Source organism: Serinus canaria, chromosome 14 (genome assembly GCF_022539315.1).
Source record: "Serinus canaria isolate serCan28SL12 chromosome 14, serCan2020, whole genome shotgun sequence".
Taxonomy (NCBI): domain Eukaryota; kingdom Metazoa; phylum Chordata; class Aves; order Passeriformes; family Fringillidae; genus Serinus; species Serinus canaria.
Genome location: NC_066328.1, coordinates 1,342,524 through 1,464,006, shown reverse-complemented (window position 1 = coordinate 1,464,006; position 121,483 = coordinate 1,342,524). Strand labels below are relative to the sequence as shown.

Here is a 121,483-nt window from a genome sequence, read left to right as displayed (position 1 = left end):
TCTGTGTGTCTGCCCGTGTTTCTCTGTGTGTGTTTGTGGGAGTCCCCCCCATCCCGGTGTGCGGTGGTTTGTGCTCCTGGCTCCTTTAGAGGGTGAGGCCGTTCCCCGGCAGGAACTGAGCCTGCTGCGGGCTCTGCCACTGCTGTCTGGCTGTGCCATCCCTCCGGGGTGATCAGCCAGCTGAGCTGTGAGGAACCCACAGCCCGTGCCCCACAGAGCCTTGGGACCCCTGGGGCTGGGAGGTCACCCCACAAACAGCAGCACTTGCTGTGCCCGTGGCCTCATCCAGCCAAGCACCTTGGAGCCCTGGCCAGTGGGGATGGATTTGAAACACTTCCTGAGCCCAGGGTTGTGCTGAAGGTGGATCAGCTAGGGGTGGGGGTGGCAGGGTCCTGCTGACATTGAGTCCCAGGGCTGTCACTCGGGCCCTGCTGGGAGTGCTGGTGTGAGGCTGGAGCAGCCCCCGACAGCCAGAGCCGGGGCTGGGCCTCACCCTGGCCTAGCTGGGGCCGTCTCTGGGCTCTCCCTGCTGCCAGCCATGGCATCAGCTCCATCTGAACCATCACTGAGGGTATGAATTGCTCTCCATGGTGCCCAGCTTCCATTCTTACTCCCAATAGATTGTGAGAATCCCCTGGGCAGGAACCGTTCATGTGATCCCCAGAACCCGTTATCCCCTGGGATCCCTGGCAATGCCTGGAGCCTGGCACCCTCCTTGCCATGGCCTCAGTGCCAGGCTTCTGCCCATGCTGAGGAGCATGCTGGTGTTCCCCTGGTTTTGGGAGGAGGGTTTTGCAGGTGCTGAGGTTCTTTTGCATCGCTGTGCAACCTGCCCAGGCAGCAGCTGCATCCCCCTCCTCCCTGCAGCCCCACGGAGGGGAGCTGGGAGGGCGAAACCCAGCCCAGCTGCTTTTGTTTCACTGCATGAAATCCTGCATGTCTCTACTCGGCACTGGAAACACTTTCTGCTTTTTGTGCTTTGGGATCCCCCCATCTCTAGCAGCAACATGTTCTGGATGCTCAAAGGACCAGTTGCTCCTCTTAAAGCTTCCAGAACCATCCCAGAGCCCCCCTTCTTGACCCTGTGAAAGGTGAGCAGAGGTTTAGGGATGAACTGCCTCTGCCGACCAGAGGGGTTTGCTTTCCATCTCCTCCTGTGCTAGTTCTGCAGCCTTAATCCTCCTAATCTCCCCACATCTCTGGCGTGGCTCATTTTTGAGTGCAAATGCCCTTGAGAGCAGCAAAATTGCAGCTGCTGGGTGAAAAACCAGGCGGAGAGAAACTCCGGTGTAGTGGAAAATTCTGTCTTATATAAACTGCCCAGGTATCCTGCCTTTACCTTGGCTTGGGATCAGAGGCACTGCACAACCCTCTGTGCACAGGGTGCTTTTGGGGACCTGGGGGCCTGTGGTTTGGGGGTGCTGGCAGCTCTTCTTCAGGCCCTGGTGCCTGCCCAGAGCACCGCACAGCCCGTGCTGGGGTTCCCTCCTCGGCTGGGCTCGGCCAGGGTTGGTTTTGCAGCGTTTATTTTGCAAATGAGCCTGTTGGTGGCTTTACCGCTGCAACTGCTCCCTGCTGTGCTCTGTGCCCTCCCGTCTGCTGCTGCTGCTGCTGCCGGGCGGGGCGGACCCCGTGCCGGTATCCAGGTGTCCATGTGTGTCCAGGTATCCAAGTATCCAGCCCGGTGCCACCGGCTCCTTGGAGCCTGCTGAGCCTGAGGAAGTGGGGCTGTCCTGCCAGCCTGGAGCCCTCTGTGCCCTGTGAGCTGCCCCACATGTGGCCCCACTGGGGGCTGGTGGGAGGATGCCGAGCCCCAGGGTGCTGCGCCCACCCAGATGTGTTCCCTTGGCTCCATTCCAGCCCTAAAAACACCCACGGAGCTCCTTCCACGGGGCCGAGCACCTCGACAGAGGCAGCAATGTGGCAATATTGACTTAACCTGGGTAAGAATCTCTTGAGCTGCTGCTGCTGCGGGAGGGGAGCGGGAGAGGAGCACGTTTTATGCAACGAGGTGACATTTTCCTGGCAAGCCCTTCTCTGGCATCCCACACCCTGCTCCACCCTGTGCCAGCCCCAGCACCCGAGGCCGACCCTGCTGCCCAGAACACGGGATGGGCACCAGCTCGGGGGTCTCACTCCCTGCTGACACCTGAGCTGTGGCCTTGGCCACCCCCCTGTGCCCCACCATCCCACCCCACTCAGCCCATTGTAGTTCGGGATGGCACCAGGGCTGGCCGGGTCACACTGGCAGTGGGGTGGTGGCATCCCCTTCCCCACGGGCCCCCAAAGGCACTTGTGGCACTGCCGAGGGTTCTGGGGACCCATCGGAGCAGAGGAGCCAGGCATGGAGATGATCAGCCCTGGCAGCTGTTCAGCAATGTTCCTCAATCAGGAATTTTCAGATTTCACTTCTGATGGAGGGGGGTTGAGGCAAAACAACTTGGAAACCTCTTCCAAAAGCTCGATGGAACACAAACAGCAGTAGATGAGCCAAAATCTCATTTATTTTCTGGGTGGGGAGTTTGTGACAGCCCCTGGAGGGCCCAGCTGAGCTGCCGGCCCCCACGGCAGGGCTTTGGGCTGGGAAGGGAGTTCCTACTCGCACGGCAGGAAAGCAGGGCGCTGAAACACCTCCGTGCTTCCTCCTGGCGGCTCCCACGTGCGCAGGAATGCGGCCGTGCTCGTTCTAACTGGTCCTGAGCCGGCCGAAACCTCCCCCAGCTCCGTTTGGGGGCTCTGAAATCAGCAGCCAGCGCGGCTGCTCCCGCCCCATCCCGCAGCCCCTGCCAGCCTCGATGGCTTTAGATGGCTCTGGTGGGACGTGGTGGCTCAAACGACCGGGCTTTGAGCTTCAGGGCTTCAGGGCTCCTCAAAATGTAAGGAAGAAATAGAATAAAACAAGTGCATAGCTGCCGATGCTGAAGGATGGGAGAGCTCCTGTCCCAGCAGGGAAGTGCTGCACTTTTTCTGCTGCACTTGCTGGTTTGAGCCCAAGTGCCATCAAGGGACTTAATACTGAACAAACACCAAGCGAAAGCGGGTGCAGGCAGCCAAGCAAAACAAAGGCTGAGAGAGGCCGGTGCTCTGACTCATTTGGCATGAAAATGCAGCACGGAATAAATTAAGTTTGGCTCTTCCTCATCCTCCCGGCACAGAGGTACAGAGCAGGAGGGCTGCATTGTCACCATGCTGGGGTGGCTTTGGGTGCTGGTGCACACACAGCAGGCACTGGGGAGGCACGGGGGACATCTGCACCAGGGACACAGCCACCCTGGCAGGTCCCTGTCGTGTGTCCCCAGCCATGAGTTTTGGAATAGCACTGAGCAACGCACAGTTGGGCTGGATGGTAAGGTCAGAATGTGCATCTGAGACAGCTGCAGCTTCTCTTGGTCCTTATTCTCCTGTGTCATGAAGGGATGGGGTCCCAGACCCCCAGTGGGGACACACAGGTGTCATCATCATCATCATCATCATCATCATCATCATCATCATCACCATCGAATCACTGTAGAGTGATTTGGGTTGGAAGGGACTTAAAGTTCATCTAGTCCCTCCCTGCCAAGGCAGGGACAGCTTCCACTAGACCAGGTTGCTCCAAGCCCCATCCAACCCAGCCCTGAACATTTCCAGCCCTGAACATTTCCAGGGCCATCCACAGCTCCTCTGTGTCCCCTGTGCCCCTCAGTGGCTCGGTGCTGCAGCCCTGAGCACCCGTGCAGATGCACTGATCCTGGCTGGGACCTCTCTGTCACAGTCTCCCAGAACACATCGAGAAGAAGAAAAGGGTCAGGGCTTCACTGCAGGCTTTGGCCTGTGATGTAACGACTGGGAATTTCCGGGGTGTACTGTTTGCATCTCTATAAATATGCAGCTGGAGCGCACCCAGGGGCAGCTGCCTGCGATGGGCGAGGGAGATAATGCCCGGCTTCCGCCGGCGCGGAAACGCGCGGGGAAAAGGGAAGGGCAGCGCCTGGCCCCGCAGCACGGCGCGGTGATTCACCCCAGAGCCCGCCCCGGGGGATGCTGTGCCTCCCAGGGCCGTGGGCGAGAGGGGGACACATCCCCGGGGTGTCCCGGCAGCCGCGGGGAGGGCGGTGGAGAGGATGCCCCAGCGCCCCGGGCGTCCCGGCACAGCGGGACCGGTGGCACCTGGGGTGGCCCCACGGTTCTGTCCAGCTGGGTTCTGTCCTGCCCCAGAGCGGGGTGACGCTGCCTCAGACAATCCCGACTGGTGAGACTGGGAGAGGCCGGCCCTGCCCCGAGCCCCGGCACCCCGCGCCCGCCCGCTCCCCGCGGTTTCGGCAAACCCAGGGCACGTCCTCTCCCGGCGGCACAAACCAGTCCCGGGACTCACGCCCTGCACCGCCCGGCCCGCGTTGCGACAGCCCCGGCAGCGGGCGGCTCTCCCCACACCAGCACCCCCCGGCACCACTGGGCTGGGGAGGGCGGGCACCCCAAATGCCCCCAAAACGCAGCATGGGATGCCCCGATGGATGGATGGGGGTCCTGGGCTGGGCCCTCGTGAGGCTGAGCCCTAAAGCAGAGCTGCACGTAAGAGCGGGGTCGTGACAAGCTGGTGGCGGCTGTCCTGGGCGGAGGACTGCGCCTCCTCAGGGGACCTGTCACGGGGCTGGGAGGGGACAGGTGAAAAGGGTTTTGGCAGCGGCACATCCTGCACAGTCACTCGCAAAGGATGCCGAGAGGGATCGGCCTTAATTCCCCTCCTTGTCCCGGCAGCGGGGCCTTGGGGCAGCACCCCGGGCACGGCCCGGCCTCCGGGGCGGCTGCCGGAGCCGCGGGGCCCTCCCTGCTCTTCGTCACAGCCTGGGTGACAGGGGCTGGGGCGGCTGCGCTCCCCCCAGGGATCCGGGTGTCCCCACTGGTGTCACATGGGCGCCCTGAGCTCCCAGCCGCGGCAGGCCCGGCAGCTGCGGGACGGGGACCGGTGGCTGCACTGACAGGGCACTGCTGCCTCTGCTGCTCAGAGCTCTCCTCTGCTGGTCCTCACGTGTCCCACCCTGAAGCAATGACATAAAGCTGTGCCAGGGCAGGTTTAGGTTGGAGATCAGGAGAGGTTCTTCTCCCAGAGGGTGCTGGGCACTGCCCAGGCTCCCCAGGGAATGGGCACAGCCCTGAGGCTGCCAGAGCTCCAGGAGCGTTTGGACAGCACTGCCAGGGATGCCCAGAGTGGGATTGTTGGGGTGTCTGTGCAGGGCCAGGAGCTGGGCTGGATGACCACAATGGACCCTTCCCACTGAGGATATTCCATGATTTCCTGTCCCAGCATTACCTGGAGCTGGGGGGAGTGATGACCACAGGACCTGGCCCTGGGGGGGCTGGTGGCTTTCTCAGGCCACCCCAGACACAGACAGATGCATGTCATAATCCCTAGGTCTCACCTAATCCCCAGGTCCCGGCCAGCCTCAGCTGCTGCCCTGGAATAGTAACTGATGGGGAGAGGGAGAAATTAAATACACAAAATGCAGTGCCTTGATGCTCATTTGGGACTTTTCTATCGCCCTGAATCAGGGCCTGTCTATCCATCCTGCAGTTTGTCCATCCTGCTGTCCATCCATCCCACCTACAGCTGGATGTGGACAAGCAGGACTGGGCTGGCTGTGGCTTCATTGCTCTGGGATAATTCACATTCCAGGATAATACCCCACTTCAAACAGTTTCCATCTGCCCACCAGTGCTCGCTCCCAGGGCTTTCCTTATAGTCTAAAGGATAATTTAGTTGCTGGGGTAGAATCAGAAAACTTTAAACAAGAGGGAAAAATACCCAAATGCAAGACTTGTGCCCCATATTATATAATATACTTTTTTTTTTTTTTATTTATATAAAATATTATCATGCCGTGGCCAGGGAAGGGGGTAGGCCTGAGTGCTGCCACAGCCCAGGCTTAGTGCAGGTCAGAGATGCCTACAATTGTCTTTAAACAGTTTGTGGTGGCAGGTTAACCATGGATTACAACCATCATTAATGATTATAACCATCATTAATGATTACAACCATCACTAGCAGCCACTGCAAGTGCAGGGTGAAGGAGAGGCTCGCTGGTGGGGGCTGAAGGGGTCCCTGTGCCAAAATAAATAATATTAGCAGCATAATCCCTGCTTCGGATTATGGAAGCAGAGCCACCGTGGACAGGGAGAGGGGGACGGTGGCACATGGACGATGGGACCATTTGCTGGCTGCCCTGGGGGTCCCGTGGTCGCCGTGGCTCCCAGCCCAGGTGTGGCCCAGCCCCGCAGGTTGGACCCAGCCGCTCCGCGGGTCCCGGCCCGGCCGCTCTGTCTCGTTCTGTCCCGTTCTGTCCCGCTCGGCCCCGCGGCCCCGCAGGGTTTAGCTGGGGGGCCGGCAGAGGGGCGATCACATGCTCGCCCGCCCGGCCGGGATTAGATGCAGCCGCTGCGGCGGGGAGCCGTGCCAGGGAGCCGTGGCGGCAGCCCCGCAGCCGCGGGCACTCGGCGCCCATGGCCCCGGGCAGCGGGAGCCGGACGCGGCTGCCCCGATGATGTCCCACCTGCAGCCCCCTGGCCGGGCCCTGGAGCGCTTCGATGGGCTCTCCCTCATTTACTGGTGAGCGGGGCGGGATACCGCCGCACCGGCACCGTGAACGGCCCCGGGAACGGGAGCGGGCATCCCCCGGAGCCTTGGGTCCCCTCTGCAGGGATGGCGTTGGGCAGGATGCTGGGCTCGGTGACCCCGCGGCTTTTGGCAGGGTTTGTTTGATTGGGTTCATTTTCGGTTCACGGTGGGGCAGGGTCTGATGGGGATCCCGCGGCACTCGCAGGGGCAGCGCTCAGGTGAGGCCGGGATCAGCCAGGGTCGCCAAAGGGGATTTATTTTCCAGGCAGCTACTGGGGAAGCACCAACAGCCCCTGCGAGCAGTTGAGCTACTGCTGCAGTTCTGGCCCTTGGACAGGAGCTCCCCAGAAGGGCCCTGTGCCCCCCTGGCGGTGCCGGGGAGCGCGGTGGGAGCGGAGCGGGGCCCGGCGGGGCGCGAGGAGGGCGGCGGAGGGGACGGGAGGTGCCGGCGGCTGCAGATGTCTATGTAGGGCACAGAGAGCCGGCGGGAGCGCGGCTCTGCCCCGGGCCAGGGTTCAGAGCGTGCGGCTTTAGCCGATTAACTGGGGGTCAGTGGGCCGGAGCCAGAGCCGGCCTGGGCCCGCCGGGGTCTCGGACCACCGTGAGCTTCGGCGGAGCCTTTCTCGGGCTGGCCAGACCTGGGCTTCTCCCCAGCCGAGACCGAGAGGCCGGGGCATGCTGAAGGCGGCGGGGCCGATCCTGCCCCTGCCCGGACATGATGCACCTGCGGCTGAAGTAGGTCATTGGAGCGGGGGCTGGGGGCTGCGGGGCGCCGCCCCGGGGGTGGCCGCAGGATGGTGAGGGCGGCAGCCCGGGGTCACTGAGACCGAGCCGGTGCCTTGAGAGGCTGCGCTGATGCCGCCCTGCTGCTTTTGGGTGCAGAAAGGGCAGAATCAGCTGCCGGTCGGAAGGAGGTGGTGCAGGACGGGCCTGACGGCGTGGCTGTGTTGGGGCAGCGCTGCCGGGTGGGTGCTGATGCTGTGGGGCCGTGGGGTGGGTTTGGGAGCAGCCCCATCACCTCACTGGGGGCCCCTGGCCATCCCTGGCTCTACGGGGCTGCTAAGCCTTGGTGCCCTGCTCCTGCGAGGCAGAACTGCTCAAACCCCATTTTCCACCTCTCCAATCTGCTCATATGCTGGAATTTTGGGTCGAACCCTCCCTCAGCTTTGTCCACTGGGCCGTGTTTGGTTTGGGAGGAGAGGGGTGATCAGGGGGAGCGTCCCCCACATGTGGCGGCTGCCAGCTGTGCTGGCTGGTGTCGTCTGTCTGCCGGCTCCGCCGGGACGCGGCGGAGGATGGCGAGCAGATGGCAGGGAGATAACACCTCCCCGGCTCTCCGATAAGGATGACCCCGCTCCACCGCTGATTAAAAGATTAATTTTGGAGCTTGAAATAGGAATTTGATAAATAAACGCGAGCCGTCGGCAGAACCTCACCCGGCAGCATCAGGGCGGGGGGTGGTGGCAGCCGCGGCCGGAGCAGCGGCTCATCCCTCATCCCTCATCCCTCATGCCTCACCCCGGCTTCTCCCGGTGGTGATGCCGGTGGCTCTCCTGCGGAGTGGCTGCTGGAAGCTTTAAGGAAGTTTTGCAGTGGTGGCCTCTCTGCAGGAGCTCGTCCGGAGCCAGCAGGAAATCAAACAGCCCCGAAGGCGCTGCCGGGGCCAGGCAGGGCTCGTGGCCGGACCAGGCTCTGTGTGCTCGGGGTGGGGTTTGGATCCACTGCCGGCTCCTCACCAGGCATGGCCGCGTGCAAGATTGGCCTGCACTTCCACCAGTCCTCTTGGAATTATTATTGCTGCCTGTCTGTGGCTTGTGCCAGGGCCTAGATTGGAGCAGCTCAGGGATGGCTCAAAGCTCTTCCCAAGAGCTGCATGTCCAGTTCAGCAACATTTTCTGAAATTTCTCAAAAATATGTGATTTTTCCCATCTTTCCATACCCAGCCATTTCCCACACCTCTCTCTTTCCATCTCTATTTTCATGGATTGACGTGGGTGAATTTCCTGCTGAGACTCTCAGGATTTCTCCCGTGGGTGTGAGGTGGACCGAGGGTGGCCAGGCCAGCAGAGCAGGTCCTGCAGCCCCCACCAGCCTCTGTTAATAAGTTTATAACAGTGCAATCCCACAGCCCAGGGGATTTAGGCAGGCAGGATGATTTATAATCCTGTTAACCCTTCAGAGCAGTTGACACCCAAACAAGGGCCATGGGACCAGTCCCCAGGCGAGCAGCAGGTCACTCACCTGATGGGAAGGGGAGGAAGAGAAGAAGAAAGGCTTCCTCGTGGGAGAGATGTTAATGTTAGCACACCTTGGAGCTGCTGCAGTGGAAATGAAGGCCCTGCTTGAGCTTTCCCATGTGACTGTGTTTGTGTTAATCCCCATCTCAGGGGTGCATCCAGGGGCTGGGCTGGAGCAGATGTTGGGGGATGTTCAGCTCAGCTGGGCTCTGGCATGAATGCTATTGATTGCACTTGAGCTAGAGGTGACTACTGGGGATATTTCTCCTCAGAGACACCTTTGGCTCGCAGGCAGTTGCTATTAGGCACTCGGAATAGGCCCATGCAAAGCAGAACTCAGTTTACCTCTAGTGGGAAAAGTCCAGGCGATGGTGAAGAGAAAGAGAGCGGGTTCTGCCGGAGGGTTAAATCCAGAGTTTATTCCAAGGTATTACAGTTCCGAATCTCAGTAAACCTCCAACACACCCCGACCGCATGGCTTCAATCCCTTTTAATCTCACAGGAAGGTGGGAGGGAGGATAGGTGAGCCACCAACCAGATGGGAGGGGGAGGGTCTCAGGGGACAATGACACCTGGACAGGCCAATGACCCCAGGTCTGAAGAGCATCTTTTGAACTTCTGCCAATCACACGATACCCTTGCTGGAATGTGGAACTTGACAGACACAGTAACCAGGAATAGGGCAGGGGACAGGCAAGGAGGAAGTAGTCACAGCTGAGGGACAGGATTTAGCTTTACACCACAACAAATGCCTTTCTTAAAAACTTCTGGGCAGTGCAAGCCTGACCTCCCTTGTGCCTTAAACAATCTCTCCTGATTACTGCAAGACAGGCTAATTGAAGAGGTTCTTTTTGCCTTTTGCCAACCAAAACCTTTTGGGACAGCACAAGAAGAGCTGTGTGTTGATGTCCATTGGAAGAGAACTGTAAGCCTTGCTGTGGTTTAACCAAGCCCCAGCAGTCTCCAGGAGCAGCTCTGCCAGGCAGGTGCCCGTGCACTGACCATCTTCTCCCTGGGCAAGAAGAACCTCCAGAAAATTCTCCACCACTCTTGGCTCGATGCATAATTGTCAGGTGGCATCAGCTGCCTTCTGCAAGCACCTCTCTCCCCGGGGGTGAAGGGGATGGGCAGCAGAGATCTGACTTTGAGACAGCAGAGGTTCGTTGGGATGAACCCCTCATGCTGCAGAAATCCCCTGGCTGAGAAAGGTGTTGGAAACAGGGATGGAGTTTAGGGGAGGGAGATAAAAGGGCTGAAGAACAGGAAAGCCTGGCCAGCAGTGAGAGGTGGCATCTCTGTCTGCCTGAGGTCTTGGTGGCTGGTGCAGATGTCCTGGGAGAAGGGGCTTTCCTCCCTAAGGAGTGACAATGTGCCTCAGCCTCAGGTGGAGACCTGAAGAAGGAGGGAACAGCAGAAGGAGAGAACAAGCACTGAAAAACAGCCTGGCCATCAAATACTCCTCACCTCTCCATCGTGAGGCTTGGCTCGGGTGGGAGTGAGGGTGACACCACCAGGAGTGGGCAAGATGAAACACTCCCCAGGAGCCACCCTGTGACCTCTGGAGTGGTCAGAGGAAGGGACTGTAGGAGCACTGGGGCCCATATGGTCCTTGGGAGGAGCAAAGTGTCCAGGGGTGTGGGGACAGGGTTGGCAGCCCCGCCCATGGGGATGAGGACCACAGGCTTGGAGGAGCACCATCACCCCTCCAGGGCTGGTTGCAGCTGCTGCTACCCCCTGCCCACCTGCAGGTGGGTGCCCAGGGAGATGCTGAGCCCAGGGCTGGGATGGGAGCACAGGATTGCCCACCCCTGAGTGCTCCCTGTAGGACCTGCCTGCTTCCATCACCAGCACTGTGGTTCCCTTGGGTGCAAGTTACTGTTGGGATAGTTCCAGCTGGACATGAGAGGAAAACTTTTCACAATGGGAACAATCAGCCTTTGGAATCATTTCCCCAGGGACGTGGTGCATCCCCCAGTGCTGGATACTTTCAAGGTTCAGCTGGGCAGGGTGCTGGGCTGTCTTGCCTAGACTGTACTTTTGGCAAGAGAGGTTGCATCAAGTGCTCCTCCAGTTCCCTTCCAACCTGGTGTTCCATGATTGTTTGTTCCCTCTTCTGTTCAGACTTGTCTGTGAGCATCTCTGATCTCCTGAGCTCATCTGAAGTGACTCCATGGGTGTTATTATGAGAACACCGTGGGCTACACCGTGGGCAGCTCCTTCCCAGCTCCTTCCCAGCTGATTGGTTTTTTGATTTGCCCCCAATGCTTTGTAGCTGATCCTGCAAGCAGCACAGTTGCAATTTTCCAATTTCTAATCAGATGGAAAAGCCTCTGCAGCCTACACTAATTTTGTTGTGTCATGAAGTGAACTCACTCAACAAAGATCCAAAGTTCCTGCTGCTGCCTGGGCAGCCCGTGCTGCTCCCAGCGTGGTGGGAGGATGGCAGAGACCGTGACCCAGTGCCCTGCTGGAGTGAGCCCTCCCACCTCCCACCTCCTTAATGCTGCTTTCCGGAGCCAAAAGGCCTCAGACAGATCTCACTTCCACTGCAGGATGTCTTTCCACCTCTTAATCCCCACCTACACAAACCTGCTTGGACTCTGCTCCTCTGCTCAGCCAGGCACAGAGGCTCCCTGCGGGCTCGGGGGGCTGCTGTCAGCACAGCCTCCCCTTTTCCCCTTCCCCTTCTCCCCTTCCCCATCCTTGTGCCTCTGCCTGGCCAAGCTCAGGATCCTCCCTGGGGCTGTCCCCTTTTGGGATGATGTGGTCCTGCCTGGATGTCTGGGATCACCCAGGGATGCTGCTGTGGGATCTGGCCAGCTTGGGCATCCCCATGGGGTCTGGCCATGCCTGGGCTCAGCTGCTCCCCTCTCCTGGTTCCTGGGTTTAGCCTCAATGTTGGGGCTGCAATAACTGAGACTATTCAGATTAATTCAGATTAATAATGGAGATGATGGTTCCATTTCTTGTACTGCCTCAACATGGCCTGGAGGTGACCCCATGTCTTGGTTCAAGACTACAATTTTTGGGCACAGCTAGATATGGAATCCAATGACATTCTGGGCTGCCTGAGTAGCCAGGCTGTGAAGGGCTGTGTGGCTGGGGGAGAACTCCCTGAGCCAGTTGAAAATGGAAGTGTGTTTCATGAGAGAGGAACCTTGGGTGATGCCTTCCCATGGGGTTTGCATTTGCTGCTGGGCATGTTGACCGTGTGATGCCAGCACTGTCCAACAGTGACATTAAACCAACACTGTCCAACAGTGACATTAAACCCAACACTGCCCAACAGTGACATTAAACCAGCACTGTCCAACAGTGACATTAAACCAACACTGCCCAACAGTGACATTAAACCAACAATGTCCAACAGTGACATTAAACCAACACTGTCCAACAGTGACATTAAACCAACACTGTCCAACAGTGACATTACACCAACACTGCCCAACAGTGACATTAAACCAACACTGTCCAACAGTGACATTAAACCCAGCAATGTCCAACAGTGACATTACACCCAGTACTGTCCAACAGTGACATTAAACCAACACTGTCCAACAGTGACATTACACCCAGCACTCCCCTCATGCTCCAGCCGTTCCCAGCTCTGTTTGCTCCTTGGCTGGGTAGGAAGGACAAGGGCAGACCTGAGTCCTTTTTTATCATAACTTTGCCATTGGTTGTGCTAATTTCATCTATTCTCTTCCCCTCTTTTCTTTCTGAAACCCAAACCCATCACCACCACCTTCTCCACTGCTTCCTCTTGGCACTGGTTTCTGTGCCTCTCCCAGAGATCCCAGTTTCACTCTCCCACACTTTCCTCTTCGTGCTCTCCTAGGAAAATATACTGGAAATGCACCTGACTTGTGCTGACCCAGCATTTTTACCTCTGTGCTCCTGCTCCAAGACTCATTTTGATTCTATTTACAGTTTCACCCATCCCTGCTTATAAATGGTAGTGTTAAGTAAAGCTGACTTATACAGTTTCACTCAACTTATATTAAAAATATATTTTTCAAGAAAAAATATTTTTTCCATTGGGAAAAAAATATTTTTCCATGAGTTTTAAACCTGTTTTTCTAGCAGTCAATGAAAAAGTGGACAAACAAGTGAAATGTGTTTATCTGCTGTCCAGCCCCATTGGGTAACTTTGTTCTTAATTCATTAATTCTCATTTCAATTGTTCTTATTTCTTCTATTCTCTCATTTAAAAAGCTAAAATCTGATGAAAAATCTGTAGTCTCACCCTGGGAGAAGAATCCTGGATTACCTTGGAGTGGCTCAGCTGGGTCCCAGATCCATAAGGACCTCGAGCACACAGCACAGGCCCTTTGCCAGGGGGATGTTTGCCTTCAACACTGTTCTACAAATTAGGCCTGGGACCCTTGGGTAGATCATAGGGGGTCTTATAAATCCTTCCTGAATGTGATTCCAAGTTTTAAACCACTGAAAATCCTCTGAATTGTTTCTGTTGAAACTTCCTCTGATTAGAGATGTGTTAATGAAGGGGAGCAGCAGCAGTGTCTGATGCTTTTGCCAGGGGTGGTGTGTGGTTTGGAGGATGGAATTGAGGATCTGAGTGTTTGGAGAGAAAGTCGGAAGCTGAGTGTTGCTCCTCTTCCCTGAGGGCCTCTTGGATTTGGTTTTCATTTCTTTTACCAGCTTGTGGACAAGTCTGTGGTTTATTGCAACATCCCACCCAGTGGGAAGGACCAGGAGTCCCAGCCTGGGGCAGCTGAAGGACTTCATGTCAGAAATGTGGAGCCCCAAACACATCTGTCTAACCCTGAGGGTAGAAACTGTTCCCTGAGATGCAGAAATCAGGGTGGGTGAATTATGAAGTGACAGGCAGGAAAACTTCCCCATTTTCCTGCAAGTTTTGGCTTGGCCTGACTCCAGTGAGCTTTCCTGCAGCCCCTCTGAAACTGGTCAGAGAAGAGACCTTATCATAGAGCCACAGAAGGGCTTCAGTGGGAAGAGACCTTAAAGATCATCTCATTCCACTCCCTGTTATGGGAACGGACCCCTTCCACCCTGCCTTTGGAGGTTTCCAGGGATGGGGCAGCCACAGCTTCTCTGGGCACCCTGTGCCAGTGCTTCAACTTTATCCCACTGCCATTGCCTCCAGTGCCTGTGCAATCCCTTCAGCATCCCTGATTTATCCCAGCCAAGACTCTGGCCCATGGATCAGGCAGTAATTGTGGGGCAGTGCATCAGCAGAGCCCCAGAGGTTCTGGGATGGTTGTACACGGTGTTGTGGTGGTGTTGTGGTGGCAGGATGGAAATGCCTCTTCCTCTGTCCAGGAAGGTTATTGATGCATCACAGGACTCAGAGTGTGGTCCTGAGTGTGAGTGGCAGGAGGCTGCTGGTGAGGGGTGCCCAAAAAAGTCACCCCAAGCTGGGCATGGTGCCAGGACCCTCCTGCCCCTCGGGGAGCTGTGCCCTGGTGTGGAACAGCTCCCACTGTAGAGCAGGCACAGAGGGAAGGTTCCACAGCCCAGCACTGAATTTCTGTGCATGTTCTGCCACAAAATCTCCTGGCCAGCCTTGAACGAGTCACCAAAACCCAAAGCTGGTGCTCATCATGTGTTGGAATCTCCTGCCTTAATTTTTGGCTCTCCACACCCCGGTCCTTTTCCGTGGGATGGCAGGAGAAAGAGCATCTCCCTGCTGTTGGGCTGCTGAGGGGATGGGCAGGTTTGTGAGGCTCCTGAAGGCTGCAGCACCCAGCAGATTTGGAGATGGGCCCAGGTGCCACCCCTTGTGCTCAGTCTGCTTCAGCCAAAGCCTTGGCAAGGGTGTGAACACGTCTTGCTGGGCTGGGGTGTGCACAATGTATCTATCACCAGATGTATCTGTGTTTGTATAGTTGGCATTACTTATCCAAATTTTTTTTTTTTTAGCTAGATAATTTAATTTTTAGGAAAGTTTTGGCCTCCTGAAGGTCAAATCTATTCAGGTTTTATATGTCATCTGAATGTCCTCTAGTGAAAACAATTTAAAAAAAGAAGACGAAATGCAGGAGAACTTTTCCAATTTGTCATTGTTTTGGAGCACTTTGCACTTGCCCAGTGAGGCTTCACATGAGGCCATCAGGGAAGCTCCAGCTGATAAAATCAGTTGTTCAAACATGGGAACAGCAACATCCAGCAGCTTGGACTCAAGGGATGGTTTGGCAGGGGCTGGCAGTGCCAGGCAGGCACGGCTGCAGTCAGAGCTCTGCTAACGAGGGCAAGGGCCACTAATGGGGCCTGGCCAGGAGCCTGCTGAGACACTGTGAGAGCAGCACAAGGAGGGCACTGATGGGGGAGTCAGGGCCAGGAGCTCCCCTGTGACCTCAGATGTCCCCCAGAGCTGGTTGGGATGCAGGACCCGTGTCCTCCTGCCGGTCTAGGGGAGTACATTTCCCTTCTCAGGAAAGGTCACCAGACCTTTCCTCCCTCCTGCTCCTGCCAAGCCCCAAGGTGGGCATTTCTGGTCCATTCCCATTCACTGGCAAACCTTGGATAGTTGTATTTCATCCCTCCATTCCCTCCATCCCACAAGACAGGGGTGCTGCTGCTTCTTCAGATGGATGGTGGCACCAAGACAGGGATGGAGGACACAGTCTCAAGCTGCACCAAGGGATAAGTTGGATATTAGAAAATAATTTTTTACTGAAAGAGTGATAAAGTTCTGGAATGTTCTGCCCCGGAGTCACCATCATCCCTGGATGTGTTTAACAAAGCCTGGATGTGGCACTGGGTACCAGGGTTTATCTGAGGTTTTGGGGCTGGGTTGGACTTGATGATCTTTGAGGTCTCTTCCAGCCCAGTAATTCTGGGAATTCTCTGGAAGGCCATTCTGTGAATTGTCTCTTCAGAGGCAAGTCAGGCTTCTGACCTCCCAGCAGACGGGGACAGCTGAACTTGTCCTGCATTAAGAAGGAAATCCTGTGAGCTGGAAAAGATGCTAAAAGAAAAAAAATCAACATCAACCCTAAACCCCATAAGTGCCACAGTCTGTTCCTGCTTCCAGAGCTTTGCCATAGATTTTAACCCTTTAGGGGTGGTGCCTGCACCGTCCCACACCGAACGCCGCCCTCCATCCCTGGAGGGGCCGTTCCCAAGAGTGCATCCCAAGAAATCCCCCTTGTGCTGAGGATGAGGGGCCAGCCCTTGCGAAGGCGCTGGAGGGGCCGCGCTGGCTCCGGCTTGCGTAAGCTTTAATCTAAAGTTGGAGATGTTTTGAGCTAATCTGTGTTAATGTTGGGAGGAATTAACATGCATACGGGGAGACCACGTGATGCCCTCCGACCTCCCCTTTTTTTTTTTCCCATTTTTTCCTCCCCATCACTTTTACGGATTCCTGCCAAATCAGAGCGGCGGGTGCCGGGCAGGGCCGGGCTGGCACCGCCGGCAAGATGCCCGCGGTCTCTGTGCTTTACAAGGGAGCCATCATCATCAGCAGGTAACGGCGACGGGGCCCGGGGCTTCACTTCCAGCCCAGGTTGTGCCCTGTGGCTTCCCCAGGAGCGGGGTTGGGAGGCAGGATGGCAGGAGGAGCCCAGGACACCGGCGCTGGTCGGGTTTTGAGCTTTGGTGGCGTTCGAGGGCTCGGGGATGCTGGGCGGCCGTGCCTCGGAGCGGGAGGATGAGAAGAGGTGCTGGCAGGGGATGATGATAAGAGCTGATGGTATCAAGGAGGCATCTGCTCCGCCGGAGCTGCAGCCGTGCGGTGCTTCCCTGCCCGCCCGCCCTGAGCCGGCTCGCCCGGGGAATTTCCTCGGTGATTTACTCGAAATACCTTGAAAATCCTGAACCAGCCTGGGCCCAGGGCTGCTCTGCCTCCCTGGATGCCTTCGAGCTACATTTTTCAGTAGCCAGATGTGGCCAGTTGTTTGTTCAGTCTTCAGTATGGTCCGAGTATAGTAGGGAGGGGCATTTTTTAACATGGAGAAAATGCTTCCAGTCCGAATCTTAGAGGTGGAAGTTACTGGCTTTGCTGAACAGCTCGATATTTTGAGTTTTATTTTGGACTCCTGGTAAGTCCCTGCAGGTTATTCCTATCCTGCATCCTGCTGGATTTGGAGCAGCCTCTTGTTTCCCACACTGCTGTTCCTCCTCATCCGTGTTCAGATCTGGGACCTGAAATCGATTGGGAAACACCTTCTCTCTTGGCACTCAAATTCTGGGGAGTGCCTTGGTGCCTCCTCACCCCTGGATTCCCACCTGGGCTGGGGTTTCTCAGATCAGGGCTCCTCCATCCTGAGAAGCCCAAGGAGAAGTGCTGGTGGTTCCAGGTTTGGAGTCTGGCATCTCTGACTGGGGCAGGGTGGTTTTGGGGTCATTCATCTGGGACCTTGCCTAAGGTGTTTAGGGGGAGGCTGTGGGATGTTTTGGGGAGTGACTTGGCTTGGGGGAATCTCAGGTGTGTGATGCTCTTCCAGCCACTCTGGCTTGTGATGAGAAGCTCCCACCAGACCAGGCAGGACTTGAAGCAGCTCTTGCATCTCCTTTTCCAGACCCTCTGCCTGCACTAAAAACCTTGAGAGTGGATTGTGTTCATTACAGGCTGTGTTTGTGAAAGTGCTTTATTCCAGAGCACAGCTCCGAGCTCTGATCTCATTTCCCAGGAGCTGCACAGCTGTCCAGCCCTGATAATCTGGGGTAATGAAGCACAGACAGGTCCAGCAGATTTGCTGGGTGGGGAGGATGATGCTCAGCCCTGCACATATTCTCTTATTTATCTGTGTAAAGCTCGGGGGGGCTGGCTGGGGGCTGAGTTTTGCCCGTGTGGGTGCAGTGGTGGGGCTATCCCTCAGCCTGGCTGTCTGCAGTGCCTGCTGGGCTGGGAGGGACAATGTGCCTCAGGGTGTGCTGGCTGGGCACCTGTGCCCCTGTCCTTTTTGGCCCATGACAGCAAGCTGCTCCCCTTGTCTCCCCCAGGACACTCATGGGACCGTACGGGATGGACCGAACCGTGCACTGCTTCGACTTCTACGAGTGTGCAAACGGGCTGGGTGAGTGCCAGGGCAGGGCTGGGTGAGTGCTAGGGCAGGGCTGGGTGAGTGTCAGGGCCTGGGCTGGGTGAGGACCAGGGCCTGGGCTGGGTGAGGACCAGGGGCTGGGCTGGGTGAGTACCAGGGCTGGGCTGTGCCTCAAACAGCCGCCCAGCCCCAGAGCCTGGGTCAGGATGTGCCTCCCTGTGTGCAGGCTGGTGTCCCTCTGGATCTTGTGTCTCATACCTGCCTGTGTTGAGCATCTTCTGCACCGTTTGCAGCTGTGACATTAAAGGAATGTCAAGATCCCAACTAATTCCATGGTAGTGGTGAGCAGCCAGTGCTGGGAGCTGTGCAGGAGCCCAGGCCCATAACCCCTTCCCTCAGCAGGATGAGGAGGAGGGGCCTTTCAGAATTTCTTGGATTAAATCAATTGAAGTGCTAAATAAATACAAAAACAGAATCCCCAGCACTGTCCTGCCCCTCTGCAGACTTTTGTCCTGGCAAGCCATCCCAATGGGGGATGGAAGGTGCTTCCTGCAGTGCTCCTGGGATGGACTGGGATGCATGAGCTGGCTTTGGAAAGTTTGGCCTATGGGGAAGGGAGTGAGCACTGAGTGAGTCAGGTGTCCTTCCACAGCACTCTGAACTTCAAAGCATGGGAGAGAAGGGAAAAGAGAAGGTCACATCCATCAGAACGTGACAAAGTCCCAGGTTCATGTCACTCAGCCCAGAGGGATCCAGCAGAGCATTTCTCTGACATCTCTGTATCCAGTGGTGCTCTGCTATGGACTCTATAAAAATCTGTGATCCTGCATCAGGATTTCACAGTCTCTTCCCTAATCCTTAATTGTGAGTGCAGCCCACCCTCCCACAGAGCAGCTGGGAACCTCTTGGTGAGACCCCAGAATGACCATTTGGGACAACTCCTGAGGAGTCACCAGAGAAACAAGTTCATGTTTCCTGAGACCTGAGATTAGTTATGGATTCATTATTGGCTGTTTCCAGCTCGGGGGGGGGGGGACGGGGACGGGGGGGGGACAGCTTTGCTGACTCTTCCCACATCCATGAGTTTCATGGGAGCCCAGAGAAATGACTTTACTTGGTGAATATGATATTTTAATCTCCATAGGTGGATTTGGTTGAGTTGATGGGATTTCAGCTGCTGGGCTAGATTAGCTCATTAAAGGAGGAGGCCCAGAAAAGCCTGATGGGGCCATCACTGACCTCTGGAAGAAGTGACAGATGTGGCAGCCCTTTGTGAGCCACTTCCCTGGGTTCCAGCTCCTCTCCTTTCCCCCAGTCTGGGCCAGAGGGTCTTTGCAGGGTCTAGCAGAACCTACAAAGCAAATTCTGATGTGCTGGAGGAAGCTACAATAATGTGGATTTCCTAATGCTCTCAGCTGCTGGCTGCATCCTCTCCTGTGAGGCTTGAACCACTCAGGACAAGCAATCATCCTCCAGAAATCATGGAATGGTTTGGGTTGGAAGGGACCTCAAAGATCATCTCACTGCACCCCCTGCCATGGGCAGGGACACTTCCCACTGTCCCAGGCTGCTCCAAGCCCTGCCCAGCCTGGCCTTGGACACTGCCAGGGTTCCAGGGGCAGCCACAGCTGCTCTGGGCACTCTGTGCCAGGGCCTGCCCACCCTCACAGGGAACAATTCCTGCCCAATATCCCATCCAGCCCTGCCCTCTGGCAGCTTAATCATCCCTCTCTGATGAGTGGTGCTTACAGAATCCCTGTGTCTGCTCAGAGTGGGTTTATTTGGGAAAAGAAAGGGCCTTCATGAATTTCTCAAGCTGAATGCAGAGTTATCCCAGCAGTTCCCCAGGTGGGATGCAGGATTATCCCAGCAGTTCCCCAGGTGGGATGCAGGGTTATCCCAGCAGTTCCCCAGGTAGGGTGATGTGTTATCCCAGCAGTTTCCCAGGTGGGATGCAGGGTTATCCCAGCAGTTCCCCAGGTAGGGTGAGGTGTTATCCCAGCAATTCCTTTGGAGCAGCATCACTGCTGGGTGCCAGGTCGGCGTTTGGCCGCGGGTCTGTTGCTCTGTGGCTTTAGGTGGAAACCCACATGTGAACCTCAGCAGAAGTTCAAAGGGGTTACCTGGCAGCTCCTCTAGCTGAACCTCAAATTAAAGAATAGCCATCAAAGGGAAGTGCTGATTAAGGAGCATTTCTCAGAAACACTGAGATCCCATTATCTTGACCTTCATCTGCTTAGGACAGGGCAGTGAGTGATTCACCTCCAATCTGTCCCTTCCTCCAGACAGAAAAAGCTGGCGGGGGCTGCAAGATCAACAGAGGGATTAAGGGAAATGTAATTGAACATTGCCAGCTTAGGCAGGGAGCAGGCTGCCCCTCTGTGCCCAGCCTGGCAGGCAGTGGGGTCAGGATGATCCCAGTTGGACTAAACAACCAGATTAGCCAGGACACCCCCTGACCTGTGTGGATCCAGGAGCAGGTGAGATTATAGCCTGAGAACTGTGACTCTGGCATTAGTGGAAGTGGGATTAGAGGCACCAGAGAAGCTTGAGGGTCTTGGAGAAATGTATAGGATCGTTAAGAGCCTAAAGAAAACACAGACTTGGTCAGTCTTACCTCAGGTCCATCTGGAGCTTTTCTGGCAAACTTTGTTCTGCAAAAGAGAAAAAAACAGGGACATGGGCATCAGCTCCAGGACCATTGCCAGAGAGGAAAGATTAAATAGAGGGATCCAAAATAGGCTAGATTATCTGGCCCTAAGTATGACTTAATAAGCATTATACTGGGACTTTGATGCTGTGATAATTAAAGAGCCGTTATTTACCTACACTGGGTCCCAAATAGAAATCTGATTGAAGTAAATGTTTGTAAAATATGTAAAAAATTATCGTCCCAGGAATGCTGCCACCACAGTCCTGGATCCATCAGCTGCTGTCCTCTGGAGTGGTCTGAGCCCTGGAAGGGGTGAGCCCTCCCTCATCCTCCTCCTCCTCCTCCCCCCTGCCCCAGTGGGGGCTCTCCAGTGGATTTTGGGGGCAGGACTGGCACCCAGAGCACCTTCTTGGTGAGGTGATGGGTGTGAGTAGTGGGCAGAGCTCGGCAGCATCCAGCTGCTTTCCCAACAAGGGAGTTAAAACTCAGGGATTTTTCCTCCCCCTCCAAGTTTGAGTGTGTCTGGAGCAATACTGTGAGTAATCAGTGATTTAATAACAAGATCGGATTTTCTCCTGACATCGTTGGGGATAAAGGAGGATTTGGGATACCTCAGCTATATTAAGGCATTATTACAATTGATTTGCAGACACAAAAGGGAAATGAGTCATTATTGACTTGATATCTCAGCACACACTGGCCTGCTGGGGGATGCTGTGGCTGGGCCTCTGCAAGGTGCAGATTTTTATATTATTTGTCTGATGTGCTTCTTCATTCCAAATTCCTTTGTGTTAGGGGTGAAGAAAGATGTAGGATGAGTTCCTCAGTCATGTCCAGGCTCTGTTCCATCCAGGGAACTGATGGGGCTTGGCCTCTGCAGGACCCCTCATGGTTTCTCAAATCCATCCCTGGGGTGCCCCACTTCCCTGGGGTGTCTCTGCAGAGCCCAGCAGACAGATCCTCTGGCTCCACAGGAAGGAATGCCCTGCTGAGCATCCCTGCCATGGGCAGGTTTTACCTTTCATGGCTGCAGCATCTCCTCTCCCACTTGGTGCCCAGATGCCTGACCTGACCCACACCTTGGTGAGGGTCATGCTGCTTATAGATCCTTTCTTTTGGGGCAATATTTCCAATTTGAGTGAATTTCTTTTAGAATTCACTATAAAATATTATAAATATAAATTATTATAATATAGTATTTATTATATTATAAATTAGAAAATATCAGTGCCCATTCCTGAGGTGTTCTGCTGTGAGTTCCCTGTTCCAGCAGTAACACAGCTGCTCACAAGGGCCTCACAAGGGTTAATGCATAAAGCCCAATGAATAAACTCCAGCAATCAGACAGGGCTGGGATATGGAGCTTGGGAAAAGCAGCAATTGCTGCATATAGAAACAGAAATGTCTTTATGGGAAATTGTAACAATTTAGTTTTAATCTAATTTAATCTAAAGGTGACTTGAGACACCAAGTCTTTCCCTGCAGGCAGATGAAAGCTGCGAGGGGCCTGAGAGCAGACCTCGGGTTACCAAAGGAAGGGAAGCAGGGATGGAAATGGTGCTGTGTGCTGAGTAATCCCCACCCGGGATCCTCCTCCCTCCTGCCTGTTTCACAGAGGGTTCCCAGGATTTAGGGCAGCAGCTGGGCCTTGTTCCTACAGCCCAGGACCTGCCAGGGCTCAGAGGCAGCTGGGCCAGGGCTGGCCTGGCACTGCCTTGGTGGCACTCCTGTCCCCAGCCTGCCCTCCTGCCTCAGCAGCAAAATGCCCGACCAGCAGCTCTGGGCAGAGATTTGTTAATTAAAGCCAGGCTTCTTAATCCTTCTGTCCATAGCCTGGATCTTCCAAGTAGGCCTTAACGAGCCCTGGATAAATAAGTCTCTTGGACCTTTTCCTGCCAGCCAGCTTAGGGTGGCCCCAGGGCCAGGCCCCGTGGTGGCTCTGAGGAGCAGGAGCCCTGTGCCAAGGAGCTGCAGGGCACCAGGGCTGGGCTGTGCCGGGGGGTCACAGATGGAACTGGGGTCACCTCCCTGCTCCTGCCTCAGCTGCTCCCCCAGACCCAGCTCTGCACCTGTGGGCACCCCGGGGGTGGCTCTGCCATCGGTGTCAGAGCCTGAGGGGCTGCGGGGCCTGGCAGGGGAGCAGAGATGTCCCCAACCCCTGGGGCTTGTCCAGGTGTGCCCAGGGAAGGAATCTCCAGTGGGAAACACTTGTCACCAGGAATAATTTGATCTGCAGCAGGAGCAGATCCTTTCCCATCAGTGATGAACTTGGAGCTGCTGGAGAGAGCCCAGGGGAGCCCATGGAGATGCCTCAAGGGCTGGAGCCCTTCTGCTCTGGAGCCAGGCTGGCAGAGCTGGGGGTGCTCACCTGGAGAGGAGGAGGCTCCAGGGACACCTCAGAGCCCCTGCCAGGGCCTAAAGGGGCTCCAGCAGAGCTGGAGAGGGACTGGGGACAGGGGATGGAGGGACAGGACAGAGGGAATGGCTTCCCACTGCCAGAGGGCAGGGCTGGATGGGATATTGGGAAGGAATTGTTCCCTGGCAGGGTGGGCAGGCCCTGGCACAGGGTGCCCAGAGCAGCTGTGGCTGCCCCTGGATCCCTGGCAGTGCCCAAGGCCAGGCTGGATGGGGCTTGGAGCCACCTGGGATGGTGGAATGTCCCTGCCCATGGCAGGGGATGGCACTGGGTGGGCTTTTAGATCCGTCCCTTCAACCCAAACCACTCCATGATTCCATGAATTTAGGGTTGGGGCTGCACCCCTCAGGCATGGCCTGTGCCAGCTCTGATTCTCCTGCCTTTGTGCCTGTGTTCTTCCTTCAGGCATCAAGGTCATTGGTGGCATCAAGGAGCTCACTGGAGAAGAATATGGAGTTTATGTCAAGAGGATCCTTCCAGGGGGTGTTGCTTATGCAGATGGTGAGTGGAGCACAGGGCACAGTGCCGTGAGTTCTGAGAGCAGCCCAGACTGAGGGCATTTATTTCTCACATTTGTTTCATCCCTTATCAGATATTTTGGGTGCTTGCTTGGAAATTTTCCAGTGGTTGGGGGTATTTTTTAGTGTGGCAGTTGTTCTAACACCAGTCGGCAGCCTTGGACTGGCTCCTCAGCATGTTCTATTGCTTTGTGTGTGTAGAGCACAACCCATCTCTGCCACACAAGAACTTTCCTGTCCTTTCCCACCTCCCTGTGGCCCCAAAATGACCAGAGATCCTTTTGCAAATTCAGCTCTGCTCTGGGTCACTGATTTAATTCTGAATATGTTCAGCTAAGTAGGTATCAGGGGTCTGCAGAGCTCACCTTTTACAACTTCAGCTAATAAGATCTATTTTTCCCCCAGCTGTTACATCATTTTTCCATCCAATAAAGGAAAATAAATCCAGAACAGGTGGAAGTGCCTCTCATGGTTTTCTCCCTGACCTTGAACTGAACCACTTGACCTCAAAGTGAATTAAGCAAAAGCTTTATTGCAGTTTTCAGCATTTACTTTTGCAACTTCCTAGAGCAGAGGAAGTGCTGGGACATTGGCACAGGCTGTTCTGGGAGGTTGCAGAAATTCATTTATGGACACCTGGAAAAACAGGTCGGACAAGCATCTCCAGAACAGCCCATGCATTTTTCATCCTGTCTCTGGGCACTGGGGGAACTGCCCAGCCTCTCCCAGTCCCTTCAAGCTGTATTTTCCACAGTTTCTATCCATTAGTTTTCTTTTCTAGGGCGCCTGCAGCCAGGAGACCAGATCCTGGAGGTCAATGGAGATTCCCTAATTGGGGTTACAAGCGAGAGGTACCATGTCCACATGGAAATTTCCCATTCCTGTTGCTTTTGTGGGATTCTGTGGAGTGGCTTAGGCTGTGGGTTGTGTGGAGGACACCAGGGCATCATTCTGGGTGCTGTTTCCAAGAGCCAACTTGAAAATTATCAGACAGAAATCTTCAATATAAAAATAGACCAGAGAGACCAAATTGTATCTGAGATGCTCAGACATTTCCCCAAAGAGCCGGGTTTTAAACAGCTCCTGGCACCTCCACTCCATCTGCTGCAGCTTCCCAGCACGTCCTGCAGCTCCCAGCACAGGAGATCAGCTGGTGCCTGAGCCTGACAGTGCTGCTCCAGTTCCTTCTGGAGCCACGATCCAGCCCCTCAGCTCCCCACCAAGAGAATCATTCACAGCTCCACAGGAGCACCAACACTTTGGGGCTCTCCTTTCCCATGGAACACTGTGCTATCCTACTGCCTGCCTTGCATTCCTGCCCAGCTGCCGAGGCTGGATGGGGCGCAGGATGAGGAGCTGGTCCTGCTGCCAGAGCCCCAGAGCAGCTGGGCTTGGTGCTGTCCATGAGAACATCTCTGTGGCTGTGGGAGGCTGTGCCTGGCTCCCAGCAGCTGCCCTGGCTGCCAGGGGCACTTGAATTTTGACTCAGAAAATGGCTGTCCCTGGGATGGAAGCTTCCCCAGGCTGGGAATTACAGAATCCTGGAATGGTATGGGTTGGAAGGGACGTTAAAGAGCACCTCATTCCAGCCCCCTGCCATGGGCTGTGCAGGAGCATTTGCTCTGCTGTCTTCTGGGTTTTGCTATCAGGGACTTCTCACTTACTGCAGAAGTGGGAAAACCAGGATATGGCTGTGCTGCCTTCGGCCTCGCTGCCAGGGCAGGGAACGGGGCATGCAGCCAAAGCTCGGCTGCTGGCAGGGTTTGCCCAGGCCAGGGGTCTGTGCTAGCTGTGAGGCCAGGGGAGCACTGCTGGGAGCTGGGATTGACCTGTCACTGTCCTTGTGTTCCAGGGCTGTGGACATCCTGAGGACAGCATCGGCCACCAGCCACATGCGCCTCCTGATCGCCCGCGATGACGACGCCAGGTCAGGGGGACACTGGGAAGGGACCTTGTGGCACTCCTGGGCACCACAGCTGGAGAGCCTTGGGGCAAATCAGGCTCAAAGCCCACGGGGAAGGCAGAGGTGGCCAGGGGTTTCTGGTCACTGCTGGGAATTCAGTGGAGCTGTAATGGAAGGAAGCAAAGCTTCCCTTGGTGGCTCCCAGCTCCAGCCCTGCCTGGGTGAGGTCCCCATGTCTGTGGGACATTCCAGCACTGAGCAGATTTCCACAGGTGCTTCCCCAGGGAGAACCAGGGCTGCTCCAGTCTTGGCTGTAGGGTGGCACATCTCCCTCAGCTCTTCTGTGTGGTGTTTCAGCACATCCTGCACAGAGCACTGGATGAAGATGTGCAGAGACAGCAGGATCTTCCCTTTCCTTTCTGGAAACATGGGGAAGGATTTTTCTGCTCTCCACTTTTTTTTCCCACTTAGTTTTGTCTTTTATTGATGCCCTGCTATCTTTTAAGTCTGTCTTTGATCATGGGTGAGCATCTGGCATGTAACAGACACATTGAGTTAAGGTCTTCCTTTCCCAGAGGTTTCCTCCTTCTCAGGGAGATGGGAAGTTTCTCCCTGAAACCTGTCCCTTTGTTCCCCCTGGAAAACCTCACTCTCTCTAGAGAGACTCAGAGGGTTTGGAAGGAGAAGGGAAGAATTCAGTCTTGTCTTGACTGGGTTTAAGCTGTGTAGGACAATGATGGTGCCATGAGAGAGAGCAGAGCTGTGGGAACCCAGGAATGGATTAGTGGGGTCTTTGCTGATATCCCACAGGAGATCTGGCACAAAGTGCTGGCACATCCTCTCCCTTGACAGGAACAGGGGCTGGGGGAGCTGAGGTGCTGCAGGAAGCAGAGGAATGAGGGTGGGATTTGGCAGAGTGTGGCTGTGGGCAGGCAGGCTGTGCTCTGCCCGCGGGTGCCTCGGGTCAGAGTCCCTGCTGAGCACACCCAGATCCCGTTAGTGTGGAGATGATGGATGATTAATGATGGATGCATTCCTTATCCATCAGCTGCTGTGCAGCCTTCCTGCCTTGGCAGGGCAGTGAGAGTGCTCTAATGACAGGCGTGGGACTAATTCTGACACAGCAATACACTGCTGGAAGAATTATTTGCTATTAATGACGGGCTGCTTTTAGCACCCTCTTCCAGGGGAAATGGCATCTCCTGTTATTACATTAAGTGCAAGTCCTTCAGCAGCTCTGAGGAAGTGCTGGGTGAAGCAAGTAGGTCAGCAGGGATCCTCTGCTGCAGGTGGGGTTGCTCAGGATGCAGCTGTGGATCACAGCAGTCCCCTTGGTGGGGCAGAGTGCCAGTGGGCATCTCACACTCTCCCAGCAGGAGGGACGGGGTCCCACAGCTCGCCTGGCATCCCTGTGTCCAGCACCAGCACGACTTGCTCTGAAACACTCGACTTCTCAGCCACAGCCCCCAGTCCAGGTTTTCTGCCTCCACCGTGCTCCGTTCCAAGCTGTTCCTGCAGCTCCCAACATCCCAAATTGCAGCAGATGTTTCCTGAAGCACTGGCGGGCGTGGCACCGGCTCCCCCTGCTCCTGCAGTCCCCGGCCGCCCTGCGGGGAGCTGGGGCAGGCAGGCAGGGCAATGAAACTTTAGGCGATTTATTCGGCCTCCGTTCACTGTTGGTTATCTGCTAAATCTGCAAAAGGTTAGCCAGAGGGAGAGAGGGGAAGTAATCAGTTTATTTATTCCTTTTTCCAAAAGATTTGCAGAGATTTCACTTACATAATCATCTCGCAAACTGTTTAATACACGAATACATATCTCCAGGATTAAGGGCTGTGGGAACGTGGGGAAGGACTTTTCTGCTCTCCAGGTTTTTTTTCCACTTAGTTTTGTCTTTTATTGATGTCCTGCTATCTTTTAAGTCTGTCCTGGAGCGTGGGTGAGCAGCCAGCGGGGTGGAAAGGGCCCATCAGCTCTGGGGGTGATGCCTGGGGAGTGCCATGCCATGAGCTGTGGGCAGCTTCCCTCCTTCCCCCTGCCCAGCAAAGCACCCTATGAGACCTGAAGGCTGAGGAGGACACAGGGCAGAGAAAATTCAGTTTATTTTCAGATCCTTCCACACTCAGAGCACTCAAAGCACTCCGGAGGAGGGAACATCATGGCTCTGGGTTTGGATCCAACCCTCCTGCCAATTTTCCCAATGACTCAGCTGAGTAGCATTTTGTTGTGGTTGCCCTCTGGTGAATTTGAGTCATAAATGCTATTATTTGTCTCTGGAGTTAATTATAGGCCCAAATTACCTGTGCTTTTCATGGAACTCAGTCTCTGGCATGTATCAGATGCATGTTTTGGGCCTGTCGCATCAGCTGGGCTGCAGAGAGCAGCAGTAATGCCAGGGCTTGAAGCAGAGGATTCAGATTTGGAGCTGGACTCACCAGGTTTAGGCGATGCTTAAATCTGATTTTCATCTGTGCTCACCTTCAGCTAATGAGGATAGTTTTATTGCATAGTCATAATTATTGTTTATTCATTCTCAGCCTGAAAGTTACAATAGTTCCTTGTTTCTCTGCGTGGCACAGATATGGGCCTGGTCTGTCAGGTTTATCACTGGGAGGAGCCAGTTTGTGCTGCACCTCTGACTCCTGGCAGGATAAAATGCTAAATTCATTGTGTCTCCACATGAGATGCATCCCAGGAACAGGGGCTGTTGGATTAGCAGGGCTCACACAAGCAGCAGGAAGGAAAGGCTGCTGCTCTGCAAGTGCCCTGCAGTTTGGAGCAGGATCAGACTCACAGGATCTCTGAGGCTGTAAAAGATCTTCAAGTCCAACCTCTAACTGATCTCCCAGGTCGGAGCATGGGTGCCATGTCCAGTTGGTCCTTGGACACCTCCAGGGGTGGGGACACCCCCACTGCTCTGGGCAGCCATTTCCAAGGCCTGACCACTTTTTCCATGGAGAAATTCCTCCTGGTGTCAAACCTGACCCCCCCCTGGCACAGCTTGGGGCCATTTCCTCTTCTCCTGTCCCTGTTCCCTGGGAGCACAGCCCAACCCCCCTGGCTGTCCCCTCCTGTCAGGAGTTGAGCAGAGCCACAAGGTCCCCCCTGAGCCTCCTTTTCTCCAGGCTGAGCCCCTGCCCAGCTCCCTCAGCCCCTCCTGGTGCTCCAGACCCTTCCCCAGCTCTGTTCCTTTCCCTGGACCCCCTCCAGCCCCTCAGTGTCTGCCTTGTGAGGGGCCCAGAACTGACCTCAGGCCCTGGTAAAGGGGCAGAATCAGTTCCCAGGTCGTTGTGCCCACCCTGTGTCTACCAGCAGAGGGGCTGTGGCAGGACCTGGTGCCTGGCCTGGTGTGGATGCAGGACAGTCCCTCCTGCCCTGCCAGCCCTGCATGTGACCGTGACAGCTCAGCCCATGGATCTTTTGTTCTGAGCACTCGGTGCTAAGCTGGCAGGGAGGGCTGGGGCTCACTCCAGCAAGGCTGGGTGTGCCAGGGACAAAGGCTGTGCTTTGGGAAAAGCAGCCAGCCTTTCCCAGAGCAGTGAGCTGCACCTGTGCCTGGCACTGCTTCCATCCCACCCACAGAGAGGGAAGGCATTGAATGGTTTGGGTTGGAGGGGGCCTCAAATCTCATCCCATCCCACCCCCTGCCATGGGCAGGGACACCTTCCTCTGTCCCAGGCTGCTCCAAGTCCTGCCCAGCCTGGCCTTGGGCACTGCCAGGGATCCAGGGGCAGCCACAGCTGCTCTGGGCACCCTGTGCCAGGGCCTGCCCACCCTGCAGGGAACAATTCCTTCCCAATATCCCATCCAGCCCTGCCCTCTGGCAGTGGGAGCCATTCCCTGTGTCCTGTCCCTCCATCCCTTGTCCCCAGTCCCTCTCCAGCTCTGCTGGAGCCCCTTTAGGCCCTGGCAGGGGCTCTGAGGTGTCCTTGGAGCCTTCTCCTCTCCAGGTGAGCACTCCCACCTCTCCCAGCCTGGCTCCAGAGGGGCTCCAGCCCTTGGGGCATTTCCATGGGCTGCCCTGGGCTCTCTCCAGCAGCTCCAGGTCCTGCTGCTGTTGGCCCCAGGGCTGGGGCAGCTCTGCAGGTGGGGTCTCAGCTGAGGGGGCAGAATCCCCCCCTGCTGCTGCCCACACTGGGGCTCAGCCCAGCCCAGGGGGGTTTCTGGGAGCTCACAGCCAGGGCAAGTCCAGCTGTCAAAATCCTCCAACAGCCAAAATCCTTCTCCCAGGGCTGCTTTTGATTCGTTTTCTGCCCAGCCTGGATTGGGGCTTGGAATTGCCCTGACCCTGGCACTTGGCCTTGTTGTGCTTTATGAGTTTTGCACGGCTTGTGCTTTATGAGTTTTGCTTTATGAGTTTTGAGGGTTCCCCCTCTTCAGGCTGTCCAGGTCCCTCTGGATGCCCCATCCCTGTCCTCCAGGGTGTGACCTCCCCACACAGCTGGGTGTCAGCTCCAGGCTGGCTGGGGATGCCCTAATTCCACTGGAGCTGTGTGAGAAAATCTGCCTTTGTGATGCTTTTGGAGTGCTCTGGGTTCATGGCTCCCACTCACCTGCAGGTTTGTTTTTTTTTGAAACAAACCAGTAATTTCTGATGTCACAGGCTCCACTTTCTCTCCCAGCTGTGGTGCAGAGCTGCGGTTTCCAGACGCTGTGTAACCTTTGATGTAGGATTCACCCTTTGTTCTTCCAGGAACAAAAGGGCAGGATAAAGAGGCATTATGAGATAAAAAAACAATTTTCTGCAGGGAGATTGACCCCCTGCTGCTTAATCTGTAGCAAAGTCATCCTGGATCTGGCTGCTGCTGGCAGACCCCCCATCCCACCCTGGGGCTGGCTGAAGGCTGTCCAGGGCCAAGCTCTATTGCAAGCATCCTCCAGACCTCAAATGTTTGCATCCTAATGAAAAAAACTGGAGAAGGGCTTGTTAAAATGAACTTTCCACCTCATACAATGCCACGGTTGTTGTTTTTTAATCAAGCTGGGCATTTTAGTCCTGCAGGCACCTGACAATTCCCAATGTTTTAGCAAGGGTCAAATTTTAAATATTAAAGACATCTTCTGAAGCCTCTTGGTGTCTGAAAGCACAAAGCAAGGCCTGCTGGCATTCCTTCAGTGCTCGTTCATTAATCAGAAATGTTTGGGCATTGTCTGCCCGCGTCCAGCTCCTCCGAACACAGCACTGAGCACAAAATTAATTCCCACGAGACTGGCACCAGAAAGTGCTTTACTTTCTGCTGGGATGTGTGCCTCAAGTTAGTCATGTGTTTGTGTCCCTGGTGGAACTGGGGCTGGCAGGACTGACCAACAAAGCGGGAGCTGGGACGGTGGCATTTGGTCACATTGTCCCTAGGCTGGACCCAGTCTCACAGCTCATCCAGGCTCCTCAGAAAATAATGATAAACCTCCTTTGTGGATGAATTTCAGGACACAAAATAAACAACAACAAGGAGTGCTGAGCCCATGCATGTCCTCACTTATGACAGAGTTTGCCAGCACAGGTTGGTGACGGGGTTTGCAGGGTCACAGAGCTGCTGCACCAGTTGCATTTGCATTGACTAAGAGCATTTCAGCCATTGTTTGGCGTTTATAACTGCCTGTGTGCTCTGCTGGATTATTATCTGAGGAAAATAGAACAATAGATGACCACAGAAATACCCAGCCCAAAACAAAACCTAAGTGCTGATGGCTTGGTAAGCACTGGAAATAATGGAATGTGAGATTCCAGCATGTTGGACCTGCCCCTGAAGGGGTCAGGGAGGGGTAAGGCCATGGCTGTGTGAGCTGCCAGTGAAACTGGTGTGAATCAGCTGCAGAAACACAGAGGCTGTGCTGGGAAACTGGAATAATTCTGCTGAGATCCACCCAAGGCTCAGCTCAGGGATCCAGCCAACCAGAGGCTGACTTGTCCTTCTGCTTTCCCAGAGCTTGAGGAACCATTTGGGTTGGAAAACCCTCTGAGACCCTTGAGTCCACCATTAAACGATGTCCTCAAGTGTCCCATCCACATGGTTTTGGAATACTTCTAGTGATTCCACCACTTCCCTGAGCAGCCTGTTCCAGTGCCTGACATCCTTTCAGTGGAGAAATATTCCTAATAATTTACATATTTTGGTGCCTTACATTATGAAATTGCCTTCTCATGCACAGTAAGTGCAGGTCACAAAGGGCTGGCCCCACACAGTTGTCCCTTGGTGGGCCACCAGAAATGCCTGCCACTGTCTTTATTTAGATCCAAAGAATTCCAGTGCTTGGAGAATGGCTTTGATCATCCTCTTGCCCCCCCTACTGTTTTATCACCACCATGACTGGGAGGACACAGCATCTTCTGGGTGTCCTTAGTAGCATCTTGGCTGTTCCTGGGAAGTTTGTGCCCAAGAGGTGAAAGCCAAAAGAGCTCTGTGGGACGTGGGGTTTCTGAACAAAGTCGTGGATTTTTTTAAGGTCATGGGTTTGGTTGATAAAGACAATAGTATGGATGCAAATATTGGGATTCACCAAGGCACGTCACTGAGCATTGTGTGACACTTGGGTTTTAAATTAGCATTAAATGGAATGAATAAGGCATAAATTTGATGGCAATATTAGATAAGACATGCTCTAGTCTTTGAAGTTTGTTAATGAGCTGGTTGCAACCGGGAAGATGTAAATTACTGAGAGCATTTCCAGCAGGAACCTGAGGAGCTAATGATTCATTCATCATTTAATATTGTTGACTCTAATCTAGCCAATAACACCCAACATCTGTCCTGGTGAGGAACGCAGATGACGCAGCGTCTGCGAGTGTGTCACAGCAGTCTCCTCGCTCAGGGAACTTTGCTGTGGCTGGGTTCCTACAGGTTCACCTCTTGAGCTTGTCTGACTGTCAAGCCTGAGAGGGAGCCACTCATAAACCAGGCTTTTCCTGGGGCTATGGCATCAGGAAGGCTCCTTCCCATGGGGATTCCCTCCTGCCTTCAAAGACGACATCTAATGGTGTTACTGTGGCCACTGAAACAACATTTTCAGGGTCTGTCCCACTGCCTGGATGTTTATTAACTGGCATGTGTAAGAAATTAGTCATCCTTAAGGATCTCTCTGCCAAAAGGTCAGATCCTCCAGGTGGGATTGGGTTATGAAGGGAGAGAACACCCCCCACTGCAGAGGGACAACATGAGAGCAGCATGGCAGGGCGGGATCAGAAGGCTGCTGAACATGAGCATGACGAAGATGTGATTCCTTTCCATGCCTCCTCATCTGAAAGGATGCGAGGGGCTCACAGCAACTCAAAGAAAGGTTACAGAGATGAGGCAGGAGCTGGTAAATGTGTACAATGGTAGTTCTTAATGGTGTTCAAAAACACAAAAAATGGTCATGAAGAAAATCACCTGTGGTGTACAGGGAGTTCCAGCTCATCCAAGGGCTCAACATGGTGGTCAGACTCAACCTGGAATAAAGCATCTGGTGCCTGGGCATGGAGATTGGTTTCCAGAGGATTTTGGGGGTGAGATTGCATGCAGGTCTGTGTTGAGGTGTCATGCTCCAAGGGTATAGCTTGTGATGTTCATGGAGACCATCATCATGGATGGGTTGGGAGAGGGGGCTGATGCTTCTGCAGGTGCCCCAAAAGCCATCTCCATCTTTACTCCAGCAAGAGCTACAGGATCTGCTTTCTGTCCAGGAAAAGAGGAGGAAAAACAGAGAACAACCTGTATTTAACTGTACTAGAAAGAGTCACAAATAGGACAAGAATTTTTGGGTTGTGTTCGCAGTTACAGCTCCTTCTGCCAGGGTTTAATCTGTCTGGTACGTTTGCAAAACTTTTGACCCTTATAGTTGGGGGTAAAAACATTCCCAGGAGGGTCCATGAGGAGGGCTGCAAGGCAGGATGCAAGGCAGGGCTCCAGTGTCCATCCCGCCCTCTCTCAGGAATGACAGTTCTCAGCACAGAGCTTGTCCATAGAATCATAGGATCATAAAGATTGGAAAAGATCTTTAAGGATATGTCCCTTCCCAGCTCCTCTTGCCCTGAACAGTCTCCAGGGCAGGGAAGGAGCACTCTGGAGCTCCAGTCCATCACAGGAAAGTTGCACTGCCATGAGATTGATTATAGACCTGAAGCCTTGCACAAGCTCTTGAAAGCAGGGTGTTCCCCTTGTGCACAAGGAAGCTTTGTCTGCTCCCACAGCTGGAGAGCACAGGCCCTGCAGCCTTGGTACCCAGTCCCTGCCATCAGGGGCTCTCTTGCCATATGATCATGTAGGGGGAGTTCTGAGCAGCAGCTGACTGCACCATGGTTTTATTTGCAGGAGAGAGTTCTCTGAGCTGCTGGAGAAGTTTGGCTCCCAGAGCAACACGGGCTCAGCACGGAGCTCGCCGGTCCTGCAGGGTGGCAGTGAGTAGCTCAACAGGGAACTGAAAGCCTCTCTCTCTGCAGAGAGAATTTCCTTTATCCCAGTGTCATTCTGAAGGAGCTGTGGTTGGATTTGAATAGGTGTTGGGGTGGAGGTTTGAGGAAAGCTTGTCCTTATTGCAGACCCTTGGTGCATGCCAAGAGCATGGCCAGTGCTGCCACAGGGTGATCAAAGGAGACTTGAATTGGGTCATAACCACTCCCCTGATCCCCACATTCCACCTAACTGATGTGCTGGGCAGGTGACTCCATCAGGAAATGCAGCTGTACATTTTTGCTTCGGATTTCAAGGCGTTTTAGCAATAATTCATTTAAAGATCATTATTTTTCATTTGCAAATGGGAAATGTTTAATGAGATGCAACAAGGTTGACCTAAGCAAGATAATAGCACAAAAAGCCATGTGTGCCTGGGGAAGAAAGCTTTCCCTACAGCTTGGCATCCCACCAGACATCCCACCCTTCCCCTGTGGCAGAGGTGTGTAGGGTTGGCAGAGGGGTGGTAATCCCACACTGGAATTGTGCCAAGGAGGCTGAATGTTTCCTCTCCTTCAGCCCTATCCTGATGTCTTTAACCCCCATGTGGCTTTCCCCAAAATTCCAGGAGTGCAGCATCATCTCTCAGCAAGGGGTAGGGTGATGCTGGAGTGTTTGTGTGCCCTGGACTGACTGTGCCTTTGCTGTTCAGGTCGGTACCTGGAGAGCACCTCCTCGGGCTCATCCTCGCGCTCGCAGAGCCCGCTGCTGCTGAGCCCTGCCAACTCACACGGCCCCTTCCTGGGGAGCCTGGCGCACACTCCTCACGCACAGTACGTACACATCCCACCAGCCCGGCCCACTGGGGCACCACCAAATGTCAGAGGCTACACCCACTTAAGAATTCCAGTGCTTGTTGAATAGTTTTGTTCATCTTTATGACCTCTCTACTCTTCTATCACAATGGTTCAGAGGCATCTCCTGGATATGGTGGTGACATCTTGGCTGTTCCTCGGAAGTTTGTTCCAATGGGGGTGAGAAAGTTCCCAGTTGAGACAATCCATATGTCTGCACCATGGAGCAGCTCCTCTTCTGCAGGGGTACCAGTCATCAGTTTTTCTGACTCTGGACTGAAGGCCCTTGAGACAGTAGCTCATGTTCAGACTCAGGTGTTTACTATTTCTTATCAGTAAAACAGTCTCACTACTGTGAGTTCAGCAGCTTTTCATTAGAAGGCACAAAACGCCCAACAATCTCTTGTTACAAGGTCTTTTAAGACTAAACTATCCAATGAAGAACAGACATCTGGATTATTTTCCCTTTTAACCCAATAACTGATCCCAAAGAGCCCCAACGTGGACTTTTCTGCCCAATTACAAAAAGCCACCCAAACCCATGGAGAAGGAGGAAGAAGCAGCATGAAGAAGAAACCCAGGACAACACCTGTGTCCTCCATCTTGCTTCCATCCACAACATACTAAAAATCCCAAAGCCTAAATTTCTCACCAAGTGGTACACCTGCACTGCTCTCTATAATCTATTTCACACTTTTGTGGATTCCAGTCTACCTTGGAGTCTGGGAAACTTTCTCCATGAATGAGGGTCAAAGTCAGTGCTCCCCTTGGGGTCAGGGCACCCCAGAGCAGACAGAGAAATATTCCTGGTTCCCTGGGTTTCCACACTCTTCCTCCCCTCTGAATCCCAGGGAGAGGCCATGGTTTCCAGACAGCTGAGAGGGCCCTGCACATCACCTGGTAAACCATGAGCAGAGCATTCCTGCAAGGCTGGTGCTGCTTTCAGGAGCTGTTTTTGGAGCTTGTCTCCTATTGCCCTGCTCCTGGCACCTTGACCCATGCTCCAAGAGCACAAGCACCTCTCCATGCAAACATCCCTGATGCCCTTTACTTTGGGGTCATCAGCCTGCAGTCACCTCATCCTTTGGTGGCCAGAGCATCTCCCAGAGTGTTTTCATGTGGCCATCTGCTCTGGCACATTCCGCAGGGTCAGAGGTTTGGACAGGCCGAGCTGGTTTTTCTGCAGTGTTGTCTCCAGGGCCCTTCTCCAGAGGGACAGCTCGGAGGGTGTTCAGTCATGGAATGGGGACCATTTGTCCCCAGGGCTCGCAGCTCCCCTCCTTTGCCAGCACAAACAAGCCAAGGCACTGGTAAAGAGAATCAGCCCTCACTGCAGAACCAGTAAATCCTCTTGCTAAATACCAGCTTATTAGGGATTTGCAGAGGACAAATATTTGGCACCAGAGGTTTAAGCTGCTTGCATGGAGTGAGAGACCCACACAGAGGAGACACCAGATCATCTACTTGGCAGCTGCTTTGGACAAGCCATCCTTACTGTGCTGTTAATTCCCCTCCAGGCTGAGGTGTAGAATCCAGAATGGGTTGGGTGGGATGGAACTTCAGAGATCATCTCATTCCAACCCCCCCACCGTGGGCAGGAAAATGGACATTTACGCTAGAGGGGCCTGTCTTGTTGGCCTGCTTGCCATGCTGTGCCATGTTCTGCTTGTCTCCATGCTGCTGCCAGGCCCCAGAGGTCTTCCTCTGGAACCACAGACCACTGGTTTGACCTGAGCATTGGTGGTCAGCTGTGAGATGTAATTTGGGCCATGGGTCTTTTCATGCATGTGGCTGCCATCCCTTCTGCTCACCACAGATTGTCCCCAGGCTGTGACTTCTCATTGTGGCATCACCTGAGGTCCTGCCCCTCCAGTCAGTAATGGGAGCTGGATGCTATACAATGTCACCAGTCAGTGTCTGAGATTCTGGGTTGAACAGAGCATTTCAATGCTGTATTTCATGACTTCATTTCCCTGCTTGTTCACCTGAAAGCAATGTTTTATCATAAGACTATGGCCCATCCACCCCTTCCACTGGGGTGTGTGACCACCAGGGATGGCATTGCTTGGGAACATGTGCTGGTGTCACTGTGGGGCATGGGATGCACAGCTGCTGTTTTGTCTGAAGTTGTAACATGAGGAGCCAGTGCAGACACTTCGGGCAGTGGCTGCTGTGGAAATAAACTGAAAAGCAAAAAGCCAGCTGCACCCACCAGCTGCACCCATCCCATTTGGAGGAAGAGGCTTGCTTATCCTTATGACCACCAAATCCTTCCCCAACTCCCCCTGTTGCAGTGCTGCCCGTGGGAGCTCAGTGAAATCTCTGCTCCCACAACTCTGCTGCTGCCAGACCTCCCTGCTGGCACAGAGCCACTGCTGTGGCCGGGCCTTGGTGGCCTGTTGAGTCCTGTCCATCAGCTCTTGGAGGGAAGGCTCCAGCCTCCTGCTGCTTCTTTCCATCCTCAGCTGGGCAAGCCACCTGCCACAGCAGCAGCTCACAGTGTGGTGGGTGTTGCTGTAAGGATGCTCATTTCTTAAGGCATCTTGCATGATTTTGGGTCCAAATCCTGGTTAAGACACACCCAGCTGTGTATCCTGAGCTTCACTTTGATGTTTCCTAAGAACTGCTTGATAGCTGATCCATTTGTAAATTGCTGTCTGGTGATTTAGTTGGATTCCAGCAACAACTGTGTTAATCATTTGTGTGCTTTTGCGTATAAAACCAGGAATGCCAAATATATTCTGGTTAAATCTTTAGTTTCTTCTCTAAACAAGTATTCCCCTATTGGGGATTAGGGGAAGCAGTCACTTTAGTAACACTGAACAATGTCTGCCAAAGAACAGGAGGCCTCACTTCCCTTTTCCAATGGTGGGTGGAAGAAAGGATGCAAATAAAAGGCTGGGAGAAGGTAGAAGGATCACACATGGAAATAAATCCAGGCAGTTTGTTCAGTGATATGAGAAGATAACCCAGATCACCTTGAGTCACCTGCTGACTTCTCTCCCTTGCAGCTACTCCATTGACTCAGGAATCCAGAGCATTTCTGTAGCAAACTCCTCTGGCTTGGGGCTGACAATCAGTGGTGGATCCAACAGGCCTGACGGGCCCATGATTTATGTGCAAGAGCTTTTGCCAGATGGGGACTGTTACAAAGTAAGTTGGTGTGGAGACCCTCAGGAGGGCATGGGGACCTTTCCTAGAGGCTGTGGCTGTTCTGAAGCAGCTTTTCTAAGAGTAACTGCATGGACTAATGAGGATTTGTGTTGCAAGAAAAGGCTTTGGGTAGAGATGTCCCTTCTCAATGCTGTGTCTTTCTCCCTGTTTGTTTAGGATGGTCGGCTCCGACCTGGAGACCAACTTATCGCTATCAACAGAGATTCTCTGGTGGGCAGCACACATGAGGAGGCCAGAAAAATAATTGAAAAAGCCAAATTCAGGTAGGCACAGAAAGTATTTCCTGTGATCATCAGGTGCTGCTGAGTCTTAGGCAGAGTGCTTCATACCAAGGTTTGGCTTCAAGGGCACTATTAGCCTTAAATGATTCTTTAAGGTGGTCACATCAGGAAATCTTGAAGGCATGGATCATCCTGGAGTGTAATCCAGACTTTCCCAATGTTCTGGGCCTCATGAGTATCTCCTATCACTGCCCAGTAGAGCTTTGAAACAGAACTTAAGTTAAAAAAAGGGGAAAAAAGGAGAGAGACCTTATGGATCTGTACAAGAGGGTGGAGCCAGGTGGGGATTGCTCTTTTTTCCCAATTAACAAGTGACAGGACAAGAGGAAACAGCCTCAAGTAGTGCTAGGGAATATTTAGATTGGATATTAGGAACAACTTCTTCATGGAAAGGGTTGTAAAGTGCTTGGCACAGTGGTGGAATCACCTAGAAGTGTTCAAAAGCCATGGAGATGTGGCACTTGGGAACATGGCTTAGTGGTGGCCTTAACAGTACCCAGGAAATGGTGGAACTCAATAATCTGAAGGGTCTTTCCCAACCTTAACCATTCCATGATTCAATGGAATGCAGCTGGTGGAGATCCAGCTGCACTGGTGCAGGCTGCTCAGGCTTAGGTGAGGTTATCCTGGAGAGAGAACCACAAGCACAGGAGTTCTGCAAATTTGTGCCTTTTGTTTTGTTAATAAGATGTTGTGTGTTTGCTGTTTGTTGAAGACACGAGGGAAGCACAGAAGTGGCCTTTATCCCTGGGAGGGGATGGTTACATCCTGGACTGTCAGTGCACAGCAACAGCCCATCCCCACCTCCAAAGGCTGTGGGAAATGGCCTGAGCTCCTGCAGGCTGAAGGTCCACGTGAGGTCCCCAGAGGTAGGTGGAAATTCATCTCTAAAGAGATATGATACCAATCCTGGAGACAGATACCAATCCTGAGATCTTTCCTTGATCAGAGAACTCTTCTTTAGGGAGTCCCTAGTAATACTTCTGGAAATGCAGTGGGAAGTCTGTACTGTTGATGTATTTACCTGCAGGCAGATGTTTTAAATCTGAAATAATTTCTTCTCTCTTGAGTTTGAGACAGAGATGGATCTGTGGAGGTAATGACAGGAGTTTCATCTCCAAGGCCTTCATTCAGACCTGTTTCAAGAGTCTCAGGTTTAAAAAAAAACAAAGCCTTTCTGTGGATAGCAACCTGCATCTCATTCATCACCAGTCATAGGGCTGGAAGGGATCTCTGGAGTCAGTTTGATCTAGGCTCCTAGCCAAAGGCAGGCACAGCTCTTTATTCTTCATGCCCTCTGATGAGGATGAATCCCCAGCATTCCTGCACAGCCCATTCCTGCTCATGACTGCTCTAATGATAAGCCAGGCTCATTCCTCCTGCAAAGCCAAGCTCCACTTTGTGTTTGCAGAGAAGTGCTCAAGCTGTGAATGGCTGGACAGGGTTTAACCACACAACCCTCGGGGTCTGCAGCTCCATTCTGTGCATTTGTCACTCCCCTCCTGGACTGGTGCCATGCTGGGTGTCCTTTCTGCCCTCTTCCACACAAATTTCCTTCAGAAGGGGCTGGCTGGATGTTCCTTTCATGCAAGACCATTCACAAAACACCTTGCTGTCCAGACCTGTGGGGACACAGACTTACATGAATGTCACATATGTGCTGTCTTTGGGTGCACCAGGCTGGAGATGTGCCCTGGAAATTCACCAGAGCCCCTGGAGCTGTGGCTGGGTGCTGTGGTTGGACCCCTCACCCCCAGCTTGTGTGATGCTGTGCATTTGTTTGAAATCCCACCATTGGCTGGACTGAAATGGCTCCTTTCCTCACTTTGCTGCTGAAAGATGGAACTTCTAATGAGGTCTGGACTTCCACACCAGGGAAAGAGTGCCCAGGCAGGTGTGCTGCCTGTCTGTATGTCCTCACACAAGCCCTGTGCCCTCTTGGCACCCAAGTCCCTAGTTGTGTCACAGCTCTCTTGGTGGTGCTCACCCTCAGATTATTTTTCCCTCTTGCTTGTGCTTTCAGCCATGACATAGCACACAAGAAAGGGTATGAACTGATCTCAGCTTCCTGCCCTGCTCACTGGGATAATTATGGGTTTGGGCTAAATATTTAACCTGGCTGTGGTCAGACTTGGGACCTCCCTGCTGGATTGGATGCAGAGCTTCAGGGAGAACCTCTTCTGGAGAAACCAGGCAAGGTCAAAACCAGCCCCAGCACTCAAGCACACTTACACTACGGGCAGAGCTATTTGGTTGTGACCAGAGGTTTTGGTGTGGCTCAGGCTGTGCCAGGTGCTCCCAGAGAAGCCCCTGGGATCTCTTTAGGCCCACCTGCACAAGGAATGTATGTGGTGCCCTCATGGTTCTGCCTTGAACTCGATCTCCTGCTCATTATTTACACCAACAAATTCTTAGCAACTGTCTGTGCCATTTTGTTTTATTTTTCTAGAATAGACGTGAAAATCCTTTTCCTGTGCCTTCTTTGTCTCCGGACATTTGTCCACCAGAGCTCAAAGTCTCAGGTGAGTCCTGCTCAACCATTCCCTTTGTGTGAGTGACAAACAGCTGTCGCTCCTCAGAGCTGAGAAAATTACAGAATCACAGAATAGATTGCCTTGGAAGGGACTTTAAAGCCCAGCCTTTCCCACCCCCTGCCACGGTCAGGAACACCTCCCACTGTCCCAGGTGGCTCCAAGCCCTGCCCAGCCTGGCCTTGGACACTGCCAGGGATCCAGGGGCAGCCACAGCTGCTCTGGGCACCCTGTGCTGGGGCCTGCCCACCCTGCCAGGGAACAATTCCTTCCCAATATCCCATCCAGCCCTGCCCTCTGGCAGGGTAAAGCCATTCCTCTTGTCCTATCACCACATTTTTATCAGTGTTTATACTGCTGGAGTGGAATTTAATGGGGTGATGGTGACACTCAGCCTGCTCAGAGAGAGGGCAGGCAGCAGCTTGGTTTACCCAGTGAGTAGTAATTATGTCCATGTTTGCCCATAGCAGCAAAACTCTTTACTAAGGCATTCGAGGACTGAGGTATTCAAGAAGAAAAATTCCTCCACTCTCAGCCTGTGGTTCACTTGCAGCAGTGGCTTTTCCCACCTCAGACATGCAGCAGGCTCTCCACAGGCCACATTCCCTTCTGGGGGGAATGGGGGGGTGTCTTGGACACACAGCATAAAAGCAGTCAGGTAGAGAGTCGGGATGTACCCAGCAACCCTGGGCTCTGAACAGGCTTTGAGGATGTCCTCAATTGGCCAAACTGGGAAATGGCTTAGAGATGTTAAATAAATCAGATTTCTCTCTACATCCAAGCTTCAGTTTTTGCTTATTTTTCTATTCTGTGTTTCATCTCTATGCTCTGGGTCTCCTGAGCTCTCACCTTTTGTGGAGAGAACCACTCTGTTCATCCAACAGTGTGGCAGCAATGGGGGGTGAACCTGAATCACCCTGCAGCTTCCCAAATCCCTTAATACTATTGAGGACACCTCAATAATCCCCAGAGCCCAGGGAGACAACCTCCACCAAGGTACCCCATACCCCTGTGATAGGAGGTTACTCCTGCCCTGAGGGAAAGATGGACTTTCCCAACAAATCCTGAACAAGTGCTGCCCACCATTTTTGCAGCCTCAAATCCAACAGCCCTTCCTTCCCTGGGACATTGGCTCTGCTTACAAATCCCTGTGCCTTGCTGCAATTCCCCTCTGGAAGGCTAAGAGCAAACCCTGCAGCTAAACTGTGTTTAGTCTATACCTGGGACCAGCAGGAGATGGAGCAGCTACTCCCAGGAATGCCTGGCTCACCTGGCTCAGCAGCTTCAGCTCTGCCTTCCATGCTCCCCTGGAGAGGCCCTGGGATGAGGATGAGCTCTGTCCTCCCTGTCCTGAGTGCCCTGCAGGTGCCAGGGACACTCTCAGGTGGTCACCACGGACAGCCAGTCCTGGTGATGGGGACAGAGCAACTCTCTACCAGCAGTTCCCACCCATGGCCTGACTTATCAGGGGATTTGATCACTGCAGGATTTGAATGTGGAATGCCAAGGAGGCTTTGTGTCAGTGTTGTCATCCATGGAGACAGACAACTGGCTCTGAAAGGACAGCCAGGCTGGGAGCCTGGGCCAGGCAGTGCCTCTCTCTGGGTGCCTGATGGATGCCCTGGATATGGCTGTGTCCAGACCTGACAGCAAAGGCACATGGAGCTAATCCTGATTAGCCATGGGTCCAAGGGTAATGGCTCTGCCCTTGAACTTGGAGAGGGAAGTAGTGGTGGCTGATCCAGCAAACCCATTTGCTGCCTCTTGCTGCTTCCCAGCTGCTGGCCTTAGCAGAGCAGATGGATGCCTGGATTAGGAGGATTATGCAGCTCCTCTGCTACTCACTGCCTTCTCCTGGCACCTGGGTCTTGCTCCAATCGCCAGGAGGGTGAGGTGAGGGAGAAATGCTGCAGGAATTCCAGAGAAGCTGTGGGACTTGGCAAAAGAGGGCACCCTGGGATGTTATCCAGACCCAGCAACAGGAATTGCTCCCTGGGCAAATCTCATGACTGGAATGAGAAGGAATCTTGTAATCTGGACTGATGGTTTGAGGGTGGGCAGGGCAGGCACAGACCTGCCCCTTCTGGAGTCTGGTTGGGTTCTTCAGGAGCAGGTAACACCTCCTGCAGCCCTCTTCCCAGGGGGTATCGTGGTTCCTTACAGGCAAGGGTGAATCATAATGGAAAAGGTGAGGCTCCCTCCAGGAAATGGAGGGGCAGGACTGGACTTTTGTGCTCTGGACCTTTCCAGCTGTGCAGCAGTGCTGGCAATGCTGAGCCAGCTGTTGGCAGCTGGATCCTCCAGCTCATGACAGCTTTTCACCGGTTCAGCAGCTGCTGCCTCTGCCTCTCTCTGCCTCTGTGTCTTCCTCACAACACATGTGGCTCCTTCTACCCAAAATCCCTGCCTGCCCAGCTGAGGGGAAAAGGGTTCAAGGCTTTTTGCAGTCTTGGGGAGGGAAAAAAATCTCAGACACTTTCCACATCACTTTTAATCTGTTCATTCCCATGGGTGTCAGGAATTCTTTCTGGTTTGTTTAATCAGAGTAGACAAGAACCAGGCAGATTTTAATTCATTTTTCTCACAGTTCACCAAAACTCCAAGACTCCACAAAACTCTGTGATTGGAGATTTCCAAAGTGCTGGAAAAATTTTGCAGTCCTTTGTTCCTGGATGAAACATCTCACTTTAAACTACTTTCAGAAGGATTTGCCCCAGTATCCAATCTTTCCAAGAGAGGCCTAGTTCAGCCTTCCAGAGCTGGTTTCAGTAAATCCTGGACTTGGATTTTTGCCCTGCTGCACACACTTTATATTTCATGCAACAAAAGATCTGAGTTTTGCTTTGCAGACACCTCTACCCAAATGCTTCCTCATTAATATTTGGTTTTGATTTTTCAGCACCTGCTTCAGCTTCTAACTACAAAGCAGCTTCAGGCACCAAACCTAAAGTAGCACTGGATCCCCATATCCGGCTCAAGGATGGAAAATTGGAACTGGTAAGTGGCAGGGTCCCTCTCTCCAAAGCAAGGTCTCCTCCTTGTGCTCTGTGCAGGAAATAGTTCATCTTCAGGTGAGCTTGCTGGAGGTTGAGTCCAGCCTCCAGCAAGCTCAAGAGGGTGAAACATCCTGACTGTGTCCAAACGGGCATTTAAACATCCCTTGGCTCATCTTACCTATTTCTTGGTGCTCCATGAAGTTCCAGAAGTCTTTTCCTGGCAGCTGCACCTCCCTTGGACATCAAGCCATTGGCTAAGGTTGTGCCCTCCAAACTTTTGGTGCTGCTGTCACTGCTAGGGTGACCTCGGGCAGCCTGGTGTGCAGGAGGGAAGGCTGAGGTAGGAGTTATCAAGGAGCCATCCAGAACCACTGATTCTTCCATCATTTTGTGGAGAACACATTCCATGGACATGGAAGAGAGCTGCCCATCTGCTCACCGAGACCCTGGGGAGGGGCAGGGTGCCTTGGGGGGCCTTGTCTCAGTCTGGCACCTTGGGTTCTTCCGGCGTTTGTGGGGAGATGTGGGGACAGAGCCCTTTGTGCGGGGCCGGGGACACCACGGAGGCCCCGATGTGACGAACATCTGCTGCCACCCGACGGCAGCTCAGCGGAGCCGTTCTCTGAGCCCTCCTGATTCTCCTAAAGCGGATATAGGGTGGCACTCGCACAGAGACCTCTGCTCCTCGCGGGGACAAAGCAGCTCCTCTAGGCTGGCAGGAGCACAGCCCTTGGCTTCACTTTTCAAAGCTCTGTTAGCTTGGGGGTGACACCGACTGGCACAATCCGAGGTGGCTTTGGGGTGGCCAACATCCCAAAGTCTGGGAGCCTGCAGCAGTGCCTTGCTCAGGGGGGGTGGGCAGAGGAGCGGGTGGTGGGACTCGAACGGGAGGACAACAGAGGGATCCCAGGGACTTGGTGCTGGTGCTGGGAAGGTGAGCGAGGATCCCTCCCCAGCCCCTTCCCAGGGAATTTCTGGGAACTGCTGGGAGCAGGAGCTGTGAGTGCAGCCTGGCACAGGTGAGCGTTTCACTCGGACTCTTTCCCAGAGTCTGCTGAGCTTGACTTTGTCTTTTAAAAGCTTTCAGTTGCTGCTGCCAGCAGGGAAGTGGGACTTGCACAGGCTTATCTGCTTCTGTGTGCTGCCCTGAGGTTGAACTGATAAATATCACTAGAAGTTAGGGCATCAGGAGTAATGAAAGAGCAAAACATGCAGTGGAGGAGCAAAATGTTTGAATGTCTCCTCTCTCCATAAGAAACACTCTGTTAATAGCTTTTATCTTCCTGGTCCCAAACACAATTTCTGGGCAGTAAGAGAAAGGAGAGGCTGAGCTCTTGCCAGCTGAGTCTTGCTGAGATTCCACTGGCTTTTGATAAAAGTCCTGAAAATTCATTGGAGCTGCAAATCTGATTGCAGATAAAATGCTCTTGGAGGGATGTGAACCTGTGTTCAGGAACAGACATTTCTGTACATGTGCAGCAAAGGAGAGACTGCAAATCCAATCCAAGCCTGTTCCTTTGGGAGTTGCTGCCTGGAGAAAGCCAGCACCAAGTGTCTTCCCAGTGCTTACCCCAAAGAATTGCTTTTCCAGTATTTTTCATTTTAACGGCTCCTTGTTTCTGCTCAAGGTTCTGCAGTACCTTGGTCTGGATGTGACCGAGGAGAAGAAGAGGCAGCTCCGGCAAAGCCTGACCACGGACTCACAGGGGACTGTGGCCTATGGAGGTGAGCAGGACCTCTGCCCAGGGGGATCTGACATTTCTGTGCAGCTTCACTGGCAGCTAAAAAGGGAAAAAGGGACAGAAGTGGCTGGTGAGACACCTGCCTGGTAGGGATGAAGCCTATAAAGGGGGGAAAGCACAAACACAAAAGAAGGCATTCTTTAGAATCATGGAATCATGGTTGGAAGGGACCTCAAAATTCATCTCATTCCACCAGACACCTTCCACAATCCCAGGCTGCTCCATGCCCTGTACAAGAGGACACTTCCAGGGAAGGATCAGCCACAGCTTCACTGGGAAACCTTTGCCAGGGACTCACTGCCCTCACAGGGAAGAATTTATTCCTAACATCTAATATAAACCTACTCTCTGTCAGTTTAAAGCCATTCCCATTGTCCTATCATGGGTAAACTCAGACTAAAAGAAAGTTGGTGCAAGAGTTTACTTTCCTTAAAATCCCAGCTTTCCTAGCAGGAGCTAGCCAGAGGAGACACAGAAAATGAAAGCCAGTTCTGCTTTCTGTGGCCTTCCAGAGCATGGCTGGCCCACAAGGTCTGCTCCCCAGAAGGCTTTCAGCAAAAATCCAAAACCATCAGCAATGTCCCCAGCAGAGAGAACAGTCACAAGGCATCTGGATCAATGTTTTGTGCAGGGGGAGGGATGGGACACAGAACCACGGCTCTCTCCTAGGAGTGACTGGAGTTGTTGTTTGTGGAAACAGAAAAAAAGGATGACTGGGGGTATTTAGCAAATGTGCTGCTTTTGCAGAGAGACTCTGGCTCCTGCTGCAGCCCAGGGACCATCCAGGACAGGCTGCAGGGTGGGACCATGTGAACCTCATGAAGTTCAACAAGGCCAAGTGCATGTTCTGCACCTGGGTCAGGGCAGTCACACGCACAAATCCAAGCTGGGTAGAGAAGGGATGGAAAGCAGCCCTGGGGGAGGATTTGGGGTGTTGGAGGGTGAGAGCTGGACATGCCCTGGCTGTGAGCACCCAGGGCTGGGCTGAGCCTTGGTATGGGCAGCAGGAGGGGGGCGGATTCTGCCCCCTCAGGTGAGACCCCACCTGCAGAGCTGCCTCCAGCTCTGAGGTCTCTGGGGGAGACCTCAGAGCCCCTTCCAGGGCCTAAAGGGGCTCCAAGAGAGCTGGAGTGGGACTGGGGACAAGGGGTGGAGGGACAGGACACAGGGAATGGCTTCCACTGCCAGAGGGTAGGGCTGGATGGGATATTGGGAAGGAATTGTTCCCTGGCAGGGTGGGCAGGCCCCAGCACAGGGTGCTCAGAGCAGCTGTGGCTGCCCCTGGATCCCTGGCAGTGCCCAAGGCCAGGCTGGACAGGGTATGGAGCCACATGGGATAGTGGGAGGTGTCCCTGCAGGGGATGGAATAAGATCATCTTTATGGTCCCTTTGTGCCCAAACCATTCAATGTTTCTGTGATTCTGTGACTGGAAGCTCTGGGACCCTGGCGCCACCTCCCTGATGGTCCCCACCTGTCCCACGCAGCCCCTTCTGCTGTGCCTTCCTTCATGTCTGAAAGCAAAATCAATGTGGATTTTCAGACTTGTAAGTTTAACACCTTTTCTAAGTACTGAACTCACTGAGTTGTGTTTTTGTTTAAATCAGCAACACAAGAAATGTCCAGCAGGTACCTTTTGTTAGGAAAATGTGGGTTTAGCTTAAAATTTTAAAACTTTCAGAATCACAGTCATGAAAACTCCCCTGTGAAAATATCTGGGGTTTTATGGGTTTTAAAAAAGTCAATTTTTTCAGTTGGATAAGGAACAGGAGTCTGATAAAGGCTGTAAACAACTCATTGAAGCTTGATGGGATTGCTGACAAATCCAGAATTATTAGAGAAACCTGTCTGGCATCTCTAAACCCTGCTTGGCACCAGTGGATGGCCCCAAAATCAGTGCATCTTCTCTTAACCCACAACAATTTTCTCTTTTAGCCTGGTAAAAACTGCTTGTTTCTCACAGATGTTCTCCAAGCACTCAGGGATCTGATGCAGGAGGAGCTGGACGAGGCTGGTCTGGATTCCAGCTCTGTGCTGTTCACTCAGCATGAAGTGGCCAATTTGCTGGACACATCAGCTTTTCACTCCCTGGTCAGTCACCCCAGAGCTCTGCTACATTGAATCCATGGATCTTCTACATGAAATCCATGGAATTCTGAGATGGGAAAAGCTAATTTACCATCTTCTGGTTGTTCTAGGGTTAGAAAGACAAAGCAGAACTATTAATTAATCATTTTTAATAGAAAATTCTATAAAAGACCTCAAACTTCTCATTTTTAATAAGGAAATAAGAGTATCTATGGGATAATATGAGGAAGCAGCCTGGCAGTTATGCAGAAGGAGAAATAGCCATAATTAATCAATTCTAAGTAATTTCATTTCGTTCACAATGTGAATATTCACTCTAGCTCTGACTCCTTTTTTAGGTGATTTTGATTCAATGTGTGATGAGTCTGTCCCTCTCCTTGCAGACCTTTGACTCTCTCAACTGCAATGGCAGCGAGGACCTGGAGCAGCTGCAGCTGGAGATGAGGGATCTGCGGCACGAAGTCCGCAGGCTGAAGGTGGAGCCTCCCCTCAGAGCAGATTTCTTGGCTGGGGTGTTCTGCTGTAGCTCTCTGTGGGGGTAATGGGGTAGCCTGTCCCTCTGGAGAAGTCACCAGTTTGCATTCTGTGCATTCCTCGTCACACAGGAGCCTCTCACCCTCCACTCTCCTTAATTGCCTCTTTCTTGCTCTCAACCTCAAAGGAAAACTTATTTGTACTCAAAGCATGCAGTCCCTTCTCAGCAGGGAGCTAATATATTTAAAAAGCAGCTCTCATTAAGAATTCCAGTGTGTGATTAACAGAAGCAGCACCTGTGCTCTCACCCTCACCTGGCTGTGAGCACCTCAGCTGTGTCCAGGTGGAATTCTGCAGGTCACAGCTCTAAAAGCTCTCTGTGGGGGGGCAAAGTGCACAGAACTTCTGTAAAATGTTGTGGTGGGTAGGGGTACTCTAGAAAATGTCCTGCTTCTAATCTGGTGAAAATATTTCCCACAGTCTCTCCTGAGAGAAGTGGAGAGCAGCAAGAAGTCGATGGAGGATGAGCTTCAGAGGCTGAACCAAGTTAGTGGAGGGATTTCTGGGGTGCTGGGGTGGGTTTGGGGCTTGGCAGCTGAGGGGGACTGGTGTGTTCATCAGAAGTTCCTGGTGCTTGCAGAAGGCGCTGGGGTTCCTGTCGGAGAACCGGAGCCTGCACAGCAAACTGCAGATGGCTGAGGTGGTGCAGAGACAGGCCCACAGCGCCGAGCAGGACTACGAGGAAGTGATCCACCTGTTGGAGGCTGAAATTGCAGAACTGAAGATGCAGCTGGCAGGGAAAAAAGCAAAGCACGTCTCTGAAATAGAGGTAATGCAACCCCCTGGAAAAACCCACAACCCTTCAGACTCTTCTTCTGTGGGTTCATAGGGTCATGGAATCATTTGGGCCAGAAGAGATCATAAAGCTCATCTCATTCCAACCCCCGGCCGTGGGCAGGGACACCTTCCACTATCCCAGGTTGTTCCAAGTCCTGCCCAGCCTGGCCTTGGACACTTCCAGGGATGGGGCAGCCACAGTTAAGGTTACCCTCCTTCTATTTACACAGGAGAAAATGAAATATTTGCCGTGTGGGACCACAAGGCCAACACAGTCTCTGGATCTGTGTTATACTTTGCATAACTTCCACTGTCCCTTCCCAAACAACACTGCTTTTGCTCATAGCGAATGACACAAACTGTTGTTTCCAAAAGCCAAGGCTGGAGCATCACCACCACCTTTTTCCTCCTCCTGTGTCCCCGCCTCAGGAGGACATCCTGGAGCTGAAGAGGCAGCTGTCCCTGGCTGATGGCCAGCTACGAAAATCTGAAGTCTCTCGGAAGCGCCTGGAGATCTGCAATAAGAAACTGCTCCTGTTTGTGCAGGTGAGGTGTGGACCTACCCCACTGCTGCAGCATCACCACGGCCTCTTTCCTTCAGGGTGCTTTTGCAAGTCCAATCAACTTCCTGCTCCATAAGCAAGAGGGTTTTTTTCCTTCTCTCACCCAAAAAAGTCACTGTCTGTTGGTTAGGAAGAAGCAGGGAATGAGCTCAGATCTCCTCATACCCCTGGGAGCAATGCAAACTCCGTGGTGCAGGTTTTGCTGGTGGCTCTGCTCTTCCTGGCTCCCTGTGCTGAGGCTGTCAAAATCATCCCTGCTCACCTTCCCTTGCTATAGCTCTATAAATAGGAACCTGGAGAGTGGCTTTGCTCTTCCAGTTCTTTTCCCCCTGGATTTCCTGCAAAATCTCACAGTTTAGTCTTTCAATTGGTGGGTTTTCCACTTCATTTCCTATATGGGGAGCACCAGTATGTGTAATTAATAAACTGGCCAGGATGGGAAGAATTAGTAGTCAGTGTATCTGCTATGGCTACTGGTGGCCTGTCCCAAGAACTCTTGAAATCAAGCAGAAACAGTGTAGCAAAAGGAAATGTAGATGCTGTGTCCTCTGCTCCAGAGAAGGAAGAATTAAATGCCCCCAGAGCTTCAGCACTATGTGCTAGAGCCTGTGCAGTTTGGGGTCAGACTTTGGAAATATATCTCACTTGATGTCAGGGTCAGACATCACAGGATTTTGAGCACTGGAGCAAAATGTCTTCCTTTTTTCTCCACCCCTCAGCAGTGTTGGAGAAGTGCATGGCAATGAGAGCTTACACGTGCAGGTCCAACCCAGGAGCCCGGGGTTGCTGGCAGTCATGATCACTGAAATGCAGCCTGCAAAATTATTCCTTGGAAGAGGATTTTTGTGTTGCATTTCATACATTTTAGCAGTGGTATTAAAATGCAGAACTCAGATGTGTCTGTAAATTCATGAATGCTGCTTGAGCTGCAAAAGGCCTTGAGATATTTGCTTAAAGGGCAATGAATAAGCAGAAGCTGATTACTGTCATATTAAATCTGATCATCAGGAAAAACCCATGGGGTTTGTTCTCAGAAATTATTCATTCCTACAAGTTTGAAACCTTTTTTTTTTTTTTTTTTTTTTTTCTGTTGCATGACAGAACATTTACAAGGTCCTGAGCACACACAGTCATTTACCAGATGAGAAAAGGTAGGAGATGGCTTCTGGGAATGGTGAACAGCAACATGAAATGTCCTTTTCTGACCTTTCTCTGGGGAAGGTGCTTCACACGTAACTTACCCAGAGTTTCTAAACATACTTTCACTTTGGAAGTGAAACCATGGGAGAAAGATGATCTGGAGGCTGCTGGTGGGTTGGTGCTGGGGGACTTGGGCCTCTGTTTAGGCTTTCCTTTGGGAGGGAGGAGCTGAAACGCAGCTTGGACAAAATTGCTCTTGTCAGCAGAGACCCCAAGCAGGTTGTTTCAGAGCAGCAGAGTTTTGACCCACCTGCTTTTCCAATCATAAACCAGGTTTTGGCTTCAGGACCACATCCTTTTTTATCAGCAGTTGAGTGTAAGCAAGGAGCTCTCCAGACTCTCAGCTGCAGGAATGGCTGCAGAAACAGAGCTCAGGTCTCTGGACTCCCCTGCAGCCTGAGCCTATCTCCTATCACTTGGGCATAAATGTATCACAACTCTATGTGTGTTTTTAACTGATTAAGTCATTGAAAAGTCACTGTCCCATTGATAATGACCAGTCCCTATAAAAGCCAGTTTTTAACAGGGATGGAAATCAGTTTTTAAATTTCCAAGTTGGTTATTTCTAATATAATGCGGGGGAAATGCTTTTGACAAATTCTAAAGAATACTTTGCTATTTTTCTGTAACAAAGCAATGCAAGTGTGCCTAACAGACACTTGAATGTGGAGGGATGGAGATGCAACCCCCCAAACACACAGAATTTAGCAGATCCTTCCTGAGAGGCTGGCCAGGATTGTCAATGCCCATTCTCTGATAGAAGTATTGATGGCACTTTCCGTATTTATAAGCGTCAACCATGAAACAGAAGAGGATAAAACAGATGCAGTCTCAGACACATCTCTTCCACCTTCAGATCTTGTTGACCTTTTGCTATCAGAAGCTAAAGAACTGTTAGCACCCATCCTCTCCAACAAGGACGGTAAGCACTAAATTAACTGCAGACAGCTGAATCCCAGAAAGTCTCAGGGATCTCTGCCAGTGTTATTGGCAGTTTCCAGCACCTTCCATATTTTTCCATACCAGTTGAGCCTCCCTGATTCTCTCATGCTCACTGAGATGTAATTACCCTATATCCACGTGACTCATCTGTGAATCTGTAATGCAGACTCACAGGGTACGGAGTCAAAGATTTGTGCCCAGGGCCAGTGGAAAGGTGTTTATCCAGGGGAAAAACCCTAACAGGCAGGAGGACGGTTTCACAGAATCACTGAAATGCTGGTTGAAAGGGACTGCTGGAGATCAGATCTTCTGATCCAGCTAGGGCCATCCCAGTAGAGGGGATCTCTAGTTTAGCAGGGGTTTAGCCAGCCAGGATGGAGATCCACAGCCTTCCTTGATGGTGTTCCCTCACTGCTCTGTGACAAAGATCTTCCCCAGGACCCAGCCTGAGCTCCCCCAGGGGCAGCCTGTGGCCACTGGCAGCACTGCCAAAAACAGCTCAGCTCAGTTCCACAGCCTTTAATTGCCCTGACATAGCAGTGGGGGCTGTGAAGTTGCCTCTTGGCCTCCTCTTTGCCAGGCTAAACAAGCCTAGCTCCCTCAGCCCTCCCCAGCCTCTCCCTGCAGGCCTGGGGCTTCCCTTGCTGGATCCTGTCCTGTTTCCCAACAGCTTTAAACCCAGAATCCAAACTTTCCTTCTGACATCCAGGTACCATTACAGCAATGCTGAGCAGAAGGGAACAGTCACCTCCCTGTTTCCTTGGTGTGAAAACCAGCCCTGGTCCCTTTTCCTCACATCTGTGAGCAAACCAGGGAACAGGCATCCAGCTCCATGGGAGTCTGGATTCACTTTCCCAGTCTGGGACTCTGAGCTGGTCCATAAGCCATAGACATTTCTTGGTGGCAATTATTTGACCCTGATTGTCTCTTCCCCCACAAACTGAGTGTGTGACCTCCTCAGTGTCACATCCAGGTGAATGCACAGCCCCAAACAGGTGCCCAGTCCTTGCTCCTTGATGCTATTCACCAGCTCAGTGTGGCCACAGCCCAGCACTGGCTTTGTCTCAAAGCACAAGACACAAAGGAAATAATTGCAGCCTTTCAGGAGCACCTCTGGTTTATGAGTGCTGTCAGCATTTTCTGAGCTCCTGCCCCATTTAAATGTGCATTATCATAATGCAGCAGCATTGGGCATGATCTCTGCACTAACACTTGGCTCTGTGCTTCCATCTGCAGCTCTGCCATGGGACAGGGACCAGTGCCTGCCTGCTGAAGGAATCCCAAATTACAAGGAGTAGGTGTCAAAACTGCCGTGGTTTGTAATTTGGACAACACAAATACTAAAAATTCCTGTTTGTTTTGTTGGGGTTTTTTAACCAAAACTGTTGCTTGACGACTTTTGATCAGACAGTCTTGGAGAGGCCTCCAGATGGCCATGACAGAGAAGTACTGTGAAATTCCTGGACAGAAAGAGACTTCCCGCCCTGCATGGTGTGAATTCCCGGATTTCTCTTTTGCTTTATAAAATGCTGGTTTTCCTTCAGGACAGATGGGAATTTGTGGTTCTGTGGCTTGTCTAGCCAGCATTTTTATAGTGCCCTCTGTGTAAGGGAAAAAGCATCATTGAATATGTTAATTTTTTATGCTGTGATATCAAGATGCTGTGAAGCTCCAGACAAGGAAAGCAGGATGACATGGCTTTGTTTTGACCTTAAACTGTTAAATTTCCCTGAAACTTCTTAAACTGCTTATATTTAACAGAGCCATTTCCTAAAGTTATCTGAAAGGGCACTTTGAGACCTAAATATCTCCTACTGCTTTCTTAGCCTAACTCAACCTGAAGATCTGCCAGCACAGTTTTTTGTTTAGGTACAAAGTACCTATTTGCAAATGATAATTTCAAGGTTATGAAAAGCATTTTCAGACAAAACAGGCAGCCTGCAGTCTAACCAGGCAAGATCTGTGGCTTCCTCTTCTTTCCTAAATAACGAGTGCTGTCTTCACATTACCCTCTGTGTCCTTCTCCCAAACTACCTAAGGCATATTTCTCCTTTTCAGCCACCTTCATCAGAAGACCACGTGGCCCCCTCCTGCAGGCCAGACCAAGAGTGACCAGCCACAGCCACCAAGCCCAACAGAACTGCCTAAGAAGTCAACATAAATATCCCACGGCTTGGTGGTACTCCAAACCACAGCCATCCATCCCATGGGAGATGGGAAAGACACCCTCCAGGCACCTCAGCTTCCAGGCCAAGCAGACTGAGAACAAGCTTTCTGACACAAGAGTCATTCTTCCTAACTATCCAAGACTTTTTCAGCAACCTCCCCTGCGCATCTACCTCCGAGTTATCATACAAGGCTTTTTGCTCACGGTTTTGCAGCTTTATAGGAAAAATATTCTCATGAGGCTACAGAGGCCTGGATTTCTGTGGCAGCCTTTTAGAGCTTGTATTCTGGGTAGCATGAATGTACCTGAGGGACTCAGGGGTCTTCAACAGATCTCTTTTGGTATTTCAGATGAAAAACCAAAGTCTATTTAGTGACTGTAATCAAAGCAGCTTAATCCCTAGCGTCCTAGTTGTCTTGGGATAGGTACTTCTCTTTTTATTCTTTTTGTATAGTTTATCCCAGCTGCAGAGCTTGGAGTGGGAAGCAGCAGCTCAGGCAGCTGTTGGCCAGAGTGCAGGACAGGCAGTGGGGTGCTCCGGTCACAGCGTGGACAGCGAGCCCTCCCTGGAACGCAGGGCAGGACATAGTGGGCATAGTGAACATAGCTCAGTAAAGGTCCCTGGTGTCACTGGGAAATGAGATCCACGTGATGCAAGACTGGGACAGCAGTGGATGGAGATCAGATCTGAGATGGGCAGAGGTCTGGAAAATAAAATGGAAACACTCCTCACAAGGACTTTGCTCTCTGGGTTCTGATTACAGCTGCTGTGTTCAGCGTCTCACAGACAAAGACACAGCCTGAGACCATTTTTCCTCCCTCTTATTTTGGCAGCTCCTGGGGAAATGCATTGAGAAGTGCAGGAAAATGGGGTACAATCTGGCTTTTACAAGTAATTTGTTAAGATTACTTCAAATCTTCTTTGTGGGGGTTCAAAGCATGTGGATCCTTTATTGTCTAAATTAAAGGCTTAGGCAAAATCATGACCCTCACCAGTATCTCCTGCACTTGAGGTATTACTGCACTGCTAAACCAGCAACTGTGTGGTGGAATATATCACATAAATAACCAGTCTGAAATTTTGGGAAAGCCTAATTTCATAGCTTGGGGTAAATTAAATCTTGGGAGTGCATACCTCAGAATATAAATTAAAGGACTTCTTTTAAAAGGAGACATAATCCTTTGGACTGCTTACAAGGAATATTCCCAGGAAGGAGAAAATATTCATCTTGGGGTATCTTGTTTAATAGCTCATTCCCCAGTGCTCTGTGCTGTGATGGAATGATAGCAAATCCTGGTGTTACCTGTGGGTTTGGCCCTAGAGCTTTGTTCTCATCTCCTGTGTTACACAGACAGGCAAGAGGCTCACACAGCAAAATCCAGTCTCACCAGTCTGGTGTACCCTGGCTCTGGAAAAACACCTCCAGTTCCCCTGGGGTTAACCAGCAGATCCCAATCTGCTCCTGGCAGGGTCTCTCCAAAAGCATTTGGCTGGAGGTGACATCCTATGGAGGTGTCTCCAGCCACTGCTTGTCACACTTGTCAGGGAACAGCACAAACAGGATTTTGGGAAGGAGCAGGTCTTGGGTTGTGCTGTGTTATTTCATATACCCAATGTCATTTGAGACACCTGGGAGAAAAGGGCAAAGTTATGGGGAAAACACACCTGTTTAGGCTGCACTTAATCAGGTAGAAAATCAACAATCTGTTGTGGAAATACACAGAAGTTTCAATAGCATCTCTGACAGTCATGGAATACTTTTCTCAAAATATGAGTTCTGAACTCCACCTCCTTGAGTGCTGGAAAGGCACAGACCCAGCAGGGACCAGCTACATGGCCTGAAAAAGAAACTCTTGATGCTGCTTCCACAGTGAGTGTTATTCCACAGATGTGTATTTAAGGTCCCAAGAAGGAAGATTTTGTATTAAAGCATCACAGGGGGTGAGGGTTTGGCTGAAATATGCATTGTGTGGTTGGTGCTGGCACCTGGCAAGGGGTGGAAAGAAGGAGATGCTGCTCCAAGGCCACTGTATTTGGGATCTCCTGAGCTGTTTCCGAAAGAGCTGTGAAGTTCTCAACCTTTCAAATAGCTCCAGCAGCTCTGTGCTCTCAGCTTACTGGCTCTGGAAAGGAAATCCTCCATGTTCCCATCAGCCACTGGAGAGTCTCAAGTTAAAAAAGGACCAAGCATTGCATACTTCCCAAAGCTTTCATGTTTCTCAGCTGGTTTCCAGTATTTCCTTTGAATTTGCCATATTCCTGTGCCTTTGCTCCAAGCCCAGCAGACTTCTCTCTCTGTTAACCCTGCTGTTCCAACACCACCTCTGCAGAACAGTGCTCAGAGCTAAGCTCTGACAAGAGCTGTGATCCTGGAGGTGACACTGATTTTGGTGACCCAGAATAACAAACCTGTGTCGGGCTTTACTCCCAGGCAAGGGGAATCAGGCAGAACGCAGCAAGGCACAGGGTGACATCTCCTCACAGAACTACCAAGAGGCAAAAGGGGAAATGCATAAAGGAACAAACAGCACAGAAAGAGAAGTTATTTAAATAGGGGGTTCTTTATTCATACAGGGCCTGTCTAGCACTCTGCAAGAGAGCTGAATTCTGGGTTAATTTGCAATACTTTTGGCTTGCTTGTACGATTGTGGAGATGTGCTGCTGTCACAATGTGCTGTGTTTGTCTCAGAGAATGTGCCTTGGAGGGTCCCAGAGTGACTGCACAGAAATGAGAAGGAGTATTTGTGATAAAAATGAGACCTGAATGGTATTACATCTTCCTGAGTGGCCTTCCAGATCCTGAAGGGATCCTACACCAAAGATGGAGGGGGAGTTTTTACAATATGTAGTAACAGGACAAAGGAGAATTCTTCACACTGACAGAGAGCTTCAAGCAGGTTTAGATTAGATATCAGGAAAAACTTCCCTGTGAGGGTGGTGGAGCCCTGGCACAGAGAAGTTGTGGCTGCCCCAGCCCTGGAAGTGTCCAAGGCCAGGTTGGACACTGGGGCTTGGAGCAGCCTGGGATGATGGAAGGTGTCCCTGCCCGTGGCAGGGCATGGAACTGGATGAGCTTTAAGGTCCCTTCCAGCCCAAACCATTCTGTGTTTCCATGATTCTGTGATAGGCTGGAATATGGCAAATATTTTATGAGCTAAAATGCAGAGAGACCCCCCCATAAACAGGCATGTCAACACACTGCAGGTGATAAACTCAAAAAGATGCATTTAAAGAGCATCAGTGGGATCAGCTGTTGAGCTGGAAGCTTTGGGGGTTAAATATTAGTGATGTGAAGGGTTTATTTTGTATTTCTCTTATGCAAAGTAGAAATTCAGTTGTTAGCTGCCGGTGCGTCAGAGGGTGGGAGACCCCTCTGCCTCACAAAACAAACCAAACCAAGATTGGAGCATCCATTTCAAAAGCTGCAGAAGCGGGGAAGGCGGGGCAGGGAGCCCCGGCATTGTCTTGGAAGGTGAACGTAGCAGAGCCATTAGCACACTGTTCATCTGCAGTCCCACGGGGAAAGGAACCTAATCTCAGCCCGCTGCTCTCCGGTTTCACCTCGCTGGGTGACCTTGGGCAGCACATTTCATCTCAGGTTTGCACCAATAAACAAACGGGACTGAGAGTGGCACGGGCAAGGTAAAGCCCAAAGGGATCCACGGGATGTGGGGCAACCTCCCGGCACGAGAGGGTCTGTGAGTGCTGTGGGGTTGGGTACTGCTGCTCTGCTTTCCCTCAATGGTTCAGCTTCTCCTGGCTCTCGGAACAGCAGATCCAGCTTTTGCCCAGCTCTAGTGAAACAGAGCGAGATGAAGTGCTCAAAAGGTGTCTTTACCGAGGTGTGGAGGTGGCAGAGGTGAGCTCCAGCCCAGAACAGCGCAGGGGAGGAGGCTGGTGTGTCTATCCCAGCGCTGGAGGCTGTGGGGGGAGCCTCTTCCTCTCAGCTCCACTGTGACACCTGGACTGCAGCCCACGTTTAGAGAGTGGAATTCACCTCCACGCTGCTTAAATGGACTCTAAAAGGCAGGTGAACTTTCCTGCTGAATTTTTAAAGCAAGCCTTTAATGTTTAACCAGTGCTGATTTTCTAAGGGTTGTTGGACAGCAGCTCCTCAGAGTGACGCTGCAGGAAGGGCTGGGCTGGAGGTGTGAAGCTGCCTTTGCCTTTTCCTTTCCCTCAGGGATCCTCCCCCTGCTCAGAGCCGAGTTACCCCAGCACCTCCATCACAAACCACTGAATTTCCTGGCCTTGCTGACTGCAGCTTTGCCACAAACCTCATTTGCAACTTCTTTCAGCTGCTTTCCTCATAAGGTAAATAGGAATAACAACACCATGAACAATCCCTAAAAGCTTTTTCCTGCACGTGACGTGCCAATGCATTTGAATTGCTGTTGAGGTTTTTAAATTTATGCCACCAGATGAGGAAGAGAAGTTGAGACAAAAGCAGAATTTGAAGTGAAATGCCCTTGTAATGGGGGAAGTGGAGGCTGAATGATATCTCCAGACCAGATGTTCTTCCTGGAAGACCTTCTCCTTTCTAACTGCAGGAGTCCCTGAGCTGGGCTGCTGAGGGGTGAGAACTTCTTTCTGAGGAGCTCCCATGAGAAAAAACTGAGGGTCAGTGCCAGTCCTTGAGGCAAACACCCAGTCCTGGTGGGTGGGAGGACAGTCAAGGCCCTTGGGAATGCCCTGGAGAGTTGGCCCTGTGTCAGGGGAAAAGGCAGCCCACTGCCACTGGAAAACGCCAAGGTGACCTTCTGGCAGCAGGAGAAAACAAGTGTTGGAAAATAGGAATTATAGTCAGAGCTGCACAGCAGAGAAAAAGATTGGGACTCACCAAAATCTCATCCAGCTTTGATGACCTGAACAAAAGGGAAGCAACCACAATTAGGGCACAGAGTAGTTACAGGCTGGTGTAAATTCTGTAGCAAGAAGATGGAAATAGTGCTTCATTTTTTCTTCTGTTTTCTCTGAGGAAATTTAGCAGTAAATGAGGAACAGAAGAGACATACAACTTCTTTAAAAGAGAAAGTTGCACTGTGATGGGAAATTCAGAATATTTATTTATAAACAAATACATTTTGGTTTATTATTCTGAATATATCTTTATAAAGTAGATGTTGCAGGCCTTGAGTAGCTTTGTGGCTTTTAATGCCAAGTTGTGCTGCAAAGGTCTTTAGGAAAAGTGCTCTGGCTCCACAGGCTGCAGCCCTGGCAGCTCTGACATTTGACGGTCAATGGCTGTTTTTGAGCAGTGTCAGGCTGGTCTCCTCAGTCTGAGATAGCAGAACATTTCAGGAAATATTGCTGATCAGAAATAGCACTGCAGCTTCCTGAAATGCCTGCCCAGATAAGGGGACACTCCACAGCTGGAAGTGATAAGGAGGCAGGAAAAGACAAAGCAGCAGTAAATGTGATGTTACTTCAATACCAGCAGGCAAAGGGGCAGTTGGTCCTTAAGGAGAACCTGAAAGGAAGCTCTGAAGGTGCAAAACATTCCCCAGCCAGTGTCCCACATCCCTCTCCTCCACCACTTTTGGTGCCACACACCTCTCCTGCCTCAGGACCAGCTGCTCAGGCACTCTTTGACACCCCAAAGTCAGGCAGTGTTGGCATCATTTCCTCCACAGAGCCACGGCCCCAAGGACTGTCACTGAATGGTGACAACTGCCCAGCACATGGCCTGACCCACAGGGGCCACTGACCCTGAGCTGCAAAGCCCCCAGGATTCACCAAACACTGCACAGGCTTTCGGAGCTGGTGGGAGAGGGGAAGCTGAGAGGTGTGTGATGTCTCCAAGTGTCTTTCTCAGTGTCACTTGTCTGGGTGATCCCCTTCTACCTCATCAGACAGTACAATTTGGGGAATACTTGCTCAAGGAATGGATTCACAAGTGTGTAATAAATCATACAATACAGTGCAGTGATAAAGGGCTGAGGTGAGCAGGTCCCTTTGCTCTGATCTACCCTGGGATGACCAGGATTAGATTGTGTTTGTGAGCTGTGGCTCTGCCTCCTCCTGCCCTGACCCAAGAAGGTTCCTCCTCCTCAAGGGCAGGTGCCAGCTGGGGGAGAATCATAAAAACATGGAATATCCTGAACTGAAAGGGTCCCATCAGGATCGTCCAGTCCAACCAGCCCTGCACAGGACACTCCAACAATCCCACCCTGTGCCTGAGAGCGTTGTCCGAGCACTCCAGGAGCTCTGGCAGGGTTGTTGCTGTGACCCCTCTGTGGAATGGGGTGAGCCCATCTCCACACACAGCCCTCGTTATTCTCCTTTTCTGCCCACATGAGACCCCACCTGGAGACGTGCCCGGGTCTGGAGTCCTCAGCACAAGAAGGACACGGAGCTGCCGGAGCGAGTCCAGAGGAGGCAGCAATATGACCAGAGGGATGGAGCAGCTCTGCTGTGGGGACAGCTGAGAGAGCTGGGGGTGTTCACCTGGAGAAGGCTCCGCGGAGACTTCAGAGCGCTTTCCAGTGCCTAAAGGGGCTCTAGGAGATCTGGAGAGGGACTTGGGACAGAGGATGGAATGACTGGCCAAGGGGGAACGGCTTCTCACTGCCAGAGGGCAGCGTCAGGCGGGACATGGGCCAGAGCTGTCCCCTCACGGCCGAGACACGCCCGCCCCTCAGCGAGATGGCGGCGGGGGACGCGGGGGGGCCGCACGTGCTGGGGGCGGGGCCTGCCCGCGCCCCCGCAGCACAATGGACAGCGCCCTGCGGGGGCGGGGCCGGCAGGAGGCGGGGCCGCCGCAGCCGCGGGAGCAGCCGAGAGCGGGATGGGTCCGGCCGGGCTGCGCCGCGCCCGCGGTGAGGGGGAGCGGGACGGGCGGGAGGGGAACCGCGGTACGGGCTCCGGAATCTGGGTGTGGGGTATGGGACGCGGCCGCGGTGGGCAGCGCTCTCCGGGGTTCCCTCGGGGCCGCCGTGTGAGGGAGGGGCGGGCGGGAGGGAGAGGGGGTGGGTGTGAGGTTTTTCCTGCCTCGCGTGCCTGGCCGGGCTCGTCGTGAGGCGGCGGAGCGGGGGCGGTGGGTGGGTGTGGGGGCGCCGGGAGCCGCTGTCCTTCGGACGCGGAGAGCCGAGAGGGGAATTTTAGTCTTAATCCTGTGGGATCAGGGAAGGAGCCGGTGAAGACCCGCGCGGCGGGCTTGGGGTGGCGGGGGATCCCTTGGGGTCTATGGACAATATCCGGCGGTTCTGAAGTTGTCGGGTCTGTGGTGCCGGGGCAGCGCGGCGGGCGGGGCTCGCTCCCGGCGGGCCGAGCCTGGAGGGGGCTGCGAGTGGGACCCTGGCACCAGCCCCAGTCGCTCCGGAGAGCCGGGCACGCCGAGCTCCCCGGGGCTCCGGGATCAACAGATCCACCCTGAAACTCGCCCTGAAGTATTTATAAACTCAAAGGGTGACTCTGATCAATGGCTGTTATCCATTCATGGATTTAACAGGTTGCCCGGAGAAGCTGTTGCTGTCCCATCTCTGGAAGTTCCCAAGGCCAGGCTGGACTGTGTTTGGAGCATCCCGGGGTGGTGGGGCTAGAACTAGCCCTTGACAGGGGCTAGAACGAGATGGGCTTTAAGGTCCCTTCCAAACTGTTCTATGATTCCATGTTTTCAAGTCAGCTTCAAGGTGAACCACGCATATTCTCTGGGTCACTTGGCTAAACTCCTCCAAGCAGTACAATTGGTCTGTAGATGGTGAGACGGGTCGGTGCTTGTGTTGATGGCACCACTTATCTGGTGGGGCTGATGACAGCCAGCCTCTGTTAAAGGAAAATACAGCTGCAGACTTAACTCAAGGCACGCTGAAACAGCTTGCTGGTGCTTTGTTGTACTGTCGAGTAAGCTTCTGCCTGGCTGTGCTCTTGATTTACGTGTTAAACTGAAGCATGGGGTCCTTGGCAGAAGAAGGATGTGAACTTGTTGAAGTGGGTCCAGAGGAGCCCATGGAGATGCCTCAAGGGCTGGAGCCCCTCTACTCTGGAGCCAGGCTGGGAGAGCTGGGGGTGCTCACCTGGAGAGGAGAAGGCTCCAGGGCCACCTCAGAGCCCCTGCCAGGGCCTAAAGGAGCTCCAGGAGAGCTGGAGAGGGACTGGGGACAAGGGATGGAGTGTGATGAGGCCCTCGCTCAGGTTGCCCAGAGGAGCTGTGGCTGCCCATCCCTGGAAATGTTCAAGGCGAGGTAGGATAGGGCTTGGAGCAGGCTGGGATAATGGAACATGTCCCTGTCCAGTTCAGGGTGGGAAACAGGATAGGCTTTAACCCACACCATTCCAGGATTCTGTGTCTCCTACTCTTAAATTATGTTTGAGAATTGTACTATTTCCTATTTCCTACACTGGATGGATAAAAGGATGTGGTATGACTTCCTGTGGAGTAGTAAGGTGAAGAAGGTTTACTTTAGGAATGCTTATTTCCTGCTGCAGGCTGGCAAATATCAGGGAGTTAATGTATTGCTGTGCATAAACATTCCATGGTGATTCTTTGGTGAGAAAATTACCTTATGAGATGGATGTGTGGAAATATGGGACATGGAGCTTGTTGTGGTACACACATGGAAGAGAAACAGCTCTGAGAGCAGAGTGCTGAACACTGTTCCATTTCCCTCTTCCCCTCAACCAAAAAGACTTCCTGATTGTGTGGTCAGGAAGATATAAGTGTTGTTGTTTGGGTGTTGGTGTTGCTTGTCTTTGTTTTTGATCCACACCAGGACTCCAGGTACCTCTGCCAGGTGTAGGAGCAATGCCCAGGCTCCACCTCAGCTCCCACCTGCACCTTCCATGCTGCTTCACCTGCTCCAGAGGTGTTTCTCAGGGGCAGGATTAAGCCCTGCCTGAGCAGATGTCTGCTTCTAAAAACTGGTAAAGGTTTATTCTGGAAGCATTCTGCCTTGAGCCTTCCTTATGTCAAGTTTCAAGAGACTTGTTCTTAAGTTCTTAGGTCAAAAAGCTCTAATAAATATCCTACAGCTTGGTACTGTGTTGTTATTCTGTGTGTGAAGCATCAATTACAGTATCTCCCTAAGTGCGAGGGGCTCCAGGCAGAGGAAATGTCACACACCTTTCTCTCCACCTTTCTCTAGAAGGCAGGAGGAAAGAATGAAGCCCTGTGGAGTCCCCTTTTCTAACTGGAAATATCAGCTTAGCTGGGTGCCACAGCTGGCTTTCACGTGGTGTAATGGTATTTGAGGAAGTCAAGAATCCTGCTATTTTCAGCAGTTCTTTGTCAAAAACAAAACAAAAAAACCTGCTCAGTTCTCTTCAAGATGAAAAGCAGCCACCACAGGTGGGAGAAGTTAATAAAGTCATTTGCTGCCAGTTCCACATCCAACAGGCAGCTCCAGTGTGGAAGGAGCTGAGTGAGTTCTGTGCCTGGCTGAGAAGCAGGGGCAGGGGGTTTGATTCAGGGATTTCTGTGTATTTAATCTAGACACTCAGTTTCTGATTTCCAACCATCTGGCTGTATTCTGTCAAGTAAGCTGCTCCTACAAATAGTGGAAAAGAAGTCAAGCATATGGAAAATCCCTCAGGTGCACAGTGGCTGATTCTGGATGAAAAGGAAACACACCCAGTCACTGCCTGTCCCTTTGCTGTGTGAAGTGGTGTGTAGGCCTGGCTCCTGTGTTGGGGGAGCTTTGCATGCTGGGGGTGCACCACTGCTGCTTCAGAATCCATTTCTCTGGAATGCTCCCAGAGTTACAGCAAGTGCCATCAGGGGTCCATATCCTTCCTCGTCCCACCTCCCTCCCTGGAGCACCCAGCAGGTGGATCTCAAGCTTATAATGAGCTCTCTCTCCTTCACAGAGGAATTGCTGTGTGGGCTGGAGCAAAAGGGGTGCCCAGGGAGCTGAGGCTCCCAGGGCTCAGTGCTGTTGACACAGTGTCAGAGGATGCTTTGTGAAATGTGGTGGCTGCTGCTGTTTGCTGTGTTCAGCTCTGCAAGAGTTGAAATACTTTTAATATCTACTTGGGATGGTTAGGGTTGCTATTATTCGTGGTTGTTAGTAGCCAGATTTATTGCTTCAATGCATTGATGACTCCAACCTCTGAGCTTTTATCAGCTACTCTGGGCTTGGCCAGCTGGTATTGAGCCTTTTTCCTGGTGTTTCCCCATGGATGCTCCAGGTGTGCCTCCACCTGTGGATTGGGGTTTCTCAGTGGTCATGCTGCAGTTCAGTGGGTCGCTGCTCTTCACCTGAGTTGTCTTCTCTAATATGTTTTTTTAGCCAGATGCAAATAGGAAGTTGAGCAGGGAGCCTGCGCCACTGTAGAGCTGGAAGGATGTTTGAGGAGCAGACAAACTCTCTGGTTGGGTGCTTTTTTTCTGGTGGTTGAACATACCTGTTTATAATTTGAGTGGAACGTGAGATGAATTTAAAAACACATCTGTCTTTGGTGCTAAAGCACTCTTGAGCTAATATGGCCCAGATGCCCAATGGTAACACCTGGGATTCCTTGTCCTTATCAATGCTAATCATCATCTTCAGCTGGGTGTGCCAAGTAGCCACCTTTCAATCCCTTTTCTGATGGTTTTTCCCTTTTTTTCCAGGACTTAGAGCAGAAGTCCCTGTTGCTTTGAGAAGCACAATGACCATCTCACAGCTCTGTTTGGAGGAGAGGGCATAGAAGGTCTGCTGCCACTGCACTCTCCCGAGGTATGAGAGATTTCTAGGGCAGGTGTGAGTTATCAGCTCTCATTTTTCCATGGCTTCCTGTGGCTGTAATAGTTACTGGCTCTTTTCTCCAGCCTTCCCTCAGCTGGAGGAGCACAGAGGCAATAAACCTGTGGCAGTCAGGTCCAGCAGCTGCTGGGAGCAGTGGCTCTGTCCAGGCAGCACAGTTATAGCTGCTGAGCTACAGCTTGAGTCATCCCACTGTTCTGTGGCTGGTGCCTCTGTGGGTGATTCTAGACTGGTCTGTCTTGAGCCTTCCTGCTGTGGAGGTTTCTGACCTTCTCCTGCCAAGGTGCAGGAATTCCTGGTGTAGGAGGTGAGGTCAGAATAACCAAGATCCCAGTTTGAGGAGGCTTCTCCCACTCTGTGCTCATGGGAGGGTCCCTGCCCAGCCTAATCATGTTACAGGTCGTGTTCCAAGGTGCCCTGTCCTGTGCCTCTTGGCTCGGGTGTCTGATACCTGATAGCAGCCTGGGCTTCCTGGGATGTGCTTGTCCTGCTCCTCTCACTGCACTCTGGGTTGGATGCTCTGCTGGGAGCTTCTCTCTGCATTGACTGGCTTGGCATGGACTGGTTTTTAGCACCAGTGAGACTGAGAAATCCAGCGAGCCCTGACCTTTGCTGCTTGGGTAATGTGATCCTCTGCAGAGGAGCTGTCTGATCACTGGGCCCTATTTCTCCAAAAATCCCCCATTCTCATGTACTCAAACTTTTCAAGTCCTTTTTCCCTCGCCCTTGCATAGATTTTACAGTGTGATGGCATTTTGCAGCAATTTTTGAGGGAGACTCTATTGCCTATTCATGTTTCACCTCGGGTTTTGGGCTGAAAATGTCAGGGATAAGTTGTCTGAGTGCTCTGACTGAGTTCAGCACTCCACTGTGTCACGCTGCCGAGGGCTGTGTCTGCTCAGCAGTGGAATTTCAGTGGGGTGGAATGAGCACAGTGCCTCCAACCAGCCACCCAGCCTTTTGTGTCCTGATGTTCATGGATGGCATTGGCAGGAGCAGTACAAAGGAACTCCTAAAGGAATTGCAGAAAGCAACCTAATAATGCTTTTTATAATGATTTGTGCACTTCCCTTGAGGTGGTGTTTACTGGTGCATGTTTAAGGGTTAAAACCCGGGCAGGAGAGTCTGAGGGAGGAATCCTGATGAGGACAGTGAGAGGTGGCTGGGAGCAGGGAAATGCTGAGGACAGGATTGTTCCTGCTGCCTGCAGTTCTTGCCTCAGTTCAGCTGGAACAGTGGGCATCCAGGCAGTGGGATGTGATTGCCAGCTTAGCATCAGGCATGTTCGTTCAGCATGCTGCTTCCTTTTCCTTTCAGTGAGCTAAAACAACTGAATCCTACTTTGTGCACAAAAGCATTTAAAACACTGAGGTATGGGGAGCTGTGGAAGCTTTCAGTGAAAAAGATTTTGCCCTATGGTTACAGATATAGGGAAAGGGATAGAGGGAAGAATTGCTATGTAGGCTCTGTAAGGTCCCTAAGACAGGCTCCTTCTCCAAAGTACGATTCATTCTGGCTTTACATCTCTGTACTGTGCTTTAATTATTGTGAGTTTAGTTGGAGCTCCAAGTTGAATTCATTGCAGTAGTGCTGGCAAGCAGCACAAGATGCTGGGCACAGCTCTGGACTGGGACTGCAGAGACTTGCCTCTGTCTCTGCCACGTACTAGGCAAGATATTCTACCTAATAAATCTCCTCTCTATTTGTAAAAAAGAGCTATAACTTCTAGTAAGGTCTGTAAAAATCACCTAGAATGTATTGCACTGCTTGGTGTGGGGGATCTAAAATGTTCCAATTTCTCTATTACAGGTGTGTGGTAAAAATGGTGCAGAAATACCAGTCCCCAGTTCGAGTCTACAAATACCCTTTTGAGCTCGTCATGGCAGTGAGTAACACTCAGCACTTTCCCTGCTCCAGCTGCTGAGGGCCAGTGGGAGGTGGGGGACTGGGTTTGGCTGGATGTCTGTGACAGTCCTACTGTAGGGACAGAGCTTCAGCTCCCCTCCTCCAGTTTTCCAGGAAAAATAAGGATCAGTATCTCAGTATTAGGAATGGCAGCTTAGTTGTTAGAAGGGAAAAAAAGAAAAAAAAAAAAAAACAAGAAAATCCAACCTAATGTAATTATTCTTTTACAAGGAAGGAAAAAAGAATTGATATTGTTAGGCAGGATCAGTTTGTGGCCAGACACCTTCTTTGCCATATCATCAAATGCCACTCAGTTCAAAATCTGTCCAGATGTGATCCCAATCAGCACTGTAGTATGGATGTATCTACAACTGGATTCTGAATAATACTCAGCTTTTTGATTTGGTTAAAAGCTGGAAATCTTTGGAAAAAGTCTTCTTTATTGTTCTTTCCCATCCACTCTGTGATTGAACTGTCAGGACCTCTCTCCAAATCTTGTGATTTCCACAGGGGGTTTGAGGGCTGTCATTGAAGTTCATTCACTGGTGGTGAATTGCCCTGACCAGTGTGGGGCTGATGTTTTGGCAGTGGAGCTTTCCTGGCTGTGCTCTTTGCTCTCTCTGCATCCTGTGTGAAAATAAGACACCAGTACCTGTGATGAAGATCCTGGGAGCCTTTGCTCCTGCACACCTCTCCACATTCCTGTTGTGTCTATTACCAGGATAAAGCTACCACTAGATGCTCCTCAGTCGATTGGCTGCTAATTGAGGAGGGCTGCCTTGAGACAAATCCTTTGTAAGCTTGTTAGCACATGCCTAAAGGCCAGGGGCTGGTAGGCTTAATTCTGCAGTGGTTTAATTTTATTTGCTTTCAGTTTTTCAGCATAACAGAACTTAAAATTCCCTGGGAGTTGATGGCTGGGGTTGTAAATGTCATCCTTTATTGTTCAGCACATCTTAGCAAAGTTGTCAGTCCTCTTTCTTATGAACAAGCTCCTTTTCCAGGCTCACCCAGCAGACTATGCTGTGGAGTAGGGAGCACAATATAGACCCCTTAGCTCCCCCCACGATATCCTGTGAAAATTCTGTGTTTCCAGCAGGATCTGCTGCTGTCAAGCAGCATTCCAGCCTTGTGGTGGTCGGTGCAGGCGGGGCTGGGTGCCACCATTCAGTGCTACCGTTCACTGCTCCCGTTTGTGTGGAGGCAGCACGGGGAGCTGTCAGGTACCAGCTGTCAGTTGCTGGAAGTTTTGCAGGGAAGAGTGGGTGTGCAGTGAAGCTGTTTTGCTCCTCAGCACGTGGCATTGCTGTTAATCTCCTTCGACATAAATCTGACAGCAGCTTCCTCAGCACTGAGATTCAGCTGCTTTCATCTTTTCTCCTCAGATGCTGTGTGGGAACCTTTGGAGTGCCGAGGTCTCAGGCTGTGGTAGGAAAGCAGAGGTTGCAGAGTGACCTCAAGACACCCCCGTGTTTTACAGATCTCTGGGCACCCTTCAGCCTGATACACTTGTACTTAATTCCTCACTGGGAAGGGTCATCCCTCACAACACAGCCTGAACAGAACACAGGAAGTAAGTTGGGAAAAGTATTTTTCCCTCAAAACCTCCAGTGTTTGGACCCTAGAAAGCAGTGGGTGTGCTTTGCTCACATAGGAGAGTTTGAGAAATAGGGTTGTCACAGCCAAATTTGGCAAGCAGTTCCTAGTTTCTGGGCTCACACACATCCCAGGCCCTTTGTGGAGCCCATCCCAGGAACAGGAGTTCTCCTCCTTGGACTTGTGCAGAGGCCATGTGTGTGCTGTGCTCAGGGATGAGCTGGGGCTTTTCCTGTGATACCTTTGTTACCTGTGTCAAGGTAATTGTTTCTGGATTTACGCTCTGCCCTTTGTTAATGCCCCTGCAGCTTGGGTTGGAGCACTTGCAGGCAGGAGATTTGACATGTATTCCAAGTCCTTGGAAGAACATTCCCCTTCTTCCTCTCTTTGCCAGTCCTGTGCATCTGAGGAAGTAAAAGAGAATCAGCTTAACAAGTCTTTTCTTGTCATTTGGGAGTTCTGAATTTTTTCTTGTCCTTCCTTCTAAAACAGATTTAAGCAAAAGGTGTTTTTTCCACACCTGTCCAAGGTCACTGTAGTCATTTCCACCTGCTTTGTTCCTAACTTGGATTCACATTAATGGATCAAAAGTATTATGTTCTTCAAACACATATTCAGTGCCTGGCACCTTTATACCTTATACTTGAAAAGAACCTTGACTTCTGTTAGGCTTTGTTATCTTGTCATGTTTTTCCTTTCTATTTTATCTTTTTTGTCTGTGTCCTCTTTTAAATGGAGCTGTTCCTCCAATGGATTGTCCATGCCTCTCTGGGCCTCATCTTGTCTTCCCTTCAATTAGATCAGTAGATTTGACATTGCATGTCTTCTTATTTTATCTTACAGCCAAGAAAATTCCCAAGTATAAACTTACTTTTCATTTTCTTTCTGTTGTAGTTGGAAAGCTAAAAGGGATTTTTAAAAAATATTATAATGAATGAAAAATAGAGAAGGAGAGGTACCTCTGCCACATATGAGTGATGCAAATATTTGTGAGCCTTCTGTGATGTATTGGGGGGGAGAATTTGGTTTGGGTGAGCGAGTCCAACATGCAGGGAATGGCTGAGAGAGAGAGAGATACTGCATATTTAATGTTATTTGCAATGAATTATTAGGTTAGATGAGATGCTGGGGCTGGAGGGTTTCAGCTTTGAACGTGGCAGGGAGTTGTGTTCCTGTTGTTTTTAATAGTGCCTCAGCCCTTCACACTCAAGGTTGACATTGACCATTTTCACACACTTTAGGGGACTTATAGGGTCAGGTCCCTAAAGCTACAGGTTGGGAATAACCCCCCAGAGACCCTACAGGGTCTTCTGTATGTGATGGATAATTTCAGTTGCTGCATTAGTGCTGCAGATGAGAAATCTCTGACAGCACTTGTCAATTATTTGCTCCTCTTGCCACAGTGCACTTTGTGCTAAGAGCAGCTTATGGTTTCTGCTGCAAGAGAGGGATCTTTCTGCTCTACTATATAGAAATAAGTCATGATTTGGGGAAAAAAGAACAAAGATCAGGCACTGGGAGGTTTGCAGGAGCATCAGCTCCCATTGCCTGTGCAGTTGTATTTTGTGCTTGAGACAAAACTGCCGTGGAGCCCCACATGTGCCTGATGTGAGTCAGTGCTGCTTTCTGCTTGACCTCATTTCTTGGTGCTGCCCATGGCATGTGCTGACACATATCTGTGCAGCTGGGAGCCCGAGCTCTTGGACACACACATGGGGAGCCTTGGTGTGTGCTTCTGTGCTGCCTGAGTGCTGCTCATCAGGCCAGGGCAATTCTGCTCCTGCAGCCAGAATTTGGCTGGGGGTGGCTCCTCTGGGGTGCCTCTTTGGTGTGGGGGTGTTTCTCATCTCCAGCATCACTCAGAGTCTCTGACAGACCTGTGGCAGCTCAGGAGGACCCTGCCTGGCTCTGCAAGTGAAAGCTGCAACATCTGAGCTCCTGGCCTGCACTTCCAAGCAGCTCCCTGACTCTTCTGGTTTTAGTGATGATTCAGTGTTCTTTGAATCACAGAACAGTTTGGGTTGAGGGGACCTTAAAGCCCATCCCACCCCCTGCCATGTCAGGGACACCTTCCACCATCCCAGGTGGCTCCAAACCCCATCCAGCCTGGCCTTGGGCACTTCCAGGGGTCCAGGGGCAGCCACAGCGGCTCTGGGCACCCTGTGCCAGGGCCTCCCCACCCTGCCAGGGAACAATTTCCCCCCCATCTAACTCTGCCCTGTGGCAGGGTGAAATCATTCCCCTTTGTCCTATCACTGTATGCCCTCATCCAAAGTCAATCTCCAGATTTGTAGGTCTCTAATGTTTTTTACATTTAGTTGATCTGCAGTTTTTTATTTCACAGGTAAGATGAAGTAGGAAATTACCAGTGGATGGTTCTGTTTCAGCTCAGTATAGTTTGAGTGTCAGAGGTTCTAACAAGCTAAGAGACAAGTTTAATTCAGGCTACAAATGCTGCAAGTTTATTTCAAGTCGGAACTTACTTTTCATGGAGTAAGCAGCAGAAATATTCCTTCTCCACCATCTCTACTCTCTTGTCCTGTACTCAGGGTCATGCCCATGAAAGGCAAACATCCATGGTCCCAGTGTGAGATGTCTTTCTCTTGTGCCTGACTCTCAGGAGCAGTCCCAATGATTCTCACTGGATTTGGCAGAGGTCCTCCCTGCTGTCCCTCAGCCTTCCCTGCACTGTTTGCTCACTGGCAAAGCTTTTGCTCCTTTCCAGCAGCTGAGGATCTGGCCCAGGGTTACGTGCAAGAGTCACCATCCAGGACAACTAAAATCCAAATGCATCACTCATTTCACAACCATTCTAACAGTATTTTGTCACCACTGCTAGGAGGTTTGTAGATGCAGGCTAATTGAAAACAGCTCCTTGCTGTTTTGGCTGTCAGGCTTAGCGGAAGGAGAAGAAGCTCTGAATGCTGGAGGTCAGGTCCTGACAGCCAGATCTGCTTTCCATACACTTTTTCAAACTTATTTTCATTTTCAGCATCAACATGCATTGTGTTAGTTTTTAGATTTTTAAGTAGCTTTATTTAATGACTTCTTCCTGTTGCCTTTAGCAGATTGAATGTATAAAGAGACTGCTTAAATCCTGGTGTGCTGGGTGTGCTCTCCTCCCCAATGCTTTGATGTCTTAAAGGCTTTGATTTTTCACTGGCTGATGAAGTGATGCTCTTGCAGAACCTCTGAGCCCCCTTTGCTACTTAACCTCCAAACAGCTCGGGGTGTGCTGGGAACAGACAAATGCTGAAAGCTGTACAATGCCCAGGCAGGCTGATGTCTAGCAGGGGTCACATCAGCTCTGTGGGTTTGTCCAGAGTGACAGTTCAATGTGTGTGTTCACAGCCCAGCCAGGCCTCAAAGGCTGCTGCTGTCTGCTTCCTAAGTGCTGCAGATTGTTTGTCAGGTCACCTACAGTGCCATGTCCTACAGTGCCACGGCACTGATGCAGCACAGAGGACACTTTGGGGGTTCCTGAATGCCAAGCTGTAGTTACAGGCTGTAATGGCCCCATCTGGGGCTCCAAGTTGTTGTCATTATTATGGTATTGTCACAGCCTGGTTTTAAAAAAAGAAAAGTAGAACCTTAAAGAAAATATTTGATGCTAGCTCATAGCCTGTGCTTTCAAGTGGGAGCTCTGGAGCCAGGAGAGTATTTGCTGCAGGGAAGCAGAGCAGCTCCTGGCAGCTGGAATCCTCAGGAGCAACAGTGCAGGCACAGAAGGCTGTGGAGCTGCCAGGGAGGTTGGAGTGGAGCTGCAGGAGTGCCAGGGGAGAGGATCCTCCTGCCCTCTCTGTGGGTGGCTGCAGGGGGCACAGGGAAGAGCTTTGCTGTGTGTCCAGTGCTTGGGAGCTCCTTTGCAGCTGCTGTGATGCAGGTAATGGCACAGCTTTTAGGTACTGCCTGAAATTCTATTGCTGGGTGGCAGGGCCCTGGAGATGGAGAGAAAATCAATGTGCAGGGGGGAAAAATGCCTCAAAACAGGTGTTCTTTGGTGGTCAACCCATGCCACACATGACATGAAATGTCTTGATAATTATCTAATAGGTAAGAAATTAAGAAATCCCTGCAAAGCAAGATCTGCTTTATTTTTTCTTTCTTTATTTTTTATTGATTGTTATATGTTATAGGTATATATTACAGATTTTTATTAATATATAGATTATTGGGTATATAAAACTTGACAATTCCTTCTTGGATGTGCACGGTCTGCCTGCAGCCATGGGCTGTGCCAGATATTTTTAAGAAGGCAGCTTCCCTCGTCCCTACTTTTTGCCATGTTTGGAAGGTGAGTTTGCTGTGACTGCCAGAAACTACTGGGTTAACATTTTATGCACTTAAAGATAATCTAGTGTTGACTCAAGACATGATGCTTCAGTGTGACTTGAAGGCTTGAAACTCTGCTGTCAAGATACCCTAAAAATATCCCCTCATCTTCCTGCTGAGCAGCATTTGGCACCAGGAGCTGGGAGTGATGCTGTGTGTGTCAGCTGGGCTGGCTCTGCACTGGGGGCTCAGCCCCAGGCCCTGCCACCTCCTCCCTTGGCATGGAGCAGGTTGAGAGTGAGCCATAGCTGGGAAAGAGCTGACATTGCTCCTGGGACCCTGGTGTGGAATGTTTCCCCTCAAGTGAGCAGAAAGTGTTTGGTGAGTGCTGTTTGTCCCAGCTGCTGGAGGAAGGAAGAGCTTTCTGGGAGGCACTGATGGAGGAACTGCTGGCAACATCTGCACATCACCCTCAGTGTGTTTTGTGGGGAGGGCAGAGATCTCTGAGGGCTTTGCCACTGCTCAGGCTCCATTTGCTGGGCAGGATGGTGCTGACCATGTGTGACTGGAGAAGGTTTGTAAGGTTTACTCACCTTCTCCAGCTGCAGCATGGAGGCTATTTCCTTGAAGGATGGGTTGTGTCTCAAGCTTAATCTGGCTAGTGCAGAGATGGCTGAGCTCTGAAGGGAGCTCCAGTTCTGAGGCACAGCACAGGGAGACACCTCCACCTCTGCTGCATCACCTTTATCTCATCTTCCAGTAGTGACCAAAAGACCCTTCCCTACTGAATGTGTAGGTGCAGAAGATAAATGATAAATTCTTCAGCAGGGACTAAAACAGGTGGTAAAATTTAGAATCATAATTAATTCTTACATCCCAACCAGTATGGGCTTGTTTAAGTGCTGAGCACAGTGACCTTCCCAGGTCTGACCCTGAATCATGGCCAGTTTGTATAAATTCTCACAGCAGCTTCTGGCAATGACAGAGTGTCCTTCTGAGTAGCCATCAGTTTGTGAGCCAGGCTGTTTGATTTTGGGGTGAATCATCAAGCAGTAAATGTGTGATGTGACACTCGATGTTGTGTTTTGCTCTTTCAGGTGTTAGTCACACCAGACCTCTGCTTCCTTGCCTTCCCATTTTGGTTTCTCTCTCCACACTGGGCTGTGACAAGCAGTGGTTCCTGGATAAGGTGTCACTTCCACAGTTTTTTTGTAAAAACACCTTGTGCTGTTGGTGACCCCAACTGCTCCACAGAGTTCCTTCTCCCAGCAGAGGAGAGAGAAGGCTGCAGCAGGACAGCTTGAATGGGACATTGTTCCTCCTCAGACAGGAGGTCAGGCACGTTGGTGCTTCCTGGGAGGGCTTTGTGCAGCTGCAGGGCAGGGCCTGGCTTTGGGAGCTTTGCTGTGGCCCTCAGTTGCGCCTCTATCGCAATAGATGCTGCTGCTCCCTGAATTGTTTCTTTCACCAAAATCTGAAGGAATGAGGCAAATTCTTGGCTGTAGTCCAGGCAGAGATAACCCTGGGTCAATGTTTGTAGCCTGGGTGCTGTTGTCCCATGCACTTCTCGCTGGCAAATCTCTTTTCTCTGGCCAACAGAAGTGTTTCTTTTTTCCCTCGGGCCCCAAACACTTTTGCTGTGCATACTCTGCACCTCCTTGAAATGAAGTTCTCTTTTCCCTGAATCAGTGCCTTTCTGTACCCTAAATATGCATTTTGTCCCTCCCACATTGTTCCTTGTATATTTTATCTTATTTTGTGGCTAGTGGGAAGCTGGGATCTGGTCTGTTCAAAGCACGTGGATTATTGTGTCTGGTGTGTGCAGACTCTGTGGTTCCCTTCAGCACTGAGACCAAGCAGTGGGAGGAACTGCAGGATGAAATTCTTTTTTCCTAGAAGGCCTGAATCTGCAGAGAAATATTTTTGTATCATTAGAGCTGCTCAAAAGCTGCTCCACAGGCATCCACTTCCTACTTAAAAGTGATGAGGTGTCTTCATCTTGCTTCTCATCATCTCTTTTTAAAGGGATGATGATCTGGGCATCTTCAGCTCAAAACCTGGTATTGTACCTCCTCCTCACTTCCCTTTCTCTGAACACAGGAGTTCCTTTTTCCTGGCAACCTGCACGTGGCTGTAACATGACCTTGAGGAATCTCATTATTTCAGATTTAAACATTGTCTGGTCATGAAAATTTGAAGTGTTTTAGCACAAGGATGAAGTCTTCTTGTGACATATTTGTGTAATACTGACTGTAAATTCTGTCTACATCATCACAATTAAGTTTCTTTGTGCTCCACACAAAGCAGTTTTCCCCCCCCACAGCTCTTGGAGATCCCATCTCCCAGAAGCTGCCTCTGGAAGCCCATGGAAAGCACTCAGGACCCAGCAGCTGGAAGGAGCTGCCTTGAGGTGTGCAGGGGGTTTGGCTGCTGAGGTGTTTTGTTTCCTGCAGTAATTCAGTGGTTCCATGTCCCTGTTGTTGTGCATTCCTGAGGTCTCTCTGGTGTAAATTGATTTCAAGGTCACTTCCTAGAAAACCCTGCCAAGGAGAAACAGGAGTAGCTGTTAGAGAGATCCTGCCTGCTGGCCATGTCCTGTGGCTCCAGTAGGAACAGCAGTGACACAGCTCCTGAAGTGGAGGGCAGGAGCACTCTGGCACTGCCAGGATCTCTGACACCTGAGAGTGTGCAGAGCTTGCAGAGGGCCCTGCTCTGCAGGGGAAGGGGCTGAGCAGGTGGAGTGGGGAGGTGTAAAGGAGGGTAATTTCCTCTTTTTTCTGTGGCTGTGAGGCTTTAGAATGGCACTTTTGGAGTTTGACACTTGTGGTTTTGTATAATTTGTTCTTGTTTGGCATCTGGCTGTCCGTTGGAGTACTGTCTTCTCCCCGGTGTGGGGGTTGTACTGGTTCCTGAGTATTTAGCCAGCAGTTCAGAGCACTTCCAAGCATGGCTTCTTGCATTGTGCTCAAGCTCTCCTCTCACAAGTTGATTTTCACTTTTCAGTGTTGGTGCATAATCCATTTGGGATGGATATTTACCAGGGCAGGTAAAACCACTTGGATGTATTTCCCAGGAGATCACAGGGCAAAAGCTTGGTCAGAGCACTCTGCTGATTTCACAGTCAGCTGTATCACTGTTAATGATTGCTCCTTGTAATTAATCATTTGTCAGCCTCAGTGGCACTGAGGGATCTTTGTTGGGGTGCAGAGGTCACTGTAACCAGTTGGAAATATCCTTATCCTAGTCTGGGCTCTCTTCAGTGTGAAAGGAAAATCTGACATTATTGAACCTTTGAAATCTTTAACTTTCCTGCATGTTTTAACTTTTCAGCTAGAAATTGTTTCACTTTTTTCCCCATTTAATTTCTTCTTTGTTGAATTTTTTTCATTCCAATGAACTGTATTTAATGCTTACTTTTTTTTTTTTTTTTTTTTACATTTAGATGCACTCAAAAATAATTGGTTATAGTTCTAAGCAATCTTGATGAGTTCAAACAGATTCCAGGTCCCTCTGTCCTCACTCAGCACTCTTGTGAAATTGAATGTGTAATTTCAGTTTCAGGACTGCAGAGATTTAAATGACTCTTTGAACTGTTGGTCACAGTCTACTACAACAAAAGCACTGATTTTTGCAACAATTCTTTTGTCAGAAATCTGGGGAAAACCAACTTGATTTAGGGAAGGACAGTGGTCCTGAGCCAGCAGCTTTTGTGGAATGGTTGGTTTGGGTATGAGGTGTTAATCCCAGTGGGGTTTACAGGAAGGGAGGGAGGGAGTGGCTTCATGGCACCATTAATTTTATTTCATATATATTTGATATATATATCTGATTCTGTTGGAGACTTTAGTCACCCCAGTGTTAGTCTGAAGTGCAGTCCCACAGTAAAGTTTTAACACCCAGTGCTGGCACAATACTGCTGTTGTTCCTTCTGGGAAAGGAGAGGCACAGAAGGGAGAGACAAATCCTGTATCCTGCTCAGTGCAGAGTTCCTGCAGGAAGGAGCTGAAAGAGCAAGTGCAGGCAGCCAAAACATTAAAACAATTATTCCTAAATACTCTGTGCCTTTCCTTTCTCTGGGATGTTCTGTTGTCCACCTTGGACTCTGCAGAATCCCAGAGGAGGAGACATAGCAGCCTTGTGATGGCTTGAAAAAAAAAATGTTTCTCTGTCTGTATAAACGCCCTCAGTTCCCCTGTTGCAGCAATAGGCAGTTGCACAGAGAGGAGGATTTTGGTAAGAGGATTCTGCTGGGTGCAGGAATGAGCTGCTCTCCTGTTCAGCTCAGTCTGCAGGGATGGAAAGTCTGGGTGCTCTGGGAACAGCTTTGCTGTGACTGCAGCGTGGGGCTTCAGCTGTCCTTCATGTGATCTCAGGCATCTTCCCTGCTGTATTTTTAGAGCTGTTGTGCAAAGAAGATTAGCAAAGGACTTAATATCGATGTGGATATGGATTCTTTGTCAAATATGGCAGTGTTCCCCCTATTTAGGCAATGTGTTTGGGCTCATGTCACAGTTATATCACCAGGCTGTGCCCTGCCATGTGCCTCTGCCCTGGCTTTTCTTCCTGCTCCAGATGTTGTTTAGCTGACTGAAAAAGTGGCTGCACTCTTAGTTCTGGTCTTAATTTTGCTGGATCTAATGACAGTCTATTAGGGAGCCTGTTTCCAGCTGGATCAAGTCCATAGTTACTGGAGAAAGAAGCAGCTGGGAGTTGAGATCCAGTGGTCTACCTTCAGGTGGGAGCCACAGGCACCTGGATTCAGTGGTGGTTTCAGACTGGCTCTTGTGGTGCCTCCATGGTGAGGGGGCACTCACAGGTGAAGCTGTTCAAGTGAGGCCTTTGGAGGGTCCTGGTTCACTAGAGCAGCTCTTGTTTGTCTGGAAATTCCCTCAAATGTTTGGCACAGCTGCACCCCTGAAAGGGCAGAATCACAGAATAGTTTGGGTGGGAAGAGACCTTAAAAGCCCATCCAGTCCCACCCACCCCCCTAGTGATGTAACACCTTTTGCTGTCCCAGGCTGCTCCAAGCCCTGTCCAGCCTGGCCTTGGACGCTTCCAGGGATCCAGGGGCAGCCACAGCTTCTCTGGGCACTCTGTGCCAGGGCCTCCCCACCCTCACAGGGAAGAATTTCTTCCTAACATCTGATTTAAGTGTGTCCTCTTTTAGTTTAAGATCCTTTCCCATTGTCCTATCAAACTGTCCACCCTTGCTGTGGAGTTAATTGGGGCAGCATTCTCTCAGGGAAGGGCTTTCAGTGACACTTCTTGCAAGTGTGTTGAGGGCACATGTACGGAGTGACATGGGACAATCTGCCCAAAACCAGTTGCTAAATACTCTGGTATCCCAGTGGCCTCTGCAGGTGCTTTCAGCATGCACTGCCTAGCCACTTGGGACTCCAGTAACTTAGAATGTGTGGCCTGAAGAGATACATTTTGTGTGTGCAGAAGAGACCAGCAAGGTGAAGGCTTTGGCCCCAGGATAGCCCTGGATGGTGGTTTGGAGTGTGGAGGGTTGGGACAGGGCAGGTGGAAGCACAAATAGGGAATGTTGACTCTGCCTGAGCAGGTGAATGGGCTGGTGAGTGCAGGGAGGAGAGCAGGTACTGAGGTGTGCAGGCCTCCTGCCAGGTGGCCCTGGAGCAAAGGGTCAGGAGAGGATGGCTGAGAGTGTCCTGTGGCAATGCCTGACACAGACCCATGAACTCCCATCCTAACAAATTAGGCTGCTCAAAGCAGTGAGTGTGCTTCTCTTGGCTGGAGCCAGGTGGGTCTGTGTTGGAAACAGTCACCACGGGAATTCTGGATTTATCTAAACTGGTTTTGTTATTGCTGTGATGAGAAATGAAAAGCACAGGTAGAAGAACATGGGAAAAGTCCTCTGAGAAGTGTGGCAAAGCAAGCAGGACATAGCTGAGGGACTGGGAGAGCAGGGTTTCAAACCTGCGTGCTCTGTTCTGGCCAGGACTCCAGCTGGCAGCTGCCTGCACTTCCCTCCTGATACTGGAGCAGCATGATAATCTGAAATAGCTAATTTCCCGTCCAGAGGTCCGGGAGCAGGAGATCTGAAATGTGTCCTTAAGTGCCTGGGCTATTTTGGGAGCAGGGACATGAATCTCTGCAGGGGCATCTAGGCTTTGCATGGCTGTGCTAATGGGGAGCTGACAGCCCAGCCCAGCTCCAGCATCAGCACATCAGAGTTTGCTTTTGGGGCAGAGAACTCATGGATGCTTTTTATTTTTCTGTTCTGTACAAAATGGTGGTGTCTTCTGGAAGGTGGGAAGATGGCAGGAGTTCCTAGAGGAATCGCCTTGGAAAGATGGCAGAAACATCTTAGGATGGAAATGTGGAGCTCTGAAAGTCCACATGCTGGAAGGAGAGCACAGGTTCTCTTCCTGGAACAGCTGCAGTGGAGTTCTGGGCAGCTTGTGCAGCTACCACATATTTGCAACAGCAGCACAAGATGCAAGAGGTTTTTCAGAACTCCAAGGAAAACATTCCATCCTGCAAACATCTTAGAATATAGTAAGAGATGAAGAATTTAGGGAAGGAGCAGCAGCAGTCAGTACTATTCATGCAAATTAACTTCTCTGCAAGTGCCTGGAAAGAGTGGATTTCTGCTAGGGCTGCTAAAGAAGCTTTGGTGAAAGGGCTTTTCACAGGGATGTGCTAATAGAACAGGGAACATTTCAGAGCCATGACAGAGTTGTTTTAGAAATGGATAAATTGAGGCAAAGTGAGTAGCCAATAATTGGTGGTGTTACCCTTGATAGTTTAGGGCAACAAGAACTGTTTGGCACATCACGTTTGAAGGCTTCATACAGACAGTATTGACCCAGAGATTATAATGTTCCAGTCTTTGGCCAGCAGAAATCAGCAGAGCTCTGTTTGCTTTTGCTAGTTAGGAGCTTCCTGATGTTGAAGTGATGATTCCCTTCCTAGTGCTCTTCAACAAGAGGATTCTGTTTCTAATTCATGTGAAGGAAAAGTTATGTTAGGACATGTTTGGCTGGTGACTGACATGGTGCTGTCCCTGCTTGTACCTACTCTGCTTTAACTTCACCTCTGAGAAAACTGGGGAAAACTCCAGGGTTCAGGGGGCTCTGTTTTGTTGGACTTTCACTGTAAGGGTATTATTTAATTCAGAAAGAGTTAAAATTGATTTACCCAGAAGCTGAAATTTACTTTATTTTCACTTCTAGGCCTACGAGAAACGCTTTCCTACGTGCCCAGAGATCCCAGTCTTCTTGGGGAGTGAAATCCTGCACGAATCCAGGAGTGAGGACGGGGCCATCCATGTCATTGAGCGGAGCTGCAAGTTGAACGTGGATGCTCCCAGGCTGCTGAAGAAGGCAGGTGGAACCTTGGGAGCAGAGAGGCCTGAGCCATTCTGTTGGCTGGCTCAGATAGAGAAAGGCTCTTACAGTTACTCTTGTCTCTCTGTGTTTGCCCCTCCTCTTCAGATTGCAGGGGTAGAGCATGTCTTCTTCATCCAGAGGAACACGGTGAACTGGAGGGAGAGAACACTGCTCATCGAAGCCCACAACGAGACCTTTGCCAACCGGGTGGTGGTCAGGGAGACCTGCAGCTACTCAGTGAGAGCCCTGCTGGGGCTGGCTGGGCTGGGAGGGGGGAACTATGCACTCACACACTGGGGGAAGGTGCCTGAGAGGGTTTGAGCACCTCTGCAGCACTGGGCTGGGATTAGAGACTCTGGGGCTGGAAAGGCTGTTGGGTCCTGGCTGTGGGATTGTTCAATTGCTTTGGAGAGACAGGACCAGGAGGACCTGTGGCTTCCCACAGACAAACTGGACATTAGGAAGGAATTCTTCCTTGTGAGGGTGGGCAGGCCCTGGCACAGGGTGCCCAGAGAAGCTGTGGCTGCCCCTGGATCCCTCGCAATGTCCAAGGCCAGGTTGGACAGGGCTTGGACCGGCCTGGCATAGTGCAAGTTGTTCCTGCCCGTGGCAGGGAGTGGGACTGGATGGGCTTTAAGGTCTTGATGATCTTAAAGGTCTCTTCCAACCTAATGATTCTGTGTGTCCATCCAAACCATTCTGTGGTTTCATAAGGCTTGAAAAACCTCTTCAGGTTGATTGTGATTCCCTGCTTGGAGTGAATTGGAAAACAGAATTGGTACTCCAGAACTGCTGGTATTCCCTCAGTTTCTTTTTGATTGAAATTCAGGCTGACAAAAACATCTAGAGCTTGGGCATGTCTATAAATCTGGATATCTAGAATTAAACTCTAATTGTTCATTATTAAAAGGGCCTGAGCGAAGCCTGACAATTTATTTTGCCCACAAATAAGTGAAAGTTTTAGCACCTTGTTTGTCATTATTTTCGTGCTCTAAAGATTTGGAGAAAGGACTTCAGCCTTATTTGTGGCCAGGGCTGTCTCCCTCTGTGGCTGTTTCTGTGCTGTTTCACTGCAATGGTGCTCTGAGGGCCCAGCCTCCATGAAGTAGCTCAGGTCTTTCTGGAAGCAGTCAGATCCTGCTTGTCTTTCCTTACACAAATGTCCAACTCCTGTTATTTACCTGCCCTTTTGGCAACTGGAAAGCCAAAGAAGCTCAGCTTCTTGGGAGTAAACAGGCTGTGAGGAGCTTCAGGAAGAGGAGGAGTGGAAAAGCTGTGAACAGTTTGGATGGTGAGGGTGTTCCTGGGCAAGAGATCCCTTGGTGGCTGCATAAGGCCGCCTAAAAACTGCTGTAAATTCAATTTCCATCATCATCAAAGGCACTGGCAGGTCTGAAATGCTCCCAGGTCAGCTCTGAGATTGTTACACTTGCTGATTTTGGCTGTGTCCTTAGGAAGGAAACGTCAGCATCTGGGCTTTGAGGGGAACAGGGTGGGAGCTGCTGGCTGCATCCTCAAGATGGTTCCCTGCTCTATTTTTACCAGTTCCCTTTTCCCTGCCAGAGTGCACCGGAAGCAGGTTTATTCTCATCTTTCCTTTTCTGCAGCCTTCTCTGAAGCAACTTGGAGAAATATGATCCTGCTCCTGCAGTTACTTAATATCTCCCCAGGGAATTTGTCTTTTGTGGTATCTCTGTGTGGGGGCTGGAGTTGTTTTTCTTTCCTGTTAGTTTGTGAAGAGCAGCACCTGCAGAGAGAAGGCAGAGCCTTCTCAGGAAAGGGTTAAGTTTAAAAGAGGGAAGGATTCTACCATATATAGAGCAACAGAGAGGAAATAAGGGAAAGGTGTGTGTTGAGCTGAAGCGTGGGGAAACTCCCTGCTCTGCCAATGTCCCCCGTGTTTTGGGGAGAAGGCTGATGTTAGTAGCTGAGTCTCTCATGCAAAACTAAAAAAGAAACCTGGTTTGCATTTTTCTTCTTTGCAGTTGTAGGAGTTTTAATTGCATGTTCCACAAGGCCATCCCTGTCTTTCCATAAGGAGGCCTTGACATGATGGCTTGAAGTGGGCAGTTTCACTGCTATTTTTGTGCAGCTTTTGCTACTACAGTTCAGGTCTGCTGAGGCAGGGATGGGTTTAAATCTTGATTTCCTTGTGCATGTGAAGAATGTTGGGATGGCAAAAGTCTGGATGTCCAGTTCACATGGGGAATGAACCTGGCTGGTCACTCTGGGTGTGGAGATTGAGCAGCCAGTGAGGTGCCAGGGCCATGATCCATCTGCCCCCATCCCTCCTGTGTGTTGTGTTCCCCTGGCTGCAGGTTCACCCTGAGAACGAGGAGTGGACCTGCTTTGAGCAGTCAGCCTCTCTCGACATCAAATCCTTCTTTGGCTTTGAAAGCACCGTGGAAAAAATTGCCATGAAGCAGTACACCTCCAACATCAAACGGGTAAGGTGGGCTTCCCTGGCTGCCTGAGCATGCCAGGCCCTCTCTTTGCCTTTCTGTAAACACACCCAGTGGAGCTTTGTGCCCTTGCTTATGGCTCTGAAGTCCCTCAGTTGCCAAAGGAAGGCCAAGCGAGTCTGCAAAGAGCGCAGAGCAGAGCTGGCTGGGATGTGGCTGTGCCAGAGGAGCAGGGCACGGGGTGCTGTGAGTGCAGGGCTCCTGGACATTGAGGACACTCTTCTTGTGCAAGAAGGGAAAGTCCTGGGTGAAAAACACCGCCTGTGTCTCCAGAGCTTGGGCTTGGGACCGTGGCTCTGGGCTGCAGAGGAACAGAGCAGCTAACTGGGTTTGGGAGCAGGAGGCTGGGGTAAAAGGGTTAGAAAGGCAGCTGCATCCATAACTGGGATTTGCCTGGCCATTATTGTAATTCATCTTTCACAGGAGGCTTTGATTCTGGAGGTTTTTTGACAGGATCCTGGGGATGGAAGGAGAGATTTCCCCTCTGTTTATCCTTAGCAGCATTCATTATCTGTCCTGAGGAAACTCCAGTGCCTTGCTGGCTCTGGAGGAGGCTTTTTCCTAATGAGAGTTCTCCCCTTCAGGGCAAGGAGGTGATTGAGCACTACCTGAAGGAGCTGATCTCCCAAGGGATCACGTTCATCCCGCGCTGGAGCCCTCCTGTGGCGGAGGAGGAGGAGGAGGAGCGAGCCCCGGCGGTGGGCCGGGCCCCCGGTGCCATCCTGCTGGAATCCGGGGCTACTGGCACCAGCAGGGAGCGGCCTGCCAGCCCCTGCCCGCCCCCAGAGGCTGCCAGCCCTGACGGTAGGCACTGCAGCACTCAGTAGCACTGACTGAGGAGCTTATTTTCATTTCTCTTGGCATCAGGTTTTTCATCTGGAGTGTGGGGGAGGAGGGAAAGCTATTTTCTTTATTCAAGGAAAACAAACAATGGAACATTTTTCTCCCCTAAAACAAAAAAGCTGTGCAGGCAGTATGTTATACAGCTTAGAAAAAAATTAGGTCTGGTCAGCCCTTTAAGGTATTTTATACTTGAAACTAGAGAAGGTGTTTTCAGTATGCTGGAATTAAATATTTTATCTGTTCCAAAATTAATATTCTTGGGGACAGGTTTGGACAGTTTTTGGCCCTGTATCAGGCCATGACAAACTTGAGGAATGTCTCCTAATGCATTTTTCCCACAAAATGACTGAAACAAACTTTATCTTTCCATGTGTTGCTCTGATGATATTTTCTAGACTAAATAAAATACTTCTCTGGCAAAAAGAAATAGGAGGGACCTTTGAATCCAGTGTTGTTGTAATAGAAACAGTTGTTATCATTCCTGAGAAGGAAAGGCAGCACTTGTTTTGCTGAGTGTAACTAGGCAAAAAGCTTGGAATTTGGAAATATCAGTAGTTCTGTTCTCACCTGACATTTTCTGGGAGCTTTTCTGGAAAAAGATGGGAATCCACAGAGAAGCTGATTAGGAGAAATGTTTGAGATGAATGTTGTCCTCAGAGTGGTGGGTCCCAGCTAGCAGAAGAGGAGAGTAGCCCTTATTTTTCTGCCCACATTCCTGCTCAGGACAGGATTAGCTCCCCTGGGCCTGCTTCCCACCTTGCTAGCTCTGGGGGTTCCATGGGATGCCTCACTTCCAAATGCAATTTCTCTGTTATCCTGCTTATCCTGTGAGTCCAGGCCACCTTCTGTAGGTGATGGCATCTACTGGAACCTTGTGCCTGACAAAGAGCCAGCTCTGAGGTGTCCCCAGCCCTGCTCCCTGTGTCTTCCACCTCAGCTGCTGCCTAGGCTGCTCCCCCCAGCTGCCCTGTTCTCCGGGCTGGCAGCTGCCAGCCCTGGGTGACACATCCCTCTGTCACATCCCTCTGTCCCTCAGGGCTGGCAGTCACCAACCCCTTGTCCTTTGTCTCTGAGCTGGAGGAGCATTGAGCTGCTTGGTGTGCACAGGACTTCTCCTTCTGCCAGAATCCTCCTGGCTGTCAGAAATGTGCTGCTGTTCTCCCTTAGTCTCTGGTGTCCCTGGGCAGAATAATGGCTTGGTTTCCCAGCAAGCCACTTGTCACTGCAGTTGTGCATGAGATTTAGGACATGTGGAGGTGGAAGTACCCAGGTCTTGGAGTGGTTGGTGAGCCGAGTGCCAGAGCTCATGATAGATCTTTTAAAGCTCCAGCTGGAGCAATTCAGAGCCGAAAGGAATATTGGAGCCAGAGCCAGGTGGGGTGATCCAGCTGTGATACAGCACATGCTGCTTCATGCCCCAGCCACCAGGAGAGGGTCCCTCCATCCCTCCTTTAGGCTGCTGGGATGAGGCTTCTGAGCAAATCCCATCCCATGTAAGCTATAGGGAGCCCAGTGTATAGAAACACCTGCTCCCCTCCCTGCTGGCTGTGCCTCCTCTGAGCTGTTGTTTCCCCTGCAGCTGACAAACTGGATGCTGATTACATCGAGCGCTACCTGGGCCAGCTCACCCCGCTGCAGGAGAGCTGCCTGATCCGCCTGCGCCAGTGGCTCCAGGAGACTCACAAGGGAAAGGTGGGCACAGAGGGGCACCCAGGGGCATCCCCAGCTGGGATGGGGAGCCCTGGGTGCACAAACACTCTGGGGAATGAGAGGCTGCAGTGCGACACCGCGGGAAGGGATCTGGGGGTCCTGGTGGATGTTGAGCTGAGCATGAGCCAGCCCTGGCAGCCCAAAGGGTCACTGAGGGCACTGTCCTGCTCTGCTCTGTGCCACAGTGGTCTCACCTCTAGTCCTGGACACCACAGTATCAGAAGGATCTAAAGCTGTCAGAAAGTGTCCAAAGGAGGAACATGAGGGTGGGGAAGGGTCTCAGGGGGAAGCCATAGGAGGAGCAGCTGAGGGCACTTGGTCTGTTCAGCTGGAGGAGAGGAGATGGAGCACAGAGCTCACTGGGGCTGCAGCTCCAATCTCTGCTCTCTGTGACCAGGGACAGGAAATGGCTGGAGCTGTGCCAGGGCAGGTTTAGGTTGGTGATCAGGAAAGGCTCTTCCCCAGAGGGTGCTGGCACTGCCCAGGCTCCCCAGGGAATGGACACAGCCCCGAGGCTGCCAGAGTCCAGGAGTGCTTGGACACTGCCCTCAGGCACAGAGTGGGATTGCTGGAGTGTCTGTGCAGGGTCAGGGGTTGGACTTGGATGTTCCTTGTGGGTCTCTTCCTGCTCAAGGAAATTCCATGGTTCTCCGATTTTTCCCTGAGAAGCAGCACAGGCACTGAGGGACAGGTGTGTCTCTGTGAATGCCCTGGGCTCCTTTGGTTAAAGTCTCTGTCAGACCAGCAGGGTAACTGATAGGTGGCTGGGAAAAGAAAGGGTCTAGAGCAGCTTGAATGCCTCAAGGAGGGGTTAACTCCAGATTTCCTGATGGAGAGGGGCTAGGAGGGAAGGAAAGAAGGACCAAGGATAGCACCAGAGAGAGTAGCTGGGTGGGCTGAGTAGCTAAAAGATGCTTAGGAAGAGGAGCAAGTGATCCTGCTTGTAAGCAGAGAACAGCTGGATGAGGTTTCAACAGTAAAAGCTTCCTGGCCTAGAAGGAATCAGCTCAGTCAGTCAGGATGGGTTAGGTGAGCTACTCTGCATTCCTGGGTTTGGGAAGGTTTTCATTCTTTTTCTTTTACCTGGCCTTTCCAAAAGCCACTGCTGCTTACAAGGAGCTTTGCCAGTCCTGCAGGCTGTGCTGTATGTCTCAGAGCTGAGCATGTCTCATCTGAGTACAGGGAGTCTGAACATGATTTAGAATGCTGTTTTCTTTTGGAAAAGTGAATGTGAATCACCTCTGTAGAAATAAAATGTGACAAAGATTTAGTGCTACTGTTCTGCTGCTGTAGAACTCCTGAAGTTCCCTTGTGTGTGAGCAGGCACGTGGGTTTTGTTGGTACCCAGGAATGTGGATGGAGAAAGAGCTCCCAGCAAACCTCACTCTGAAGAGAACAGGAGGTGTTGGGGCAGTGTGAGAGGCTCCCAGAAGCTGATAAGCTCCGGACACCAGTGGTGCTGTTGAATTGTAAGAGCTGATAAATTCCCACCCCAGACATCTGCCAGAGCTGGCCAAGGCACTGGTGTGCAGTGGCATCAACAGCAGCTTGGATAACTTGGACCAGAAGGGTGGGGACTGCTGGAGGCAGGTAGATACTACAGGAATAGATGTGTGATATATAATATATTGTATATATACACACCTGATGTAGCAAAGGGCCCCTTGAAGGGCTGTGACATCTCCCTGACTGCTGCTCTTGTGTCACTGTGGTGCTCTGTCCCTGAGGAAGGAGCTGGGGCTGGGCTCCCAGACAGCCAGGGGTGGTGAGTGAGCTGTGTGAGCAGGAACAGCTCCACCAACAAAAGGGGCTCTGCTGGAAACTCCTTTTGATCTGTGTCTGCCTGTGATCCAGCCTCCAGTCAGATGAGAGGCATCGGACAGGCAGGGATCAGTCCCCAGGTGTGACTGTGCCCTCAGAGAGGACAGGAGCCCTGAACAGTGAAGTGGTGTGGGCTCCAGTGGGGTAGGAGATCTCTCACCTAGTGAGTTCTGGATGGGAGGACATCCCAGAGACAGGGAGGCTTTGTCCCTGGTGTGACCCGCAAGGATCCTGTTCTCAGCTGGAACAGGCACCACCTAAACTTTTGTTTAGGTTGAAATGTATCAACCCACAGGTTGGTTTTCCCCCCTCCATGTCAGAGGCTGGGGGATCAAGCTGGACAAGGAAGAAGTGAGAGCACAAAGGCAAAAGTGGAACAGCTGCCCCTTGGGTGCTTGGAGCTGGGCAGAGTTGGCAGCCCCTGTCCCTGAGCTGTGCTGGGAGCCCTGGGAAGTGCAGCTGAATCCTGAGAGCTCCAGGGACAGTGGAGCTGCCTCAGGCCTTTGGGTGGCCTTGCTGGGCCTTGTTCCCAGGAGGATGTGGGCACACAGGAGGGGAGGTGCTGGCTACTGAAACTTCAAATTGAACCCCCTGACTGCTCAGCTGCTTCTCCTGAGTCCCTGACAGAGCAGGCCAAAATCAGGAGCTTATCCTGCAAGGCTGGGGTTATCCCTGGAGAGGCTCTTACCTTGCTGTGAGAATCTATTCTTTAATTCAGAGCAGGGATGGCCTTATTCCTCTGTCAGAAATTATCAAAAAATAGATCTCCTGTTTCCTGGAAAATGGCCCTTCTTATTTTTGTCCTCTGTCCTATTTCACTATCTTTTCCCCATTCCTTCCAAAGCAGACATTACCTTTACAATCAGATATGTTGTTGCTTAAAAAACCTGAGGAGTTGAGGGAACAAACTGTAAATGGTGTTAAAATTGCAGCAACTTAAAGCTCTGTTCCAGGCTTTGCACCATGCAGGAGAGTGCAGCAGTTTTACCAGGGAATACAAAAGCAGGCTGAAATGAAACCTTCGTTTTCTTGCATGTGGGAGTTACTGCTTTGGTTGGACAAGGATGAAAGACTAATTGTGCTGTGGAATGGGTCTTCTTGGAGCTTCCTACCTTTGGTCTAAACAGGAGTGCTGGATTCGCCTCTTGCCTGGAGCCCTGCACAGGGGAGGTTTGAAACGGGAAAATATCAAACCTTCCACCAGCCATCCCCTCTCCTTCAGAGATCCAGGAGCTGTTGTGGGTGTCTGGGCTGGGTCTGATGAGTGACAGCTGCCTCTGAGCAGCAGGAACACAAACCTGAATTATCTGATGGCTTTAAACTTGCTGTCACACTGAATTCCTCTAAATACTCCCGAGATCATCTTTGGGAAGGCTGCTCTCTCTTTTCCAGGACACACAGATGCAGTGTTAGAACCAGTGTTAACCTCTCCCCTGCTCCTAAGGTGCTTTAAGATTGGTTCAGGCTGCCTGAACTCAGCCCCTTCTTTAGGTGAGCCAATTCTTACCATCTCTTGCTTGTGAATCCAAGATTGCTCCCTCCTGCCACAGCTGCCAGCCTTGCTTTCTACCCAGCCTTCTGTTTCCCTGAGCATGGCAGTGGACAAACAAAGGAGCTTTGACTCCTGAACATGGGGGGTTGTGTCCCAGCAGGGCTGGGAGTGCTTGGGTTGTGCTGGCACAACATGGATACTCTGGAAGAGACAATCCCTGCTCCACAGAGCTGGATTTTTTTATGGAAACTTGTAGAGAATGAGGCCAAGCACTTTTGGAGAAGTTGGAGTGAGGGACTGTGAATCCAGGGGCACATGCAGCTCTAATCCAGTTGGATTTGCAGCTGACAGGCTCTTAGTCAGATTTGGCACTTCTGTGGCATCCATCAGGTTTGTTGTTAATTCCTGCTGCTTGGCACTCCTGCCAAGCTTCCTTTGATTCTTCAGCTAAAGAGAACATGGCGGATCTGGAAGGAGGTTGGGATAAGCCATTCTGCAGACCTGCTTTGGAAAGCTTTTGTGCCTGTGATGTTAGGATTAGTGTTAGTGCTGGGGTGAGTGACTGGGAGAGGGTGTGTTGTAGTTTGGGTTGATTTGGATCAAGAGTTATTGTGGTGTAATGGGGCAGGGAAGCCTTTGAAGCACTCAGCAGCTTTCCTGTTCAAACACCAGCAGCAGGGCCTGCACAAGAGCTGGAATTGCTACTGGTGGCATCATTCAGACTGCACAGTTGTGATTCCCTCCAATGCCTGGTGTGGTCAGTGGCCGTTTGTTACCTGTTCCAGTCCTGTGCTGATTTGGCCTGGGCAGGTGAATTTGCAACTCCCTGACTTTCACACAGTATTTTGGAGCTCCTTGAAGATAACCAGCCAAGGGAAACATCAGCCAGGCCGGGGTTTGCTGGAGCTCCTGTGAATTGCACTGGGGAAGGGCTTCCCACAGTCGGTGAGCTGGTCCCTGCTGTTGTGCTCCTGGCACCCTCTGCTGCTTCCAGCTGGGGTAGCTGCAGAGGGAGGGGGGGCGGAAGGGAACTTTAATGTTTGCTGTCTTAGTTTGAAGAGATTAAAAAAAGGTGTCAACTGTGCAGCCTCCTCTGCAGGCCAAATGGAACATTCCAGTGCTGATCCTGGGGCTTTCTCTCCTGGCAGATCCCCAAGGACGAGCACATCCTGCGGTTCCTACGCGCCCGCGACTTCAACATCGACAAAGCGCGGGAGATGCTGTGCCAGTCGCTGGCCTGGCGCAAGCAGTACCAGGTGGATTTCATCCTGCAGTCCTGGAGACCCCCGGCCCTGCTGCAGGAGTACTACACTGGGGGGTGGCACTACCAGGACAAAGGTGAGGATTGCCAGCCAGGGGCTCTGTGCAAATCACCAGCGGGACAGGACTGCTGGGGAACGTGCCTTGAGCTGTTTGATTTCCAGCATCACTCTCATTCCATGGTTATGGCAATGGGAAGATGCCACAGCTCACATCCCAGGCAGCAGACCAAGAACTTAATGTTACAACTCACTTTAAAAGTTTTTTGACCAATCACACAAAGCAGAAGCACATTGACAATAGTTTCATCCAAGCACTATAGGCACAGGTACCTTTGGTTAAACAATGTCTGCTTATTTTGGATACAGTACCTGCTTCTAAAGCCTTAAAACACAATGCACAGAGCTCCATTATTAAGCTTAAAACTTTCTTACATCTCACTAGATAAACTTTTCTGCAGCTTAGGGAGTTATTCTAGACAAGCATTAATACACAGACCATTGTTCTATTTGTCCTTACTTTTCTACTTTTTACATAATTTTTCTGCTGACCAATCTCATGGCTACTGCTTAGCTCTAATCACAGTTCTGCTGTCTCTGAGGCCTGCCTTCTGCAGCTCTCCCAAAACCCACTGATTTTATGGATTCCCACAGTGAGGAGCTGCCCCTGGCACCTCACTGGTGGCCTGGGATGTTGAGGAAAGCTGTATTGACATTTTTAAAGTTAACAAAAGCAGTTCAGGGCCAGTGAGTAGCCACTCTGCTTTCTTGTAATTGTATTTCCTCGGCACAGATCAGTCACTGAGTGCAAAGCAATTTCTCTGAACAGATTGCTTTTGGCAGTGATTTTTATCCTTTTCAAATATTTAATGTAGCTTTTAAAAAAGGTATGAGACTGAAATCCTGGGAGACTAAAGTGCTGCCCTCTCTAACCCCTTTGTTTGAAGATGGGCGGCCACTCTACATCCTCCGCCTCGGGCAGATGGACACCAAGGGTTTGGTGAAGGCCTTGGGAGAGGAATCCCTGCTGAGACATGTGAGCTGTGCCTTTGTGTGTCACCTCTTCCCCTTAGGGTGCTGGGAAGTCTTGTCATGGTGCATCAGGAATCCTGGAATGGTTTGGGTGGGAAGGGATCTTAAAGCTCATCCCATCCCAGGGACACCTTCAACTGTCCCTGGGATGGGACTGTCTAACCTGGTTCCTGTCCAGCCTGGCCTTGGGCACTGCCAGGGAATCCAGGGCAGCCACAGCTGCTCTGGGCACCCTGTGCCAGGGCCTGCCCACCCTGCCAGGGAACAATTCCTTCCCAATATCCCAGCCAGCCTTGCCCTCTGCTTTCTGTATTTTTAAAAATAAGACCTTCAAGCCATCCTGGTTACTCAGCCATTCTCAGGCTAATCCCTGTCTGTGCTGTCTTTGATTCCAGGTTCTGTCCATTAATGAGGAAGGACAGAAGAGATGTGAGGAAAACACCAACATCTTTGGCCGCCCCATTACGTCAGTATAAATGGTTTATAATTGGTTTTCCTGAGCCCTTGCAGATTCTCAGGACCATGGTGAAGGATGCTGCTGTGGTTTGGGGTGATGTCTTAGGGTTACAGTGCAGACAGCAGTGTGTCTTATGGGCTGGATGGAGACCACAGATGTATATATAAATTTATTTGTTGGACTTAAATGCGGACAAATCCTGCAGTTTTGTTGGAAAGCAAGTGTTGATCCCTTCTTACACCATTTTCATATCCCATCTCAGATTAATTTAATCTTTCTGTCTTGGTGATTTTAATCTACTTCTTTGAAATTCTGGGTTTTTTTTAATACATGAGCCTGTCTGCCAGATTCCACCTTTATTTAAAATGCATTTTAACATTATTTTTATCAATAGGCCTGCATACCTTCACCTTCTTCCAGAGTGACAGATGTTCCTGCCCTTGGGGTTGGGTGTCTGTGTTACCTGGAGCTCACCTGGATTCAGGTGTCTGCTGCCTGAATGGAAATGTGCTTTTATTGGAACTGCTTGTGTCTCTTGTTGGCTTCCCTGGATCCTGCACGGCCTGTGGGGTTACTGTGGATCCTAAACTGAGCAGCCCCGACACTCTAAAGTTCTGACAGGTCTTTTTCTGCCTGGTTATTTTAGATCCTGGACATGCCTGGTGGACTTGGAAGGGCTCAATATGAGGCACCTCTGGCGGCCTGGGGTGAAGGCCCTGCTCAGGATCATTGAGGTGGTGGAGGACAACTACCCCGAGACCCTGGGGAGGCTCCTGATCGTGAGAGCACCACGGGTCTTCCCTGTGCTCTGGACCCTGGTGGGTGAAACCTGGGCTCTGCAGGGTCACTGCCACGTGTGCAGGGTCACAGATAGCTACATCAGCAGAAGCAGGGAGGGAAAATCTCCAGGCAGCTTATGGGGAGCTCCTGAAGAGCCACAGCAGAGCCAGGCCATGGGGTGCCTGTAGCTCACTGGGTTCTGTCACTGCCATCCACCAGGATAGGATGAGAAACCTGGATCAGAATTGCCCATTCCACCCAAACTTGGTGGGCTTTCATATAGATGGGAAAAGACAGATACCTTTTAATCTCATGCTGTAGGACACTGAAGGGTAATAAGTAGTAATAATAAGTAGTAAGTAATAAATCTGGTTCGGCCTGGTGCCTGCTGACTGTTCTGGCAGTCTGAGAACGTGGTTGTACGTTTCTTGTGAGGTTTGTAGGGGAGGCAGTGACTGCAGACTTGCTCTACATGAAGCAGAAAGTGTTGTGAGATGGTGATACAGAACATTTTCAGTTTGTTATCCCTCTCTTTGGGAAGTGCCTCAGAGCTGTGAAGCTCTGCACGCTGCTGAGATGTGTCCTGCGATGGCTCAGCCAGCGTCCCCAGCTGCCCTCAGTGACAGCCATGTCCTGTGTGCCCTTTGTCTTTCAGGTCAGTCCCTTTATCAATGAGAATACACGGCAGAAGTTCCTCATCTACAGTGGCAATAACTACCAGGGCTCAGGAGGGCTGGTGGACTATGTGGACAAGGATGTGATCCCAGACTTCCTGGGAGGAGACTGCATGGTGAGTTTTCCTTCCTCTTGTGCAAGTGCAATCTGGAACTGATTTCCTCACCACCCTGGCCTTCCCCTGCCTTCTGGAAGGGGTTCAGCCTCTGTGCTGGCCAGCATGCCCCTGCTGTGGGCACGGGGCAGTTCATTTGGGCACAGAGGGCTGCCCCCTGCAGTGCTGGTGCTGCCCTGGGATCCTGGAGCAGGGTCAGAGGGCAGCTCTCTGCAGGGAGCTCACAGAAACCTTGGTAGTTCCCATGAGCTCAGAGCCACCGTGCAGCTCTGGCTCAGCTGAGGGGTCAGCCTGTGTCTGACGGCCAGCAGGACTTCCTGGTCCCTGCTGGACCATCCTGAGCCCCTGTTTGTCTGTGTGGCCATTGCAGTGCACTGTCTCAGAGGGGGGGCTCGTCCCCAAGTCCCTGTACCAGACCGAGGACGAGTCGGAGAACTCGGATCACATCCGACTGTGGACAGAAACCATCTACCACTCTGCAAGTGTCCTCAAAGGAGCCCCACACGAGGTACAGAGCACACCTTGAGGGGCTGGCACAGTGACACGTGTCCCCTCTGCTGGGGCTGGCTGGAGCAGCAGAGGGCTCGGCAGCAGCTGCTGTTCCTGTAAAGGAGCAGCTGCAAGTGTGGAAGTGAAGAACAGCAGTTTGAGCAGCAGTGTCTCTTATCTCTGTTGTGGCCTGATCTTCTGTGATGTCCAGTCTCTTCCTCCTCTCCCTCCTCCTCCTCTTGGGAGAAATAAAGGGCACTCAGTTTCCCTTGTGATAGTCCAGCTCCCATTCCCAGCAATGTAGCTGGGACAGTAATGGAGGTGATAAAAGGAGGTGTGTGCTGGGAGTTGCTGGATGGGAGTCACCAGGAGACAGGATGTCCCAAAAAGGAGCAAATCAGTGTCAGACCAGTCTTCTGGCCTCTCTGATGGGGAGTCACTCTGAGTTGCCTCTTTGTGCCTCAGTTCCACTGAGGATTTCCTGGAACAAGTAACTCATTTACAAGCAACTGTGATATGGGGAGAAAAGGGGTGTGGGTGTACTGTGGTAGGGTTGGGAGTGGGAGGTGGTGTGTATCCCCCTCAGGAACCAAGACCATCAGCCAGCTGAAGCATTCTGGAGCCAAGTCTGTTTGCTCCAGAGTGGGGAGGAGCACAGTGCTGCCACATGAGCACCTGACCCTGCAAGGGGCTTGTTCTGTTCCTTTCTTAGATACTCGTGGAGATCCTGGAAGGGGAGTCTGTCATCACCTGGGACTTTGACATCCTGAAGGGAGATGTGGTGTTCAGCCTCTTCCACTCCAAACGAGCTCCTGAGCCAAGTCACAAAGAAGCCACATCACCAAGTCCCTCTGGTGCAGGGGACAATGTGCAGCTCATTGACAAGACCTGGGTGCTGGGGGTGGATTACAGCCGGGTGGAATCTCCCCTGGTCTGCAGGGAAGGAGAGAGCATCCAGGTCAGAGGGGTGGGGTCCTGCCATGGCTTCAGAGTCATGCCAGCTCCAGAGTGCAGTGGTAGGGAATTGATGGTGTGGGAAATCAGAAACTGCTAGAAAAGGGCACTGTGGTCATTCCCAGCAGCAGGAAGGGGGATTCTCTCCCTGTGCTCCCTCAGGTGAGACCCCACCTGCAGAGCTGCCCCAGCCCTGGGGCCAACAGCAGCAGGACCTGGAGCTGCTGGAGAGAGTCCAGGGGAGCCCATGGAAATGTCCCAAGGGCTGGAGCCCCTCTGCTCTGGAGCCAGGCTGGCAGAGCTGGGGGTGCTCACCTGGAGAGGAGAAGGCTCCAAAGACACCTCAGAGCCCCTGCCAGGGCCTGAAGGGGCTCCAGGAGAGCTGGAGAGGGACTGGGGACAGGGGATGGAGGGACAGGACACAGGGAATGGCTTCCCAGTGCCAGAGGGCAGGGCTGGATGGGATATTGGGAAGGAATTGTTCCCTGGCAGGGTGGGCAGACCCTGGCACAGGGTGCCCAGAGCAGCTGTGGCTGCCTCTGGATCCCTGGCAGTGCCCAAGGCCAGGCTGGATGGGGCTTGGAGCAGCCTGGGGTGGTGGAATGGGGTGGAATGGGATGGGCTTTAAGGTCCATTCCCACCCAAACCATTCTGTGATCATTTTCTGGATGCCCTGTGAAAGTGAGAAATCCTTATTTAAAGTGAGTCATTGGAGAGAGACTCCAAGCTAAAATTCTTATGGAAATTAAGCTAAATAAGCTTTTTTCTTTTCCTGCTGGTGCTACAGGGCTGTGTCTCAGGGAGGTGAGACAGGTGAATGACACCTGTGCTGGATCATTCAGCTACTCCCCCAGACACCCGTGGTTACCTGCTGTCCCTCCCTCTCTGCAGGGGTCCCATGTCACACGCTGGCCTGGCTTTTACATTCTGCAGTGGAGGATGCATGGGCCCCTGCCCTGCTCCAGCTCCAGCCTGCCCCGTGTGGATGATGTCCTGGCCTCCCTGCAGGGCTCCAGCTACAAGTGCAAGCTTATCTACTACTACGAGGTGCTGGCCTCCAAGGACTTCAGGTAGGGCATTTACAAGGGGTTTACTACGAGTTGCACTGAGTGTGAGTTAAACACTTGGAAATCAGAGACCCCCACAGGGGCTGTGTTTCACTGACAAGTGGATGGACACAAAATTGGTGCCATTTTGAGATTCCCTTGGATCTGTGTCCACCAGTGAAATTTGTGCTTTGGGCCTTGCTTGCAGCTGCCTGAAGAGCAGATTTTGGGCTGAAGAGGGTTTGTATCTTAGTTGGGAATATTTTGAGAAGCTGCTTTTGGAGTAATTTAAATATCAGCTGGGCTGTTTCCCAGATGATTTTGTTTGGCACTTGAGAAGGATGAGCACTTCTGGACAGGTGAACAGCCAGCCTTGGCAGGGTGTGCCTGGCCCCCTCCTCCAATGCCAGAAGCACATCCCCATCTCCTGTTACTCTGAGCTCTGTGCAAGTCCTTGGCCCTTCCCTAGAGCTGGAGAAGGCATTGGGCAGAGCAGATTTGAAGGTGGTGGCTTGAGGTGTGACCTGGCCAGGTCCTGTGGGGTCAGAGCAGCAGAAATGCCTCACTCCAGTCATGCTTTTCCTGAGCCCAGCCTGCTTTTGGCAGGAGGAGCTGGAGATGCTGAGTTGGGACTCTGGTGTTCAGCAGCCTGGAGTCCTTGGGTTCACAGGGCTACATTTGGAATGCTCTGGAGCTTTCCTTTCTCCTCAGGGACAGCTCCCAGAGGCTCCAGCTGTGTCCCTTTCTCCACAACAATTTTCAGAGACAAGGAATAATATCTGTAAATAGGAAAAAATGTCTCTGACTGATTAATTTTTCATCATGACACAGAGATTCTTAGAGAGCAAGTGGGAAATAATGGGCCAAAAAGCACTTGTGCAAGTGTTAGAGAGGGGGAGCAGATCTGTGGGAGGAATCCCTTCATTGCAGCCTTGCTAACAGCACACCTGTTCTGTCCCATCCCAGGGGATCCATGTCCAGCCTGGAATCTTGCACCAGTGGCTTTTCCCAGCTGAGTGGAGTCACCACAGCTTCCAGCCAGTCCCAGAGCAGCTCCCACCTCTCCAGATAGCAGAGCCAGGGCTCCAGCAGCAGGGGCACCCCGGGGCTGCTCCAGCCCCAAACCAAAGAGCTCCAGGCCTGAGCCGTGGGGCAGCCGCAGCCATTTGGGCACAGAAAGGCCTCTGGGGGCTGCTGCAACCACAAAAACTGAAATTCCAAGGGCAGGTTTTGTGGTTTTGGGTCAGCTGCCTGCTTCTCAGTAGCCTCCTTCAGCACCTGTGGATTTTGGGTGCCTGTGAGTTAGCAGGATCCACTCCACTCCAAAGGGCTCTTCCATCGGTCCTGTCCCCCAGAGGAGGCTGATGTTGCCTTACTGTTGGACCTTGAGAGAATTCCTGGGTGGCAAAGCTAAGGGAGTGTCCTGGCTGCCCACAGGGTACTGCCTCCACACTGGGCAGTCAAGGGGGCATTCCAGGGGCAGGGCCTTAGGAGGAACTGCCAACACCTGGGTACAGACAGGATGGTTCAGAAATCACTTCCAGGCCAAACCAAAAACCTCTTCTGGTCTGGCAGGATGCTCTGGGAAATGTGTTGGATTTTTTTAACCCTGCTGAGAAACAAAAAGTCAAAAGGTTTTTTTCTTTTTTAGAAATTCCAGGCATTGAATCTGCCTGCAGTGAGTGGCATTTTCCAAACTATTGTTTCTTTTTACTCAGGTTTACAGCAATAATGAATAGGTCTGTCCCATTCCCGAGCGGATGGGAACTGAATCCAGTCCTAAAGGGCTAAGAAAAGCAATATTTGATTTCCTGAAGGCACAAGATTTTCTGGCAGTATTACAGAACTTGCTTCTTCTAAACATGAGCTCACTTGAAACCATTCAGAGAGACATGTATGTATGTAAGCACTTACTGAAGCCTATTTATTCTATACTAGCTTATTTTAAATTATTTTTAACTTATTATGACAGAAATTACTATTTATTAAATACAGTCACCTTTTTTAATGGGGTGAACTTTGTTTTAGAAAGGAAAAACTGATTGTCTTCAATCCCAAGCAATCTTTCTGCTTGGGTCCTGATCTTTGTGATCAATGGATGTTCTTGCAAAAGGGCTGCATTGGGTAAGGGCTTGTGTCACCTTCCTTGCAAGGAGAGATGAGAGTCCCCTGCTTTTTTAGACTGTTTTTTAGGATTAAGAAACAAGAATTGAGTTCAGGAGTTGTCATGAAGATGCACTGTCTTCCTACACACCAAAAATGCCACATTTGTCCCTAATCTCTGATTGTTCTTGCAGTCAGGATGGGGAGCAAAGTTATCCATGTTGTTGTCCAGATGAAAAAAAAAATGAGAGCAGGTGTCAAATACTCACCACGTTTTTATTCAGGAATCTGTGAAGTTGTTCCTTCCCACCCTGGTGTTTTTAATCCCTGGTTTTGAAGCACCAGGCTCTGCCAAAAGAGAAAAGAGCCAAAATATTTGGGACAATGGGAGACAAAGAACTTGGCACGGGTTTGAGTTGTTTGGTGAGGTTTTTTAAGGATTGGAGACAAGGGAATCACTGTGCACCTTGCATCTCTGCCTGTGAACGGGTAACTTGGTTATGTAGAGCTCAGGGAAGTTCTGATTTCCAATTCTCAGTTGTTCCATAGACTTTCATGTTTCTCCCAGAGAAATGAAACTTCTGTCTCTAGCATTTCAGCATAACTGGAGTCTGATAAAGAGGGACAAATGTAAATGTAATTCCCACCTTTCCTCTGGAAGGTCAGGAATTCTGGAAGCAAAAGTGCATGTGTGTATCCCTCATGGAAAATCCTTGACCCAGAATAAAATCTAATTCTGGAAAGTTTCAGACTCCCAAAGCCTCAGGAGCAAACCCAGCCCTGTCCCCCTGTGCTGTTTCAGGATTTTACCTTCCCTTCTCACATGGTTGCTCACATTGGTAGCATTCCTGTTCCCTGCCTTTGCTCTGGGTAAGAATCTCTTCCTTTGCCCTGGATTTTTTGTTTTGTAAATTTGTTTTGAAATGTGGGATATGCTGTTTTCTGCCCACCAGAAGTTTGACTTTTGTCAGTGAAGGAACTTGGCCCCTGGCAGATCTCTGAAGGGTGAGGTCAGGGGTGGTTCCACAGAGTGTTCCTGGCTCTGGGGATAATCCCAATCCCAGTTTTAACTCTTGTCCCTTGGCAGCACCACTCATTTCTCTGCCCATCAGAGATCGTGCACAGTCTGTGAAGCAGCTTGTGACCTCTCCTTGGCAAGGCTGCCTGGTTTATCCCACCTGACAATTTACTCTGAAACCATTTGAATTTAAATAATTCAATATTTTTTCCTTTTTCTCCTGAATATTAGCAGGAGAAAGGGAGCAACAGCCTGGATGCTGTGCTGTGCTTTCTAAACCTGACCTTGTGAACTGCAGATACCAGAGACATAGAATTCTCCTATATCACCTTTTTCCCCCTCAAACTACATCAGTGTGCTTTAGAAAATAAACTCAGAGTTTTCTTCACAGTAAGCTGAGTCTGGGAGGGATTTTGGATCCTCAGAAAGCTCCTAAGCCAGAACCTTGGGCAATGGGCTCATTTTGGGTGATGCAGCAAAGCCCTCCCTGCTCCCTCCCCAGCAGCGAGGCTGCTGAGCTTGGGCTGTGTGCAGGGAAGGAGCTGCTGGATAAAAAGTGGCTCCCAGGAAATTGGGGCTGTCCTGGTCCAGATATTCCCTATGCAAACACAACACCTACCTCAGAGCTGGTGCCATGTCCCGTGGTGGCAGGGAGTGCAGGATGCTGTACCAGAGGTCACACATCCAGATGTGACACCTTCATTGCCAGAGTTCTCCAGGTGTGCCCCGTTCCCTGGGCTCTGTCCAGGGCTGGGAAGAGCAAACACAGAGCCTGAGGATGGATGCTGGATGGCCTCAGCTGTCGTTCAGGGCACAGTCCTGAGCCGTGTTTTGCTGCTTTCCGCTGTGAAAACGGCTCTGTCCCCGCTGAAGGAGGAGGCTGAGCCCCCGGGGCACCAGGGGCGGCTCCAGCACCGCAGGCTGCTGGGGGAGCGCTGGGAGTCGGCTCTGGGGCTCTCTCAGAGAGGCACCGCAGCAGCTCAGTCATTCCTCAGCTCCTGAACTCAGCTCAGTCATTCCTCAGCTCCTGAACTCACTGTTGGAAACAATTCCTGCTGGTGAGCAGGCCAGGCACTCCTGAGTGACTGAGATGCAGCTGAGCTCCTCTGCTCTGCCACTCTGGTTCTGTCTGTTCCCTTTCAGGAACTGTGAATAACAATTTGTAATCCCAGTTTGGTTTGCTGGCAGATTCTGAAAATGCCATAATCCACTCACAATTCCCACTAGGAAGTGGCAAGCCCAGCTGTCCACCACACTGGGCTGGGAAGCTGCTGGGGCTGAGGCCAACCCTGCTCCAGGCAGGGAATCCCTCATTTCAAAAGGCATTTTATGAGCTCACACTGCTTTAATGTCCCAAATGTTTGTACTGTGAGCAATTAATGCAAGGAACAGCTATTAGAGATTTACTTGACAGCAGCTGTCAAAGATTCCTGCATGCAATTACCTTTAATATTCCTCCACCACCTTTGTGATGCTCCTTACATCTGATTATGTCTCTCTTGGAAGGTGAAATTGGAGTCAAGTCACATTTGCTGGCTTTTAGTGACACCAACATGCCCTTCCAAGCTTTCAGTTACACCTAAGATAAATGGGCATTAATTAAGTTTTTTAGCAGCACTTACTTTCTCTCCTTTGCAGCTGGCTTTGGTTTTATACACTGAAGTCTTCATTTTTCTCAGCCAAAACCCTCAAACCTCCTGTAAGAGCCCCCTGCAGGGCATTGAAATAACAGATGTCCTCCTGTGACAGTGTGTGTGAGTCCTGGTAGAGCTGTACTTTTGGGTATGTGGGAAATAAAATATCTCTGAGAAGATGTGGAATTGTTTGATTCAACTGTTGAAATTGCAGGGCAGTGAAAATTCAAGCCTGTGTGCTTCTCTCTTTGCCCCCAGAAGCAGAGGTAATGTTTGTATTCACTTTTTCCTGCTTTTTAACTAAAATGTTTGGGCTTTTTTCTACAGAACCAGCATCTTTTGTTTAATTTCCTAGCACAGAGTGGGATGGAACAGCACATCCTGCAGTGTGGGTGTTATTAAATATAAAAGAGCCCCTGGGTTCCACTGTGTGGCTGAGGTTAACTGGGAAAGGATCAGCTCCTTCTGCAGCTGCACATCAGGAATAGAGAGTTTCAGGCAGGTAGCACTAAAAGACTTTATTCAAGTTTCAAATAAACTTCTGTAAATCATAGAAAAATAGAGTCTCTTGGTTACAGGCTGATTTGGTGCCAAAACTGGCACAGAAAATACACATCCTTTACTTGGAGAGGTAAAAAGGGAGCGAGTGCATAAAGATGTGTGGGGCTCAGACAGGCTCTCACCCCTCTGCAGCATCCAAGGGGCTCAGCCAAGGCTGGTTTCCCCCATGGGGAAGCAAAGTCCAACACTGTTTCAATAGAACTGTGCAAGGATGTGTTCCACATTTCCAGAGGAGGTGCTTGGGATCCTGGCTGGGCTGGAGCCCTTGCTGGTCCCTCTGAGGAGTGCCCAGCTGGGACAGGGCAGCCCAGTCCATGCCAGGCTATCCCTGTCTGTGCCCTCCCCCATGGGGAGAGCTCCAGGCTCTGCCAGTGCCGGGGTCCCTCAGAGCTGGGCAGAGCCTTTGACTCCTGGGAGCTGGAGAGATGCACAAATGGAACATGGGACCTGAGAGGTTTTTTTGGTGCTGTGCTGCAGGAGCTGCCCCAAAACACAGCACTCATCACCCTCTGGGGCTGCTCTGGCCTGAGGATTGGACAGAAAACAGCCCAACCCTGCACAGGACTGTCACAACCCTGCGTGTCACCCCTGAGCCACCACCACAGCCGGGAGAGGAGGGCTCTGCTGGCACTGGGCGTTGCACCTGCTTCAACATTGTAGAACAAATTTTGGTCACTTTTCTGATTAAAATCTGAGCTTTGCAAGGAAGGGCAGACACTGACTAATACCCTTAAGCCCAGCTTTGTACTACAGGCAGTTTAACCGGCATCTTAAAAAGCACTGCTCAGGTGAGCAGGGGTCTTTCAGAGGTGCTGTAACTTGCTTCCCTCACCTGTTTCCCTCAGGTTCTGGAAGGAACCAGCTCATCTCCTTTCCTGCTGCAGCTGTGGAATTCCCTCAGCCAAGAGATGCCCTGCATCCCCTAATGCTGCAGTGCGGGGGCAGCAGAGGAAAGGAAACCACAGCCCCAACAGGGCAGCTCCTAGGCTGAGGTTCCTCAGGCAGCATCTGAAGCTCCCAATGGGACCAGCCCCAGTCGCAGTCAGTGCTGAGGGGCAATGCAGGGTGAAATACCTCATCCCATCCATGATTCTAAAGGAACTCTTGGTTTGGGTCCTGAGTGTCCTTGGACTCCGGAATATCCTCGTGGTCCCAGGCAGCAGAGGTGGAGTCGTGAGGGGTGTCCCCGTTGATGTCCCTCAAGGGGTGGTAGCGATAGTCCCGGCCCCGCTGCTGCCGCCATCCCTGCAGCACCAGCCCCACGTTCCCCAGGGCGCTCAGCACCAGCAGCAGGGCCAGGGCAGAGCTCAGGGAGAGCCATGAGCTCCTGTGGGACACACAAATCACAGCACCAACAGCTCACCTGTGTGCCCAGGTGTGCAGAGGATTGCCCTCCCTTCTGTGTGTTCCCAAGCTTGTGCGCCTGCTCTCAGGCAGGACAGAACCACAGAATCATTTTGGTTGGAAAAGCCCTCCAAGATCATTGAGTCCAACCATTGTCCCAGCATTGCCAAAGCCACTACTAACCCGTGTCCCCAACTGCCACATCCACACAGCTTCTAAATCCCTCCAGGGATGGAGACTCTACCACCTCCCTGGGCACCCTGTGCCAGTGCCTAACCACTCTTCTGGGAAGGAATTTCCCCAATATCCAATCGGAACCTTTCCTGACACAACTCGAGGCTGTATCCCCTTGTCCTGCCCCTGTTCCCTGGGAGCAGAGCCCAACCCCTCTGGCTGTCCTGTCAGGAGTTGTTCAGAGCCAGAACGTCCCCCTGAGCCTCCTTTTCTGCAGACTGAACACCCCCCCCATGCTCTGTGAGAGCCTCTGAGATGCACAGTGAGCACCAAACACTTACTCTGACAGAGAGAACTTGTCTTCACTCTTCTCCTTTTCCTGGGAAGCCAAACACTGTCCAGCTGGAAAAGAAAGAGGGAAGAAAGGTGGGGCAGGGTGTAAAATTCCACTAAAAAAGAGCAAGGTTAAGCAGAGCTGGTGACTAAGCAAACACCACAATGCACTAAAGCTGCTCTTCCAGCTGTTATTCCAGCCCCAGCCCCCTGCAGTGGGATACCTCTGTGTAAGTGGTCCTGCAGTGCCCCGTGGTGGGTGATGTTGCAGCTGCCCGTCTCAGGGTCACAGGGACACGAGTGGTCACACGCACAGCGGCTCTGGCAGCTCGGCCCAAACCAGCCCAGGGGACACTCTGGGGATGGGATCACAAAGGGATTGGTCATTGCCAAAGCTCTGCCTGCTCTGAGAGTACCCAAGCTGTGGCTGCAGCTCCTTCAGCTCAGTTGAGCCTGCAGCACCCTGGGAGCACCACGCTGCGAGTTCAAGGCTGCTCTTTGTTGTGCTTCAGAGGGAAGTTTGTGTAAAACTCGGATCACAGAATCCTGGAATGGTTTGAGCTGAAAGGGTCTTCAGAGGTCATCTTGCTCCACCCCCTGACAGGAGCAGCAACATCTTCCACTATCCCAGACTGCTCTAAGACCCGTCCAACCTGGCCTTGGACAATTCCAGGGATGGGGCAGCCACCGCTGCTCTGGGAAATATCTTTGGGATGGGATTGGCTGAGCGTTCCCAGGCTGGAACAGAGCATCACTGACAGAACCAGGCTGCCAGGAAGTTCACACCCCCAGTAATTCAATCGTTCACTCAGACACAGGGGACCTGGAGTGGTTACACCAGGCAGAACACCCAGCACTGGCACAGGGAGTGTAAAGGTTGGGATGGCAGGACAGCCCTGTGGAGCATTCCACAGGCACCGACCTGCATCACCTGAAGCCTGGGCTTCAGCAGGGCCTAGTGCAACACCCTGGAGCAGTGGTCACTCAGGGGCTCTGGGAGAGGAATGCAGTTCTCTGGGGCTGAGACTAAGAAGGAATCCCCAATTTTTCCATTGAGGAAGCAAACTCCTCTTTTCTCTCTGCTCCTTCCTCTCCTTTTTAGCCCATTTGGGTAGGACAGGCAGGCCCAGAAGAGCTGGGAGCCAGCTGGTGATGTTCAGGCCTGAGCTCCCCTGGCAGAACTGTACCCAAGAGGTGGCTCAGAGGTGACACAAAGAGCTGTCCCCAGCCCCAGAGGTCGCTGAGACCCTTACCATGCTCACAGCTGGTGCCGTAGAAGCCGGCAGGGCAGGAACAGGCTCCGTGCACGGGGTCACAGGAGCTGCCATGCTGGCACCGGCACTTCTGGCTGCAGGATTGCCCAAAAGAGCCAGGAGCACAAGCTGCAGGACAAAGTAGAGATGTCACCAGTGCAGAGGTGAGCAATCCCAGCACGCAGCCACAGCTCATTTCTGTGGAGGGATGCTGCCATAAGCTGAGTGTGTGCCCTGAACAAAGAGCAAGGACTCGAGTGTCCCCCACCAAGCCAACTGTAGACACTCCAGATGCATTAAACTCACACTGCCAGAAAAGAGCAGCCCAGCCCACAGGGTGGCCTTTCCCTTCCCTGCTCCCCACCTTGGGCAGGCAGCTGTTGGAAAGTGGTTCCCACTGCCCCCTCCCTGGCTGTCAAGAGGCAGTGGAGCAGCAGCCAGTACTTACCTTCAGTGCAGTTGCTGCCAGTCCAGCCAGCGTCACAGAGGCATCCAGCTATGCAAACACAAAACAGGCATTACTGACAACAACAAAACACTTGCAGGCAGCAAGGACTTGAAATTAGGAGCCTCTGCCTCTTGAGGTTCTCTCTTACCCCTGCCAGCAAAACCCTGCCAGAAGAGAAACCCTGCAGTCCCACAAAGGGTGGGTTCACACCCCCCCTCCCCAGCTGCCAAATGCAGCAGAATCCCTGCTGCTGGCATTCCCTGGGACCAGCTCTGGGGCAGTACTGGCAACACCTGCACCCACCAAGCTCTGCCCAGCCAGTGCATGGGGCACACTTGAATGAGAGTGGAGCCAGGACAGGAAGAGGGTAACAGGGCTGGGCACAGAGGGGCAGAAGCTGGGGGCAGACATTCCAGCAATCCCTAGGCTCAGATTCATGGAAGAGCAGCAACTGCACAATTGTAAAAATCATGAAGTAGGAGAGGCAGGTGAAGAAAGAACAGTAAAGGGAGGGGACAGAAGCAGCTGTTGTCACACTGCATAACACACAGCCCTGCCCATCAGCAGCCTCACAAAAAACCCAGAGCACAACCCTGGAGCACAAAAGGAAACTGAGGCACAGAGCTGGCTTCTAAAGGCAACGTGTTCTGACCATCTCTGCCTCGGATGCTGGAGCAGAAGGGAAGCAGCCTCACCCACCCAGCTGGTGCCTGGCACACCACCACGTTGCCCGGGGACATTCCCCAGGGATGCACGGCCAGGTCCTGTCCCCCTGCTGCGCCCCGTGCCCCTCGGTGTCACCGGCACAGGGACTCACCGGCGCTGCAGACGCCGCGCAGGCTGCAGTTGGCAGGGCCGCAGTCCAAGGTGTCACAGGCGGGACCCGCCCAGAAGGGGCTGTCGCAGCGGCAGTGCCCGGCCACGCAGAGCCCGTGGCCGCTGCAGTCAGGCGGGTCACAGCCCGGCTCGTGAACGCACACCACGGTGGAGATGCTCCGGGGACAGCGCCACATGCTGTCAAAGGAGCTGGGGACAGCAAAGGGGACAGCCCGAGCTGAACTTGCACTGCCCAGCCCAACCAACACCCGTGACATAACTCAGAGATTTCCTCCTGAGCCACACTGCCAAACATGAACACTAATACTGGGAAAACAGAAACATCAAACTGCATTGGAGTCGATGTTTTAACTGAATTATAAATCCCATCTGATAGGGATCATTTCAAACATGGAATTACAGAAGCAAATCCCCCTTAATGCAATCCCAGATTCCCTCATTTTGGCACACATTTTCTTGAATGTTATTTGCTTTGATATAAATTATATCACTGTAGTTATGGCAACTGAATGTTAAATCCCTTCACGTTTACAGTCAGAACCGACTAAAAAGTTGAATTTAAAACAAAATATTCTTTAGATTCCCTCCAATGAGGAAGGGCAGGGTCTCCTAGTCAGTGTTTCTCTTCCATAATAATAAGCTGCTGGCAGATCTCTGCTAATTCCCATGGATGTGCAGCTCTGAATCTCCCAGACTAAGAGCTGCTGCCTTATCAGATTCCCACATTCCCTTATCAGCCACTCAGTCACAGCCACAGCTTTGCTGCCTGTCTGGAACCAGCTCAGTTTTAATCCTGCATGACTAAGTGGAAAAAACATGGAGTAACTCAATCTCTTTAAATTCTAGAGCTGCTCTCTCCTGCAGATCCTGTCACCAGCCTTTGCTGTGCCCTCCCAGGCAGGTCAGGCTGTGGGGCTGGGCTCTGCAGGCTGACAGGAGCTGCAGGGCCCTGGGCAGAGCCAGCAGCACCTACCAGTGCTCAGAGGGGTAGTTGGCCAGGGTCCCGTTCAGGACCAGTGTGGCAGAGCCTCCACCATCCAGGTTGATAGCATTGATGACTCCCTGCTGCTTCAGGAATTCTGCCATTTCCCACAGGCTGACCCTGCAAAGCAGAGGCTGGATGTTGATTTGCCTTCAGTGAAGCTGTTAGATCAGGAGCTTGCTGCTCTCTGTGGTGGAAGGGGAAGCTCTCCCATCCCAGGCACCCTGAGGAGGGCTTTATGAGCCTATTCTAGCACCCCTGTGCTCTGCAAGTCACTGCCTTAAAACATGTCCCTGACAGCTGCCGATCCCCTCCAGCCCCAGGAACTGAAGCCCTGACCAAGCCCTTACCCTCTGGACTCTGTCTGTCCATCCACATGAACCAGGACCAGCCGGCCCTGGCGGTCGTGTCCCACCGCGGTCCTGGCTGAGATCACATTGATGAACCTGTCGAAGGTTCCTGCAGCACAGGGAACAATTCACACTCACCTGGGGCTCCTAAGCCACATCTGTCTGCCAAAGAACTCCCAGGAAGGGCCTCATCTGAACTGAAACACAGGGAGAGCACAGCCCAGCCTCCTCTCATTCATCCAAGCCCTACAAAAGTGGTCCTGATTAAGTTTTTGTCTGGCACAAGGACAAAACAGGGGATTCACAATCCCTTGGCTTCAAACTCCTGTAAGAGGCACCTCTTTGAGTTTCTCAGGACATGTTAGACAGGATAGGAGTTCTTGGCTGTGAGGGTGGGCAGGCCCTGGCACAGGGTGCCCAGAGCAGCTGTGGCTGCCCCTGGATCTCTGGAAGTGTCAGGCCAGGCTGGACAGGGCTTGGAGCAACCTGGGATAGTGCAAGGTCCCTGCCCACAGCAGGGGTGTGGAGTAAGATGTTCTTTAAGGTCCTTCCAACCCAACCTATTCCATGATTCTAAGAAAGCTGGACCTCTTTGTGGCATTCACATTTTCTGAAAAATCCATTCGCCCAGAATTCTTCTCCCGGGAGGCTGAGAAGCCTCAGAGAAAAGGGAAACAATTCTTATCTCATTTGATTCTCCTGTATTTTCCTGCTCGTCTGGAGTGTGTTTGGAGATTGTTTTATTTGATTCTGCTGGGAGTTGTTTTCACTCTTTGGCCAATCAGGGCCAAGCTGTGTCGGGGGTCTGGAAAGTCACGAGTTTCCATTATCATCTTTTTAGCATTCTCTAAGTATGCTTTCTGTACTCTTTAGTATAGCTTAGTATAGCATTCTTTAATATAATATAGTATCATAAAATAATAAATTAACCTTCTGAGAACATGGAGTCAGATTCATCATTCCTCCCTTTGCCTGGGGGCAACCCAAAGACAACACCTCTTAAGTGCCCCTTCTCCCCAGAGTGCCAGGGGACAGACAGCCCACGGGCAGGCTGCAGCCAAGCCCCACAGCATTACCTGTGGTCTGAGTGTCCCCACACTCAGCTGCCCGGCTCTGGTTGATGTACAGCTCTCCATTCCTCAGCAGCCAAACCACGCCGCTCACCAGCTGCACAAAAGGGTTGGACTGATCCAGGACATCCTCCTCAGACAGGTAGCTGGGAACAGAGGGCAGCAGAGTTACCCACAGGCACTGCTCGCCACCTTAAAGCCTCTCCTGCTGCCAGCAGGCTCCTGAAGCAGGGAGAATGGCAGGAAAAGGCAGAATGAAGAACAGCTACATCCAAAACCAAGCAGTATGAAACAGCACTTTAGCAGCCCCTGCTCTCTGTCCTTCTGCACAAACCCACAGCTAACCATGGTCCCAGGCCCCTGTGCCTCAGACAATGTGGCCAGCAATGGCAGCAATGTGGCCAGTGGATCCGAGCCAGGGCAACAAGAGCAGAAAGCATCTGGCAGAACACAAAGGCAGAGCCACTGCCAAATACTCAGGGATCTGTGGAAGCAGCTGGAACATCTTGCTGCCTGTCAGCTTCTATTCTCCAAAAATGTGACACCAAACAGCTTTGGAGAGCATTTGGAGCTACAGCATCCAGCCTGCCAGCAGCTGCACTGGATGCCACCTGCTCCTTCCATCTGGGAAGGAGGTTCCCCTGCTCCTGCAAACAGACAAAGCACAGGTCAGCTGCCACCTTCATGCTCAGGTGTTGTGTGTCACCAGAGTGTGCTTCCAGAGGGATCCTGCTCTCTCCTGAATTAGGTGATGGGGAACACCTGCCTCATGGGAGCCTGGGCTGGGGGACGTTTGCAGCTGAGAGCATGAGAGCAGGGGCTGGACAGCAGTGCTCTGCCAGAGGTTTTGGGTTTAAAGGTGACTTTTCTGATGTCTTGTAGGAGCTGGATGCTCAACTTTTATTTGGTATCCATGACTGTAGGCAAACAAAGCTCTGTGCTTTGTAGAAAAGGGTAACTGCAAACACCTGAATGGAAAACATGCCAAACGAATTCCCTTTTCCCACGGGAAAGGAACAAGAAGACAACATTAACGTGGCTGAAAATAGATCAAACTACAAAACAGTTAGGGCAGGGACTGACAGCTTCCAAGGCCTGGATTCACCCACTGTCAGGCCAGGGAGCAGCAGCAACTCTGCGGGGTGGGGTAACTGTGCCCTGGGCTGGGTCCTGCTGGCTGTGAGGCAGGGTGAGAGAGTGAAGGTGTGAACGACTTTCCCCACTCTCCTGACAGCCAAAATTATTCACACCCAAACTATTGTTCTGATCTTGGTTTGGAAGGCACAAAGCCACCAAACACCACGATAGCTCCATTTAACAGGGACACCCTGCCACAGCTGGGGAGCAGCAGGGCAGAGCTGAGCTTAAGGACTCAACAGTGACCCTGGAATTGCTGTTGAATTGAGAAGCCCTCTCACTGAAGGGGCATGTCACTGACCCACCCAGCCCCTCTCTCACACATAAATGAAGGCCATGGTGCTCAGGGCTGCCAGAATGGCTGCAGGATAAAGCCCTGGCTTAGCAGACTCAGTGTGCCTTTGCAGGGATCCTTCCTGAGGTCCGGGACCGAGCTACCAGAAGGGTGGAGGATGCAAATTCCAGGCTGCTGCTGCATCTTCTGAGACCAGCAGAAGGGTCCTGGGAACCCTTCTGGGACTTTTAGGATCCTCCTGCTGCTGGGGAAGGGCAGCTCCCAGAGGCCTTGCACTCCAGGAGAGCACTACAGTCTCTCAGTCAAGTATTCCTCATCAGAGGGTGATCAGAACTTCTGTCTCCATCTGCTTGGGGAGGGTCACATGCCCAGGTGGGCAAGAAGGCCAGTGACACCTGGCCTGGACCAGCAGTGTGGCCAGCAGGGCCAGGGAAGTGACCATCCCCTGTGCTGGGCACTGCTGAGGCACTTCCAGTCCTGGGCCCCTCATGACAGAAAAGACAGAGGGGCTGGAGAGGGTCCAGGGAAGGGAACAGAGCTGGGAAGGGGCTGGAGCACCAGGAGGGGCTGAGGGAGCTGGAAAGGGGCTCAGCCTGGAGAAAAGGAGGCTCAGGGGGGCCCTTGTGGCTTTGCACAACTCCTGACAGGAGGGTACAGCTGGGGGGTTGGGCTCTGCTCCCAGGGAACAGGGACAGATTGAGAAGGAATGGTCTCAAGTAGAGCCAGGGGAGGTTCAGGTATGTTTGATATCAAATTTTTTCATGGAAAGGGTGGTCAGCACTGGCACAGCTGCCCAGGACAGTGGTGGAGTCACCACCCTGAAAGTGTTCCAAAAAAGTGTTAATATGCTCAATCACAGGTTTACCCAGAGAGGATGTAGAGTCTCCATCTTTTGCGACGTTCAAAATCCAACCAGACGTGGCCCTGAGCAGCCCACTCCATCCAACGTGTGCTGAGCAGGGTGCTGGATGAAGCACCTCCTGAGGTCCCTTCCAAACCCAGCCTTTCTGTACTGCAGCCAGAGCACACACAGTGCACTCTGTGTCTCCTCTGCGAGGAACACAGAGCCCTCTCTCCTTCTACCCCACCCAGTGTCCCCACTGCAAGCTGGGAGAGGAGACACTGGAACCTAAGGAGCTGGAGATCATCACTTACTGAGCATCTCTTCATCCTAGGACACAAGCCAAGGGCCACAGAGAGAGCTCCACCAGGCACAGCTAGAACATCCCTAGCTTCAGCATTCCAAGTGAGCCTCTGCTCTAACAGGGGAGGCCAAGGAGGCAGTGCTGGGATGAGCTTCCTGCCCGGCGATGCCTGGAAGTCCTCAGGCTAGAGAGCACTCTCCAAACACCCCCCAGCTCTTACCCGAACACCATGGTGCCATCTTTCCGGATGCCAAACTGAGCGTTTTGCAGGCCTCCCGAGTCTCTCACCAGCCTCCCATCGCTCACAACATTCCCAAGGCACTCTCCAGTTTCCATGTTAAAGTACCCGCCGTTCTGGGCCACCAGACACTTCCTGAGCTTTGCAGTCTCCTCCACGGGGGCTCTGCGCTGAGCCAGGCAGCCGCCGGCACCGCCCGGCTCCAGCACGGAGAAGGTGCTCAGGGGGTTCCTCACGAAAGTGAAGTGGCCGTAGATCACCTTGCGGTCGCTGCCCTCTGGGTGGATGTACGAGACAAACGTCCTGGTGACAGCCACCGGGCCGGCCGTGCTGTTGTCGCCGGGCCACGCTTCGTGGGTGACGTTTCCGTACTTGACGGGCTGGCAGTCCCTGACGTGCCGGTGGCCGTGCCGAGGGCCGTGCTGCCCGGGCGGGTAGGGCTGCAGCGGGGGCTCGCCGGGGCCGCTCCTGCAACGACAACAGCCGGTTACCCCAAGGCCGCAAAGGCGGCGTGATGAGAGCGGAGCAGCTCGGGGTGGGCACGGCCTCGCTGACACCCGGGCCCGCTTCTCCCGCGTCCCCGGTGTGACCCGCCGCGGTTCAAGGGCGGCCGTCCCGCTTGGCACCCGCTCCACCGGCCCGACCTCAGGGCACCGGGAGCCCCCGGAGCCGGGCACAGCCGCGCTCCGGGACAGACGGTGCCCAGACACTCACCCGGCGCCGCGGGCCACCTGCAGCGAGCCGAGCACCGCCAACGCGGCCACCAGGACCGTCCCGACCCCTGCTCGCCCCGATCCCCGTCCCGGGGCCGGGCCCGCCCCGACCCCCGCCCGGCCGGGCCCACCACCAGCTGCCCCCGCCATCCCGCACGCCGCCATCTTGGCGGGCGCTCGGCGCGCGGCACCGCCCCCTAGCGGCTGCGGGGTTGGCCGGGCGTCGGAGCGGGGCCGGGACCGAGACGGCTCCCACAGGGACAGCTGCCACAGGGACACGGCCGGGAACCGGGACAGCTCCCACAGGGACACGGGCCGGGAGCCCGGCCTCCGAGGGTCCGGCTCTCTCTCCACAGCACCTACGGCCCTTCCAGCCACTGCAGACCCATCACCCCCGCTCGGGGGATTAAGACTGTGCCTGTTTTCTAGAAGGGAAAAATATCTACACTGAGGGAATGATGGTACATTGAAGCAGCTCTGGGTTATCCTGAATCTAACCTCAGTGAATATAATTTACAGAATCGTGGAATGTTTTGTGTTAGAAGGGACCTTAAAGCCCATCCCATCCCACCCCACCCCCTGCCATGGGCAGGGACACCTCCCACTGTCCCAGGTGGCTCCAAGCCCTGCCCAGCCTGGCCTTGGACACTGCCAGGGATCCAGGGGCAGCCACAGCTGCTCTGGGCACCCTGTGCCAGGGCCTGCCCACCCTGCCAGGGAGCAATTCCTTCCCAATATCCCATCCAGCCCTGCCCTCTGGCAGGGTAAAGCCATTCCTCTTGTCCTATCACCACATTTTTATCAGTGTTTATACTGCTGGAGTGGAATTTAATGGGGTGATGGTGACACTCAGCCTGCTCAGAGAGAGGGCAGGCAGCAGCTTGGTTTACCCAGTGAGTAGTAATTATGTCCATGTTTGCCCATAGCAGCAAAACTCTTTACTAAGGCATTCGAGGACTGAGGTATTCAAGAAGAAAAATTCCTCCATTCTCAGCCTGTGGTTCACTTGCAGCAGTGGCTTTTCCCACCTCAGACATGCAGCAGGCTCTCCACAGGCCACATTCCCTTCTGGGGGGAATGAGGTGTCTTGGATATACAGCATTCCCCTTGTCTTATCACATTGTCAAAGTCCCTCCCCAGCTCTCTTCAGGCCTTGATTCCATCAACAAGGTGGTACAAGGACAGGAGCTGTGGCATTTGCTGGGTCCCCAGGACGAAGGAGGAATTGAGAATCTGACTCCATGTTCTTAGAAAGCTAATTTATTATTTCATAGACTTATAATATATTAAAGAATGTTATACTAAAACCTATGCTAAAGAACAAAGGATACAAACAGAAGGCTTAACAAGAATGATAATGAAAAACTCGTGACTCTCCAGAGCTGGCTGTGATTAGTCATTAAGTTAAAACCATTCACATGAAACCAATCAAACAATGACCAGTTGGTAAACAAAGTCCAGACCACATTCCAAAGCAGAAAACACAGGAGAAGCAATCAGATAATTATTGTTTTCATTCCTCTCTGAGGCTTCTCAGCTTCCCAGGAGAAGAAATCCTGGTGAAGGGATTTTTCCAGAAAATATGACAGTGACAAGGAACCACCCTGGGCAGCAGAGCTGTGGAGCCACAAGCCTGAGGCTGCAGAGCAGGAGCAGAACCCAGTGCTTCCAAGGCCAGTGGGTTATGCCACAGCTTTCCCAGGATAAGCACATGTGGTTCAGATAATAAATGTGCTGCTGTCTCAGGTGTCTTGCAGGTGGAAAAATGGAGTTTATGTCACAAATGAACCAGAAAACTCCCTCAGGACAAGCCAGTGCATTAAAAGATCTTAGCTAATGGGTTATTATGCCTCCAGTTTCCTTCAGCTATGGAGAACTGCAGGTGTCCTGCTTGTGTTTCCAGCTGGAAACAAGCTGTCCAGTGGAACTCCAGGGTGGCCTAAAGGTGGTTTTCATGGTCTGAACTCAGCTCTACATAAAGCATGAGTAGAGCTGCAAGTTTGTGCTCAGTCTTCTGCTCAAACAGCTTCACCTTTTCACAGAGACCTTCATGAACTCAGAGTTTCACTGGGAGGCTTCCACACAGTTCCCAAACTCAGCTGGTCTTTTCCATGGCTTACAAGAGAGCCTGGAATCACATCTTGCAGTGTAAAATCCATGGGCCAAAAGCCACCTTTGGAAATCCACAGAGAACAGAAACCTCTTCCAAACTGGAATAAAAACAAAGCAGTATTTGAAAAAGGAATGGTCTCTCCTTTCCACATAGTGCATTGCTTTTCAGTTTACTTTCCTCTCTAAAGCAGCTCCTTCCACCTGATTAATATTAAGTATAAGTGGAGTACAAGGGACTTGATTTTCCAGAATTGCTCAGGGTGGCATTGTCAGAATTCCAGTGTTTGTTTTGCAGTGACACATGATTTCCCCACTAATTGAGATAACCACCTGCTGTTAAAGATAACCAGTCTCCATTCCAGGCTGTGTCACAACCACATTCATGTCCCCAAAATGCAGGGTCTAAAGTACATGTGTGTGCAGGGGCTGGGAAAACACCTTGTGACCACACTGAGCTTTGGTATGAAGACACAACCCCAGCCCTAGCTGAAGTCTAAGTCAGGCTCTAAGTCCGAATATCTCTGCTTTACCACTCAGTGGAGGTCAGCCAGTGGGTGTTTTTTTCTGTTATCAGAGTGAATATCATCAGAGGAGTGTGCATGCTGATGTCTAGATCCAATACTAATTCCAGTTTTATATTGGAATATAAGGCAGCTGTACTTCTGTCTTGAGCCTGAAGTTCAGTCCAGCTCTGAAAATGTGGGCATGACTGCAATTAGGAAGCATTTCATCCTTTTCCTGCATTTTGAAAATTTTGTGTTGTGAAAAAAACTTGTCTACTGATTTGAATTTTCATCTGGTTATCAGCCATAGGGCTGATAACCACGCTGGCTTTGCTTTTCCTGATTATCTCCCTTCTTCCTCTTCTATGCCCTGTGAGGAATAAGAAATGTATTTCTATAACCTAAACCTGTACCTGCCTGAAAAGCTATCTAAGCCAATACAAACCATTCAGGAGAAACTGCCTTTGGGAAGTTATGTAAAAATTTCCTAGGTCACTTCTTTTACCTTCACTCCTTCCTTAGGGATTTTTTTGGGTGAGAAGAAAATGAATAAAGCAGATTTAAAATGGCTGGTGAGGTTAAAAGGCAGCAACTGCGAGAAGAGTGGAGTTTGGAGTATTTGAGGAGAAAGGAGCATTAAAAGTATCTTTTCATGTAGTGGGTTGGAATAAGATGATCTTTAAGGTCCTTTGCAATCCAAATTCTTCATTGATTCTGTGATCTTATGCCATTTTCCCTTCCAACAGGAACGTTGGAAAGCTTGGTGAAAAGTTTATGGGAAACAGCTGGCATTAGATGAGGCAAAGCAGGTGCAGGTAGTGAACAATAACATTAATTCAGTATTTTAGAGCATGGGGACTATTAAAGGGGCATTAGAGCCAGTCCTCCCTTCAAACACCAAAGGTTTTTCATCTCCAAGGCAAAGCCTGGGCTGTCCCAGCAGCACCAGACCTGGCTGTGGGCTTAATGCTGGGCCATGCAGTGGCATGTCAGGCCACCTGGAATAGCTTCCAAACTGAGGCTATTCTGCAGCCAGCTCCTTTCATCTCCGCTGTGGCAGGGGTTGTGCTTTAGAAATGGAGCAAAAAGAGAGCAAACACAAGAAGCAAATTGCCTTGCTGTTAAAAATGGCCATAATTTATCCCTCATGGTATAGCACAGTGCCAGTGCTCGGGGCCCTTTGGGGAGTCATGGTGAATTTGTGAGGATTGTACCCCACAGTGCAGGTGTGATTGGTGCAAATTCTTGTTATTGGAATACTTTGTTGTTTTTTCAGTGCAACTTAAAAGAAAAAAAGAGTGATTTTTAAAAAATGTTTCAACTTCATCTATCATGTGGCTATAAGAGTAACCAGGGTAGCAGCAGGCTGTCATGAGATTTGCTTGAGACATTTGAATTGGAGACTTCTGAGATGAGAGAAGTTCCATTTGTGAGAGGGATTTTGGCTGCTCTGTCTCTGTTTATTGCACTCACAGCAGTCCTTTGAGGGCAGGAGGACTGGGCATGGAGCTTAAACAGACTATTTCTAGGGTAAGTGCAAACAGCATTTCCAAACTTTCTGAAATGGACAGGAAGAAGAGACAGGAAAAGGCTTCTGTAAAACAGAACTGCTATTCAATACATATGAAAAATTCTCCGGGCAGAGGTCAGTAGTCTCTGAAAATGGATTTCTCTCAAGTGCATCCCTGTTCTCAGAGCCTCAGCCAGAAGTGATGACTGCACCTTATTTATCTTTCTCCAGCTAAGTACTCTGAAGATTACATAGGTCAAAAGGACTTTTATTGCAACTCTACCTCCATAAACTGAAAGTCACCACATCCCTAAAGCTGAAACACTTGTAATTTTAAGTACTTTGGTAACCTGCCAGAAAATACAGCTGTATGGAGTTGGGGTGTTATGCTTGATAGCCTGCAAGAATCCATCAGTTCCTCATTCCATTGCAGCCAGGGTATTTGCACGTTACTCAAGGAGGTAAACAGAAAAGCAATTTGCATTTTGCATTAAAATGGTGCAAGCAAGGAGCTGTCAGGTGAGAGAGGAGGGACTGAAAGGAGGGATTCCCACAAGATCAGACCTCCTACAGGTTGGAATGGATGTGTGTGACAGCAGGTTGGGATGTGGGCTTTTCTTGAGGAAACCTTGGCTCCCCAGGGAATCAGCACAACCCCGAGGCTGCCAGAGCTCCAGGAGTGCTTGGACACCACTGCCAGGGATGCCCAGGGTGGGATTGTTGGGGTGTCTGTGCCAGGCCAGGAGCTACCCTGGATGATCCCTGCAGGTCCCTTCCCACTCAGGATATTCTGTGATTTCATGTTTTGTCAGTAGAAAAATATGAATTCTGAGCAGAATCTTTGAGCAAACATTCCAGGCTTTATTTTGTTGTGGAACCAGTCTGCCCACACTTGTAATTAGTTATATGTTTTAAAAGGGAACAATGGTTTCATTGTTACTGCCTACTTGCTGTTTGGCAATATGGAAAGTTACACTGGAAATGCAACATCTGACATCTGCCTTTGTCAAAGGGGACAAAGAAACACTGGAACAGAGGGATACTATTCAGATGGGGGGACACAAGGTCTGCAGAGAGAATCGTGGAATTGTGACATTTCCTGGTTGGGAAGAGTCTCACAGGGATCATCCAGCCCAGCTCCTGGCCCTGCACAGACCCCCAACAACCCCACCCTGGGCACCCCTGGCAGTGCTGTCCAAGCATTCCCGGAGCTCTGGCAGCCTCGGGGCCGTGCCCATTCCCTGGGGAGCCTGGGCAGTGCCCAGCACCCTCTGGGAGAAGAACCTTTCCTGATCTCGAGTCTAAACCTGCCCTGTCACAGCTCCAGCCATTCCCTGGTCACCAACATCTTTCATTTGTATCTTTATCCCTGTTTATAGTGAAGAAATACCATTTGTTCTCTACATTGTGTGAAAATCCCATTGGATTCTTGGCCTGTCACCATCATATTTCCTGGAAAAATCCCCTTGCCCAGGATTCTTCTCCTGGGAAGCTGAAAAGCCTCAGAGAAAAAGGAAAACAATATTATCTCATTTGCTTCTCCTGTGTTTTGCTGCTTTGGCATGTGGGTTGGACATTGTTTACCAACAGGTGGTTGTTTCATTGGTTTCATGTGAATTGTTTTTACTTAATGACCAATCCCAGCCAGCTGTGCCAGGGTTCTGGAGAGAGTCACGAGTTTTACATTATTATCTTTTAGCCTTCTCTCTGTATCCTTTCTCTATTCTTTAGTATAGTTTAGTACAGCATTCTTTAATAGAATATAGATCATAAAATAATAAATTAGCCTTCATTAAAACATGGAGTCAGATTCATAATTTCCTCCCTTTGATGGGGGCCTCAGAAAATACCACATTTGGCCAGTAAACTGAAATTGATTTTAAAGTTTTGTACAACTTAATGATTTCTTCAGCGTGGTGTTCAGTCACTTCCATGGTGCCAAGGTGATGTGGCAAATGCTTCTGTCAGCAGGCTTCTGCTTGTTCGGTATTTCCACCAGAAATCAGGGATCAGCAGGCTGAAAACAGATGGGAATTGTTTATTACATACACATATGAGAAATCAGTGGGATGCAGACGTTGAAAGGATTTAGTACCTAGCAGGATCAGGGATTGAGGCAACAAAATGAGGGATAGCACAGAAACATGTAGAGTATTAACTCAGATCCAGAGAAGGGCTAGTTGGAATTTATTTGGATTCAAACTAAGGAAAAGCACGTGCATTGGATGGTAATGGGGCTGCTCGGAAATCACTCCTGACTTCGAGATACCCTAAAATCAACAAGGAAACCTCACACTGCGGACGAGTGTCCAGTGCCGCTGTAACTAATTAAGCCCCGTCTATGCTGTAATTAATCAGTAATTAACTAACCATTCTCTCGGTAACTGCCGCTCCCGCGGCCTGGCGGGCTCCCTCAGAGCGCGGCACCTCCGCCCCGCCAGGGGGCGCTCGCGGCGCGCCTTTCCCGCCCCGCGGCGCTCCAAGATGGCGGCAGCGGGGCCGTGGCCGGGTCTGTGGGTGGTGGTGGTGGCTCTGCTGCTCCTGCTGCTCCTGCTGCTCTGGCGGCGGCGGTCGGGCGGCGCGGGCCGGGTGTGCGTGGCCGTGCTGGGGGACCTGGGCCGCAGCCCGCGGATGCAGTACCACGCGTTGGCGCTGGCCCGGCACGGGCGCGAGGTCGCTCTGCTGGGCTACCTCCGTGAGTGAGGGGCGGCCGGGGCGCGGGGCCGGGCGGGGCGGCCGCGCCGCTGACCGCGCTCTCCCCCCGCAGAGAGCCGGCCGCACCGGGACGTGCTGCGCTGCCAGAACATCCGGCTGGTGCCCGTGGCGGAGCTGAGCGGGCTGCGAGGTGCGTGCGGGCCGGGCCGGGGAGCCGAGGCTGCGGGGAGAGCGGGGGACCGTAAAGAGCCCGCAGCGTGTGCGGGCCCAGCCCCGCCGCACGCCCAGCTCCCGCCCTTGTTTGCCTTTCTCTTTCAACAGGAGCCGCTGGAGTTAAACACCTGCCAGTACATTGGTGCTGTTCACTGCACAGTGAAATAGAGGCAGAATGAAAATAATTTCCCTTTCTCCCCCACCTTGTGTTTAGCCCTGATGCCCAGAGCAGCCGTGGCTGCCCCTGGATCCCTGGCAGTGCTCAAGGCCAGGACACTGGGGCTTGGAGCAGTCTGGGGCAGTGGAAGGTGTCCCTGGACATGGCAGGGGGTGGAATGAGATGAGCCTTAAGGTCCCTTCCAACCCAAACCATTCAATGAGTGTAGGATTTCTTTCCATACAAAATACAGAATGAGTATTTGTAGGAACCACGAGATGTTTACGTGGCTTTATAGTGATCATAAAATAAAATCACAAAGGTTGGAAAAGCCCTCTAAGAACATTGAGTTCAACCATTCCGCCAGCACTGCCAAGGCCACCACTAAAACATGTCCCCAGATGCCACATACACTTTTAAATCCCCCAAGGCATGGGGACCCCCTCACTGCCCTGTGCAGCTTTGCCACTGCCTGACCACCCCTTCCATGAAGAAATGTTTCCAATATCCAACCTAAACCTCCCCTGGCACAGCTTGAAGCCGCTTCCTCTCCTGCTGTCCGTGTTCCCTGGGAGCAGAGCCTGACCCCCCCCCAGCTGTCCCCTCCTGTCAGGTGTTGTGCAGAGCCACAAGGGCCCCCCTGAGCCTCCTTTTCTCCAGGCTGAGCCCCTGCCCAGCTCCCTCAGCCCCTCCTGGTGCTCCAGCCCCTTCCCAGCTCTGTTCCCTTCCCTGGACCCCCTCCAGCCCCTCAGTGTGTGCCTTGGAGTGATCCAGCCTGTCCAGATCCCTCTGCAGAGCCTTCCCACCCTCAAGTGGTGCCATCTCCAAACTTGCTGAGGGTGCACCAATCACTTACCCAGCTCGTTGGTAAAGTGTGTCCATTTTCATGTTCTGACCCTGTCTCTGCAGAGCTGGCTGGGTCTGATGTTCACATTTCTGCAGGGATAGCTGTAATACCAGTACCTGTCTTTCTGTCACTTTGCAGTGGGGCCAAAGCTCTTGCAGTATGTGCTAAAGGTGCTTGTGCAGTCAGTGCAGTTACTGTACACATTGCTGAGGATAGATCAGCCATCCTACATTCTCCTTCAGGTATGTTTTGTGTTGGGACTAATTTCAGTACAAATAAATGGTGCTACAATACAGGGTGATTTTAGCCATCTCTGACTGTTCTAATTATTTCAGAGCTGAGCTGGCCTCTTCAGTGGTGTAAACCTGTATGCAGGTAGTTTTTGGCTCTAAACTTTGATTGGTCTGTTAACAAGTCAAGTTTTCTCTTCCTGTTAGTTCTTGTGCTTTCAAACTTCATTGCCATGGGTAGCAGTAAAGAATAAATCTTACTGTAAATGTCTGTGTGTTTATTGGAGGGGAATTTTGATCTTGATCCAGGGTTAAATCTGAAGTACCTGCTAGTGTTCATAAGTGAATACAAACAGTCTCTGTTCATGAAGCTCTTTTAAGGTGATGCAACTTCAGTTTGATTTCGTGCTTCTGGTATTTGCTTTGTGTTTGTCACTTGGTCACGCCCGCTGCTATTTTGGTTTTGTTTGAGCAGAATCCCCCAGGCCTACCCAGTATAGCTGTTGCCTGGGTGGCAGGGCTGTGCTGGGGGAGCAAACTCATCATTGATTGGCACAACTATGGGTACACCATCATGAGCCTGAGTCACGGGAGGAGCCACCCACTGGTCCTGGTTGCAAAATGGTTTGTGCCCTCATTTCTGCTCTCTATAAATGATGTGCCTTGGTGAATTCAGAATGGAGGCCAGTGGGGAGGGTATAATTGGCACAGGGAGGGGTTCTGGGCTTTGCTGTGCGGTTTCTGTTCTGCAGCTGCTTTGTTGAACACGTGGGAGGGGTTGCAGGAATTGGGCAGGTTGTTTTTACCTACCTATGCAAATGTTGATCTTGTTACTGGAATTTCTTTATATGTCCTGGGTTTTTTATTCTCTAATGCTGCTTTGCACTCCAGCTCTTCTTTAAACAGCTCCTTGCTGAATGTAATTGGTTATGTGTAGTTAAAGGCTTTAAAGGCTTTGGAGAATAGGAGTCCATCAAAAACTGGCAATCAAATTTCAGTTCTGGGGGCAGTTGGGTTTCTTTGGGTTTTGTTTGGCTTTCATCAAGCATGGGCACTGGGAGCAGTTGCTGCAATTGCCTGACTGTGGTTTCTGACTGATATTTCATTTTTGTCAGGTATGAAAAGCTTTTTGGGCGCTTGTCTGACTATAACCTGTGTGTCACTGATGCCATGAAGAAAGATCTCTGGGTGAATTTCAAGATAAAGTAAGTCATGTGCCTCAATTCAGTGTGTGTATGCTAAGTAACAGATCCCTGAGGATTCAGAGGGATCTTACAAAAGCAACTTTCCTGAGCTCACCCACCACCACTGAAACACATCAGCTCGGTTTTGTGATGGGCCAGTGTGGTGTGGGCATTCAGGAATCATCATCCTTCTAAACTAACACCCCACTGACTGAGGGGGCAGTCCAGGAGCCAGGAAGTTTGCTGCAGGCTGCCTTGGAGCCAGAGAGGGTCAGGTGTCACTGGGATTTGAACAATTACTCTGCCCTGCCAGCTTACCTTGAAGGCTTCAAGATCGGGGCAGTTAAGGAGTAAGTTTGAAAATCAGGCCAGTGATGTCTGCAGTTTTTACAGGTGCATTTCACCCCTAGAATAAGCACACAAGAAAGGGCTTCTTTGTTTCTTGTGCCTGCCTTGCTGTGATCCAGCAAACTTCAGGAATACAGGAAGTCGTAAGAATCAAAAAATTAATTACTTTGCTATATAGTTAATTTTTTAGTTTTCTATGTATTTTTTTTCTGATTACATTGTTGCAGCCTGCCGCTGTACCATGTGCATATTGTTACATCTGTATCTTATTTAAGCTGCACACTTCTTTCCTCCCAGGGCTGTAACATTGTATGACAGACCAGCATCTTATTTTAAGGAAACACCACTAGACCTCCAACACAACTTGTTCATGAAACTTGCCAAGGACTACGAGCCCTTCAGACCACGGTATGTGCAAGTGCAGCTGCCCCTGCATCCTTGACCAGGGCATCTGGAGTTGTTACCAAAATCCTTGTGTGGAGTATTCTGATCTCAGCAGGCACAGGGGGCACTGAGGTGCCTTAGAGAGGCCAGCAGAAGTGAGATGATTGAGCTGTGGTAGCCCAGGTAGTAGAAGTGTTTTGTTTCTGAAGCAGTTGGCACTGAGGCAGTCTGTGCTGAGTGGCTGGGGTGGAGCTCTGCTTCCCACTGACCCCACTGCGGTGCTTGGGTGCTTCCTTAATAGCATCCCTTCCTTAATTACTGTGCACAGCCTTCAGGATCTTGGTCCAAGGGTTAAACACCTCCCTCTGGCAGTGCAGGATGTCACTGCAGCAGATGTACCAGGAAGCTGACTTCACCAAACTAAGGCCTGAAAAAGCAGTGAAATCCACAGTGCATTGTGGGGATTTTTTGAAAATGCCCAGCTCAGAATGTGTAGGTTTGTCACTATAGGACTCGAAACAACACAAGAGCACACACTGCTGTTCTCAAGGTGAAAAAGGGAAGTTTATTTTCTGACTCAAACATTTGTAGATTTCTAAAGGTGACAGTGGATCGGAGGGTGACAGTGCCACCTCTCCAATGACACTAGACAAACTAACAGTTTATCAAATTTCTCTTCCTCCATAAAAGAATGCAAAACAATAAGCTATTTACAGAAAGTGTCTGAGAAAGTTTGTTACAAGAATGTAAACATCAACAAGCTTAGAAAATCTTAAAAAATCAAAGCAACATAGGTTCTCAGTTTAGCTGAGTAAATGTGCTGTTGGCCTCCATGCTGTGGTAAGCGTGAGACAGACTGTGGAAAGGGAGGCTGACTCTGCTCAACTTGTGAAGGAAAACATTTGGCTGGAAAGTGGAATTGTGCCTGTATCAGCAGCAAAGAGGGAAAAATGGCCTGCCCTGTCCTGGTATTTCTGTCATGTAATGATTCTGTTTCTACACGCGTTGAGCAGCAAATCTGAAGCCAGATGTGTGGGAATTGGTGCCAGTAGAGCAGAGTGCTGCCTGCTGTCGCTGGCTGTGTAGCTCATGCTCAGGAAGTTGTGTTTCCATAGTACAGAGCTGTCAGCCCCGGTGCCGAGAGCTCGGCCTTCACCCGGAGGGACGGCAGCAGCGGCAGCGTGCTGAAGGCCAGGGACCGGCCAGCCCTTCTCATCAGCAGCACCAGCTGGACAGGTTGGGAATCACTTCTGTTTTC

General features: G+C 51.4%; 4 protein-coding genes across 6 annotated transcripts in view; 3 read left to right on the top strand and 1 right to left on the bottom strand.

The window, feature by feature from the left end:
- The first annotated feature begins 16,232 nt into the window (after nucleotides 1-16,232).
- LOC103817953 (syntaxin-binding protein 4-like) lies at nucleotides 16,233-54,239 on the top strand. The gene is made up of 23 exons (XM_050980273.1): nucleotides 16,233-16,279; nucleotides 17,060-17,111; nucleotides 17,732-17,831; nucleotides 23,273-23,368; nucleotides 24,167-24,236; nucleotides 25,238-25,312; nucleotides 33,577-33,662; nucleotides 34,367-34,487; nucleotides 37,520-37,661; nucleotides 37,839-37,945; nucleotides 38,679-38,832; nucleotides 40,413-40,485; nucleotides 43,394-43,491; nucleotides 45,119-45,215; nucleotides 47,194-47,321; nucleotides 47,702-47,794; nucleotides 48,273-48,338; nucleotides 48,433-48,621; nucleotides 49,059-49,175; nucleotides 50,294-50,343; nucleotides 51,184-51,314; nucleotides 52,571-52,628; nucleotides 53,393-54,239. The coding sequence occupies exons 1-23, from the start codon at nucleotides 16,233-16,235 to the stop codon at nucleotides 53,493-53,495; spliced, it is 2,253 nt and encodes a 750-aa protein (XP_050836230.1). The 3' UTR covers nucleotides 53,496-54,239.
- A 6,005-nt stretch (nucleotides 54,240-60,244) lies between these two features.
- On the top strand, nucleotides 60,245-99,381 carry SEC14L5 (SEC14 like lipid binding 5). Its single transcript, XM_030229512.2, has 17 exons — nucleotides 60,245-60,320; nucleotides 64,052-64,157; nucleotides 65,994-66,069; nucleotides 79,157-79,306; nucleotides 79,418-79,549; nucleotides 81,631-81,759; nucleotides 82,359-82,578; nucleotides 84,197-84,309; nucleotides 88,789-88,978; nucleotides 89,847-89,935; nucleotides 90,327-90,397; nucleotides 91,035-91,206; nucleotides 91,824-91,958; nucleotides 92,329-92,466; nucleotides 93,160-93,405; nucleotides 94,293-94,471; nucleotides 95,414-99,381. Exons 3-17 carry the CDS (start codon nucleotides 66,007-66,009, stop codon nucleotides 95,517-95,519), a joined length of 2,133 nt encoding a protein of 710 aa, XP_030085372.1. The 5' UTR covers nucleotides 60,245-60,320; nucleotides 64,052-64,157; nucleotides 65,994-66,006; the 3' UTR covers nucleotides 95,520-99,381.
- A 324-nt stretch (nucleotides 99,382-99,705) lies between these two features.
- Nucleotides 99,706-110,256, bottom strand: NAGPA (N-acetylglucosamine-1-phosphodiester alpha-N-acetylglucosaminidase). The gene is made up of 11 exons (XM_050980191.1): nucleotides 110,084-110,256; nucleotides 109,352-109,837; nucleotides 106,561-106,700; nucleotides 105,485-105,593; nucleotides 105,126-105,254; nucleotides 104,133-104,341; nucleotides 103,316-103,363; nucleotides 102,868-102,996; nucleotides 101,839-101,970; nucleotides 101,623-101,683; nucleotides 99,706-101,090 (listed from the first exon to the last, which is right to left on the bottom strand). Exons 1-11 carry the CDS (start codon nucleotides 110,245-110,247, stop codon nucleotides 100,856-100,858), a joined length of 1,842 nt encoding a protein of 613 aa, XP_050836148.1. The 5' UTR covers nucleotides 110,248-110,256; the 3' UTR covers nucleotides 99,706-100,855.
- Nucleotides 110,257-116,673: 6,417 nt separating this feature from the next.
- ALG1 (ALG1 chitobiosyldiphosphodolichol beta-mannosyltransferase) overlaps nucleotides 116,674-121,483 on the top strand; it is a 9,518-nt gene continuing 4,708 nt past the window's right edge. Inside the window, exons 1-7 of one of the 3 annotated variants that reach the window (XM_050980194.1) lie at nucleotides 116,674-116,716; nucleotides 116,975-117,052; nucleotides 118,218-118,321; nucleotides 118,785-118,933; nucleotides 119,425-119,514; nucleotides 120,139-120,249; nucleotides 121,346-121,461. In XM_050980194.1, coding sequence (XP_050836151.1) covers nucleotides 116,692-116,716; nucleotides 116,975-117,052; nucleotides 118,218-118,321; nucleotides 118,785-118,933; nucleotides 119,425-119,514; nucleotides 120,139-120,249; nucleotides 121,346-121,461 — 673 coding nt within the window. In that variant the 5' untranslated portion in view covers nucleotides 116,674-116,691. Of the gene's footprint in view, nucleotides 117,053-117,183; nucleotides 118,322-118,784; nucleotides 118,934-119,424; nucleotides 119,515-120,138; nucleotides 120,250-121,345; nucleotides 121,462-121,483 lie in introns of all 3 variants that reach the window. The other 2 variants (XM_018916189.3, XM_050980195.1) reach the window with 2 other exon arrangements.

Excerpts from the sequence above, each read along its gene's own strand:
- SEC14L5 (XM_030229512.2), top strand. The coding sequence starts at position 66,007 with ATGGTGCAGAAATACCAGTCCCCAGTTCGAGTCTACAAATACCCTTTT. Across the intron at positions 66,070-79,156 it reads CTTTTGAGCTCGTCATGGCA|GCCTACGAGAAACGCTTTCC; the intron begins GTGAGTAACACT and ends TTTCACTTCTAG. Across the intron at positions 82,579-84,196 it reads AGAGGCTGCCAGCCCTGACG|CTGACAAACTGGATGCTGAT; the intron begins GTAGGCACTGCA and ends TTTCCCCTGCAG.
- LOC103817953 (XM_050980273.1), top strand. The coding sequence starts at position 16,233 with ATGCCCGCGGTCTCTGTGCTTTACAAGGGAGCCATCATCATCAGCAG. Across the intron at positions 40,486-43,393 it reads ACCAGAGCTCAAAGTCTCAG|CACCTGCTTCAGCTTCTAAC; the intron begins GTGAGTCCTGCT and ends TTGATTTTTCAG. Across the intron at positions 47,322-47,701 it reads CATCAGCTTTTCACTCCCTG|ACCTTTGACTCTCTCAACTG; the intron begins GTCAGTCACCCC and ends CTCTCCTTGCAG.
- NAGPA (XM_050980191.1), bottom strand. The coding sequence starts at position 110,247 with ATGGCGGCGTGCGGGATGGCGGGGGCAGCTGGTGGTGGGCCCGGCCGG. Across the intron at positions 105,255-105,484 it reads GGACAGACAGAGTCCAGAGG|GGTCAGCCTGTGGGAAATGG; the intron begins GTAAGGGCTTGG and ends TCTGCTTTGCAG. Across the intron at positions 102,997-103,315 it reads TGGCAGCAACTGCACTGAAG|CTTGTGCTCCTGGCTCTTTT; the intron begins GTAAGTACTGGC and ends TTTGTCCTGCAG.